Source organism: Notolepis coatsorum (genome assembly GCF_963971535.1).
Source record: "Notolepis coatsorum genome assembly, chromosome: 8".
Classification (NCBI taxonomy): domain Eukaryota; kingdom Metazoa; phylum Chordata; class Actinopteri; order Aulopiformes; family Paralepididae; genus Notolepis; species Notolepis coatsorum.
Genome location: NC_140172.1, coordinates 33,370,741 through 33,514,919, shown reverse-complemented (window position 1 = coordinate 33,514,919; position 144,179 = coordinate 33,370,741). Strand labels below are relative to the sequence as shown.

Genomic DNA, 144,179 nt, shown 5'->3' with positions numbered 1-144,179 from the left:
GATTGTACATGAGTAGAAGTTCCTAAGGATCTTCTGACTGACTTGGAACTTCCTTAGGCGCCTGAGGAAGTAGAGGCGTTGTCGTGCCTTCTTCACAACACTGTCAATGTGTGTGGTCCATGTCAAGTCCTCGGATATGTGTGCTCCGAGGTACTTGAAACTGTTCACTCTCTCAACCGGTGCCCCGTCGATGCTGAGGGGGCTGTAGTCCTTGACCCCCGACCTCCTGAAGTCCACAATCATCTCTTTTGTTTTGCTGACGTTCAGGGAGAGGCAGTTCTCCTGACACCACTGTGACAGGTTCTCTACCTCTTCCAGGTAGGCCCTCTCGTCATTGGCAGAGATCAGGCCCACCACTACTGTGTCATCAGCTAATTTGATGATTGTGTTGTTGTTCCGCTGTGCCACGCAGTCATGTGTGTACAGGGAGTAGAGGAGGGGGCTCAGTGTGTGTGTGTGTGTGTGTGTGTGTGTGTGTGTGTGTGTGTGTGTGTGTGTGTGTGTGTGTGTGTGTGTGTGTGTGTGTGTGTGTGTGTGAAAGAGAAAGAGGGGGGGGGGTGAGGGAGATGAGGAAGGGGCTAGAGAGAAAGAGAGCTGGGAGAGTGTGTGTGTGTGTGTGTGTGTGTGTGTGTGTGTGTGTGTGTGTGTGTGTGTGTGTGTGTGTGTGTGTGTGTGTGTGTGTGTGTGTGTGTGTGTGTGTGTGTGTGTGTGTGTGTGTGAGTGAGAGAGAGGGGGGGGGGGGTTGAGTCCTCAGCCCTTGTGTGGGTGAATGTAACAAGTTCCTAACGTTTTCTTTCCCCTATTATTTCATGCACACTTTATTCATTGTTTTAAATTATTATTTTCTTTTAAGTTATTTTGTGCATCACTCTGTTTTGAATTTGATGCAAATTTGCAATGCATGACACATCCTTTTGTGTTAAATGGCTGCATAAAGCAAGCATTTGTTGACTCTCATATTGACAAGAGTATTAAAACTTGAAAAAAGATCCGTTTAAGGTAGATTTAGAACAGATAAAAAACATGCGATTAATTTGTGATTAATCGTGAGTTAACTATGGACAATCATGCGATTAATCAGATTAAATATTTTAATCGATTGACAGCCTTATGTATATATATATATATATATATATATATATATATATATATATATATATATATATATATATATATATAAGGTCACCCCACCCTTCACCATCCATTTTAGTTTAATCTGAGATATGGATCTGGATAGATCATTTATATGTTTTGTTGCCCCAGAAAATATGTATTTTATTCTTTCTTTTAAAGAGTTTTGTATTTTTTTTTATTCTGCTATGTAACACATCTTTGAGTACTTAAATTCCGAATATATAAGACCCCTAACCCCCCCCCAAAAAAAGAAATCCATTTAAAAATGAATCATATTTATGTGACAAGAAATAGGAATTAAACATGGTAACTTGACCCCTGACCTCTCCCATGCTGAGATAAAGCAGGGTGTATACGTGACGGAGCCCTGGGATTACTCAGCATGAATAATAAGATACCGTCTATGTTCGTGCTGCCAACTCTTCTCTGTGGGAGCCGGCTCCTGAGACATTGGAGCAAGGCACAACCAAGACCATACACACACACGTACACACGCACGTACATATACACACACGTACACACGCACGTACACACACACACACACACACACACACGCATGTACACACTCACACACAGACTCCAATGCTATGAGCCAACAAACACATACATCTCCATTGACACTCCGTAAGTCAGTTTCTTGACTTGAAACAGATGGTTTGAGGCAACTTAACCCCTGCTGCCCCAGTGGAGCTGCTAAGTGGCTTTCAATAACAGTTTCTACCAGTTTCTACCTCACTTCACTTTCAATACAATCAATTCAGGGAGTGGGTTTTCTTAAAGTGGGATTTCGTCAAAAAAACATTCTCTCTGTGTATCATGGTCCTGGTCATTGCGCTATTGAAGATATATATATGTATATATATGTATGTATATATATATATATGTATATGTATATTTGAATACCGCCTATGTCACAAATGTATCAGTACTAAATACCTATATGTCCCTATGCCATAAATGTCATGTATGTTGTGTATGTCATAAATGTCTATATGAATTGAAAATGGGGGACCCTGATGGAAACAAGACAAACGTCTTTCTCAGGTCTGCATCCCCTTAACAATTGTATGTATTGAGCCGTACTGTATTGTACCCATTCTGCAATCTGTTAAATAAAGTTTTCATTCATTCATTCATTCATTCATTCATTCATTCAAGACAACCACATGTCTCCTCCGTCGGTCTGTTGAAGGTATAGACAACCACATGTCTCCTCCGTCGGTCTGTGAAGGTATAGACAACCACATGTCTCCTCTGTTGGTCTGTGAAGGTATAGACAACCACATGTCTCCTCCGTCGGTCTGTGAAGGTATAGACAACTACATGTCTCCTCCGTCGGTCTGTGAAGGTATAGACAACCACATGTCTCCTCCGTCGGTCTGTGAAGGTATAGACAACCACATGTCTCCTCTGTCGGTCTGTGAAGGTATAGACAACTACATGTCTCCTCCGTCGGTCTGTGAAGGTATAGACAACCACATGTCTCCTCTGTCGGTCTGTTGAAGGTGTAGACAACCACCTGTCAACTCTGTCGGTCTGTTGAAGGTGTAGACAACCACCTGTCTCCTCTGTCGGTCTGTTGAAGGTGTAGACAACCACCTGTCTCCTCTGTCGGTCTGTTGAAGGTGTAGACAACCACATTGTCTCCTCTGCTGGTCCCCCAAGAAACGCTGCCAGATGATGTTACCCAGTGGAGAGCAGACCTCTAGTGAGCTGCAGACGCTACTTCCTCAGCTATTTCTTAAACTTTCCTCTAGTTGAGCTTCTAGGAAATAGTGTCTGCAATTAACTAGAGGTCTGCTCTCTGCCAGTTTACCTCATCCAGTGGAGTAGGGGGGGGGGGGGGGGGGGGTTGAGCTCTCAAAACATGTTGGTCAGATTTATGCCAGATTAGTACATGTTCTCACAACATAACGATAGGATTGAAGTTAGAAATCGGGCAACTGCCCCTATAAAATCTAAAATATTGAAAAACAATTGTTATGAGCAGGTCATCATATCCAACCTATTAAGAAATAACTGAGAATGAAGGTTCAACCATTAGCCAATTAATTACATTAATTTAATTTGAACACAGCCCTGGTTTCTACTGGGATTGTGTTTGTCAGGTCTGAGTGTCAGCATGTCTGTACTACTTGTAAACAATGGGTGTCAATCCAAAAATGAACATTTCCTTTCCGGAAACATTCAGGCTTTGTGGAGATACAAGGTTTTTGCCCAGTGATGATATTCATACAGTATGTCCAGGGTGGGGAAGGCCTCCACCACATACATAAGCGAGCAGCACTCACTGACCCTCTGATGTGATTTAAAGCTTGAGCACCGGGTCTGGTCTGTACATGCAGGCTGTTTATCTTTGGTTTATACGGTGTATCTTTGATGAATGCTACTGCCTTACTGAGGAAAGTCAGAGCAAGTGTCAAACTGGCGAAGGGAGACACGCTGTCTGTCTGGTGGACCTGCAGGATGCTTCTCTCAATTGCCTTTCTTAAAGAACTAATTTTAATGGGCCCAGTTCGGATCAGTTATGTGTCTAAGGGTGGTGTACCCAGGAGTGGACTAAGACCAGACTTGAGTTACCGTTTACATTACAGAAAGAGATGGGGACACAATGTAACGCAAAGCTCCACAAATGAATAGAGGTGGATACGGATCAGCTAGCCTAGCTTAAAACCCTTAAAACTGTGTTTCTGGCCAACAGCTAGGCTAGCTTTCTTTTTTTCTGAACGTACAGGGAGAAAATTGGTAGGGTATCTATCTTGTTGTCTGACTCTGGAGAAGACGGTAAGCACATTTCCCGTAATGCTGGCGTGTTCCTTTATGTGAGGTTCTCCTCTCCCTGGACCTTTAATTCCTGTTCCCTGTACTTTAATTCCCTGTCTCCTCACTTCACTAGCCCCCACCCTCGCGTTCGTTTGCTCTTCAGCAGCCACACCCTTGGACTACCTGTCATTATGTGTTTGATTGGTCTGGTGCCGAACACACACTTCTAGTTTCAAGTATCAATTACCTTCACGCACCTGACGTGTATTCTAATTAGTTCCCCTTTGGGCTTTAAGTACCTCGCTCTTCCCCTCTGGCCTTGTCGGGTCGTTCCGTATCATATCTCTATCACCAAGACTCCTTCGGGAGGTTCTCTGTCTAAAGGCTCCTACGGGAGTTTCGGTTTCTGTCTGTTATACTGTTTTCATCTCCGGCGTGTGATGCGCTCTAGCCTTCGCCTCCTGTCGCTGTTTGCCTGGAGAGAGACACTGGACTGCGCTCTCTAAACTTCCACGGGAGGTATTCCAGTGTTCCACTTCAGACCTCCGCGCAGCAGACGCGCACCAAGCAGACCTCCGCGCAGCAGACGCGCTCTTCACTCCAGACGCGCATCCAGACGCGCATCCAGACCTCCGCGCAGAAGACGCGCTCTTCACTCCAGACGCGCATCCAGACGCGCATCCAGACCTTCACGCAGCAGATGCGTCCTCCGTACCGGCGCGTACTCCAAGCAGACGCGCACCATCCAGACCTCCGAGCCTGACGCGCTCTTCACTCCAGACGCACTCCAGACGCTCATCCAGACCTCCGAGCCTGACGCGCTCTTCACTCCAGACGCGCATCCAGACGCGCATCCTGACGCACTCTAGACGCGCACCACTCAGACCTCCGCTTGGACAACCCGTTCCCCGGAGCGACGCGCTCGCCCTGTTTGATCCTGCTCTCTTTACGCACAGCGCCTGGGTGAGTTTTGCAAGACTGTCTTTTGACCCTATCGTTTTTCGTGTGTGTTAAACACTGAAGAGATCCTGCTTTTTGTTCAGACTGTCACTCTCCCTGTGCCTGCTTTTTGGATTGTTCATTTGAGATAATATTTGCTTGAACTTTGCTCTCTGTGTGTATTCACACCGAAGATATTATCACTTGGATTATAATTGGGACAGCGCTCACAGTGTGTATTTACACCGAAGATTCAGTCACTTGGATTACTCTGTTTTGGGACAAGTCACTTCTCCTGTCACCTGCTCTGTTCCCAACTGTACTCTGAGCTAACCCGCTCTCTCTCTCCCTCTCTGTCCCGTTACCACCTCGGAGAGCTGCCGAGAGGATTCTGCAGAGCGGCTCTGACATCACTGTCAGATTCCTCAGACGAACCTTCCCGGGAGAAGCTGCAGATGCAGCAGCATTCTTCTAATGCTTGTATCCCAGGCTTTGTCTGTTTTCGCTGTCCCTGTAAGCAGCTCCAGCCCTCGCCCTGTTCCAAGGCCTTACCCTGTTTACTCTAGTCCTCCTAGTCCTCCCTGTCCCCAGCCCGCCTCCGCGGGCCTCTGTCCCTGTTTCCCCTCTCTTGTCCTCCTAGTCCTCCCTGTCCAGTCCTCTAGTCCTCCTAGTCCTCCCTGTCCAGTCCTCCTAGTCCTCCCTGTTCCTGCCTGTTCCCTTGCCCTGGCCCAGTCCGTTTAGCCTTCCCTTAGCCTTCCCCTTAGCCAGCTCGCCTCTTAAAGGCACTGTGCCTTTTTCCCATTTCTTGTTTTCCAGTAATTTGTGTTCTCCCTTAAAGGGACAGTGCCGTTTTCTGTGTGTTTCAATAAATGCCCAGTTCCTGGCTTACTCTCATACCTGTCTTGTGTTGTGCGATTGGGGTCGGTTACAAACCATAACAGTACGACCCGACCAATCGACGACCCCAGCCAGCACAGACGGTGTATGTTGAGTTTGCCTTTTTTTTTTTTTTCTCTAGTAGCCCTGTTAGCTCCCCTGTTAGCTTGTTTGTCTCCCCTGTTAGCCTGTTGACTCCCCTGTTTGCTTCCCTGTTAGCCTCGTTAGCTCCCCTGCAGCTTGTTAGGCCTCTACTACCAGCATGGCCCCAGTCTGCTAGCTTTGCCCCGGCTGCTAGCACAGCCTCTATGTTAATGCAGCCCTTGCTGCTGGCATAGGCCCTGTAGCTAGCCATGCCCAGGCAGCTTACCCAGTTCCTCTGCATGGCCCCAGTCTGCTAGCTTAGCCCCGGCTGCTAGCACAGCCTCTATGTTAATGCAGCCCTTGCTGCTGGCATAGGCCCTGTAGCTAGCCATGCCCAGGCAGCTAACCCAGTCCCTCTGCATGGCCCCAGTCTGCTAGCTTAGCCCCGGCTGTTAGCACAGCCTCTATGTTAATGCAGCCCTTGCAGCTGGCATAGGCCCTGTAGCTAGCCATGCCCAGGCAGCTTACCCGGTCCCTCTGCATGGCCTCCACTTTTTGTGTAGTTCTCCCACTGCTAGGACTGCCCTTTCAGCTAGCAAGGTCAGTTTTTCCCACTGCTAGGACTGCCCTTTCAGCTAGCAAGGTCAGTTTTCTCCCACTGCTAGGACTGCCCCTTCAGCTAGCAAGGTCAGTTTTCTCCCACTGCTAGGACTGCCCCTTCAGCTAGCAAGGTCAGTTTGCTCCCACTGCTAGGACTGCCCCTTCAGCTAGCAAGGTCAGTTTTCTCTCACTGCTAGGACTGCCCCTTCAGCTAGCAAGGTCAGTTCCCCACAGCTAGGACTGTCCTTCCAGCTAGCTTGTTCTCTCATCCTGGTCCAGCCCTGTCTGCCAGCCTAGCTCCGGCAGCTAGCGCAGCCTCTATGTTAATATAGCGGTACAGCTAGCATAGGCCCTGTAGCTATCAGTGCCCTGGCAGCTACCCTTTCCCTCTGCTAGCCCCTTCCCTGTTCCCCTCTCCAGTGCCCCTGTTCCAGCCCTGTCTGCTAGCCTAGCTCCGGCAGCTAGCGCAGCCTCTATGTTAATGTAGCAGTACAGCTAGCATAGGCCCTGTAGCTATCAGTGCCCTGGCAGCTACCCTTTCCCTCTGCTAGCCCCTTCCCGGTGCTCCTCATAGTTACCCCTCTGCTCCTCTAGTTACCCCTCAGCTCCTCTAGTTACCCCTCAGCTCCTCTAGTTACCCCTCAGCTCCTCTAGTTGCCCCTCGGCTTCCCTGGTTACCCCTCAGCTGCCCTGTTCCTTTGCTAGCCCCACTTTTGTTGTAGCTTCCCCTGCTAGCATGGCCCAGTACTTTTTGTTTTGTTGCCTTGTTTTTTACCCTGCCCCTCTGTCTGTGTTTTTGGGTCGCCCGGTGGCTCCCGTGGAGGGGGGAGTACTGTGAGGTTCTCCTCTCCCTGGACCTTTAATTCCTGTTCCCTGTACTTTAATTCCCTGTCTCCTCACTTCACTAGCCCCCACCCTCGCGTTCGTTTGCTCTTCAGCAGCCACACCCTTGGACTACCTGTCATTATGTGTTTGATTGGTCTGGTGCCGAACACACACTTCTAGTTTCAAGTATCAATTACCTTCACGCACCTGACGTGTATTCTAATTAGTTCCCCTTTGGGCTTTAAGTACCTCGCTCTTCCCCTCTGGCCTTGTCGGGTCGTTCCGTATCATATCTCTATCACCAAGACTCCTTCGGGAGGTTCTCTGTCTAAAGGCTCCTACGGGAGTTTCGGTTTCTGTCTGTTATGCTGTTTTCATCTCCGGCGTGTGATGCGCTCTAGCCTTCGCCTCCTGTCGCTGTTTGCCTGGAGAGAGACACTGGACTGCGCTCTCTAAACTTCCACGGGAGGTATTCCAGTGTTCCACTTCAGACCTCCGCGCAGCAGACGCGCACCAAGCAGACCTCCGCGCAGCAGACGCGCTCTTCACTCCAGACGCGCATCCAGACGCGCATCCAGACCTCCGCGCAGCAGACGCGCTCTTCACTCCAGACGCGCATCCAGACGCGCATCCAGACCTCCGCGCAGCAGATGCGTCCTCCGTACCGGCGCGTACTCCAAGCAGACGCGCACCATCCAGACCTCCGAGCCTGACGCGCTCTTCACTCCAGACGCACTCCAGACGCTCATCCAGACCTCCGAGCCTGACGCGCTCTTCACTCCAGACGCGCATCCAGACGCTCATCCAGACCTCCGAGCCTGACGCGCTCTTCTCTCCAGACGCGCATCCAGACGCGCATCCTGACGCACTCTAGACGCGCACCACTCAGACCTCCGCTTGGACAACCCGTTCCCCGGAGCGACGCGCTCGCCCTGTTTGATCCTGCTCTCTTTACGCACAGCGCCTGGGTGAGTTTTGCAAGACTGTCTTTTGACCCTATCGTTTTTCGTGTGTGTTAAACACTGAAGAGATCCTGCTTTTTGTTCAGACTGTCACTCTCCCTGTGCCTGCTTTTTGGATTGTTCATTTGAGATAATATTTGCTTGAACTTTGCTCTCTGTGTGTATTCACACCGAAGATATTATCACTTGGATTATAATTGGGACAGCGCTCACAGTGTGTATTTACACCGAAGATTCAGTCACTTGGATTACTCTGTTTTGGGACAAGTCACTTCTCCTGTCACCTGCTCTGTTCCCAACTGTACTCTGAGCTAACCCGCTCTCTCTCTCCCTCTCTGTCCCGTTACCACCTCGGAGAGCTGCCGAGAGGATTCTGCAGAGCGGCTCTGACATCACTGTCAGATTCCTCAGACGAACCTTCCCGGGAGAAGCTGCAGATGCAGCAGCATTCTTCTAATGCTTGTATCCCAGGCTTTGTCTGTTTTCGCTGTCCCTGTAAGCAGCTCCAGCCCTCGCCCTGTTCCAAGGCCTTACCCTGTTTACTCTAGTCCTCCTAGTCCTCCCTGTCCCCAGCCCGCCTCCGCGGGCCTCTGTCCCTGTTTCCCCTCTCTTGTCCTCCTAGTCCTCCCTGTCCAGTCCTCTAGTCCTCCTAGTCCTCCCTGTCCAGTCCTCCTAGTCCTCCCTGTTCCTGCCTGTTCCCTTGCCCTGGCCCAGTCCGTTTAGCCTTCCCTTAGCCTTCCCCTTAGCCAGCTCGCCTCTTAAAGGCACTGTGCCTTTTTCCCATTTCTTGTTTTCCAGTAATTTGTGTTCTCCCTTAAAGGGACAGTGCCGTTTTCTGTGTGTTTCAATAAATGCCCAGTTCCTGGCTTACTCTCATACCTGTCTTGTGTTGTGCGATTGGGGTCGGTTACAAACCATAACAGTACGACCCGACCAATCGACGACCCCAGCCAGCACAGACGGTGTATGTTGAGTTTGCCTTTTTTTTTTTTCCCTCTAGTAGCCCTGTTAGCTCCCCTGTTAGCTTGTTTGTCTCCCCTGTTAGCCTGTTGACTCCCCTGTTTGCTTCCCTGTTAGCCTCGTTAGCTCCCCTGCAGCTTGTTAGGCCTCTACTACCAGCATGGCCCCAGTCTGCTAGCTTTGCCCCGGCTGCTAGCACAGCCTCTATGTTAATGCAGCCCTTGCTGCTGGCATAGGCCCTGTAGCTAGCCATGCCCAGGCAGCTTACCCAGTTCCTCTGCATGGCCCCAGTCTGCTAGCTTAGCCCCAGCTGCTAGCACAGCCTCTATGTTAATGCAGCCCTTGCTGCTGGCATAGGCCCTGTAGCTAGCCATGCCCAGGCAGCTAACCCAGTCCCTCTGCATGGCCCCAGTCTGCTAGCTTAGCCCCGGCTGTTAGCACAGCCTCTATGTTAATGCAGCCCTTGCAGCTGGCATAGGCCCTGTAGCTAGCCATGCCCAGGCAGCTTACCCGGTCCCTCTGCATGGCCTCCACTTTTTGTGTAGTTCTCCCACTGCTAGGACTGCCCTTTCAGCTAGCAAGGTCAGTTTTTCCCACTGCTAGGACTGCCCTTTCAGCTAGCAAGGTCAGTTTTCTCCCACTGCTAGGACTGCCCCTTCAGCTAGCAAGGTCAGTTTTCTCCCACTGCTAGGACTGCCCCTTCAGCTAGCAAGGTCAGTTTGCTCCCACTGCTAGGACTGCCCCTTCAGCTAGCAAGGTCAGTTTTCTCTCACTGCTAGGACTGCCCCTTCAGCTAGCAAGGTCAGTTCCCCACAGCTAGGACTGTCCTTCCAGCTAGCTTGTTCTCTCATCCTGGTCCAGCCCTGTCTGCCAGCCTAGCTCCGGCAGCTAGCGCAGCCTCTATGTTAATATAGCGGTACAGCTAGCATAGGCCCTGTAGCTATCAGTGCCCTGGCAGCTACCCTTTCCCTCTGCTAGCCCCTTCCCTGTTCCCCTCTCCAGTGCCCCTGTTCCAGCCCTGTCTGCTAGCCTAGCTCCGGCAGCTAGCGCAGCCTCTATGTTAATGTAGCAGTACAGCTAGCATAGGCCCTGTAGCTATCAGTGCCCTGGCAGCTACCCTTTCCCTCTGCTAGCCCCTTCCCGGTGCTCCTCATAGTTACCCCTCTGCTCCTCTAGTTACCCCTCAGCTCCTCTAGTTACCCCTCAGCTCCTCTAGTTACCCCTCAGCTCCTCTAGTTGCCCCTCGGCTTCCCTGGTTACCCCTCAGCTGCCCTGTTCCTTTGCTAACCCCACTTTTGTTGTAGCTTCCCCTGCTAGCATGGCCCAGTACTTTTTGTTTTGTTGCCTTGTTTTTTACCCTGCCCCTCTGTCTGTGTTTTTGGGTCGCCCGGTGGCTCCCGTGGAGGGGGGAGTACTGTGAGGTTCTCCTCTCCCTGGACCTTTAATTCCTGTTCCCTGTACTTTAATTCCCTGTCTCCTCACTTCACTAGCCCCCACCCTCGCGTTCGTTTGCTCTTCAGCAGCCACACCCTTGGACTACCTGTCATTATGTGTTTGATTGGTCTGGTGCCGAACACACACTTCTAGTTTCAAGTATCAATTACCTTCACGCACCTGACGTGTATTCTAATTAGTTCCCCTTTGGGCTTTAAGTACCTCGCTCTTCCCCTCTGGCCTTGTCGGGTCGTTCCGTATCATATCTCTATCACCAAGACTCCTTCGGGAGGTTCTCTGTCTAAAGGCTCCTACGGGAGTTTCGGTTTCTGTCTGTTATGCTGTTTTCATCTCCGGCGTGTGATGCGCTCTAGCCTTCGCCTCCTGTCGCTGTTTGCCTGGAGAGAGACACTGGACTGCGCTCTCTAAACTTCCACGGGAGGTATTCCAGTGTTCCACTTCAGACCTCCGCGCAGCAGACGCGCACCAAGCAGACCTCCGCGCAGCAGACGCGCTCTTCACTCCAGACGCGCATCCAGACGCGCATCCAGACCTCCGCGCAGCAGACGCGCTCTTCACTCCAGACGCGCATCCAGACGCGCATCCAGACCTCCGCGCAGCAGATGCGTCCTCCGTACCGGCGCGTACTCCAAGCAGACGCGCACCATCCAGACCTCCGAGCCTGACGCGCTCTTCACTCCAGACGCACTCCAGACGCTCATCCAGACCTCCGAGCCTGACGCGCTCTTCACTCCAGACGCGCATCCAGACGCTCATCCAGACCTCCGAGCCTGACGCGCTCTTCACTCCAGACGCACTCCAGACGCTCATCCAGACCTCCGAGCCTGACGCGCTCTTCTCTCCAGACGCACTCCAGACGCTCATCCAGACCTCCGAGCCTGACGCGCTCTTCTCTCCAGACGCGCATCCAGACGCGCATCCTGACGCACTCTAGACGCGCACCACTCAGACCTCCGCTTGGACAACCCGTTCCCCGGAGCGACGCGCTCGCCCTGTTTGATCCTGCTCTCTTTACGCACAGCGCCTGGGTGAGTTTTGCAAGACTGTCTTTTGACCCTATCGTTTTTCGTGTGTGTTAAACACTGAAGAGATCCTGCTTTTTGTTCAGACTGTCACTCTCCCTGTGCCTGCTTTTTGGATTGTTCATTTGAGATAATATTTGCTTGAACTTTGCTCTCTGTGTGTATTCACACCGAAGATATTATCACTTGGATTATAATTGGGACTGATTATAATTCAGTCACTTGGATTACTCTGTTTTGGGACAAGTCACTTCTCCTGTCACCTGCTCTGTTCCCAACTGTACTCTGAGCTAACCCGCTCTCTCTCTCCCTCTCTGTCCCGTTACCACCTCGGAGAGCTGCCGAGAGGATTCTGCAGAGCGGCTCTGACATCACTGTCAGATTCCTCAGACGAACCTTCCCGGGAGAAGCTGCAGATGCAGCAGCATTCTTCTAATGCTTGTATCCCAGGCTTTGTCTGTTTTCTCTGTCCCTGTAAGCAGCTCCAGCCCTCGCCCTGTTCCAAGGCCTTACCCTGTTTACTCTAGTCCTCCTAGTCCTCCCTGTCCCCAGCCCGCCTCCGCGGGCCTCTGTCCCTGTTTCCCCTCTCTTGTCCTCCTAGTCCTCCCTGTCCAGTCCTCTAGTCCTCCTAGTCCTCCCTGTCCAGTCCTCCTAGTCCTCCCTGTTCCTGCCTGTTCCCTTGCCCTGGCCCAGTCCGTTTAGCCTTCCCTTAGCCTTCCCCTTAGCCAGCTCGCCTCTTAAAGGCACTGTGCCTTTTTCCCATTTCTTGTTTTCCAGTAATTTGTGTTCTCCCTTAAAGGGACAGTGCCGTTTTCTGTGTGTTTCAATAAATGCCCAGTTCCTGGCTTACTCTCATACCTGTCTTGTGTTGTGCGATTGGGGTCGGTTACAAACCATAACACTTTAAGGCTGTGGGGAACCTATGGTAATTTGCTTTTGATATTACACAATCCCAACTTTGACAACTTGTATTTAATGCAGACAAAAGTAAATAAATAGTTCTAATTCTACTGAGAAAACATGTCATTTCTCAGGCATTCTAACCACACATGGTGAACAGATTGAAACAGAGGTGGTACACTCGGTAGTTTTTACAAGTCCTTCAGTATTTTAACAATTGTCCTGCTATTACAGCACATGTTGAGAATCTTTTGAAAAAGTGGAGGTTGCAGACTTCAGGAACCACCAGATGCTAAGCTGCAACACTAAGCCTATGTGTAATAGAGCCCACTAAGAGGACATGTACTAAGAGCTCCAACATGGTCAGCTTCAACAAACACAAACAATATTCCATTTCTCTCCTAGTCAGCCAACGTTTACCCGTTATTTACAGAAACGGCTACAGATGTCTTGATTTCATAATGTGACCATTAGAGAGATGGTTCAGAACGGCTGGATGGATGTGTGTTCCCTCTGCTGCCTGCTGTTGTAAAAACACATTCCCTCCAATAGAAAGGGGAAAGGTCAAGTTGATCTGTATGTGGCCCATTATCACAGCTCCATGTCTCTACAGGCTTCACAGGCCCACATTACAATGGATCACATTACAGTGGAATGGTGTGGTCTCTGTGATGTCTCTAATTAAGGCTTATGAAGTCTTGTTATGGCTACTTAAGATAAGGGAAGGGAAGGGAAGAGAAGAGAAGAGAGAGAAGAGAAGAGAAGAGAAGAGAAGAGAAGAGAAGCAAAAGACGTCATTAGAATACTATGAATTAAGGTCAAAGGTCAACATTTTTCACTTTGCAATGAATTTAGAACTCTGGGGCTTCTAAACCCTCACATCTTTTTTTTCTCCCCCTTTTTCTGTGATTTTTCTCCCATCCCAATTTTTCCTCTCGTGCCAATTCTCCCTCCCCTGTCCTGATCGTTGCTCGCATGTGCCCCCCACTGGCCGGTCGTAGGGAGGGTAGAAGCCCATCACATGTTCCCTCCGATACATGTGGAGGCAGCCAGCCACTTCTTTTCACCTGCCAGCGCGGACTCTCATTGGCGAGGTGTAACGTGTGGGAGGTTCACACTGCCCCCGCCATCTCCTGTCTTTGCTGTGCAGGCGCCCTGACCGACCTGTAGGAGTCGCTGTTTACAACGACCAGATTACCACCCATCGACTTCCACCCGCTGACTCTGCTAATTGAGTCAGTATGACGGCCGGCCCAAGCCGGAGGCAGCGCTGACAGCCGGATTCGAGACCGGTGTCTCTTGCGTTGGTGACGAGTGCAATGTCCGCTGCGCCACCCAGCCGCCCCTAAACCCTCACATCTAACTGAACAACCGGGGACATGGACTGTCTAACTAACTAACAGCAACAGAACTTGATAAACTAAACTACACAGAACTTGTTAGAAATGTCTGACTCTTTATTACTAAGCCCTGCATTGACTCTAGCACAGTGTGTATTATGACAGAGAGGAGAATACAAACCCTCATCTGCTCATTAAAAAAAAGAAAAATGTATTAGTTATATTCACTTTTATTCCTGTTTTTATATTGTCCTGTAACTGATATTTTTTATTACCTATATTTATTATATCATACTATTCTATTCCTGTCCTCAGACAAATTCCTTATTCACAAATGCCCCCCAAAATGCTAGTTAGTACATAGTTAATCTCCTTTTATTTTGTAGGGTATTACTGCCTTATCTATTGGATAGCACAGTATAGAATGACAGGAAACCAGGGCTGATGACAGCCTGAATGTGAACCTGTGATGTTGTGATTACTCGGTATATGAGCCTCAGCTCAACCAGGACCGCCATCTTTGGTATTTTTTTCCTTCTTTTTTTTCTTCTGTCTTGTAATTTCCTTTTTTTGGTAAATAGGTAAATTAGGTATTTAGGTACATTTAATTTACTTCTCTAAACCTCCAACAATTGGTTGTACAACATGTTGTACTATTAGTGTTTGAATGGTATCCACCCATACAATGCCCCCCCCCCCCCCCCCACCCGCACTCTGAGTCACACTTTTTAAGAGTGATTTTGCCTGTTTGCAATTATCAGTAATGAAAGCTGCAACGTGGGAGGCCAACTACTCACAAACTCACCAACGAGGTATAGTGTAACGTGGACCCTTTGAGTTGCTAGTCGTTCTATTTGGGAAATGTATAACTCTATACAGGTTTCAATTACCCTCAGAGGTTCTTATATAGTCATCATTGGAATGATGAGTTATCAAAATTCGAATCACCCCTCTTCGATTGTGCATCTCACAAGGGGATCAAAGTGTTCTTGTTTCTTTCTCGCACGTGTCATGCAATGCAGATAGGGCTGCCTGCAGATGAACCAGGTGAACCAGCAGCCCAAAGGAAAACTGTGTCACACGCTGGGACCTCAGCATATTCATCACAGCAGGGGGGGTAGGTGGGGGTGCTGGGGGGGGGGTAGGCCCTGAGTCAACATGCTGCTAAACAGAGCCACATGTTCTGTGTCAGGTCCAACCAACGGCGCGCTGCTGCAGCAGCAGCTCAGCCACAGGAGCCATGCAGCGGACCGGTCACTGGGATCGCTTTTCAGAATGTGGAAGAGCACACCCGTTTAACCCTTTCAGCCGTATACCATCTCATCTCGCACATGTGAGATAGGGATCTTTTTGAGAAGCGGGTATTCTAAAGTCAGACAATGTAACATTTGTTGCTACTGGTCATTGAAGGCTAATGGAGTTCTAGATTTTGGAGATAGAATTCAAGAAAAAAATACTGTGAGGCCCGGTGAGGCAGACCAGCTGTGGATGATGTAGATCCCTGCCACTCAACCCGTATTATTCATTTGAATCCACTCAAACAAGATTCATTTTTAACTTCCTCATTGCCTCCAAGTCATTGAGGTGATGATGGTTTGGAATATGAACACTGTGAGGCCCCCATGTCCACTCCTTTCTCTTTCTCTCTCTCTCTCTCTCTCTCTCTCTCTCTCTCTCTCTCTCTCTCTCTCTCTCTCTCTCTCTCTCTCTCTCTCTCTCTCTCTCTCTCTCTCTCTCTCTCTCTCTCTCTCTCTCTCTCTCTCTCTCTCTCTCTCTCTCTCTCTCTCTCTCTCTCTCTCTCTCTCTCTCTCTCTCTCTCTCTCTCTCTCTCTCTCTCTCTCTCTCTCTCTCTCTCTCTCTCTCTCTCTCTCTCTCTCTCTCTCTCTCTCTCTCTTCTCTCTCTCTCTCTCTCTCTCTCTCTCTCTCTCTCTCTCTCTCTCTCTCTCTCTCCTTCTGCCTCATAAGAGCACAGGACCGCAGTTCCTCGAATGTCATATGCAAAGGCCTGGTTCTTTTCATTTTCATAATTTCACTGAACTGTATCTAATACTTCCTGGAATATGTGACATCATAATGTGATATGACATAATAACAACAACATCACATTTCAAGTATTTGACTCTTAAACCAAATTAATTTGTACAAGACAGTGTGTAGTTTTGAGGTTGTGTTGTGAGATCATGGACGTCACAAATTAGCTTCGGTGGAGTGTTCCTTTAAGCTGTATGCAAAATCAGGATGGGAAGGAAATGCTGGATGTGGGTTTGAAAAGGTAATCATAGAAAAAGCCCCCCGCCCCACACACACACACAATCATATGTCTGTAGGCCTATAGGCCGGAGCAGAGTGGCACATAGGAAATTACTGCGATAATCATATCATTCATTATTTGTGCTGAACATGTCACTTTTTAAAGTCACAACACACAAGAAAGAGTTACATTTTCTCTCAGTAACCATGACAACAATGACACACATTCTAAATTCCTCCTAGGCTCGTACCAGGATGTTTTAAGCAAGCTGCTTGTCTGCCTTACTTCCCGACAGAGGAAATATGATACCAAGATCACAATCAACACATACCATATTGTTGGCTTTTCCAAGTAGGGGGCCTGTCAGAAGTGCAATAAAAATAACAAAAAGGAAAAGCTAAATTCATGGATTGGAGTCAATCATTGAAAGATTAGGCCTTTTTGAGGTACATAATATACTGTTAATATATTACACATTAACATGTGATATTTAAGTAATAATCAACTTCCCCTGGGCACTGGTAGCCTATAGCCAATGGATGACTACACAATATTCACTGTGAACTTGGGGAAGTCCCCAACAAGAGGGGGAAGCCCTCGCTAGAAGAAAAACAATGGGACTCATTATCATGCGAGACACAAATAATGTTCAGTGATTCCCTGAAAAAGAAAAAGTACACAAAATGTTGTCATTTAGTAAAATGTTTGGATACAATCATGTGAATATACAGTATGTATATCTCAAGACCATCAACATAGAAATCTTTTTTGATATAATTTTTTTTATTAAAATGTCACAAAGTGAAAAACTATAGAAGATTGGCACACGATGGCTGTGAGAGGTAACTGCACCTTGGAGGATAAAACGGCAACAAATATTCTTTTTTATGCAAGGCCGTTTTTGGCCCATTTTAACATGTGTCGTTTACGTTACGCTCTATAAATGAGACCATAGTCTTTTTACGGATTTCAAGGCACTGGCCATGCCTGTCCAACCAGAAGAGCTCATAATTATTATTAAGATAAAATGTATAAAAAATAAAAACGATTCAATAATTTTTTTATATAATATAAACTAAGGCTGTCAAAGTTAACACGTCATTAACGTGTTAACGCACAATTCTGTTAACGCCACTCTTTTTTTTAACGTTTTAGTTTATTTTTTATTTTTTTTACTAGACTTCACTGTTTGTTTCTGACTCAAAGTGTGTGTGTGTCTGAGAGATAGAGAGAGAGATGAGGAAGGGGCAAGAGAGAAAGAGAGCTGGGAGAGTGTGTGTGTGAGAGAGAGAGGGGGGGTGGGGGGGTGACTCCTCAGCCCTTGTTTATTATTTTCTTTTAAGTTATCAGTTTTGGGGCGGCTAGGTGGTGCAGTGGGCAAGGCGCTCACCACCAATGCAGGAGACGCTGGGTTCGAGCCCAGCTCTCCGCATTGCTATCAGCTTGGCTGGTCGTTCATACTAATACAATTGGCAGTATTAGGGGGTGGGAAGCTGATGGGTGGGGATCGGACGTTGTGGACAGCGACTCCTACAGGTCGGTTGGTGCGCCTGCACAGCAGAATCAGGAAGCGACGGGGGCGGCGTGCCCTCCAAAAAACGCAGACCCCCGCCGCTGAGAGATCGAAAAGATGCGACTGCTGCTTCCTCGAGTACCGGAGGGGACACGTGATGTAAGGCTTAGTCCACATTGCAGCCGGCTTGTGGGAGGCATGGCCTAACAGCGTTCGAGACAGGGGAGGGTAGAATTGGACGATACGAAATTGGGATGGGAGAAAAAATATAAAATGGGAGAAAAAGTAGAAAGTAAAAAAAAAAATTATCAGTTTTGAATTTGATGCAAATTTGCAATGCATGAGGGTCATCCTTTTGTGTTAAATGGCTGCATAAAGCAAGCATTTGTTGACTCATGTTGATAAGAGTATTAAAACTTGAAAAAGATCCGTTTAAGGTAGGTTTAGAAAAGAAAAAAAAGATTAATCGTTAACTATGGACAATCATGCGATTAATCAGATTAAATATTTTAATCAATTGACAGCACTAATATAAACATATGTTAAAGGTGCTATAGATAACATTCAGCCACGAGATGTCACACTAGACTAGAGCACCATGTCATTTATCCATTCAGGGGCATTCCGTGTGGGGAAAGTAGGGTGGGGATACAACAAACATTCATTTTGGACCTGCCAAAATATATTTTTTATCATTAATCAATGATTTCTTTGGGGGGAAAACAATTTATTCTGCATCTTTCTAAAAGCTGTTTTTAGATTAAAACATTTTATGACTATTCTATGTAAATGTTATCTATACTAGCACCTTTAATATTATGCTGTTGGTGAAAAGTCCAGATGTGCAGCTTGTGTGCGTGCCTTTGAATCTCATTTGGGTTTCCTGCTTAATGACATCCTGCTATTGTGATTTTGTTTGGGTGGGTATTACGGTACGGCAAGAAGCCAAGAATCTGCAAGAGCAGCAGCTTCGATCAAAGCAAGATGTTGTGCTGTGATGTAAAGACAAAACCATTTCAACTCTTGTATCAAACCTTTTATACAGTTAAAACCGGAACATTACAGAGACAAGAGAACACCAAACAAATTACAGTATATTGTTGAAGGAAATTTCCAGCAGTCAGTAAGGAAAGTATTATATTGACCATATTCACACGGTGGAACATTTTGCTCTCGTGTCATGCTCAGGTTGGGATTCCTGAGCATGACATAAAAGCTAAATGGCCACCGTGTGAATATTGTCAATTGGGATCGTTTTTCTACTCTCTTCCAACATGGATTCACATTAAACTAAAGTAATACACACTTTAGCTCACCTTCACCATTCTTGTGTTCGTGACTGATTCAATCAATCAATCAATCAATCAAAAGTACACAACTATGTTTATTTTCACCTTCAAAAAGTGCAGATTAACTGGGGCCTTCTTTATTTACACTACAAATCCTTCCATAACAAAACCTAGTCAATGCCAACAATAGAATTAGCCCAATGCACTTTCTTAAAGATGAACATTTGTAAATCCAATGACTAGTATTGCTTGTAAACTAGTAGTTTAAATGACGTTGCCACTTAAGCAAGTCAAACAGAACCCAATCAGGCACGTTTGGAATAAACCAACCACTGAAATTATCCTCTCATCAAATCCAAAACAACTTTGGTTTTCAGAAATGAATCCAACCAAAGACACATTTGTATTATAAGAATTACTAATACAATCACACAAAAAGTTAATCTTTTCAAGAAAGGCCCAATCAGAAACTGCTACAGCTATAAGCATGCAAGTTTTACAGAATCATATCATATTTTTCTTAACCATTTCACATGTGGTAAGTAATTTGCGCCTGGTCACAGGGGATGTGACGATTGACACTGTTCTCCATGTTGCAGACTGGGTCTTTATTATACTAACTTATTCGTTAAAGGTAGAATCTGTAATAACGTCAAACAGCAACCTCTAGGGCAAAAGAGCCCCGCTTAGTGAACTTTTGAGCCGTACTGTATTGTACCCATTCTGCAATCTGTTAAAGTTTTCAATCAATCAAACTTTGTTTACATATTTAGTTGCAAGACCAAGTGGGCTATTTCTGCCTAGAGGTCACCGTTTGGCGGCATTACAGATTCAACCTTTTAGTCCTCATCTCATCTTGTCCTACTCTAATGTTCCATATCGACACTGTATAAAAGAAGAGCATAGTTTGAACAACTATGCAGAAACAAATGATAACTTTTTTTACATCCACATTTTGAGTTTAGGAACACGGCTGTACAAAAGTGGTACTTGGCATCTTCCTTCCTTCCTGCTGAAACCACGTCTGGTTATGCTGCACATTCTTCTTAACAATGAATGGAGATGAGCGATGTGATTTGCTTTTTATTCTATACACATTCTTTTGTACTCAACATGGTTTACATTTCTTTATTACAAAGCTACGGCTCAGTCACATGAATTAAAATGATGTCCACTGAAAAACCGCCAATGTATCAAAAGCGCTCGTCTCTCTTGCAATGTTTTTGTTTGACCAAAACCATTATATATCAATATAAATGTGTCTCTGGCTGAACCTCTGGCCCCACGGTGTGACCTGGCTGACAACTGCTGAGGAGATGCCGTGAGGCGCAGGGCGCGATGCCGCACATGGAGCTTCTGTATCAAAACTGGATGCAAATACCAACCTAATCATTTAAAATGTTCATGAAAATAGAATTGTCTTGCAAAACTCCTGCAAGCAATGTTGACTATACGTTTGACTTCATATATTTTGAGAGCCTGAGAGCACTTTTCTGATGAGAACCAAACGAAATCCTTAAAACACCAATCTGTAATAGAAAAATAAACAAACTGGTAGCCCTGCCACCAAAGATGTACAAAAAAAGAAAATAGTAATGGCAACATTTTCATTTCCTAGTTGACTATTCTTGACCAAGTGTTGATAGACCAACACTGAGTTGCCGGTTTGTGTTGGTCATGTTTGTGGACACTGGGGTAGAACAGACTTATATTATTTACAATGGGTTAAGAAAGTTCCATAATGCTTATTTTTTCATCTACAGATCAATTTCAACAAGAATGTATGTGAATACACCCCATGTTTACATGGTCAAAAAATTTGGGTTGAGGCTTTAAGCTTGCTCTCATTTGAACATCCAGCCCACATCAGCGGCCAAAAATAAGTTTAAGATATTTTGAAAAAGCACCGAGATTATTTACAATGTATATCTCCATCAGGACACAGGGAAAAAGCTATAAATAACAACCAGCGTTCAACAGATTGTCAAGTGGGTCAGACAGTGGCTGTGTTGTTGCAGGACAGAGAAATAAGAGGCCTTACACAGAATATTTGTGTAGTGCTCTTCCAACATGGCTGCCTCTCACCATTGTTAACCACTTTTGAACACGTTCTTTGTAAAGTTGTAGTGTAGGTAAAAAGCCCGATATTACTTGTTTAACTGCAACTTGTTTAAAAATCCAGTAATAAGACACCAAATTATAAAATTTGTATTGATATATCAACACATAGCAACAGTCGTTTCTTCCAACATGGATGAAAAATTGTCCTTCTAAACATTCTGTGAAAGGCCTCTATTTTAATATTAAATAATTATGTTTTTATCATCACACACAAAACAATACCAAGGGGGAAGCAACCCGACCACAATTAAATGTCATTATCAATATGGATATGGATGATTGGTGTGGATTCTTGGGGCCGACGGCAATCACCAATCTCATACAAGTAGAATCGTCTGATTCCGACGTCAATTTATGCAGCAAACGTAGATTCGGTATCTTTTGAACTGTAAGCAGACAAGACGTCTAGTTCTGAGTGTCGCTGTGTAGGCATGGAGAGTCTGAATTGTCCCATTTGCAGTGGGAATCAGGCTATACGTTATTCCAGGCAAAAATGCTCTTGTATATCCTTGTGACGACACGGACAATAAAAATATATCAAACCCCATGGTAGATCGAAGAAACATTTGTCTGTACATCCTAGAGGTCAACATAACATCATCCATGTAGCTTACCCTCGGGATGTCAAGATCCCATCTTATCTTGAGGGTTAACTGATGACTGAATGGGTGAGAGATGCTTGGTACTCACTATCCCCATACTCTTATAATGCCTGATGAGGTTTGTGTTGTTAATCGTCTTCTCTCTAGAGACTTCCATAGCAGACTGTAGATTGACATTTTATTGTCTTTGTGAGACAGTGAATATGTACACTTTCCTTCAAGACACTTTCTCCACGTGCTAGCTAACAAGAATTCCTTGTGAAAATCAACCGGAGCATCCCCAATTGACCCAACTCAAACCCTGCCCTCTTTTCTTGATCCGCCAGTGATTGGGTCAATTACCAGTGTGCTGTAATGGAGTGCCTCAGACGAAGAACAATACAACTCCATTTTAAGTTTTCAGAGGAGCAAATGTTTTCAAACTTTAACTTACCATCTAGATATAGATAGATAATAGAGTATTGTGTTCATTCATAGTTAAAGACAGTAGAGGTAGAGTACTTTCTCATTCACACTCCCAAGTCATTTGGATTTACTTTACAACTGCAAATACATGGGCTGTCCAAAAACTAAATAAAAAAACGGAGTTATACGGTTCTTCAGTGCGAGGGTTTAATTAGGAAAACAAAGGAGACAATATATATACGGCAAAGGCTGTAATATGGGCATTAAAAAAGAAAAAAATATTTGTATAATACACACAATCATTGAGTAAAGTATGAATGAGAAGAGTATGGCAGACATGCCTCTTTCAAGCCTAGAAATACTTAGTCATCAGTGGAAAGTCCAATGGGCGATAATCTCAGTCTGCCTGTAGAGCTGCTAAAATGTGTTTAATTTAAACCACTCTGAAGGTGAACATAGACATTAAACAGGGTTTAAAGGGAAACTACGCCCAATTTCAGAATTTATACGCGTCTCAGACAGTCCAAAAATATTATAATAATTATAATATGAACAACTCTCTCCCAAATCCAAAGATTCGGGTGCTAAAACTCAAATTTGTTATGTCATCAGGTATAAAGTCTGAAGCTGCTCCATAGACAATCAACATAGGCCTTGCACAGAATGTTTGTGTAGCATCTTCCAACATGGCTGCGTGTAACCACTGGTAACCACTTTCAAAAGAAAACATTCTGTGCAGTGCTAGAGTAGGTAAAACACTGGAAAAGATGAGCTTACTGTTCCACTGTGAGTTGTTTACTACATTCAGTACTGTAATTATATTTTTGTTGATATATTTCTCATATAATTCTTCCATTGCCATGTACAAAACAAAGGTTGCCATGTTAAAGGCAGCCATGTTGGAAGACAGAAAACTACACAAACATTCCGTGCAAGGCCTCTATTGGGAAATATGGAAAAGGTGACACTCAGAGGAATGTTCTGAGTATACAGGTACATTTTCTGGTTCAGAACTGAGAACACTACTACAGAATAAACCCAGCATTTGGGTAATAATAATAAAAATAAAAAAAATAATATTCTGTGGGTCTGCCATTCATTGTCTATGGAGCAGCTCCAGACATTATACCTTATGACATCACAACTCCAATAACTGAAATATTGGATTACTTTTTATTTGGGGCGGCGTTCCCCTTTAAGGAATTTATTCTTATCAACCCACACCACAAACTGCATTATCTTTCAAAAATACAGAGTATACAAAATGTTAAGAGACACCTGCTCTTCTTTCCATGAAAATAGACTGGCCAAGTAAATCCAACCGAGAACAACGATCCCTTATGGATTCTCACCTCGAGCATCAACTCCACCTGCCGTCTTGAAGAGAGGATGTCGAGGACGGGGAGGAGATCAGGTTAAAGACAGATGATGAGACACGTATTCACAAAGGTTTTCCAGAGTAGGATTGTTCACCTGTGTGGTCAGCGACCAGGAACAGTTGTCTTCATGACCGTATTCAAGCCAACAGACTGAAGCTGACTCCAGATCAGCGACCAGGAACAGTTGTCTTCATGACCGTATTCAAGCCAACAGACTGAAGCGGACTCCAGATCAGCGACCAGGAACAGTTGTCTTCATGACCTTATTCAAGCCAACAGACTGAAGCTGACTCCAGATCAGCGACCAGGAACAGTTGTCTTCATGACCTTATTCAAGCCAACAGACTGAAGCTGACTCCAGATCAGCGACCAGGAACACTTGTGACCTTATTCAAACTAAGGCTATGTTCACACTGCAAGCCTTAGCGCTCAATTCTGATTTATTGCTCAGATCAGATCTTTTTGTTTGGCTGTTCACATTATTCTTAATATTTTTTTTTATGTAGCCAATATCAGATTCCAGTGTGAACTGGTCACGGCCCTGAACTGACCCGCGTGCGCAAATTAACAATAACAAAGATGCCACGCGCAGCACGCTGTCGTACGGAAGTACAGGCGGAGGCCACTGAAGTCAGCGGCTAGGCTTTCATTTATAAGTGGACGTTCAGTGGGAAGCCAACGACTTATGTGAGCAGATGATGACGAGGATGAGGAGGAAGAGCCAAATCTTTAACTATGGCTTTTTGTGGAGCAATGCTGCTTCTGCTACTTCTGTACGGAGGTGTGTGTGTGGGGTTAGTGGAGCCAGGAGCGGTGGAAACGTGATGTGAATGGCTTCACAGAAACAGATCTTCCATCTCCGGTTGTCTTCTTGCCGCGTTTGTATTCACAGAGTGACTCCCGCCGGCGCAGAATTGGGACCAATCTCGATCTAGAGTGACGTTATTAAAAGTCTGCATGAATTCCAATAGGACTATTTAGACTTGAAGTCACGTTGCAAGAATTCAGACCTGTATCCGATTCAGGACCATAATATGAAAGTGTCCCACAGATCAGAATCCATGAGTACGAACTATGAACTCTACAGAGGGGGGGGGGGGGGGGGGGGGGGGGGTGCAAGTCAATATAAGGAAGTTGTTCCTAATGTTTTGTACACCGAGTTATCACAACAGCATATCTTTGTGTCCACATCCTGGAAGGCCCGGGCTGTAATCTGGAGGTGGAGGTCCAGTGTGAAGGTACTAGGCGCGGTCTGTACGGCCCCCTGTGGGGCTGCTGGCCGCGGCCTCGTCGTTGCTGCTGTCCACCTCTGTCTCCATGGGGCTCTCCTCCTCCAGCTGCTGGCTGGTGTAGTTGGTGATCTCCAGGAAGCCGCTGGGCTCCACCACCACGTTGGATTGGCTGGAGTCGGGTAAGATGGCGTACTGAGGAATCACCTGGGAGGAGGACAGAAGATTGGTAAGACTGTGGGGTCTGAGGGAGCCAGGGCTGGGAGGTAGACCATGGGTCTGAGTAGCGCCCCTTTCGTGACTGTGATGCACCGAGTGAATCCACAGTCACTTCCTAGTCCGTAGCAAACCAACCTATGTTGACCATGAAGGACTGGTTCTGCCCGAACCGTTCGTTATGCAAGTATCACAGAGAGATTTCAAAAAGGTACTCACAGTTGCACGAGGGTTTCGGACAAAGATATGTGATGGTTTGAGAGCAATCACAGCGCTCGCTCCCTATTGGCGCACCAGGCATGTCAAAATGCAGAAGAAGAGAATAATCCATTTAGCAGCAACGCTGACTCAGTGATGTTTACACATTTATAAAAATTATTTAAAATGTTTTATTAGCAACGCCGAGCTTTCAAACCATCACGTATTTTTGTCCGAAACCCTCGTGCAACTGTGAGTACCTTTGAAATCTCTGCGATTTCAAAGGTAGAACCAGTCCTTCATGGTCAACATAGGTTGGTTTGCTATGGGCTAGGAAGAGACTGTGGATTCACTCAGTGCATCACAGTCACGAAAGGGGCATGGGTCTGAGGGAGCCAGGGCTGGGAGGTAGACCATGGGTCTGAGGGAGCCAGGGCTGGGAGGTAGACCATGGGTCTGAGGGAGCCAGGGCGGGGAGGTAGACCATGGGTCTGAGGGAGCCAGGGCGGGGAGGTAGACCATGGGTCTGAGGGAGCCAGGGCGGGGAGGTAGACCATGGGTCTGAGGGAGCCAGGGCGGGGAGGTAGACCATGGGTCTGAGGGAGCCAGGGCGGGGAGGTAGACCATGGGTCTGAGGGAGCCAGGGCGGGGAGGTAGACCATGGGTCTGAGGGAGCCAGGGCTGGGAGGTAGACCATGACATCACGGATCCATGTCAAGGTTTTCACCTTTATTTACCCAGGCAAGCAATTAAGAACAAATTCTTATATACAAAAGCAGCCTTAATCAAAAAGCAAAGGCCTTTTGAGGGAAGGGGGGGGGGGGGGGGAGGCTGTAACAAAAAAAAGGTTATGTACATGCATACAAATAAATAAAATACAAAATTACAGTAGCAATAGTATACAAGGACAACAATAAATAAGGGAGAGAAGGAAAGAGAGAGGGAAAAAGAGAAAGGGAGAGAACCAGAGGGAGAGAGAGAGAGAGAAGAAAGGGGGAGGTAGGTGAGGGGCCTAGGGGGAGGGGAGAAGAGTCTGAGGGCTATGCGTGCGATCGGGAGGCAGTCAGCAGGTGCAACAGGCGGTTATGGTCTGCAGTGAGCGATGTGAGGGCAGTGAGTTTAAGGGTGTTTTGTAATGTGTTCCAGTTAGATGCAGCAGCAAATCGGAAGGCGGTATGCTTCTTCACAATACAGTCGTGATTATGTTTTTTATACAAATTGGACACTGCAGCGCTAACACAAATACATTTGTGAAAAAAAAAAAAAAAAAAAAACACTTTTCCCATATTGTGAAAAACTCACTTTTTTCTGTGCTTGTGCATTTAGGTCTCTGATTGGCCTACTAACACTCAAACTGTGAAACAAGACAACCCAGTCAGATTTAGCACCCAGTGCCTTTAAGTCGTTTGGACTTGTTTGGACTGACGATGTAAAAAAAAAAAAAAAAAAAAGCTTATTCCTGGTCTCGTGTGTGTATGTGAAAGAACGTGTGGGTACAACATGGCGAATTACTCATAAACTTTAAAGTTGAACCTAAAATATGTTTCGGACAACATTTTTGTGGTACGATAATGATCGTAAAAAAAATTGGCTGTTTTCAAGGAATTCCCTTTGACAAAAGTCAAGCACTTTAAGCACTTCAAGGACCTCGTGCGAACCCTGCACACAGCATTCTGACGAGGACATTGGTGGCTCACCTCGATGACGGCCAGGTCTTTGTTCCTCTGCGCTGCCAGGCCCTGCAGGCGGCTGAACGGGCTGTGCTGCTGCTGGGGCTTGGGGTGGGAGTGGTGCATGGAGGCCCCCGTGCTGCTGATGAACTGGCCCGAGTCCAGCGTCCCCGAGACCGCTCCCCGGACCCCCACGTCCAGCGTCTTCCCCAGAGGGCCGCAGTCGCTGGAGGAGTCCACCACCATCGGCTCGACGCTGGGGTCGATCTCCGCCTCCATCATGGAGATCTTGAGGATGTCGGACACGGAGGGTTTCTCGGCGGAGGGGCCAGAGCTGGACTCGGGGACCAGCTTGGCGGTGGCCTCTCCGCTGCTGAAGACCGGGGGCGAGTGGTGGCTGCTGCCAAACGTGATCTTGGTGACGGTGGCACTCTGCGTGATGATTGGCTGCTGAAGCACAGGGATATGGAAAAAGACAGCGAGGGAACAGGGACACAGTGTCATCTATGTGAAGCATGATGTCATAGATGTGAAGCATGATGTCATAGATGTGAAACATTATGTCATAGATGTGAAGCGTGATGTCACAGATGTGAAGCATGATGGCAGACTCTCTGAACACGTGTCACAGATGTGAAGCATGATGGCAGACTCTCTGAACACGTGTCACAGATGTGAAGCATGATGGCAGACTCTCTGAACACGTGGGTGGAGTGGCTAAGAGTAGGTGAGTGAGTGAGTGAGTGAGTGAGTGAGTGAGTGAGTGGGGTGAGATTATGCGTCAATTAAGTACTTTTCCTTTTTAAAAGCCTGTTACAAAGGAACACGCGAGCATTATGAGAAATGCTCTTAGAATAGAATAGAATCTTTATGGTCATTGTTGGTACAACGCAATTGAGTTTAGAGCATCACCACTGGCATACAAACACTGAATATAGCATGTACAAAATAATACTATCAATAATAATAATAATAATATAATATCAATGTCCCAACGTCCTCAATAATAATAATAATAATATAACATCAATGTCCCAAGTGCAATAGTGCTAGTGCAAATAAATAGTACAGTCAAGTGACAGTCCAGTTGAGTTAATGGATGGAGGGGGGGGGGGGGGCATTGCCTTGCAATGGATGGAATAGTTAGTGTACCGTCTTCTCCAGAGTCAGACAAGAAGATAGATACCAATTTCCTCTCTGTGCCTTCAGTAGAAAGCCATCTGGCTGCAAGCTAGTCTAGTTTAGCACAAATGAATGGAAGCGGATACAGACCACTAGCCTAGCTTAAAACTCGTATCCACTTCCTCCAGTCAATTGGCTAGTTTGCAGCCGGATAGCTTTCTACTGTGCATTTCCCATAATGTTGAGTGTTCCTTTAACTGAAAGCACAAGGCTGTGTACCTCTACTCATAGATCAGTGGATAGTTTATATGTACATTGTATGCATCTTTATGGATATGATATGCCCCATGGCAAAATAAGATTAAGCAGTTGGCTTCACTCAGTCACTCAGTCACTCCCTCACTCACCTGGCTTGCAGCAGTCTTGTCTGTGCTGACAGGGTGGTGGGCCTGGAGGGGCGGGGGCTGAGACATGGGGGTGTGGATGGGCCTGTGGTGGGACGTGGGAGCCTGCTGGAGCTTAGGGAGCTGGGGTGTTGTTACCAGGGCCTTGGTGGTTGTAACCGCGGTAACCAGCTTCCCCACCACCTGTACCAACGAGGCGGAGGAGGGTCTCTCCTTGGGGATCAGGGCCAGGACCAGGGGTTTGACCTGCTGAGACTGCTCCTGGAGCTTGGGGAGTTTCTTCACCAAGGAAAGTGTGGAGGAGGAGAAGGTGGAGGAGGAGAAGGTGGAGGAGGATGAGGAGGTGGAGGAGGAGGGCTGGCTCAGCTGGGGCTTGCTCTGCAGCTGTGGGAGGGGAGGCTGCGTGGAGGTGGATGCGTGTCGGCTCTGCTCAGGCTCAGCCTGGCTCAGGGGCAGCGGTTGAGGGTTTGAAGAGTGGATTGTTTGCTGCGTAGGGCCCGCTGTGGTCTGGCTGGAGCGGTAGAATAAACCTGTCTGGGGGTCCAGGGTGTCTCCTTCCAGCTCTCCCGCCTCCAAGACACTTTCCGTTTTGCCATGGCCGCCCTCAGGAGGCTAAAACACACCAACAGTGAACATTATTGCCCTATTTCACAATTCTGTTGCTAATTTGCTATGTAAACATAATATCTCATGGAGGGGGGTCTTTCTATATATAAAGAGGGTTTGGTCATCGATGTGTGACCTCTGACTGGGACCAGCGTTCTAAACGCTTCATTGACAAACAGAATCCAGCGCTCCACAAAGAAGTAAACGTTAAAAAGTAAACCGTGGCAGATCACCACACCATGACGTATATACTCTTTGCCTTTTGGCCAGGGTTTGAAGCTAACCTAAACAAGCCGTTCAGAAATGCGTCCCCTCGATGATGTCACAATGGGGAAAATAAACAATGGATTTGCTTCAATTAATCAATTAGCTGTGCTTTTTGGAGCCATGAGCACAACTTACCTAATGTATTACCCAGTTTGTAAATGTTTTTTTTATTACTCTTGGGTTTGGGGTAGGCAGGCAGGGAAGGAAATAATTCATTTAAATTTGGGTTTAATACAAGGGAAGAAAGTAAATGATTGATTTCTTTGCAAAAGAAAGTTTCTTTGCAAAAAGAAACTTAACAAATATGTTCCACAGATTCAAGGGAGTTGTGTAGAATTGTTGAACATATACATAATATGTCCCCTTTTAAAGAAACACACAGCTATGCACAGAGCTGCATTGTCTACACAAGATTAATATTTGTATATTGTGTTCCGGAGGCTGTAGGCTGTGTGGTTAGTGAGGCCCCCTGTGAGGAAGCCTCAGCACACAGCCTTTTGTTTAGCTTCTTTTAGAACGCCTGTAATCCCATGTGGGATGAGCCACTTATGTGGCCAAAAAAAATCACTAATCGATAATACATCATTTTAAAGGGGAACTATCTTATAAATGGCCTTTTTGAGTGTTTAGCATTGTTTCCTAGCTATGTGAACTTATATTAATATGATCCATGTCTCAAAATTCTCATATTGGCGCATTCTTCCAATTCTCCTCTCACAATATTCACCCTCACTGAACTGAGTCATTTGAAAATGTGCGCTATATGTGATGTCAGAGAGACACCGCTGCATGATAATGTTCAGGCGAGGCAGTGGTTTACCATTGTGGTTGGAGCCCAGGCTCAAAACGGCTTAAGATCTTGAGGTAGAAAAATGCTGTTTTTGAGGACTTGATTAGAAATACAAAACAATGAATAAAAAAAATATATATATTACAGAGGTGTTCCATAGACTCACAGGAATTGTGTAAAAGTGCCCAAATAGTGAAAGAAATAGTAAAATAGTTCCCCTTTAAGTTAATTGTGTTTAAAAGTTAACGTGTGCTTCACACGCTGGTTGTTGTGCACAGTTGTTATGACACGCTTGTGGCCGAAGTTAACGTGTGCTTCACACGCTGGTTGTTATGACAGTTGTTATGACACGCTGCTTGTGGCCGAAGTGACGGTCGCCTGTCGGCATGGGGCGTAATGCGGTCTTCTGACGCGCGTCAGTGATGGGTTCCCGCTGTCAGCAGCAGTCACTATGAAAAGCACCAGGGAGTGTTTATTGGCTGCAGGTGGGAAGTTGGAAGTGGGGAAACGTGGCGTCTCAGACCTATGTGCGTTCCTGCTACGGAGACGGGAACACATGGATGCTCAAGCTAAACCTTTTTGGGGCAATTCTTTCTTACAATTTGTCTTGCCTGTACTACAACTCACAAAGACAGTTTACAACGACATATAGCTAACATTCTTACAATTGTACTCAGCTAATAACATATGATGCGGGTGGCCATGTTGAAATGATGCACTACTACTACTACTATACTATTATGTAATGCTAGTTCTTTGCGTGTGGAACCAAAACCTAAAATCAAGAATTCCAATATGCTATTTCCATGGCCTAGAAAAGTTCAATCAATATTTGTCAACAAGAGCTACTCTTTCCCAAAGCCAAGAGAAGCAAGACTCAAACTTGTCAATGTCATGATCTGAACTTTCTGGACAGTCCTCTGCCGCACCCGGGCGGTCTGTTCGCGGTGCTACAGGCCGCCGCCCTTTGTATGGGTCTCTATGTACATATTCTGTCCAATCTATTGTCTATCATGTTCCCTGTACATTTGCTAGCGGTCCTGTTCTTCCCAGTATGTTCAGATGTCCTAGTCTAGCCCTGTCTTCCCTGTGTTGTTATGTTACAATGTTTATTCCTGCCTGTTAGTTTAGTGTCTAGTCTCCTTCCCTTATATTCATGTGTCCTAGCCTGTCAGCCCCCAGCTGTTCCTTGTCAAGTATAATTCGTTTCTGTATATATTCATGCCTCCCCCTGTCTTCCAGTGTCGCGTCATTGTTTGAGATCCGTGTTTACGTGTTTGCTGTTTACCGTTCTCCAGAGTACCCTTCCGTGCTCTCCAGTAACCAGCACCCTTCCGTGCTTTTGTTATTTTCCCCTGTAAACTTGTATCCTCGTGTCTTGCTCAGTAAAAGCTTATTATTGGAACGTCGACTCGCTGCCTCGTCTCTCTTACCCTACACTGTCCTGCGATTTAATCCTACACCTCTCCTAAACTCCAAACTACCACAGTCAAGAATAAAGTCTGGTGCTGCTCCACTCATAATGAATGGGATTATTAATTTACAGGCCCACAGAATGTTTATTTTACTTTATTCTTTAGTAGTGTTCTCAGTTCCACGACAGAAAATGTACCGGCATACACAGAACATTCCCCTGGGTGTTCTCAGTGTCTTTGGTCATGGAGCAGCTTCAAACGTAATACCCGATAATAGGGGGGGGGGAATCGATACGTAGTAGTATCGCGATACTGTATCGATACAGGGACGCCAAGTATCGATATTTAATTATTCATCTTTTTTTTTTGTATAAGGAAGTTGCATTGTTCATTTCAATACAGTAGTCCACACACACACATGTGCATTCAGTTAAGTTGGAATATGACTATTACAAACAGTTCAGTTTGTCAGGTACATGCAACACAGATTACAGTGTTTACATCTGTCTGCTTGAGAAAATACCATGTTCTGCAATAAAAATTATTGAAGTGAGATGAACAGACTGAACTTTATTTTATTAGATAAAACATGTTGACAGTTTTACTTTGCAGTTAAAAAAAAAGAAAAAAGAAAAACGCAATATTCGCGAAAAATCTCGTATCGCGGCTCAAGTATCGCGATAGTATCGTATCGTGAGGTCTCTGGCGATTCCCACGCCTACCCTATAACACCACAAAATGTCGTTTTGGCCCTCTAGTTTAGAGGCATTTATGTTCACTCACATGTTTGGACCGTCTAACACCATAGGAACAACATGTGAATTCTTAAAATGGGTGTAGTTGCCCTTTTTAAGGGTTTGGTCTCACCAGTTGGCCGTGGTGTATGGCTGGGGCAGAGGAAACAGACGACACAGCAACAGCCTTGGCCACCAGGGGCATCTGGACAGTGGGTTTGTAGGGAAGCTTCCCAAGCTGCTGACTGGAGGGCATCGCCACATCATCTTCACCTGAGGAAGGCCCGACTCGGCTGGCTTTACCTGAGCAGGAGAGCTACCGTTAGCCCATCACATTCATCATACTATAGATCTCCACCAGGCGGCAGCCACCTGCACTAACACACTATTACATTATGGCCTACATTACACTAACGCACTATTACAAGATTACACATGGTACTACATGGTATTACATGGCACTACAGGGTACTACATGGCTCTACATGGCTCTACGTGGCACTACATGGCACTACAGGGTACTACATGACACTACAGGGTACTACAGGGTACTACATGGCACTACAGGGTACTATAGGGTACTACATGGCACTACGGGGTACTACATGGTACTACATGGCACTACAGGGTACTACATGTCTGCTCCTTTGCAGCACCACAAACATGGGAACTCTCTAACTCTTACCCCCCCCCCCCCTTCTTCCCCCCCCCCCCCCCCCCTCCCCCTTCTCTCTGAGTGCCCGTCTCCTGGCGCTGACTAAGGTGATGGATGCCTCGGGGTCTTGGCCAAGATTGTAGTGACTGCTCTACATGCACCTCCGAGGCCTTGGATCAGTTATTCACCGCCGTCTGTCCGTGGTCCTGTCAACTGATTAACAGTATTAACAGACTGTTAACAGATTAACAGTCAACGCGGTTACATTGCTGGGTTAAGTACTTCTATTCTATTCACATAATACGCCTACTTCATATATCTACTCCATTCACATATATGCCTACTGTTACGAAGGATCAGATTAAACCGAATATATATATTTATTGATTGATATATATTGCATAATATTTGTATATCGTCTGATATCCCTTGTGTATTCTTTGTACATATACACGGAATATCCCTTTTACCTAGTACAGACCATAATATTTCGTTCTCTTATTGGATAGCGATCCACTGGGCGCCACTGCCATACCCCCAGGGTCTGGTTCAAAGTCACCGCTGAAGACATGCCTGCACATGAACGGTTCTGCGCAAGAATACGAGACAGGAATAAGGCTGGTACTAGATTGTTCACCCAACGTATAAATACGGCGCAGGTGAATACAGCAGTTAGTTACCTAAAGTCAAGTTAACCTAGAAACGTGTTACCCTCAAACGTAAAGCCTTCATCACGAGTCAACGACCAAGTGAAGTGAGCCACCGTGCGTCTAAATAGAGCACTTATAACCGCGTGCGAATAGGACAGTAAAGGTGTCAGAGCTTAGTGGAATAACGTCAAGTTCGACCCAGTTAATGTGAAGTACCGCGCACCGGAGAATCTACCCCGGTGAATGCAGAGCCCTTTTCCGGCTGGATTATTATTATTATATTGCTTTGGACCAGGCTGTTGGAGCGGAGGAGAATCGTCTACACCCCACTACTGTGTGGGATTTACCCGTGAGGAACATCACTCGAGCCCGTCTCTCGGAGAGGCTGGCCGGCTTTCACCTATGCTGCACGCATACTTGGATTACAGCTGCTGCTTTCGTCTGCCGATCAAGGGAGTAATGTACCGACTCCCGTAGCTGGAGCTTATTGATTCCCCGTTGATCCAGAGTTTGCATTCGAACATTTCCTCCCCCTGCTGGCCTACAACCGGAGGGACCCTACCAGTATCTCCCGCTGCCTTACTAGAGTACCATAGATATAATTCCTAAGATTCAGGTTGTATTCATTATCTCCTGCGTAATATGAGAATGGACATACGTTATTGATTTGCCTACGCACATTCTTTGCCTTATAAGCGCACTTTAAGTAAAGTATTGTTATATATACTACCATTGCTGCTAATAAATATTCTTAAACCCAGTTTTGTGTGGAACCGTGTCATTGTGGAGGTGTTCTCATCATATACCTGTGTACTGTATGGCCAGTAGTAATGTACATAAGACAGTAGTGGTTTAATGATACCATACTTATTAATACAGTCAGGGAATTGTACCCCTCAGTTACACCTACCACTTGTATCTATTGCTATGTCCGCCTACTACAATCTCATGAGCTGTCTAACGCCTGTCCCGTCTCCCTGTCTCCCTATGACTTGCTGTCCTGGAGTGTTGACCGGAGTGTTGGACGTCCCGTGACGAAGGCCGGGAGGTTGCGACCCCCTCTGCGTGCCCCCCTGTCTCCGGAGGTCTCGTAGTGGTGACCGGAGTGCCGGATGTCCCGCGATGATGTCGGGGAGTTCGCGACCCTCTCTGCGCCGCCCCCTATCTCCCTGTCTCCGGCTGTCCCTGAGCAACGACCGGAGTGTTAAATGTCCCTTGACTAAGACGGGGAGGACGTGACCCTCTTTGCGCCGCCCCTGTGCCTCAAATAGATTCGCTATCAGCTCTATCTTTAATCTTTCAAAATGTTCAGTTGCTATCGCTATTAGCTCTATCTTTAATTTTTCAAAATGTTCAGTTGCTATCGCTATCAGCTCTATCTTTAATCTTTCAAAATGTTCAGTTGCTATCGCTATTAGCTCTATCTTTAATTTTTCAAAATGTACAGTTGCTATTGCATGCACTCATCTGTGTTCCACTACACACATGAGTGCATGCTTACCAACTGTCCGTCTGCAACACTACTATCACCAACATCTAAGAAGGGAGATCCCCCCTTGAATGGCCCTTCTAAAGTTTCTCTCCTCCACACTGCCTGTGGAGCTTTTTTTCCCTATTGTTAGGTTTTAGTGAGTTTTTCCTTACCTTCGCGTGGGGTATGTCTGGGAGTGCTTGCATTCTTTCATTTATTTGCATTCATCTAAAAATGTTTGGACCTTATGGTGTTCTTGTTCTGTTCTTGACTTATTGTTATGTTTTCTTCTTGACTTGTTTAAAGAAGATCTGTACGGCCCATGGGGACATTAACGTGTGTTGTCGGGCCCTATAAATAAATTTGATTTGATTTGATTTATGATACACACACTACTACGACACTATTGTACTATTACAGTATTGGGTGGAATAAGCCTTTACAACTATTTGGGTGGAATAAACCAGTAAAACTATTTGGGTGGAATAAGCCTTTACAACTATTTGGGTGGAATAAACCAGTAAAATGATTTGAAGTTCATTGCCACCTCCCATAAGTCTCTACGACAAATGGCCAAGCTTATTTCAATGGACAATGATGGTAATTAATAAATGTTTTTAATGCATAGGTATATCAACGACAATAGGTTCACTAATGGCATGTTGTAAACAGATGTCAGAGAGCTGATTATCAGCAAACCTGTGTAGTATCGTCCTCTTGCATTCAAACGGTGAAACTTTATACTGAATATGTATTTTAATGGACAATGATGGAAATCAATTCTAAAAAAATACTTGTCGTTGACCTATTTGAAGAATATTCAAGACATATATTTGTATATCTTGTATGTCATAAATGTCATGATCGTGAGTATACCTGCAGTGATGTACTCAGATTATCAAGGCGGTGATGTACTCAGATTACCAAGGCGTACCTGCGGTGATGTACTCAGATTATCAAGGCGGTGATGTACTCAGATTATCAAGGCGGTGATGTACTCAGATTATCAAGGCGGTGATGTACTCAGATTATCAAGGCGTACCTGCGGTGCCGTACTCAGATTATCAAGGCGGTGATGTACTCAGATTATCAAGGCGTACCTGCGGTGCCGTACTCAGATTACCAAGGCGTACCTGCGGTGCTGTACTCAGATTATCAAGGCGTACCTGCGGTGCTGTACTCAGATTACCAAGGCGTACCTGCGGTGACGTACTCAGATTACCAAGGCGTACCTGCGGTGCTGTACTCAGATTATCAAGGCGTACCTGCGGTGACGTACTCAGATTACCAAGGCGTACCTGCGGTGCTGTACTCAGATTATCAAGGCGTACCTGCGGTGACGTACTCCGCCCCGGGCTCAGCCTCTGACGTGGAGGGTCTTGGGGACTCCGGGGTGAGCTTCTTGTCCTGGGCCATCTGGATGGGTACGGCCATCTGGCTCAGATCTATAGTGTGCTGCCTGGGCCTGGCCTCCCCCTTCTCCCTCGCTGTCAGGAGGGGGAAACAATGACGCATTTAATCTTCTAATTATCCTTTAGTCACAGTTCTAGTTTTCTCCCAGCTCCTCCCAACGCTGCACGACACGTCATCATCCACTAGGACTAAAACGCTTCACAGACTGCTTTTTGTCCTCTGAACTCCTTCTAGCCTCTCCTCATACTACTGACTTGCATTACTGCACCTACTACTGTATATGGTCGTGTGTACTGTCTTGTTGATGATTTGTTTACATTTACATTTAGTCATTTAGCTGACGCTTTTATCCAAAGCGATTTACAAGTTATGCACGACAAGTCATCAGGAAGGGCACAACTCTATCAGCGGAGTAACAATGTTCATCAAAGTGTTGAGTGTTACAGTGTAGGTTAGTTTATCAGGACAAGTGCATGATAGTAAGGTTAGTTAGGGTTCCAATTTTTTTTTTTTTTTGACTGTATCCCTGTATTGTGATAATATGTAGATTGCCTGCTGTTGTCCATTGATGTATTTGTGCTGCAGTATAACATACTGTACCAAAACAAATCTCTCCATCTATCTGATGTTGATTTAATATTTCCCTAAACAGACGTATACATACAGCAGAATCATGGTCACCACCTGTTGTATAACTTGTATTCTTCCTGCTGCATCATTACATCATTAGTTCAAAGCAGGACTGGCCTAAAAACTCAATGGACCCTCCTGAACCCTAACCTCACCTCCCTCCTGAACCCTAACCTCACTCCCCTCCTTAGGGTACATGTGATTCCATGTTTTCATTGAGTCCCAGTCTCCCACCCCCCACACTTTATTGCCACGACGACCACCACCACCACTGAAGTTCAAATCTAAATATCATGATTTTCGTGACTGAAAATGTACACTCCCTCCCTATTAGGACATGCAAATAAGTGTGTCTGTGTGTGTGTGCGTGTATGTGTGTGTGTGTATGTGTATAAACAAACAGCTTCTCTGACCTATTTGTTGTAGCTCAAGCAGGGCTTTGATGGTGGAGGTGGCTGACTGGGATTCCCCACCAGACACTTCCTGGTAAATAATAGTGGGGTTCGATTCCACCGATATCTCCTGTTCAGTCCAATCCTGCTCCCTGGTGGTCAAGATGTGCACTACAGGCTGAGAATCTGAGAAAATAGACAAAACAAGTTGTGATGTGATGCTGCCCCTCCAAACAGACCAACAATAAGCACCTCAAACACAGAACCATATAACTTTGTTTTAAGTTTTCAGAGGAACAATGTTTTCCAACGTAAATCTAACGATGATAGGTTAGAGTGATGTGTTCATTCATAGTTTAAGACAGTAGAGGTTATCACATTCACACTCCAAGTGATTTTGATTTACAACTGCAAATACATAATGTCTCAAAACGGAGTTATACGATCCTTCAGTGCAAGAGTTAATTTCAATAAGCCGGCCCACTGAACAGGGTTTACGGACCTTGGAATTCCAGTCAGTTCCGATAGGAAGAAGGTTCAGGATGTTAGCTTGACCCCTTCAGTAAGGTACACAGGTGTCCTGACAAAGAGGTTTTTCACCAGAATGCAAATTATACGAGTTGCGCGGTGGGATTCTTATGACAAGAGAGCTGGAAAATAGCAGTAAAAAGCCATTTATCGTGTCTAATCCACAGACCTGGTTGTAAACAGTTGAAAAGAGGACGATGTTCTACCGAAGTACACGCGCACCATAATAGTTCTTAATGAAACTGTTCATTAAGTGTTCATGACTTCATGATAAAGTCTATGGATTGTCTTGACTAATCGTGTCATGATTTGTGGAAAGAGACTTTGCCGTTGAGTTTTTCAAATGTATTTCTTTGTGTGCTTTGAGCAGGTATCTACAATAGTCTGCAAATCACAGAAACGATCTGGATGATAGAATGAATGAATGAATGAATGAATGAATGAATGAATGAATGAAACTAATCAGAAACGGCAACGCTTATAGTAGGATTCACGTTCTAGGCTATAACTCAGCCTTTCGGGAATTACCCCAAACCACTCTAAAACTATACTTACCGTAAATCCTCTAATAGTGACCTGTATTCAATTAAAAACCAACTCTCTATTAATGACCGGGCGCGCTGTTGAAATAAGCAATTATAAGCTGACCTCCTACAAGCCGGGTTACTAATATACGCGTGAGCGAACCTCCCCTTACTTCCATATATGAAACACGGGTCGCGCGCAGCACAACAACAACAACAGAGCAAGCATGGCTACCGGTACTAAACAGAGACGAAAGTTTGACGTTAAGCTTAAAGAGGAAGTTTTGAGGTATGCGGCGGAGCATTCGGGAGAGAAAGCCGCAAAGCACTTTAACATTGATTCCAGACAAATCCGATATTGGAAAAAACAAAGGAATGAGCTGAAAGCAGCCGACGGTAAAAGCGCACGCATAACTGGAGGAGGGAGAAAAAAAGTAAGCGAGGAGATGGAGACACTACTTTCCGAGTGGATGTATGCATTGCGCGACAAACACAACCGTGTGTCGCGCACATGATACAAAGAAAAGCAATGGAAATCTACCCAACAGTGAGTGATGGATTGTGATTGCACTATTTTACTCAGGTAAAGTTACTTGATTTCACTTTGAAAACGTTGAAATGACCAGTGACCACCTGTAATTGCACTGTTTACTATTTCATACAGTACTTGGTTTCAATAAATGAACCCAGTACATTTGACTGGGTTCAAACAGACACAAAATGTTGATTTATTCATTATGATCGGTTTGAAAATTTGAAATATAGGCCTCTCTCTTATACATGCCTCCTTTCAATAAAAGCCTGGTACCCGCTACAGTTGAAACAAATACAAGCCTGGGTCACTATTAGAGGAATTACGGTATATTCACCACGGTATAACACAGGAACGTATGGATGAAAAAATTTATTCTTTCTCACATATTGAACGATAGATAGTTGATGTCAAATGGGCCATAGTATTGTATCCATAGCTATAATATAGAATATAGTTATAGCTCTACAAACAAGGTGAGGCACTCCTATCTTTTAAAACGTGGCACTGCTACAACGGGACCCGTCTAATGGCTGGCGCCCAATGTGTTAACGGCAACATACAGGTCCATGACATTGAATAGAATATTAAAATCGAGAAAAAAAGGAAAACGGACCAAATAATGTATATATACGTGGTGGGCGTTCAACGGTTGTCGGCCAAACACTTATATAAATAACGTTGTTGGCGGGGAATGTGTTAAGAAGTTAAATGTGTGCTTCACAGTGTTTTAGTCTGTATGAGTTTTTCTTTTTTAATAAATATCAAGTTAAGATGATATTGAAAGACAGCATTTGTTTTTCACATGTGTATATAATGTAAATATCTATAGATGAGACAGACATCTCCTCTGTGTGTGTGTGTTCCACTCTGTAAAGGCCTCTGCATGCTACAGAAACTTCAGAGCAACTGCAACACAACATCGGCGCGATTTCAGCGCGGTTGTTTTAGAGGGTCTTGTAGACTGTGTTGCTTGGACGTTGCGTACATGTCCCTCAAATCTAACCTAAACAACCGTTGCGTTGATATTGCGTAGCAGTGATTGGTTGGTTAGCGAATGGGGGCGGGGCTGTCATAGAATAATATTAGTCCCGCAGAGAATATCATCCTCCATTGTTGTTTCCAGCATTGACGCTAAATAATTAGCGTCACATAGCTCGCCTTTTTCTGAAAACCCAAGCACATATTGTTCCATAGCATACGCCTTCAGTTGATCATGACAAATCCTCTCTTACCTTGACGATTAAAAAGCCTCCATAATTTAGTAAATAAAGCTGTAGCCAGCCAGCTAGCATTGGGTCTATTCAAAATGCTATCCACATTAGCTACATAGCTAACCAAGTAAATACAATGGTATCCGTCCTGAGGTAACGTTAAATACAACGTTTGCTAGTCGAAATGACTGGACACACACAGGGACAAGTTAAACATCAATCAATTAATTTATTCCAATAGGTAGTTTGAGCTGCATGTGAGCCGAGGTCCTCTCCATTGGAAACTAATGATGTTACGGTAACGTTAGCTCGAAAAGCACAGAAAGTTAAGCTGCTAGCAACAGACACTATAACACTTCCGGTCGGGGGTTTTCAAAATAAAAGTGCGACGTCTAAAATCACCGGAAATACGTTTAGTTTGTACATTATCTAACGTTAACACGAACCTAAACTAACTTTAGTTAAACTAACTTTGCGCGTCGATGTTGCAGAAGCATAAAGGCAGAGTGTCTAAAACACTGTTGCTTTGTCGATGTTGTGTTGCAGTTGCTTTGAAGTTTCTGTAGCATGCAGAGGCCTTAAGGGAGGACCGACAGGGAGACTAGGAGACAGACAGGGCCTGTAGGCAGATAAGACACTGGCCAAGGCCGTAGGGAACATCTATATTGTGTCAGAGGTAACAGCGGCTGGCGTCGCTTAGTAACAAGATTGGCGTTGCTATGGCTAACAGCTGTTGCTAGGGAAATAGACTTTATAGCCGTTGGTTCTTCCGGGTTGACTCAGACGAGCATTGACAGCAAGACAGCAGAGATCCCTCCACCCTCCACCGAGGCTGGAGGAGGAGCACGCCACGAGGACATAGCTAGAGGCTAACGGAACAGGCGTCGGCTAACGGATAGGCCTCAGGATCAGGGAGCAGCCACGAGGAGAGCTAGCTTCAGCTAATTGGACAGATAGCTTCGGCTAACAGGACAGGCTTCGGCTAGGGAACTAAGAGAGATAGAATTATTAATTTTGTTTCTTCACCTTTCAATGTGTTCCATCTTGTACGAGTCTTATGTTTATGAAATAAACATAACCATCAAGGAAAGAGACCATGTTTCCAGTGTTGATTCTTCTGATTACGGATGTACCAACGGGGTGATACAGTGTGTGACAGCCAGTAAGATAACCATCAACAGATGACACAAACACAACGCAGAAGGAAGTCACGGAACAGCAGGTGACGAGTTGATTAGAGGCTGAAGACCACCTAATCTAACAATATGCTGGCCACTTTGCTCCGCTGTCTGACTGAGGATGAGAGATATGAAACACTGTTTGCTCGTCATCCAAATACGTTTTAATAAATTAACAGTTTATGAGTAACACAAATGTTTTGGAATGATTAAACAAAAATTATATAGTGTCATTGCGGAAAAAAACCTACGGAACATCGTTGGTTGATTCCGTACGGAACCTTGTAGAGGCCTATGTTCTTCCATACACAGACAGGGGAGGTAGATTTTCCCACTTTTACAGAATACTATTGGTAATCAAATTGTAGATTGTTGAATGCAGATTGTAGAATGGGTATTTCTCCGGAGAATGAGCACACAAACATGCTTGTCTGGCTCCTAACAACGGAGGAACGGTCCCTGAAGTGTTAGGAACAGTTAGTCTACGTTATGCCCTTAACACTTTGGACGCCAAGAACGAGTTACGCCGCTTTTGCCCGCCATGCGTTGAACGCCAAGAACGACTTACGCCGTTTTTGGAATCAATATTTAATTTTTTCGCCATGGCATTCATAATTCATCCAGCCAACCTCCGGACTGCAGTGTGACCCTGTATGAGATTGCAACGCCTCAATACCGCCGCCTGGTGGATGGTCGGGCGAGTTACACTCTCGCCAAAACCGGAAGAGGTGATCGGTGCGTCGAGGAAATCCCTCCGGCAGTCACGTCTTGTTACGTGGATCCAGACAAACACTATAGTGCATTTGGATCGCTTTCTAAACGTAATAATCGATATGATTTCGGCGTTTATTGCACCATACAAACCGGAAATGGATGTAGGAGATCGACGTCAAATAATTGGGATCTTTTTCCTCCAGTCTCATCGGCGAACGGTAAGAGGACAGTAACGTTATTTTCAGCCCGATTGTTTATTCATTTCACTGCAAACCATCTGATCAATATATCAACCCATACTAAATAAAGCCGTTACTGACGATCAAGGAATTATAAACGACCCCCCCCCCCTTTCCTTCACGCATGATGAAGCATAATGTATACCGATCATATACATTTGAATTTTTTAATATAGCGTGTATAGGAAAGAAACGCCAATCGATAATCTATCATATGCGTCAGGGCCTATAACTCTCGTTTTTGGAATTACAGCAGAAAAGCTTAAAAACATACTTATATTCTAGACGGTATTAACACAACAATGTATGAATGAAAAAATATAACGTTCCCACATCCTGAATGATAGATAATCGATGATGAATGGGCCATAGTAATGTCAATATAGCAATACAATTTAAAAAGTTATAGCCCTGCAAAGAAGGTAAACATCTCCATAGGCTTTCAACGGTGGCAGACTGGGTATATTGATTGATATAACCCATGGCGCCCAATGTGTTAAGTAATCGTGGTGAAACCAATTTTAGTTGCTGATTTAGTTCCTAATTAACTAGTAGTTACTAAGCCTCTAGTTTCAACTTTACACCCTAACGTAGGAGAGGACTTACACATAGCTGGTGCAGCCCAGTGCAGATCTCTACCTTGGACACTGCTGTGTGAGACCTCTTCAGGTAAGCTGCCGACGTCCGTTTCATCCTTCAGCAGGGCGTCCTGGCCGGAGGTCTGGCCCTGGACCGCGTCAGAGGACCGCGTCACCTGCTGTAGAGTCTCGGTGACCAGCTGTCTGGTCTGGCCCTGGACCGCGTCAGAGGACCGGGAGACCTGCTGTAGAGTCTCGGTGATCAGCGGTCTGGTCTGGCCCTGGACGGCGTCAGAGGACCGGGAGACCTGCTGTAGAGTCTCTGTGACCAGCGGTCTGGTCTGGCCCTGGACGGCGTCAGAGGACCGGGAGACCTGCTGTAGAGTCTCGGTGACCAGCTGTCTGGTCTGCTCGCTCACCACCGCTGCCTGGAACACCGGCTTGGGCTTGATCAGAACCTAAAGCACAGCAACACAATGTTTCTTTCTGTTGAGTCACAGCCATCGTGACCCCGTAATTGCCATCTCGACCCCCGTACAGACGCTATTAAGACAGTGGAAAATGACCGAACAAGATGACAGAGGGGGTGTTGATAGTCACAGCCAACTAGTGACACTTGTTATTATGACATCCTGTTCTCTCTGTCAATTGTAGGATATAAAGGTTTAAGCAGATGTTTATTGTATATATCTGTTTTAAATCTAGGCATATGTTACTGTATGTGTCTATATGTGGTATGTATTCATATATATATATGTGTATATGTATATATATATGCATATATGTATATATGTATATATATACTGTGCCTTTGCACGAGTATCTGTGTCTGGGCTGGGCTGCACAGTCGGAATACAAGAGAAGAGGCCTCTGTGCAGGAATGTGCAGGAATGTGGTCACAGAGCGTTTGACCTTGACAGTGGGTGAATCTCTGCCTGCAGAGAAAGCCGGGACCCGTAGAGGCAGATGGAATTCTAGGGGCTTTCCCAGCACAAAGAAATCTATTACTATCTCTCAGTTACAGTAACGACTAGAAAAGGAGGAGTTCATCCTTGCTGAATTGTGTGTTGATTGGCTGGTGGAGTAGACAGGAGCCAATGGAAAAGATACAAGTTGGAAGGAGGAGTGTTTTACTGTGCCAACTATATGACGCTACGGACCTGTGTATAAAAGCTTCAGTCTCGTCTAGCAGATTTTCAGTTTTTTTAAGCCAGGAAATGTCGAGCGGTGTAATGGGGCATGGCCTGGCAATTTTTTAGTAAACCTCCCTAGGAAGTAAACTCTTTAAAAGTTTTGACTTTTTACATTTTTACTTCAGGCCCTTTCTCTCCTGAAATATACTATGATAAATTGTGCTTTTCTTTTTGTAACTCTTTTAATTAAAAACGTTTTAAAACTAAATCTCTTTTCTTCGTGTTACTTTTTCTAAGAAAAACTGGTAAGCTATAATATCATTTCTACTTTTTAGCACCCATTCAAAGTCATGCAGTGTAAATTGAGACTTGAATGAAAGGTCGTTTCGAGAAGATACTTTTTCCTATGATGGTATTGGTCACTGTTTTTTTAGATTGTCTAAGTATTCATTAGCTCCTAAGATAGTATCCTGTCACTGTTTAAATGTTAGATTACAGCTTATCTCTCAAAGAGAATAACATTTAAAAAATATTGTCAGTAGGTCAGAAACACGGCAGAAGCGCTGCAAGGATCAGAAACACGGCAGAAACGCTGCAAGGATCAGAAACACGGCAGAAACGCTGCATGGATCAGAAACACGGCAGAAACGCTGCATGGATCCATTTCATTTATTATGAATAGATCTTAGGTGTAATGGGTACAGATGTCAGTCTTTTCTCTAAAAATAGCAAAAGAAGTAAATAAGAATCTGTAATCTATTTGTATTCAATGCAAAAGGGGATAATTCCAGACAGCAAGCATTTAGAAAGAGATTACCTCACTCATTTAAGCTCTGAGATGAACTCTCACCGGCGCCGTTTGACAAATGAGAGAGGGATAATCACTTGATTGATGACAAACCTATTGGTATACTCAAGTAGATTTACTAAGGACAGACTTGTCAACTAAATCTTCCTTGTTATGAATAAAATATAGATCTCGCAACCTCTACCACTTATCTACATCAGTGCCGGAGGGGGTCGGGACGAGCATACGGTATAGCAGGTCTCTTGATACAACTCTTTTTTAGATTCACTGGGGTTTGAGTGTCAAGGCATTGCAGGACGCTGTTTGATGTCAGATGAGCGGACCACTGAGTGATGGGCTTATCAAACTGACCTGATATACTGGGGCTTAATACACTTTCCCTCCTTCTTTCTCTATAGGAGATGGTGCAGTCCACTGCCCAGACTCTTTATTGAGACCTTAACCACCTCTCTGCACATATCTGGGCACCTCGTGTCATTTATGATCAGTGACAAATGTGGGAAAATTGGAATATGGGTTTTAAATAGCTCTAAAATGGAAAAAGAAATGTTGCCCTGCACTCTGGGGTGTACATGAAAATTCCATCTAGCATAATATTAGTTGTGATTGATTGATTTGCAACGTGAAAAGGGAAATGACCAGAATAATTTGAAACACTTGCTTTGAGAGAGAGAGAGAGAGAGAGAGAGAGAACGAGATGTTGTGGGGAGATCTTCACGGACCTGCGTCTTGCCCTGCTGGCCGTACACTATCTTGGTGGGTATGATCTTGGTGGTAGTGGTGGTGGTGGCCTGGACTCCAGAGCTCATGCCTTTGGGCTGCGTGACTATCATCTTGGTGATGGGCCTGGAGGCGGTGATGATGGCGGGCTTAGATCCCTGGACGGCCTGGAGGCTCTTGTCGCCCTGGTGCATAGAAGCAGCCAGTTTAGTCTGAAGGTCATACTGCGGCACAAGAGGACAACGGAATTATTTGTATCACCACCTATATTAACCCTTTCACTACCACACTACAGAAGGGTTAAGGCTTCCACTACCACACTACAGAAGGTTAACCCTTTCACTACCACACTACAAAGGGTTAAGGCTTCCACATTATAGAAGGTTAACCCTTTCACTACCACACCACACTACAGAAGGTTAACCCTTTCACTACCACACCACTACAGTGTGGTAGGGTTAACCCTTTGTAGTGTGGTAGTGAAAGGGTTCATATAATTCTTTGGTCATCACTTGTCATTTTGTTGATAATTTATGACACATGTAACATTTAAGACAATAGTATTTACATTGTGCGTAACACATTCTGCCACGTTAAAAGCAGACGCTCATATTTTCCTGATCAGCACTTTATAATTCAACTCTTTATTGTTTAATAGGATCATCATGCGTGCCGTGACTGTTCTTATATAAGTATGCCACAGCATCAGATGTGAGTTGAGAACCACCAGTCTAGATCACTAAAACTCAATCAATGGGAACCAAACCATTTCTGTAAAATCAGATGAAAGCCTTTGAAACAGTACTATTACTTTGTACTGCAGCTTATGGGAAAGTTTGTCTTTGTTACTGAATAAATTGGACGAGCACCAAACGCTAACAGGAGGCTGTTGCCCGTATCCCAAAGACTGAAGCACACAATGTTCTTAAAATGGCGATGCACTTGGTGAACTGACCCCAGCAGCGTTTAAGAGTGTGGTGACGACGTTCTTGCCAGGCAGGCCTTGGATGGTAGCTCCTTTGCCTGTGGTTTTCTGAACCACTATGACATTGGGTTTAGAGGTCATGGGTATAGTTGTGATCTTAGTCGTTGTGCCTGCAATAGAAAGAACATGTTTTAAAATATAGAGGTGGACACCAATATGGATTAATCATGTCAATATTTGCATTTTACCAATACAATGAATGGTAATCATTTTTGTTTAGCAATAAAGATTCAGATTTAATGAAAAGGTGCACTCAACAGATGCATGGCTAACTCTAACCAGTAGCAAACAGTGCTTAACCTTATATTAATCATTCATAATCTGGTGATTATAAAATAATAAACCCATCATTACAACTTTAAACTCACTGCAACGTCACTGCAGGTGGCAGAGCTGAAGCATGGCTCTGGGCTGAACATAACCAAAACTATCCTTTAGGTTGTAGTTTGTTTTTCTGTGTTCCTATCTGCACAGCTGCCTCCTCTAGCTGTGTAGATACGGAACTGTCTCCTCAAGTTCAAGTTCAAGTTCAAGTTCTTTAATAGTTGTCATACAGAAGTACAGAATACTTTCATACAAAATGCTTCTTACTGTTACGCTCCAGAGACTGTGCTAGACAAGATAGTATCAAATAACATAATAACATAATATAGCATGAATTTAGAAGAAGAAAATGAGGTCACAGTTGTTCGGTATAGACATATGTACAATGTTCTGAGTTACCATATAATATACAATACACAATACTATGCAGTGTACTAATGTACAGTACTATCTAGTGCAAAGCAGGTAGGTACAATTTACAGTAAGGTGTACGAGTTGTAGTGCAATCCTTCATCCATAAATATAAAGTGTGGGGAGTGGGTGCTACAGTGTGTTTGTTTAAAGTGGGTGTGTGCTATAAAGTGTGTGTAGTGGGTGCTACAGTGTGTTTGTTTAAAGTGAGTGTGTGCGTGTGGATGTGTGTGCTATGTGTGTTTGGTGGTTGTTGTTGTGTAGTGTTCATTCATTGTTCGTTTAGCAGCCTGATGGCCTGGGGATAGAAGCTACTTCTGAGTCTTTCTGTGCTCGCCTTGAGACTCCTGTATCGCTTGCCTGACGGCAGCAGTTCAAAGAGGCAGTTGTTCGGGTGGCTCGAGTCCTTAATAATTCTCTTAGCCTTCCCCTTGCAACGCTTGTAGTAAATGTTCTGGAGGGTGGGGAGCCCCCCTCCAATTGTGCGTTCGGCTGAACGTGTCACTCTTTGTAGTCTGCTTTGGTCTTTTGCAGTGCTATTCCCAAACCAGGAGGTGATGTTGCCGGTCAAGATGCTCTCTATTGTACATGAGTAGAAGTTCTTAAGGATCTTCTGGCTGACTTGGAACTTCCTTAGGCGCCTGAGGAAGTAGAGGCGTTGTCGTGCCTTCTTCACCACACTGTTAATGTGTATGGTCCATGTCAAGTCCTCGGATATGTGGGCTCCGAGGTACTTGAAGCTGTTGACTCTCTCAACCGGTGCCCCGTCGATGCTGAGGGGGCTGTAGTCCTTGACCCCCGACCTCCTGAAGTCCACAATCATCTCCTTTGTTTTGCTGACGTTCAGGGAGAGGCTGTTTTCCTGGCACCATCCCGCCAGGACCTTGACCTCTTCCAGGTAGGCCCTCTCGTCGTTGGCAGAGATCAGGCCCACCACCACTGTGTCGTCAGCAAATTTGACGATTGTATTGCTACTCCGCTGAGCCACACAGTCGTGTGTGTACAGGGAGTAGAGGAGGGGACTCAGAACACAGCCCTGGGGGGCCCCTATGTTGAGGGTGATGGATGAGGAGGTGCAGTTGCCTGCTCTCACCACCTGGGGTCTGCCAGTCAGGAAGTCCAAGACCCACTGGCAGAGGTCATAGCCCAAGCCCAGGTCCCTGAGCTTGGCTATGAGTATGGAGGGGACTATGGTATTGAATGCCGAGCTGTAGTCGATGAATAGCATTCTCACATAGTTCCCCTGCCTCTTGTCCAGGTGTGATGCTGCTGTGTGCAGCACATGGGATATGGCGTCCTCCGTGGACCTGTTGGGGCGGTATGCAAATTGCAGGGGGTCCATGTTGATGGGGAGGGAGGAGCAGATGTAGCCCTTTACTAGCTTCTCAAAGCACTTCATGGCTATGGAGGTGAGAGCTACAGGGCGGTAGTCGTTGAGGCAAGCAGGCTTGGATTTTTTGGGTACAGGGATAATAGTGGACTTCTTCAGGCAGTATATAGGAACTGCCCCCTCTAGCTGTGTAGATAGGAACTGCCCCCTCTAGCTGTGTAGATAGGAACTGCCCCCTCTAGCTGTGTAGATAGGAACTGCCCCCTCTAGCTGTGTAGATAGGAACTGCCCCCTCTAGCTGTGTAGATAGGAACTGCCCCCTCTAGCTGTGTAGATAGGAACTGCCCCCTCTAGCTGTGTAGATAGGAACTGCCCCCTCTAGCTGTGTAGATAGGGACTCCCCCCTTTAGCTGTGTAGATACGGAACTGCTCCCTCTAGCTGTGTAGATAGGAACTGCCTCCTCTAGCTGTGTAGATAGGAACTGCCCCATCTAGCTGTGTAGATAGGAACTGCCCCCTCTAGCTGTGTAGATAGGAACTGCCCCCTCTAGCTGTGTAGATAGGAACTCCCCCCTCTAGCTGTGTAGATAGGGACTCCCCCCTTTAGCTGTGTATATAGGAACTGCTCCCTCTAGCTGTGTAGATAGGAACTGCCTCCTCTAGCTGTGTAGATATATATATATATACTACCCCCTCTAGCTGTGTAGATAGGAACTGCCCCCTCTAGCTGTGTAGATAGGAACTGCCACCTCTAGCTGTGTAGATATATATATATATATAAACTCCCCCCTCTAGCTGTGTATATATATATATATATACTACCCCCTCTAGCTGTGTAGATAGGAACTGCCCCCTCTAGCTGTGTAGATAGGGAACTGCTCCCTCTAGCTGTGTAGATACGGAACTGCCCCCTCTAGCTGTTTATATATATATATATATATATAAACTCCCCCCTCTAGCTGTGTATATATATATATATATATATATATACTACCCCCTCTAGCTGTGTAGATAGGAACTGCCCCCTCTAGCTGTGTAGATAGGAACTGCCCCCTCTAGCTGTGTAGATAGGGAACTGCTCCCTCTAGCTGTGTAGATAGGCACTGCCCCCTCTAGCTGTGTAGATAGGGACTGCCCCCTCTAGCTGTGTAGATATGAACTGCTCCCTCTAGCTGTGTAGATAGGAACTGCCCCCTCTAGCTGTGTAGATAGGAACTGCCCCCTCTAGCTGTGTAGATATGAACTGCTCCCTCTAGCTGTGTAGATAGGAACTGCCCCCTCTAGCTGTGTAGATATGAACTGCTCCCTCTAGCTGTGTAGATAGGGACTGCCCCCTCTAGCTGTGTAGATAGGAACTGCTCCCTCTAGCTGTGTAGATAGGAACTGCTCCCTCTAGCTGTGTAGATATGAACTGCCCCCTCTAGCTGTGTAGATAGGAACTGCTCCCTCTAGCTGTGTAGATAGGAACTGCCCCCTCTAGCTGTGTAGATAGGGACTGCCCCCTCTAGCTGTGTAGATAGGGACTGCCCCCTCTAGCTATGTAGATAGGAACTGCACCCTCTAAGCCTTTTAATCTCTTTGGTTTTGCGTGACCTATTTGTTAAGTCATTAAGACTGTCCTTCTGTTTCTAGGTGATGCAGGTGATGACTGTGATGCAGGTGATGACTGTGATGCAGGTGATGACTGTGATGCAGGTGATGACTGACCAGACACCATGTTGCTGCTGATGATCTTCCCTCCCAGGGTGGCCAGAGACTAGGGACTGCCCCCTCTAGCTGTGTAGATAGGAACTGCTCCCTCTAGCTGTGTAGATAGGAACTGCCCCCTCTAGCTGTGTAGATAGGGACTGCCCCCTCTAGCTATGTAGATAGGAACTGCACCCTCTAAGCCTTTTCATCTCTTTGGTTTTGCGTGACCTATTTGTTAAGTCATTAAGACTCTGTCCTTCTGTTTCTAGGTGATGCAGGTGATGACTGTGATGCAGGTGATGACTGTGATGCAGGTGATGACTGTGATGCAGGTGATGACTGACCAGACACCATGTTGCTGCTGATGATCTTCCCTCCCAGGGTGGCCAGAGACTTGGGGACCACAGTGATGATGCTGCCACTCGTGGTCTTGACGTAGGTGGCCCCAGCGGTGGCTGACATCCTGGCTCCAATGTTGGGGCTGACCGTGGGTCTAGAATAGGTGGCCTGGGTAGCTGCAAACATCAGAGTGGTATTACATTATAGTAAGTGCTTTATGTCCCTTTTGTCCTTGTGGTCAAAAGCACTACAGGAATGCAGTCATTCGTGGCTATTTTACCAGTCACTCAAATACAGTTGCCTCAAAAAAGGTTCACCTCCCTTGATGTTTTGCACATTTTTACTTGTGATTCAAATGATAACAATGTGCAGTTATTTGGAGTTTACTGGTCTGAGATATATGGAAAGGCGGATGTAAACACCAGTCAGATTAAGCTCATATCCTGGCTATGAGAAGCCAGAATCATGGCTGGGATATGGTGATATTAGCCGGGATATTGAGGCATCTAAACACCTTCTCATGGCAACAATATTCTATTTACTCATGTATACAGGCATATTGGTTGTAGGGATATACAAATGCATATAAGATATGAATCTCTGCCCTGTACCAGGCCCGTCAGGGCTTAATGATGTAAACACACTGTCCAGCTTTCAAAGTTTGCATTACAGGGTAATCTACTGAAGGTTTACACCTCTCTCGCTCATCTCGCCCTCTCGTCTCGTCTCGCTCTCTCTCTCTCTCTCTCCCCTCTGTTCATACTGTAAATTAAACATACTTGTCTCTCTCTTCTGTCTGTGGCCGTTCTGCCAAGCTTCAACACAACAGGTTTGTTTTTCATCCCAACCTTTCTAGAGAACCTAATAACCGTGTTGAAGAGACTGGCTCCTAGAGAACCTGATGACCCTGTTGAACAGAGCCTGGAGAGACTGGCTCCTAGAGAACCTGATGACCCTGTTGAACAGAGCCTGGAGAGACTGGCTCCTAGAGAACCTGATGACCCTGTTGAACAGAGCCTGGAGAGACTGGCTCCTAGAGAACCTGATGACCCTGTTGAAGAGCCTGAGAGACTGGCTCCTAGAGAACCTGATTACCCTGTTGAACAGAGCCTGGAGAGACTGGCTCCTAGAGAACCTGATGACCCTGTTGAAGAGCCTGGAGAGACTGGCTCCTAGAGAACCTGATGACCCTGTTGAACAGAGCCTGGAGAGACTGGCTCCTAGAGAACCTGATGACCCTGTTGAAGAGCCTGAGAGACTGGCTCCTAGAGAACCTGATGACCCTGTTGAAGAGCCTGAGAGACTGGCTCCTAGAGAACCTGATGACCCTGTTGAACAGAGCCTGGAGAGACTGGCTCCTAGAGAACCTGATGACCCTGTTGAAGAGCCTGAGAGACTGGCTCCTAGAGAACCTGATGACCCTGTTGAAGAGCCTGAGAGACTGGCTCCTAGAGAACCTGATGACCCTGTTGAACAGAGCCTGGAGAGACTGGCTCCTAGAGAACCTGATGACCCTGTTGAAGAGCCTGAGAGACTGGCTCCTAGAGAACCTGATGACCCTGTTGAAGAGCCTGAGAGACTGGCTCCTAGAGAACCTGATGACCCTGTTGAAAAGAGCCTGGAGAGACTGGCTCCTAGAGAACCTGATGACCCTGTTGAAGAGCCTGAGAGACTGGCTCCTAGAGAACCTGATGACCCTGTTGAACAGAGCCTGGAGAGACTGGCTCCTAGAGAACCTGATGACCCTGTTGAAGAGCCTGGAGAGACTGGCTCCTAGAGAACCTGATGACCCTGTTGAAGAGCCTGGAGAGACTGGCTCCTAGAGAACCTGATGACCCTGTTGAAGAGCCTGAGAGACTGGCTCCTAGAGAACCTGATGACCCTGTTGAAGAGCCTGGAGAGACTGGCTCCTAGAGAACCTGATGACCCTGTTGAACAGAGCCTGGAGAGACTGGCTCCTAGAGAACCTGATGACCCTGTTGAAGAGCCTGGAGAGACTGGCTCCTAGAGAACCTGATGACCCTGTTGAAGAGCCTGGAGAGACTGGCTCCTAGAGAACCTAATGACCCTGTTGAAGAGCCTGGAGAGACTGGCTCCTAGAGAACCTAATGACCCTGTTGAAGAGCCTGGAGAGACTGGCTCCTAGAGAACCTGATGACCCTGTTGAAGAGCCTGGAGAGACTGGCTCCTAGAGAACCTGATGACCCTGTTGAAGAGCCTGAGAGACTGGCTCCTAGAGAACCTGATGACCCTGTTGAAGAGCCTGAGAGACTGGCTCCTAGAGAACCTGATGACCCTGTTGAAGAGCCTGGAGAGACTGGCTCCTAGAGAACCTGATGACCCTGTTGAACAGAGCCTGGAGAGACTGGCTCCTAGAGAACCTGATGACCCTGTTGAAGAGCCTGGAGAGACTGGCTCCTAGAGAACCTGATGACCCTGTTGAAGAGCCTGGAGAGACTGGCTCCTAGAGAACCTAATGACCCTGTTGAAGAGCCTGGAGAGACTGGCTCCTAGAGAACCTAATGACCCTGTTGAAGAGCCTGGAGAGACTGGCTCCTAGAGAACCTGATGACCCTGTTGAAAAGAGCCTGGAGAGACTGGCTCCTAGAGAACCTGATGACCCTGTTGAAGAGCCTGAGAGACTGGCTCCTAGAGAACCTGATGACCCTGTTGAAGAGCCTGAGAGACTGGCTCCTAGAGAACCTGATGACCCTGTTGAAGAGCCTGGAGAGACTGGCTCCTAGAGAACCTGATGACCCTGTTGAAGAGCCTGAGAGACTGGCTCCTAGAGAACCTGATGACCCTGTTGAAGAGCCTGGAGAGACTGGCTCCTAGAGAACCTAATGACCCTGTTGAAGAGCCTGGAGAGACTGGCTCCTAGAGAACCTGATGACCCTGTTGAAGAGCCTGAGAGACTGGCTCCTACCACCCTGTTGAACAGAGCCTGGAGAGACTGGCTCCTACCACCCTGTTGAACAGAGCCTGGAGAGACTGGCTCCTAGAGAACCTGATGACCCTGTTGAACAGCCTGGAGAGACTGGCTCCTAGAGAACCTGATGACCCTGTTGAAGAGCCTGGAGAGACTGGCTCCTAGAGAACCTGATGACCCTGTTGAAGAGCCTGAGAGACTGGCTCCTAGATAACCTAATGACCCTGTTGAAGAGCCTGGAGAGACTGGCTCCTAGAGAACCTAATGACCCTGTTGAAGAGCCTGGAGAGACTGGCTCCTAGAGAACCTGATGACCCTGTTGAAAAGAGCCTGGAGAGACTGGCTCCTAGAGAACCTGATGACCCTGTTGAAGAGCCTGGAGAGACTGGCTCCTAGAGAACCTGATGACCCTGTTGAAGAGCCTGAGAGACTGGCTCCTAGAGAACCTGATGACCCTGTTGAAGAGCCTGGAGAGACTGGCTCCTAGAGAACCTAATGACCCTGTTGAAGAGCCTGGAGAGACTGGCTCCTAGAGAACCTGATGACCCTGTTGAAGAGCCTGGAGAGACTGGCTCCTACCACCCCGTTGAAGAGCCTGAGAGACTGGCTCCTACCACCCTGTTGAAGAGCCTGAGAGACTGGCTCCTACCACCCTGTTGAAGAGCCTGAGAGACTGGCTCCTACCACCCTGTTGAAGAGCCTGAGAGACTGGCTCCTACCACCCTGTTGAAGAGCCTGGAGAGACTGGCTCCTACCACCCTGTTGAAGAGCCTGGAGAGACTGGCTCCTACCACCCTGTTGAAGAGCCTGGAGAGACTGGCTCCTACCACCCTGTTGAAGAGCCTGAGAGACTGGCTCCTACCACCCTGTTGAAGAGCCTGAGAGACTGGCTCCTACACGCTGGGCTCTTAAAGCTGCACCATGGAGTTTTGTAAGGGTCAGAGAAGTGAATCATCTTTAAGGTATATTTTCACAACTGAATAAACAAACTGTCTTCAGAGGATACAGTGGATCCCTGGAACACCGTTTGAAGCTAGAAAGCTACCTGAAAAGTTACTATTTCACTGCTGCCGTTTAAAAAGGCAGGGCCCGCAATTTAGTTAAAGGAAAACTCCCAACATTTTGGGAAATTATCTTATTTGCCATCTACCCTGGAGTTAGACAGGAAGATACATACCTTTTTCTTCTCTGTGCATGCAGTAGGAGTAGGAAGAAGTGCAACGTTAGCCTAGCTTAGCGTCAGTCACTGGAAGTAGGTTCCTCCATTAGCCTAGTTCCCAACGTCTTCCTACTCCTACTGCATGCACAGAGAAGAAAAAGGTATGTATCTTCATGTCTAACTCCAGGGTAGATGGCAAATAAGCTAATTTCCCAAAATGTTGGAGTGTTCCTTTAACAAACATACTCTGGGCTTGCATTTGGTTCACAGTGCCTAAATATTATAAGATATAATAAGTCTAAGAATGATCCTAAATGTCTTTTGCAGGTTCTGCAAACAAATCCCTCTCTCACCTGTGGGCTGGGACACCAGCGTGGTGGTCATGACGGCTCTCTCACCTGTGGGCTGGGACACCAGCTTGGTGGTCATGATGGCCCCGTTGCTGCTGACCACCATGATGGGAGAGTTGCCGCTGCTGCTCAGACCCACCGAGGTCGGCTTAGGAAGGATCTTACTGGGCTGCATCTGCTGCGTGATGATCTTTACCCCTGAGGAGGAGAGGAGGAGGGGAGGAAGAAGAGGAGAAGACCGAGGAGAGGAAGAAGAGGAGGAGGAGGGGAGGAGGAAGAAGAAGAGGTGGTGGAGGAAGAAGAGGAAGAGGTGGAGGAGGAAGAAGAAGAGGTGGTGGAGGAGGAGGAAGAAGAGATGGTGGAGGAGGAGGAAGAGGTGGTGGAGGAGGAGGAAGAGGAGGAAGAGGAGGTGGTGGAGGAGGAGGAGACAGAAAAGACAGAGGAGAGGAAGAAGAGGAGGAGGGAAGGAAGAAGAAGAGAAAGAAGAAGAAGAGGAGGAAGAAAGAGAAGACGAAGAGGTGGTGGAAGAAGAAGGAGAAAGAAGAAGAGGAGGGGGAAGAAAGAGAAGAAGAAGAAGAAGAAGAAGAAGAAGAAGAAGAAGAAGAAGAAGAAGAAGAAGAAGAAGAAGAAGAAGAAGAAGAAGAAGAAGAAGAAGAAGAAGAAGAAGAAGAAGAAGAAGAAGAAGAAGAAGAAGAAGAAGAAGAAGAAGAAGAAGAAGAAGAAGAAGAAGAAGAAGAAGAAGAAGAAGAAGACACAAAAGACACAAAAGACACAGCAATTGAAATGTATCCTGCATCAAAACAGTATAACATCCTATTATTAGTGGGCTATTCTAAATCTAGAAATACTACGTATATGGTTCACTATAGTATTTAGCGATTCACTATTAGTATAGTGTATAGAGCAGGGGTCAGCAACCTTTTTGACATGGAGTGCCTGTTTGAAATATAGTTGTAACTAGTGTGCCTCAACAATATTCCATGCATCGTAATTTTTTTTTCTCATAATCAGGTCTTTTTAATGATAATTTTTACATTATTACATCATTATTGTTGTTATTATTAACAATATTATTATGATGGTTGTATCAACCCTAAATCTGAGTTGGGGGGGGGGGGGGGGATGCAATGCAGACAAACAGCTGCATACAGTGCGACCATTTCACTCACATTTGCCCATTCATTTTTGGACACATCACACACCATTGGTGTGTGTACTGTACGTGTGCTGTCATAGCTCCACCTACAGGCCTAATGGAGAAGACCAGGATGTGAATGGAGGGTGAATGTGAGGTATATCGTGTAAATAAGTTTTGATTGATCGCAAGACTACACTGTAAAAAAAAATATAATAATAAGTTACCAGAACTTAAAAATATTGAGTTCAGTTACTGTGCATTAAGGTTTTCAGTTTTCAATCCATAATAAGTTAACAGAAAAATAAGTACACAACCACATTATTTCAACCTAATAAAACTATGTTTATTGTCATTGTTTTAAGAACACAAGTTGACTTGGTAATACTCACATTTTGAGTAAAAAAAATGGCTTTTAACATGTGCAATGAAATAGAAAAATAAATAATACAATTTGTTGATTAATCCCACTAGTCACAATGGTGACCGTAATAATGTTTTTGTTATAAGGCTCTGCAAATGTTACTGAATGATGTAGCAATGTATTTCCAGCTAAATTGAAATAATAAACAAATAAAGGGTCTTAATTACCAAATATGTGGTAGTAAAAAGAACCTGTGGGAGGATTTCAACAAGATAAATGCGACAACAGTGCAAAATATTTCACTATAATATTTCAAAGCAAAAAAATAATAATAATAAAAAAAAATTATATATATATATATATATATTTTTTTACTGCTGCCCCCTGTGCCTATGCAAATGCCCCCGCGTTCCTAGGGTTGCCTACCCCTGGTATAGAGTATAGTAAATAGAGTACTCCTGTTCATTTTGGAACGGTTCTTACCGGACTCTTGTTTGATCTGAATGGTGGGCTTGGAGCCAGGCGGGGTGATGGAGGCTTGGGTCTGGCAGATGGAGGAGGCCCCCAGAGGGGAGCCCAGCTGGAGCTGCTTGGGGGACTGTTGCTTGGGGAACTGGGCCATGATCTGAGCCGGAGACCCCATCATGGTCTTGGGTGAAGGGAGTCTGGCTGAGGCCACCTTCACACCAGCAGATGAACCGCCTGGAAGATGGGAGAATAATAATAACATTTATATAGCACTTTTCTAGACACTCAAAGCGCTCCCCACAATGTAGGGTGGAAATGGCCTCCTTCACCACCACTGGTAGCACCCAACCTTGGGCTACGCAGGCTCAATGGCTGCCATACACTGGCACCAGGCACACATCACACTACCCAATGGCTGAACGGCTCAGGAGACAGGGATTGATATCAGCCAATTAAGGGGCAGGGATGATTAGGTGGCCTTGATGTCAAAGACCTGATGGAATTTGGCCAGGAACGTCGGGGAACCCCCTACTCTTTACGATAGGCGTCCTGGGTTCTTTAACAACCGAGTTTCAGTCAGGACCTCGGTTTAGTGTCTCATCTGAAGGTCATTCTTTTTATTTAAAGTGTAAGGGATATACGATTTGCTTTGTCGTTTTGCAATTCCATTTCTTCAGAGAAATCGATGTAGATGATTTCTTGCATTTCATTGCCTTCAGACATGATTTGTTAGCTAGATGATGACATCATAAACCAATAGCCACATGGTTGCCGGCCAATCGACTCACCAGATGGCAACGGTGAGGAACAACAGACTACAGGTTAAACAGCATATTAAGCAAAACGATGGCAACAACTCATTTTGATACACATTTCAGCATTTCCAATATTACATTTAAAGAGTAATGAAACAATGGGGCGCCCCGGTGGCGCACCACGTATATACGCTCAGCGTAACCACAGCGCCCTGAGTTCAAATCCGGCCCAGTGCTGCATGTCCTCCCCAGTCTCTCTCTCTCCACATTTCCAAACTGTCCTATCCACAATAAAGCAGAAAATGCCACACAAATGAATAAATAAAACAGTAATGAAACAAGCCTTTGCTGCCCTGGTGGTTGACCTTGTCACCCTGCTGTACACTTTCACCCCAAACCGGTGAAAACATCAACCTGCAAATGGAAGATGTGCTTAGTTGCTCTTAAAAAAGAAGGAACTGATCTTTGCACTTATTCTAGTGTAGAAGCAAAAAAAGAAATAAAAAAACCTACACTGTGCAATGGTTGACATGACCACAGCGGGGCTGGACGCGACCACGGCGGTGACCGCCACGGTGTTGGGGGGGAACACCACCGTCTGCTTGTGGCTGGGCGCGGTCAGCATGGCGGTGGACACCAGCTTGGACATGGCGGCGTTGTTGTGCGCGTGAGACTTGGACAGGATGTTGGGCACAAAGTTGGAGCTCGGAGACGTCGTCACGATGATCACCTGCCGCCGGAGAAGAGGTTTTTAATTGGTCAAGAGAGAAGTAGTGATACCTGATGAAACGTAGGGTTTAATACAGGGATGGGATAGAATATTCGAATCGTCGATGCCAGTCTCCACATTCGATTTCTTTTATAAAATAATTTTTTAAGGGCTCTTCCAGGCTCTTCTTTTTTATTGAAGCAAACCATTCTTATTTAATTCCTTTTTATATTTAGAGGCAGCCTAATTTTCATAGCCCAATTGATCTAAAAGATGCACATGCTACTGTTTGTGTTTGTTTATTAAAACCGGTTGATAGGCCAATGCAATACTGTTATTATAGGCTACGATGGTGAGTGGTGTCATTTTGATTTATTGTCGGTCAGCTGAGCCGATCAACGTTCTGAAGGATTATCTGAACTCCAGATTCTGAAGTGCCTATTTATGTGCAATACCCTTTGATTTTAATGATCCATTCTATTAAAAAGAATAACTGAATTTAACTGAAACTGAACATTTTAACTGAAACAGAAAAAAATAACTAAATATTTTTAATATAAGTCCCATCCCTCAATACAGTTGTATGTGGGTGAAGACGGTGTGAGCAGGACTTTTCTCTAACCGACGTACCTGTCCAGAACATACAAGACACTCCCTTTTAGAAATATTCAATAAGACAATGACAGATCCATAACACATTTCAGAATCAAAAAGGGGTAGGTTTTTCAGGTTTCTTTTATATTATATTCTACTAATAACCATGTTTTACTATGTGTATCCCAGCAGAAACAACGTATTCTATATTTCAGCATGGTCATAGTCAAGTTAATGATGATTATACTGTATATATATTTCACACCTTAGCAGTGAATCTGCATCCCAAGTGAAGCATTTTAAGAGCAGGTGGGTGGCCATATAGGAGACGCCAGTTGGTAGTCGTAAGGTTGGAGAAAATCGCATTTTCTTTTTTCACAAATTACAGTGTATTGTACATGGCGGAATATAGTGGAATTCAAAACAGTCAATACTGCTGCAAAATGCAATATTTATATATATTGGATAAGAAATTATACTGTAATATATATATATATATCGGTGATAGCAGACACCTTTGCCTGGACCCCAGGATGGCATATTTTACGATACAGCTCTTAATAAAAAAGTAGTTCAGAAGACGTGCGTTTTCAAGTATATTTCAACAATCTGAACTTTCCAGTCTAACAAATGACCTCCATTTCCCTGAGGGGTGTTGGGTAAAACCAGGTCCTACCTTCTGCGTTGTGGTGTTGGTGGTCTGTATGGTGGGCTTGGTGAAGGTGATCTTGACCGGGGACAGGTGGGGAGGCAGGGAGTTTGCTATGCTCTGCATGATGTTGCTCATCTTGGGGCTGCCGCTCATGGGGACGGTGATGGTCTTGGACATGGGCGGGTTGACCTTTGACACCTCCTTCAGGACCACCACAGGGGAGGAGCTGGAGGAGTTGGTCCGCCTCCGCTTGCGAGGCTTCTCGTCCTCATCTGAGCAGCTCACGCCTGGAAGAGAGAGGAAATAATTAATGGGAGCTTTTATAATAACGGATTCCGCCATTTACAGCATACTCAGTAGAGTACTACTGAGTAATAATGTACAGTGTTATAGTACTGTGTACAGTGATACAGGTGTAAAAACACTGGTAATCATACTGGCCAGCGGTATAACTAGTAAGAGTAGGTAGGGATATATATAGAGATATAGGTATAGAGTATATACAGGTACTGTATGTAAAAAGGATTTTATGCAGATATATTCAGACAGATGTGGATAAATATATATATGGTTAATATGAATATATACTGTATACACACACATACAAACATATATATATAGTATACAGCATTATTGTACATGCTATCATACAGAATTATATGAGATTGATTAACCTAGAAACATAATACTGTTCTCAAAGCACAATATTGATTACGAGATTTGCTCAAAAAAAAAGAAATACCTTTTTAATAGATAGATTCATCAACTACAAGGACGCTTTCATAGCATGGTTAAAAAAAGGTTTGGTAAAAAACTAAATAAATGATGGAATAACAACCGTCTGGCTGATGGGGTGGTGCAAGGTCGTTTGAGTAGGACACAGTGACTCAATAATCTGATGGCAGGTGGTCATATAAGACGTTTTCAAAATGTGAAACTTCGGTGCCAAAATAAACCATGCGGCTCTAATGGAGATGAAATGCAGTCGCCTGGACTAGGACTGAGCCCAAACGTTCGGACCTTCGTTCGTTACGTTGGCATTCAAATTCTAAATCAACAAACATTTTCTTTTTTAAAGTTTTTTCTTCACAGTTGCAGATAAAGATTAGGCTACACTAATATTATAGTATTAAAAAAAACTGATGAGTTATATTCATTAAAGAAAGTTGATTTAATAGGCGGCTACGTGGCGTAGTGGGCAAGGCGCTCGCCACGAAATGCTGGAGACGCTGGGCTCGTCAGTTCGAGCCCAGCGCTCCACATTTGCTTTCAGTTTAGCTGGTCGTCCGTACTAATACACATTGGCCGTATTAGGGGGTGGGAAACTGATGGGTGGGGATCGGGCGTTGTGGACAGCGACTCCTACAGGTCGGTTGGTGCGCCTGCGCAGTAGAATCAGGAAGTGTCGGGGGCAGCATGAGCCTCCCACGCGTTACTCCTCGCCACTGAGAGATCGAGCTGCGCAGGTGAAAAGATGCGACTGCTGTTACCTCAAGTACCGGAGGGGACTTGTGCTATGTATGACTTAGTCCACATTGCAGCCGGCTTGTGGGAGGCAAGAAACAGCGTTCGTGACAGGGGAGGGTTGAATTGGATGATACGAAATTGGGATGGGAGAAAAATATAGAAAATGGGAGAAAAAAGTGGACCAAAAAAAATTGATTTAATAAAATAAAAAAAGACTCATTTAATCAGATTAATCACTTTATTCAAATGGAGGATTTCATTTGAAGATATTTATTAAAAATAAATAAAATAATTTAATTTTCTTTTTTTAATTAAAAACCAAGGTTCGAACGTCTGTTCGAAAAACCCTGACAAAGTTCGAATCCCAAAAACAGGCTTCAGGGACAGCCGTAGTCTGGACTCACTCTTCACGTAGACCGTGCTGCCGCTGGGCAACACCACCACGTTGGAGGCGGGGCTCGGTGGACGCGGAGACTTCACCGCCGCCCCTATCATGCCACTGGTTGCCGTGGCGCTGGTGGTGGAGGTGCACGTTGTACTCGTATAGGAATAACAGACAACCACTGCATGGGAGAAAAGATTTTAAATGTATTATCTGCGATTTACATGTAAACAAACAGGTGACGACCAAACAGGTGACCCCCCCCCCCCCCACTGACAATGGTGTTTCGATAGATTCTGTTGACTCATGTTGACCGAGTGAGTTCTTGATACGAGGACAGAACGTATGTTTTTAATGTTTACATTTGTAAAGTTTGAAATCATTGGCTAAAAATACATCTGTATTTTGAGTTATGATGAGTTATGGACGTTAGAAAAGGCTTACCAAGACCTACTATGTGCATACTGTACAGACAAAGTGTATGGTATAAATATACAGTATCACTTTCTAAATGTGTATGGTATATACAGTATCTTTCTAAATGTGTATGGTATTTACAGTATCTCTTTCTAAATGTGTATGGTATTTACAGTATCTCTTTCTAAATGTGTATGGTATTTACAGTATCTCTTTCTAAATGTGTATGGTATTTACAGTATCTCTTTCTAAATGTGTATGGTATTTACAGTATCTCTTTCTAAATGTGTATGGTATTTACAGTATCTCTTTCGAAATGTGTATGGTATTTACAGTATCACTTTCTAAATGTGTATGGTATTTACAGTATCACTTTCTAAATGTGTATGGTATTTACAGTATCACTTTCTAAATGTGTATGGTATTTACAGTATCTCTTTCTAAATGTGTATGGTATTTACAGTATCTCTTTCTAAATGTGTATGGTATTTACAGTATCTCTTTCTAAATGTGTATGGTATTTACAGTATCTCTTTCGAAATGTGTATGGTATTTACAGTATCACTTTCTAAATGTGTATGGTATTTACAGTATCACTTTCTAAATGTGTATGGTATTTACAGTATCTCTTTCTAAATGTGTATGGTATTTACAGTATCACTTTCTAAATGTGTATGGTATATACAGTATCTCTTTCTAAATGTGTATGGTATTTACAGTATCTCTTTCTAAATGTGACACACACACCACACACACACACACACACACGCACACACACACACACACGCCAGCTCATGAAGTCGGGAGGAGCCGGGATCGAACCGGGAACCTTCATATTACCAGACGACCGCACTACCTCCTGAGCCACTGCTTGCCCTAGATCCTGGACCTACCTTCTTTGTTTCCTGTCTCAGCTGGAAGCAGGAGAGAGGCGTTCTGATTGGCTGTGGCATTGGCTACTGCATTAGCAGTCACAGTGAATGCCGTCTGGGGGACCAGTCTGGGCATTAAGGGAACAAGCCGCCGCCCTTCAATGGACCATTCAGACGAGCTGTTCGGACCGGACATGCTGCACAGAGAGAGGATGTGGTTTGTAGCACTGATCCAACCTGTAGAGTTACACCAAATGCTGCCTACATATATTTTCGAGCTAAAAATGCTTAAAACCTTTATAATAATAATAAAAGAAAATATATATATACAGTATATAAATATATACCGGTACATATAAATTATATTCAAAATGACATGATTTATGACGTAAAAGAAACATGATGTAATAACACTGATAGACGATGAAATATAAATATTGATACATTGGCCTTACTCTATTGTTTCCAAACAGAAGAAATAATTCCTATTTCATACTTACTGATAAGCAATTGTTGTGAGGCGTTCATCGTTGACTGCCCTGCGCACTTCTGCGCGATGTCGCTCTGTTGAGATGCTGGAGATGAAAATGCTAAAATTGTTAAATGTATGAATGGTAGAATTGTGCAGAGAAATGCACTTATTTTAATGCATAATGGCATAGCCAAAGGGAACAGTGGACATTATCTAGGCATTTAATCCAATGAACCACAATGGGGGGAAATTCTGCCTGGAAATTTCTTAAAATCTTCAGAATTCATTACATTTTTTAATTTTTGTTTTGAAATTTAGTTTATAAAAAAGAACATGCACATTAATTTAAATATGATAGACATTTCAATGGAATTAGTACATTCAGGCAGAGATGATTCCATAACTTACATCCCTATTTACAAAATACACAAATAATTACCCAAGGATTTTAGTGAGTTCTCCTAAGAGATCCTTCTTGTCCTTGGTGAGGTCTCCTTGGGCTCGTAGAGCACTGATAACCCCAGCATAGGCCTCCAGCTCTGGGAAACATAGACAGATGCAAATGCCAATCAGCATGATAGAAGTGTGCAGCAATTAAACTAGTATTTTATTCCATTATGAAATGTGTCCAGGGTTAAGTGTGCCCATGTCCCAATAGCTTTATTGCTTATTTATTTAAAGGGGAACTATCTTATAAATGGCCTTTTTGAGTGTTTAGCATTGTTTCCTAGCTATGTGAACTTATATTAATATGATCTATGTCTCTAATTCTCATATTGGCGCATTCTTCCAATTCTCCTCTCACAATATTCACCCTCACTGAACTGAGTCATCTGAAAATGTGATGATTTGTGATGTCAGAGAGACACCGCTGCATGATAATGTGGCTGTGTAGCATCAGGCTCATGATGAGCTGCACACAGTGGTTGGAGCCCAGCCTCAAAACGGCTTAAGATCTTGAGGTAGAAAAATGCTGTTTTTGAGGACTTGATTAGAAATACAAAACAATGAATAAAATAAAATAAAATTACAGAGGTGTTCCATAGACTCACAGGAATTGTGTAAAAGTGCCCAAATAGAAATAGTAAAATAGTTCCCCTTTAACTTAACTTTCCAACTTTTAAGGATTTATTCTATGTTCATATTTCTTGAATATATTATATATAAAAGCCATCGTTGCCATGGTAATAAAAGCCTAAATTGAATATTCAAATACTTTTTCCTTTATTTAATTTTTTTTACCCCTCCCAAAATAAGAATTAGTCTAGGAAATATTAATTAGCTTATTGAAATAATAACCCAACATTCATCAGTTATTTTCAACTGATTCTTTTCAAACATGGATATTTAGAACTTTCAGAAAACCGTGCACAGGTGATATCTGACTTAAGCAGAGTGTAGGCCACCCTGCTCCAGTGTTTTCATTAACCGTTTAAATACTTCCCCTTCTACGATATTGATAGGCCATTTGTCTTGAGCAATGAATGAGACTACAGCATCAGTTATGAGCTGCTTTCTGTTATCTGTAATGGGCTTTATCATCATACATAGTGTTTTTTTGTAATAAAAATAATAAAGCCTAATGGTCGTATGTGACAAAGACATAACTAATGGATAATGTTGCGAGGCTTCGAATATTTGATGATAATACATGCTGAAGCTTCAAAGCCCCAAAACAGGTATTCAGGACAGGCCCTATGATCTATGAACTTAAAATATGAAGCTCATCACTTTAACATTTTGAAAGAAGAGTCTTCCAGAAGTTCAGCTGGAAGACTCTTCACTGGGCTCCACATGGACTGAAATGATGCAATAGTGATATAGGACCTCAGCATAGGTCCACAGAGGCATGTCTGTGCACCACTACACTCTGCCTGTGCATATTATCTACTAGCGTCCTCATGCTAGCATACTGGTGTCATACAGCATATGGCTTGGCATGCTAATCAAAGGAGATGACTGGTGGATCAAAGAGTGGGTCTATGAAAGACTGTTCGTCTGCATAGTATAGGTAGTTCTGTACTTCTAGACTATGTGAGAACATTTAGGGTCACATTTATTTTTGCCGCATAGGTTACTTGAGCTCCTCGGGATCAATGTGCTCCGAGAACATAAGAATAACTGTGAAATTGATAATGGTTTACTTTGTGGGGATATGTGGTTTAGGCTACTTTGTTCAAGAATCTGCAAGCAAGTATTTTATATCAAAAGTAAATGTAGCAGCCTACATATTGTAATGTCCTCCTTGTATTTCAGTACTAGGGATCTGACCTTGTAGGAACTATTTGATTGTTTTTGTGTTAAGATTGTAGTTTGTTAAGTTCTTCACTGGGTGGCAGCACGGAGCGCATGGGTTTTGAATAAAGGCACAGGTGTGTAGGCTATGGCAATTAAGGTATCTAGGTATGGGTGACGGAGAGATCTCACGGTTTTTAATGCACGAACACATGCTCATTTTCAGTATTATTAACAGCATTATGCAGAAATTATTGTTTGGCTCATCACATGTATTATGTTAAATACTTCAATTAAATGGGAACTTCACCCAATGGCAGGTGACACCGACTCGACATTGTGTTTTTTCTAATTGCGCGTCAAAGACGAGGATTCCCCGCACCCAACCGAGCGTCTACCAGGACATCAGGATAGTCGCTACAGACCTAGTTTCCGGAGAATCCGTTTGCACTCGTCCCTGCCCAGGTCCAGCAGGGTGGGCCACACCACTGGCATGTTCCCAGGCAGCACAGGCTTCTCCAGCTGAATCATGGGCTGCATGAACAAAAGGTCATGGTTAAAAGACTGCCGTGCATAATGTGACTGGCTCATCAATGAGTCAAGATATCTGCACAGTCACACCAAGGCTCTGACTCTTGTCTGCCTGGAATGGGTTAGTCTGGCAAAGTATGGTAAAGGTGCTGTAATAAAAAAAAATGTTTACATACATGCTGCTCCATTGTATGACTAACAATGTATATTTTCCAAGGTTTTTCAATTGTTATTCATGCAATGGAGCAGTATGTGTGTAAAAATAACTGTAGCATTGCCCAATTTATTAGCAGCACATTTACCGTACTTCATGATCCAAGTTTCAAGTTTCTTTAATAGTTGTCATACAGAAGTACAGAATACTTTCATACAAAATGCTTCTTACTGTTACGCTCCAGAGACTGTGCTAGACAAGATAGTATCAAATAACATAGTATAGCATGTAAATTAGAAGTAGAAAATGAGGTCACAGTGTTCAGTATAGACATATGTACAATGTTCGATCCTGGCCTAACGGGCTTTGAACGCAAATAATAACAGAATATACAATGTCCTGCATGGGTCTAGAGATGGAGCTATAGGGCTTCTTATTCATAACAAACACAGAAAAAATAACTAAACCAGACTCACTCAGCTCTCCGAGCAGGGGTTTAATAAAAACATGTCCATAGAAATGTCCAGTAACAACAACAACCCACCACACCCTCCATCCTTTAGGAACTGAGCACTCTCACCTAGGAGCTTTGAATGAGCCTAACACCAGCCAAATGGCTTCTTCCTGGTAAGTATATCAGTTATACTAGCCACTTAGGTGTTCAATAAGTATTTTCTATTCAAAAGACTACACGTTGGCTGCTAAGAATTTCAATTGGCAGGATTGACACTGAAGAGTTTCAACACCTGGATGTCAGATAGTCCCTCATCGAGGAGCAAGCTCAGTGGAAATGAACAGCAGTCAGTGTTAAATGGATTCTGAACGAATCTGTCATCCTTGGTAATGCAACGTTACTAGCCTGACAACGTCTCAATAGCTGGCAATAGATCAACATTGGCAGGTTTAGGTTGCCTTGTCCAGTGTTATGCAGCATGCAGCTCACACTGCCTGGTACTGAGCTAGTAGCCATTTTGAGTGGAACGTCAGCTGAGTTACTGCCATAGAACACTTGAGTCAAATGCCAAATATTGCACCACACTTGATTATTTTGATATTACATTTGCATGTACATGTGTATGGGTTGCTGGTTTTACCGAATTCGTATTGCATGATAATATTCAACGATTAACGTGAGTGGCATGATTTGATGCCTGTGAGCTTTTCAGACATAACGTTAAGTCTTCTTACCATTTGTTCATGGGACAACAGCAAGGTCTCGAAGACAAGTCCGTGGTCCGAGAAATGATCATTGATCACATGGCATTTGACAGATGCACCCAGTGTTGTCCGTTAATATTTATTCGCGTTAAAAAGGGCAACACTGCGCCAAGTGATCAGCTGAAATTAAGAGTGATTTTCGGTGCAGCAGCTTGATGTGTTATTGTTGTTCGATGCGCGAGCCGCCTTCTTCCTCCTTTTTGTTGGGGTTTCCGGTGGGTCTAGGAGCTCTCTGCTGCCACCTACCTCCTAGGCGACATACTGTTATAGTGTTATTATTATTTTTGTTGCAATATTTATATATATTTTTTTAATCTATTCTATTCTACAATTTTATTGCACTGCACTATTGCACTATTTTAGTCTAGTTTATCTTGCTCCTTTTATTATTGTCTATTTAAAACTGAATCAAACCATAAACTAGGTGGCCTGTTGGGATGTTAGATCCTAATGTAATGTGAAAAACTGTGATTTTATATGTCTGCACTTTATGTGCTCATTTTATGTCTGTCTTTTTTCTGTTGTGAAGCACTTTGAGCTGCAGTTTCTGTATGAAAGGTGCTATACAAATAAAGTGTATTATTATTATTATTATTATTATTATTATTATTATTATTATTATTATTATTATTATTATTATTATTATTATTATTACAAGATAAGATAAAACTGTATTGATCTCCTTGGGGAAATTCAGGCATCATAGCAGCATGGGTGGGTATGGTAATAGTATAAGACATAAATATAGGCAATAAAGTTATAGTACAGTAGAAAAGTAAAAATAAGCAGTGTAAACAATATAATTAACTCTGAATATTTATAAGCATATATGAGCAAGTAGGCAATGTAATCAAAGCTGCCGATGAGGGTATGTATGCCCTATCAGTTATATTATACATTACAATAAATATGGTCAATAATACTTAGAATCTGAGAATATACTATGAGTAAGTAAAGTATACAGTATACATAAGGTACCCTAACTGGCATGATATACGTCATACGCTATATGTTGTAGTTTGTGCAGTTTAGATAAGAGTCAGACACACTTAGTAATCAGACATTCCTAGTAGTTCTTCTTGAGTTCTGCTATCGCCTGTGTCGTATCGTCTCATGATTAAACTAACCTAACATCTCATGATTATAACTAACCTAACAGCCATTAGTTCTCCGGCTGCTGGCAGCGGTCTCTGACTCCCTGCCCACTGTTGTGGAGCCTGATGGCCGCTGGTACAAAGGACTGGCCAAGGCGGTTAGTGGTGTGTCGGGGGTATGAGTCTGTGGCTGAACGTGCTTCTCATCTTGGCTAGCTCCTCATAAAGGGGTTGGGAGGGATTCTCCAGGATAGTGGCCAGCTTCCTTCTCATCCTCCTCTCCGCCACCACCTCTAGTTTGACCAGCTCGACTCCCACCACAGAGCTAGCCTTCCTCACCAGCTTGTTCAGTTTGTTGGTGTCCCTTGAGATGATGTAGCCCCCCCCCCCCCCCCCAGCATAGAATAGGACACTGGCCACTACAGGCTGGTAAAATGACTGCAGCAGTCTATTGCACACATTGAAGGACCTCAGTCTCTTCAGGAAGAACAGCCTGCTCTGTCCCTTCCTAGAGGGCCTCTGTGTTGTACGACCAGTCCAATTAGTTGTTTAGGTGTACTCCAAGGAACTTGTATGTCTACAAGTTATGAAGTACAAATAATTTGTTTACAAAGGATACACATTTCACAACTTATGACTAATAATAACCAAAACAAAATACATAACTGTATACTATGGGAGAGAGAGAAAATGGGAGCTTTTCAGAAATATCTGCACTGCTGAAAATCTCCCTTTTTGAAGCCAGTTTGGTTTTGCTGTACAGGTTTAATTACAAGGCTACATCTTACGAGAAGCAAGAATCTTAGCAATCATTTTGTAATCTGTTCAACAATGATATAGAACTTATTTATCTTTTTAAAGCACCATAGTGGCAAGAGAGTCAGTAAGTATTAACAATAATCATAATATAAGCATTTGCATCTACAATATAATTACATTTTAGAAAGCAATCAGTGACCAGTGATTTTCAATACTTTCAGCTATTAGTTACATTTATTATTTCTAATACTGGGAAGTTCAATGGCTTAAACATGACCTGTTTTTTTAAATAATTTTTTTTATCATCAGAGCCAACTGATGGTAGCTTTAAAGGAACACTCCAACATATTTGGAAATACTTGTCAGCCATCTTCCTCAGAATCAAGCGAGAAGATTGATATCAAGTTAATCTCTGTGCGTTGGTTTTAGAGTTGTTGGAAGTTGTATTTCTTCACTTTTGACGGAGCTAGGCTAGCTGCTCCCTACTGCTGCCAGTCCTTGTGCTAAGCTAGGCTAGCATGCACCCAGACTTCTCTCTGGGGCTACTGGACAAACACAGATGATATCAATCTTCTTGTCTGACTCTGGGGAAGATGGCAAATACGTGTATTTCCCCAAAATCCTTTAAGCTATTGGTTACATGTATTATTTCAAATGCTGGGAAGTAATTATCAATGGCTATTGATGTATAGCTTAAATAGATCCACCAATAGGAAGAGGAGTCATCACTTTCTCTAGATAAACACCCTTCACCAACCGGCCCCCCGTATCTCACAGACCTCTCCCTCTACCAACCCTCTCTGTCCCTCAGATCCACCTCAGCCTGCCTTCTCTCCACCCCATTGGGCAATTTTCCAATCCAGCCTCAAGACCCACCTCCTCTGCCTTCTTAGCCTCCTCCATCCACCCTTGTGTCGTTAGTCTACTACCACCAGCCTAGTGTAAAACGACATTCTAGAAAAGCGCTATATAAATCTAATTTATTATCATCAAGGGCTGTCCCCAACTAAGGATTTGGATGGTCGACTATGATTGGCCAAAATGTGCCGTTAGTCGACTATTGGTAGACAAAAAAAAAGTATAATATTAAAAAAAAAATCCATTTGGGCTGTGGGGGGTGCTTAATGTCTGAAGGAGTCGACTGAAGGCTTCTTGTCCTCTGCGAAAGCATGCAATTGGTCCACTGATGGATACATCTTGATATTTGTCTAGTCTAGTGTGTTCATTAGATGGGTGAAATCCTCTTTCAGTGCCTCTGTGCCTGTTTTCGTAGGCAGTTAACCTCTGGTATGCGTGCCATTAAGGTTAGCCCACGCTTCTAGGCCTCTTTTCTTTTGGAAAGAATGATAAGGGGGGAAAAAATTATAATTCTTTTTTTATATATATATTCGACTAAGAGGTTGGCCAGTCGACTACGGCTCCTTTCGACCGATTAGTCGACTAATCGACTAATAGGGGTCAGCCCTATATCATTATAATAATAATGATACCAACTCACATACAGATGACATCACAAAACACTCACCTTACCAGATACACTATATACTGTATAATGACACTTTTACCTCACAGCTTCTCCACAAAGGGTGTCACCCTACTCACCTAGAGCTAATAGAGAACCCACCCCCATGTTTGCATTTGGCGCTAAACTGGTATGATTTTACAAACTTTACAAAAGTGCCACATATTATCTGAAGTTTGACACAAACCTTCACTATCCATTATAATATAGAGCTTGTTTCTCTCACAGTGTAAAACCATTGCTATGTACACAAATAAGCTCAAATAAATAATAAATCAACAACTCAAGCAAATGCAAGGCAACACATTTTTATTTCAAAGGCCTAACTGGCGTTAAGGTACAGCATCATAAATATTGGTTAGTCCAGAGACAGTCATTGCAGAATAACACATACCACTCTTTCCTTTACACACAATACATTCAATATGACTTAAATGAGATATTTTACATAGTGTTAATGTGCTACTAACATAAAAAATTTAAACGTGATGAGTTTTACCAAAGGTCTTGACTCTCTAGTGCTGCAACTACAACAGGTTCATTCCTGCCACTGAGAATAGCAGGACGTCTACCTGTCTGGAAGTCCTTATTAATATCTCCGGAACATTGTAATGGCTTGTGTTGGCCTGGTGGTGGCGTGAGTCAACCCAACACCCAGTTAAGACACTTTATGTCGGTGTTTCCTCCGTTCTTGTGGTCACCTGCACTTACTGAGTTACATACATTAGTAGTATCTTTGTTAGTGTTTCGATATCGATATTTCCTTAAGGACTTGTATTACAGAATAATGTCTTTTTACATCCCTGCACATAATGTTATATTTCAATAAATATAATAAATAAAAAGGTACAAATATCTGAATGTTATGGAACCAGATTCCAAAGACTGTTATCTGTGTCGTTTGACAGTAATACTACGTATATCGCAAACCATGATATTTCCATGTTAGCGCCAACGACATGGCCTCAAAGGATGGGACACTTTGTGAATGCGAGGGCCAATAATACATTGTTTTGAGAAATGTTCACAAGCTTTGCGAGATCCGATATCGTCGGATTTTTTACTAGAGAATGTTCGACAAGAGGGTTGAGTCGTCAGCACCGTCTGGGCAAAGTGGGAGAGACGAAGAACTGTCAAAGCACGTCTCCTGCAGCACGCAGTCATTCATTCTGTTATTCATCAAACACTCAAGCGGTCATTCGAAAAGTCACACCTACAGGCTTCTTCTACATTTTCAGTCTGTTGTCTGTCAGTTTTCTTTTTATTTTAATAGCGTTAGCACGCAGGCAAAGCTGAAAGTTCGATATGGAATAGTAATAAATATTGGTTTGACAAACTCCTAATTTCATCCCTTTGTTATTGTCGTTGTTGTAGTAGTAGAGGTTTTGTCCTTCAGTACGTGACTTTTCCAGGAACCTGCACATTCACACCACTGTAGTCCACCATGTACATGGGCCATTGCTGGAATGAGAGAGAGAGAGAGAGAGAGAGAGAGAGAGAGAGAGAGAGAGAGAGAGAGAGAGAGAGAGAGATGAAAACAATCAATAACTTTAATGAGTAACTAAACCCATCGTAATTCTTGCTGCCCCCTAGTGGTTGATATTTCCACCCAGCGGCACACTCTGCCCCACCCCAAACAGTGATGTCAAGAGTACCTCTTTTTTCTTCTATATCAGACTTTGATAGTACCTCCAGAGAGGCACTCTGACATCACTATGTGTGGTAGAGTGTAGGACTGTGGACATTTCTCGATTCTAAGATGCATCGCGATGCGGACGTGGACGATTCTGCATCGACGCAGTGACAGAACACAATCGATTATTATTATTATTTTTTTTTTTTTATTGATCTTTTTCCCCCTCCATTTTCCTCCGATTTTCTCCCATCCCAATGTTAGTCGTATGCCAATTCCCAGTCCCTTCCTGGTCGCTGCGCACTTACCCCCCACAGTCAGATCATCTGGGAGAGTGGAGGCTACCACGTGCTTCCTCCGACACACGTCCAGCCAATCACCGCGCGGATTCTCATTGAGAGGGTGTAACGTGTGGAAGGATCACACTATCCCCCTCAGGTCCTATCCGCGCTTAGCAGGCGCCCCGACCGAACTGTAGGAGTCGCTGTTTACAACGACCCGGACCCACCCCGCCAGCTTCTCCCACCCTCTAATACTGCCAATTGTATTAGTGTGAACGGCCAGCCAAGCTGGTGACAACCCCGGAGCTGTGAGCTGGACTCAAACAGGCGAATCCAGCTCACAGCTCCGGGGTTGGTGACGAACGCAATCTCCGCTCGGCCACCTAACCGCCCATCGATTATTATTATTATTATTTTTAATATTACTCTCGTGCTAGCTTTTATGTTCTTTTACAATGTAGCACTTTGGGACAACTATAAAGCGCCCTACAAATCAAATATATTATTATTATTGTATTAATAAAGCTAGTGCTCTGGTCATGCATCCACTCAACTCATAGAAAATACAGCATCAGGCAAGGCTGTCAATCGATTAAAATATTTAATCTGATTAATCGCATGATTGTCCATAGTTAACTCGCGATTAATTGCAAATTAATCAAATTTTTTAATCTGTTCTAAATCTACCTTAAACGGATATTTTTCAACTTTTAATAGTCATGAGTCATGAGTCAACAAATGCTGAATTTTATGAATTGAAAATGGGGGACCCTGATGTAAACAAGACGAAAGTCTTTCTCTGGTCTGCATCCCCTTAACAATTGTGTGTATTGAGCTGTACTGTACCCATTCTGCAATCTGTTAATTAAAGTTTTCAATCAATCAATGCTTGCTTTATGCAGCCATTTAACACAAAAGGATGACCCTCATGCATTGCAAATTTGCATCAAATAAAAAAAATTGAAAACATTTAAAAAAAAGTTGTCAAACAAACATAGTATCAATGAGAGTATCAATAATACAACTGAGTGAAGTCTAGTAAAAAAAAATGTAAAAAAAATGTAAAACAAATTAATTAATAAAAAGAAATGTTAACGTTAATCTCGCGATAAAAAAATAGTGGCGTTAAAAGAATTGTGACAGCCTGATACTAATAAAAAAATAGTATTGAACCGTTTTTAACAGCTGGGTATCGAGATACCTTTCTAGTATCTGTATCATGCAACACTAGTAAAGACATTTATTTTGACATTCTGATTTAAGAACTTTGGGGTGTGGGGTGTGGTAGAGTGTGCAGGAAGGTGGGGTGTGGGGTAGAGTGTGCAGGAAGGTGGGGTGTGGGGTAGAGTGTGCAGGAAGGTGGGGTGTGGGGTAGAGTGTGCAGGAAGGTGGGGTGTGGGGTAGAGTGCAGGAAGGTGGGGTGTGGGGTAGAGTGCAGGAAGGTGGGGTGTGGGGTAGAGTGCAGGAAGGTGGGGTGTGGGGTAGAGTGCAGGAAGGTGGGGTGTGGGGTAGAGTGTGCAGGAAGGTGGGGTGTGGGGTAGAGTGCAGGAAGGTGGGGTGTGGGGTAGAGTGCAGGAAGGTGGGGTGTGGGGTAGAGTGTGCAGGAAGGTGGGGTGTGGGGTAGAGTGCAGGAAGGTGGGGTGTGGGGTAGAGTGCAGGAAGGTGGGGTGTGGGGTAGAGTGCAGGAAGGTGGGGTGTGGGGTAGAGTGCAGGAAGGTGGGGTGTGGGGTAGAGTGCAGGAAGGTGGGGTGTGGGGTAGAGTGTGCAGGAAGGTGGGGTGTGGGGTAGAGTGTGCAGGAAGGTGGGGTGTGGGGTAGAGTGCAGGAAGGTGGGGTGTGGGGTAGAGTGTGCAGGAAGGTGGGGTGTGGGGTAGAGTGTGCAGGAAGGTGGGGTGTGGGGTAGTGTGCAGGAAGGTGGGGTGTGGGGTAGTGTGCAGGAAGGTGGGGTGTGGCAGGGAACAAACTTAACTTTTTGACTTACCAGCCATTTGGCTGGTAGATTTTTAAAAGTACCAGCCGGGCAGATTTTTAGGTAAATAGCTTTTTAGTATATCGCCATGTGTTATTATTACATATAATACTCTCATATGCTATTTTCAATTAATATCATAAACAACATAAGGAATATTAGCATAATTTTGAGTGGACTGAAGGAATGAGTCAGCGTTAATAGTTTTAAATGCAAATAATTTATTGAAACATAGAAGTGGGGTCGGGACACACACACACTGTGTTTCAACTCACCACCCCTGCATCATATTGTAGTCTGTCTTCAAACTTCCACTCCTCTCGAAACTTTTTTATATTTGAATATCAACATTATCTGTCCATCCTCAGTAATCCTCAGTTTACTATAATATACTCCTGTCCTGAGTCCTGACTAGTGACTCCGTCGTCTTTCCAAACGCACGCACACACACACAGGGAAGGGGAGAGTGCCCCCCCATTTCCCTTTCCTCAGTGCTGTTCACTATGGCTCTGCCTCGTCTGATCATCAGGATTAGCTTGTTAGCTTACGTTAACGTTTGTAGTGATTGGTACATAAACGTTAATTTCGGGCGATGTGGGCATAAAGGAATGGCGACGGTGCAAAGCATGTAGCTGAATTGGACTCGTTGTGAGAAGAAAAAAAACATCACAGACTTATTTTGAGTTTGTAGGCGCACTGCTGTGTTAACGCTGCTGTGTTGACGCTGCTGCTCTGTTTTCAAGAAAGTGAAACACGGAGTGGGCGGATATCATATGACTCGCGGAGTTGCTAGGTTTTTCAAAATAAGAGTATCATATGAACCTGAACGTTGCTAGCTGCCGGAGCCCAGATATTATGACTGGAGCTGCGCTTGGGGAGGAAATGAGACCCGCACAGGATTTTCAAAATAAGAGTATCGATATGAACTACACGCCAGCTGGCGGGAAGACTATTATTTTTAGTCGCCAGACGGTAAATCGACACGCATTTGGCGAATGGCGTGTAGTTATTTTGTTCCCTGGGTGTGGGGTAGAGTGTGCAGGAAGGTGGGGTGTGGGGTAGAGTGTGCAGGAAGGTGGGGTGTGGGGTAGAGTGTGCAGGAAGGTGGGGTGTGGGGTAGAGTGTGCAGGAAGGTGGGGTGTGGGGTAGTGTGCAGGAAGGTGGGGTGTGGGGTAGTGTGCAGGAAGGTGGGGTGTGGCAGGGAACAAACTTAACTTTTTGACTTACCAGCCATTTGGCTGGTAGATTTTTAAAAATACCAGCCGGGCAGATTTTTAGGTAAATAGCTTTTTAGTATATCGCCATGTGTTATTATTACATATAATACTCTCATATGCTATTTTCAATTAATATCATAAACAACATAAGGAATATTAGCATAATTTTGAGTGGACTGAAGGAATGAGTCAGCGTTAATAGTTTTAAATGCAAATAATTTATTGAAACATAGAAGTGGGGTCGGGACACACACACACTGTGTTTCAACTCACCACCCCCGCATCATATTGTAGTCTGTCTTCAAACTTCCACTCCTCTCGAAACTTTTTTATATTTGAATATCAACATTATCTGTCCATCCTCAGTAATCCTCAGTTTACTATAATATACTCCTGTCCTGAGTCCTGACTAGTGACTCCGTCGTCTTTCCAAACGCACGCACACACACACAGGGAAGGGGAGAGTGCCCCCCCATTTCCCTTTCCTCAGTGCTGTTCACTATGGCTCTGCCTCGTCTGATCATCAGGATTAGCTTGTTAGCTTACGTTAACGTTTGTAGTGATTGGTACATAAACGTTAATTTCGGGCGATGTGGGCATAAAGGAATGGCGACGGTGCAAAGCATGTAGCTGAATTGGACTCGTTGTGAGAAGAAAAAAAACATCACAGACTTATTTTGAGTTTGTAGGCGCACTGCTGTGTTAACGCTGCTGTGTTGACGCTGCTGCTCTGTTTTCAAGAAAGTGAAACACGGAGTGGGCGGATATCATATGACTCGCGGAGTTGCTAGGTTTTTCAAAATAAGAGTATCATATGAACCTGAACGTTGCTAGCTGCCGGAGCCCAGATATTATGACTGGAGCTGCGCTTGGGGAGGAAATGAGACCCGCACAGGATTTTCAAAATAAGAGTATCGATATGAACTACACGCCAGCTGGCGGGAAGACTATTATTTTTAGTCGCCAGACGGTAAATCGACACGCATTTGGCGAATGGCGTGTAGTTATTTTGTTCCCTGGGTGTGGGGTAGAGTGTGCAGGAAGGTGGGGTGTGGGGTAGAGTGTGCAGGAAGGTGGGGTGTGGGGTAGAGTGTGCAGGAAGGTGGGGTGTGGGGTAGAGTGTGCAGGAAGGTGGGGTGTAGGGTAGAGTGTGCAGGAAGGTGGGGTGTAGGGTAGAGTGTGCAGGAAGGTGGGGTGTAGGGTAGAGTGTGCAGGAAGGTGGGGTGTGGGGTAGAGTGTGCAGGAAGGTGGGGTGTGGGGTAGAGTGTGCAGGAAGGTGGGGTGTGGGGTAGAGTGTGCAGGAAGGTGGGGTGTGGGGTAGAGTGTGCAGGAAGGTGGGGTGTGGGGTAGAGTGTGCAGGAAGGTGGGGTGTGGGGTAGAGTGTGCAGGAAGGTGGGGTGTGGGGTAGAGTGTGCAGGAAGGTGGGGTGTGGGGTAGAGTGTGCAGGAAGGTGGGGTGTGGGGTAGAGTGTGCAGGAAGGTGGGGTGTAGGGTAGAGTGTGCAGGGTGAAAATATGAGCCACTACAGCAGGGGTGGCCAACCCGCAGCTTGCGAGCCGCATGCAGCTCTTTGGCCCTCAATGTGTGGCTCCTCCCTCAAAAAAGAAATCATTATAATATTTTATTATTATTATTATTATTATTATTATTATTATTATTATTTTTTATTTTTTTCATTCATTCCAAAAGACATAGAATAAACATGTACAGACTTTCTTTTTTAAATGGTCCATTTGCATGTTCTTGGTATCTGATTCTAGGGACATCTATGGATCTCAGGGAATGTATTCCCAGTGTCAGAAATATTGTGTATGTTACTAGGCTTGAGTAAATTGTAATGAACCAAAGAAGAATATCAATTCAATTATATATATATATTATTTTTTGTATCTTTGACTGTGAATAACACCATGCTAAAATTGACCAGACCTGAAAAATCTAAGCAAATGAATAAAGGGAAGATGATTAACAGGAGGTTTTGTAGATACAGTACTGAATTCTGCCATCCAGACACATGCAATTTGAAATATGATTATAGAATATCAGGCCTATAAATGACCTTATTATGGCCAAGTCGCACATCTATGGATCGGGCCAAATCTCCCCTTTCCAATGGCAGAGTTCAATCTGGATTTAGTATCACCAGGCGTGATTCACAAACGTGAATGAAATCTACTGTAAGTACGGTTACTTCTTTATAATGTACATTTCTCCACCATTTTTCATCAGATTGCAACGCCGTTTTTTGCTAGACGTTCACAGAAAGGTAGAGAAACGTTATTATGGCAATAACGTTCAGGTTTGTGGGAAATAATCCCGAAAAATAAGAGAAATAAAAAAGTTTATCCAGAAGTCAGATGATTGACAGGGGCTGGCGTGAGCTGGGTAGTGTAGTTTTTCTAAATTCGAAAGCCCATCAAAAGCCCTGGGTCTCTTCCTTCAAAATACTACACTCACTTCCTCCTGTCAATATGTGCCGGTTTCCGACTCAATGCCCTGATATTTCTATAATCATATATTTCACTAATAACAGTTAAAATCATTGGTAAACAAACGTAATGCTGAAAATATACACTTTGACTGCTGTTTTGACAGGGTTAGGGTCTTTACTCTTGGCTACATTTGAAAAGAAAATGCAACATTAATTCATACATTCTGTAGAGATGGATTTATGGCGTGATGCCGAGCACCGCTCAGGCTTAAGAGGTTAACCCTGGGGCGGCCGGGTGGCGCAGCGGACTAAGCGTCTGCCCACCACCACAGAGACAGTGGGATCGAATCCAGCTGTGGTGCTTCCGGGTAGGCCGACCGTCCATACTAACACAATTGGCAGTGTTAGAGGGTGGGAAACCCGGCAAGGGTGGGTCCTGGTCATTGTAAAGAAGGATCTAGGAGAGGTCATGTGATCCTTCCACAAGTTACACTCCCAGTGAGAGTCCGCGCTGCCAGGTGAAAAGAAGCGGTGGGCTGGCTACACATGTGTCGGAGGAAGCATGTGATAGTCTCCGCCCTCCCGGACGAGTCTATATTAAAGGCAGCCCAAGAGTGCTTCCACGTTTCTCTGATTGGCCATGTGACCGCGGCGCGCAGCAGAGCGGAAATAGGCTGCTGCTCCGGCGAAAGAAAGACAGGCATTCTATTGCCATGCTTTGCGACAAACTCTAACCTTAACCAACTCCGAAAGAATGCCTTTAAAGAATAGGCCTCCCGGACCGACGGTAGGGGGTAGAGTGCGCAACGACCAGGAAGGGGATTGGGAATTGGCATAACGACTAACATTGGGATGGGAGAAAATCGGAAAAAAGGAGGAAAAAGATCATTCAAAAAAAAAAGTTAACCCTGTGAGGCCAAAATAAAAAAGACATTAGAAACTTCAGAGGCTAGAGGGTGGGAACTATAAACACATGAAGGGTGCTTTGACTGAAAAAAAAGTTGAGAAACGCTGGTATGGTGTGGCTCTTTGTGGTACCACAGTAATTTTTGTGGCTCTTAGTCTCGGAATGGTTGGCCACCCCTGCACTACAGCAACATGACCATAGGTTAGTTACTCTTTAAGAATGACCGGGGAAATCAGTAGATCTTGACACTCTAAAGGAAATTACATTGTTTCATTAGAAACACCATCTTAACTGATCTTTTATCAATCTTTTTAACGACACACTGTGTCATAGATAGATGCAAAGCATTCTCTCATTGGCAAAGCATTCTCTCATTGGATTGAAGTGGTCATATGCAAGGTGCAATGCACATGAACCGCCACTAGGGGCAGAGCGGCTAACCGTGAGTGAAGGACTGAATGAATGTGTGAGTGACATTGCCAGTCTATGAGGTGCCTCACATCTAAAAATGGCTATAGGTCGTATACATAAAACTATATACATAAAATATATGAGGCATGCATTTAAAGTTGAATGCAGATAATCTCAACCAGATGATATATTTATGTCTGTACAGAATACCTACCATCACTGGAATCTGATGGCTTGACACCCCCAACTCAGAAGGTACGGGCACTCTGTTGCTCTCCTGGACTCTCTTGCGCTTTCGCCGATTGGTTGAGACCTCATTCCCTTCTGAAGATACAAAGCAATTGTTTTTAATTTTAAAGTACACAGACAACATTGGTTTGGGCTATAATCTCCGGTGATACAAGAAAAGTACCAACACGTACCTATGTTACAAGCTTGGGTACATATTTCTGCAAATGGCCTGTGTGGGAGAAAGAGAAAACCGGTGATTATGCTGCTCTTCAGTCACTACAGAGGTTCAGAAAGTATACTCAACTTAAAGGGATAATTACTTTTCTTATTTTATTTTATATATACATGAAGTGGTATGAAATACTTGCCAGTAGTATAATTGGTTTAGATTCAAATTCATCATAGTATAGTACAAAAAAATAAGCTTGGCATCCAACCAGAGTGCAAATGTAACAGTAAAGTGCAATAGCAATATAGAATGTACAGGTGATTCAACTGGAGTATATGTATATAAGTACTACTGAGTAATGGTGCTAATCAGATGTATGTACAGTGTTATAGTATTATTATGTACAGTGATACAGGTATAAAACACGATGGTAGTAAGTCATACTGGCCAGCGGTATAACTAGTAAGAGTAGATAAGGGATATATACAGATATAGATATAGTATATACACTATACAGGTATGTAAAAAAGGATTATGCGCAGGTATATTCAGACAGATGATGTGGATAAATATATACGGCAAGATATATATACGGCAAAATTAACTAAATGTATGCATAACCATTCGCTTACTAACAGAATCCTGTGGCTGGAGTTCTGGCGGGGTTCTGAGCGAAGCATGAAGCTTTAGACAGGCAGCAAACGGGGTCTCAAAACAAAAAGGTTTTAATCCACACTATAACCATGACAACAATGAAGTTCATGTTGGTCAGAAGAAGCATAGGAAATGCAAGAGGACCGCTGTTTTCTTTTGTGGGTGTTTAAAACCTCGGCATGGTTGTGGTATGGATTAAAACCTTTTTGTTTCCTGTCTGAAACGTCCCGGTTCGCTCGGAAACCCGGCCATGACTGCTGTGTTTTCCAACCAGTCTTCTGCTCTATTCATGTTCTTGACGTTATCCTCTTGGCCCAGAAAAGAGAGGCTGGTCAGCCACACACCTTCCTAGAGGCCCTGGTTGTCATGACAGTTACCCAGGCTCATTAAAATCTAAGTAAAACCTATTAAGGTCAAAGCTTTTACCTGAAATGTCCTGGGATTTTAAGACTTGCATGATTTAGAACAAGGCAAAAAAAAGTATTAATTTAACCCAAATGGAATGAAGGGGTGAATTTCCAAACTTGATTTTTCATTCAGGTTCATTTGAATGAGTTACCTCGAATCATTTCGAAATATTTATTTAAAAGAAAATAAATGTATTTATTTTTTATTAGCACAAAGAAACGTGTCGAATATGAAGAGTGGTGAACGCAGAGTGAACACTCACTGTAGCTGGCTCTTGACGATGACAGTGATGTCATCCCTGGCTTGGAGGATCTTTTCCAAACAGGCGATGTCATAGGTGTTGGGATTTCGGAAGGGAATGTCGTCCGGAAGGCCACTAACTTCTACGGAGTCTGGTGTGTTGCGGATCAGTTTGTACGGGACCACCACGGACCGGTCCAAACCAAGAGCTTCACCTAAAAACACAACACAGGACCAGAGGAACGGATTAACACAAAGAGTACTTTGAATATCGATCTTTGGAGGCGTAATAATTGGATTTGTGCGAGTTAACACTTTAATCGCCGGAGACGCCGAAACTCGTCATTCCCCGCCATGCTCATTCTGCCGAAGACGCCGTAACATGTCTTTGATATCAATATTTCAAAAATCTGTGATCGAAATCATATTTCTCCCCCGGGGACCTGAGATATACTGCTGAGCTCCACTCAACTCTCTAACGGTTCAAGAGCGCCATCTGGTGGCCGATCGGCAGATCGCCCAACAGGAAGTGATCTGTGGATGAAGTGGTGCTCACCCATATTTCGTCCGGGCACTCGCTATCGTTAGAGGGACTCCATCTTGACACAGTGAACACCGATCGGTGCAAATAACTCGATAAACAACATGATTTGGACGTATATACTATTATACAATCTGGAAATGGATCGGGTATTTATACATCCCATAATAGGAATATCTCTGCTCCACGCTCATCGCCCAACGGCCCGAGGAAGCTACGGTAAGATTCAGCGTTTTTTTTTTTTAACGTGTTCCATATAAACTGCTCTGATGATCATATCACCCACACTAGATAACGTTGCCCACGGAATTATAAAAGACCCCCCGCCCATCCGGTCAACATCAGATGATAAGTAGTAACTCCTAGAAGCACATCCAGTTGACATTTTTTATCTCGCACAGATTCCTACCAAACTGTATTTGATCATCAATATAATGCATTTAGGGCTATAAATCAAGTTCTGGAGAAAGCTGCAGAAAACGATAAAAACATACTTATACTTTAGACCGTATTTTAGTATGAATATGTGAATGAAAAAGTATAACGTTGCTACACCCTGAACAATAGATATAGGACATTGAATGGGCCATAATAATGTCAATTTAGCAATACAATTTAAAAAGTTATAGCCCTGCAAAGAAGGGGAACTTCTCCATAGACAAATAGAGCTGGACAGGGATGGTAAATTATGAATTTAACCATGGCGATCAAAGTGTTAATAGTGGAACCATTTACATGTACTGTAACTGAGAGCTCCCGCGTTTGGTGCTATTGACCTATCCAACGTTTATCCAAGGGGAAACATGATTGTGATTCGACGATCAAGAAAAGAGGGTTTGAGATAGGGGTCAATTGCTTTCCTTGTACCTCCTCATCCCAAACATCCCCAGATGACAGCGGAAACAATGGCAACGCTGCCAAAAAGTCTCTCCATTACAAAATCCTGCTGTACTGTATGATGGTGATAACATTTGATGTGATGTCTGTTTGTTCAAAGGCAAAGCTCCAAACATGAATGTTTAGACGTTTAAACTATATTTGGATATTTGTTTGGATAGTTTTCTTCACTAAAACGTAAACCTCTCTGTAAGTTTAACCAGCCTGGGTGGTGGTACTCGGCTCTGGCAGTGATTGCGATGAGAAGATTCCATTTCAGCCACAGATCAAAATATTGAGGACAGATGTCCTATTTCCTGGGGCATTTTCTGAAACTCTGGGGCAATTAACGTATATTCACAAAATAATACATTTCTTGTTTCCATTAGTTAATGTAAGATCACACCTCCATTTAACCCTTTATTCGCCAAGGACGAGTTTCCATGTCATTCTCCGCCATGCGTAATCTGCCAATGACGCCGTAAGGCGTCTTTGAGATCAATATTTAAAAAATCTGTGATGGCAATCATATTTTACACACAGAGTCTTGAGATCCCCTGTTGATCTCCTCTCAACTCTTCAGCGGTTCAAGAGCGCCATCTGGTGGCCGATCGGCGGATCGCCCAAACAGGAAATGAGCGGCAGGAAATGGTGCTCATCCATATTCGGTCCGTCGACACAATGGATAGCGATCCGTTGCCAATAACTCGATAAACAACATGATTTGGACGTATATACTATTATACAACCTGGAAATGGATCGCATATATCAACATCCCATAATAGCAATCTTTTTGCTCCACGCTCATCACCCAACGCTACGAGGAGACTGGGGTGAGTTTCAGCCTGTTTGTTTACCATTTTCGATACAAACTGCTATGATCAATATATCACCCATACTACATGATTCATTTAACGTCGGCCACGGAATTATAAACCCCCCCCCCCCCCCCTCCGGTCACCAGCAGATGATGAGGCAAGACGTTTAGGACCTTGTGCAATTGAAAGTTTTATTATGACGTCAATCGGTATCAAACTACATTTGATGATCTAATATATGTATTTAGGGCTATAAATCACGTTCTGCAGAATGCTGCAGAAAACGATAAAAACATATTTATACTTTAGACCGTATTTTAGTATGAATATGTGAATGAAAAAGTAGAATGTTGCTACATCCTAAACGATAGATAATTGATGTTGAATGGGCCATAGTAATGTCAATTTAGCAATACAATTTAAAAAGTTATAGCCCTGCAAAGAAGGGGAACTTCTCCATAGACAAATAGAGCTGGCAGAGGACGGTATAAGGATGTACATAAGCTTGGCAGAGAAAGGGTTAATATGCTATAATGTTGTTGTTGTTGTTGTTGTTGTTGTTGAGAGGTTGTATGGGATGTTTAATTTGCAACATATACCTGGAAAGTATTTATTTTTGCCCCTGTAGATTTGGGGGCAATATTTGATCTTATGGATGCTCGATATTGGCTTTTTTTTACCGATACCGATATACTGATATTGTCCAACTCTTAATTTCCGATACCGATATCAACCGATACCGATATATGCAGGGTTTCCCCCCCCAAAAAACTGAATAATTTCAGGTAATTAACATTACATATCTCTTGTCGTGTAATTAACACAACATTATGCATACCGAGACAATAAATTAAATAATAATTTGTTCTTACTTGCTTGCCTGGGTAAATAAAGGTTAAATAAATGTAAAAAAATAAAATAAAATAATATATATATATATATTTTTTTAAACCGATACTTTCCGATATCACATTTTTATGTATTACTGTTTTTACAGTTTGGCTCAGCACCAAGAAACGGAGGATGTGCGTTATTTTATTTTTTTCAAGATGTATAAATGACAAGTGAATACTGCAGTTATAAACAGAGCTGCCAAATCAGCTGTGTGATTTCTAGGTGCAGTATTCATTAAATGATCAACACCACAATGTATTTTAGGAAACTATAAATTCAGCTTTGTGGCATGTCCTACTTTTCTAGCTGAAATAGTCAACAAAGTCGAAATTAGATCCCACTCGAAACGATAAATGAAAAAGTTGTTATTTTTCCATTATAATGTTTTGAGCACAACCAGATAGATAGATCCTCCGTTAAGGCTAGTTACGCTCTTCGTCCTTAAAACAACATGCTTTAAACTGTAATTCTGCACGGTGTGCATTGTACTGTGGGGAAGGTCAGGGAGACGACACATAAGCCAGGGGGCTGAAAGGCTTTATGGTCCGTCTGTACTTACCGTATTTCTGGTTGAACACTTCCTTCACTTGCTCACGAAGGAGCACCTTCTCCCCCATGCGATTGATATCTTCATCATCTGGTCAGTTAGAAAAACATCCAGTTAATCACATGGATTACATGTTGTATCAAGTTACCGGTCCCTGGAAGTCCTGGGTGCTTTTCAGTTGCTACTCACCACTCATTGAAGCGTAGGCCTTCTTCAGTATAGTGATGCGTCTAGGTGCTGATGGAAAAATACACAATATATTATCAACTATAAATCAACAATAAATGCTTCATATCACTAACACTCGCATAATACAACACATGTTCTTCCGTTGAGTTACCTGGTTTTGGAATGAGTCCATGGAAAGGTCTGCGGAGAACACAGAGATACAAGGTGGTATTAAAAATTAAATGAGACAAATATCCGTGCATTCAGTGATGTAGTGGGGGAAACACACACCTCTCCTAGCAGGCCTGCTAACCCTTCCTGTCCAACGAAATGTAAACCTCTTAAAAGGTAGAATCTGTAATGTCGTCAAACAGCGGCCTCTAGGCAAAAGAGCCCCGCTTGTTACTGCACTTTGTTTACATTTTCTGTTTTGGTTTGGGTGGCATGTGTGGGTTGGAGCTGAGTGGAAACCGGAGAGGGGTTTCTGCTACTGCTGGCCACACCGCAGGTTCTGCCAAGAGAGGTCTGGAGAAATGTTGTTGAATGATGTTTAATGACCCCATGAAGTAAAAATGTCCCAAGAAATAAAAACCTTTTTCACGCAAACTCCCCCCCCCGTCAACATTGGTCCTAAACTACGGTGTGACGGCTAACAACAACATCACTCTCCATTTTGCTATCTTCTTTCTTATTCAAATCAACTCCTTTCTCCGTTCATTCAGAAACACATGAAATCAGGAAGAGCAACACGGTAGGGCCATTAGAGGAGAGACGCTGCCCCTTCATACCTGGTGATGGTGAAGCAGATCTTGTCCGCCACGGCGAGGATCCTCTCCAGGTTCTGAGAGCCGAAGGTGCAGGGTTTCCTGAAGGGGATCCCAGGGGGCAGGCCCTCGATGATGACCGAGCCCGGGTTGCTCTTGATCCTCTTGTAAGGCACCTGGACGGGGTACTTGATGCCCAGCGCCTCGCCATACTTCCTGTTGAACATGTCCTGCACCTGCTCCCGCAGCGTGTTGGCCAGGTCGATTCGGGACAACTTGGCCTCCAGGCAATCTAGGGGCAAAAGGGGATCTAGACGATTTCAGTGGAATATAGTGGAACAGCGTTGCTATAGCATGGACCCAAGTTTATAATATCAGTAATATCTAGGGATGTCCGATATTATCGGCCTACCGATATTATCGGCCGATATTGGCATTAAAATGTAATATCGGAAATGATCGGTATAAAAAATAAAATAAAAAAAAGTAATTTTTTAACACGCAAGTAAGAACAAATTCTTATTTTATTTATTGTCAAAAGTATGCATAATGTTGTGTTAATTCCACGAAAAGATATATGTAATGTATGTTAATTACCTGAAATTATTACGTTTTTTTGGGGGGGGGGGGAACCCCGCATATATCGGTATCGGTTGATATCGGTATCGGAAATTAAGAGTTGGACAATATCGGTATATCGGATATCGGTAAAAAAAAGCCAATATCGAACATCCCTAGTCATATCAGTAGCGGACAGGAAATCCAATGAAGTCTGTATAATGTGTATGTTCATGTCAAGTTGAAAACAGCGAATAGAAGAAGAAATTCCTTTATTGACAATTTCATGCAAAAGGGAATTCGAATTTGTCTTCCTGCAAACCCTCCATCTCTTGGTCTTATTGATTATTAATTGATTATTGATTATTGATAATTGATTATTGATCCTTTTCATTTATCAATTAGAATTACATTTGATGAAACATGAGCTCATCAGTCACGAGTCATCCGCACAATAAGAAAATCTGTTTGAAAGTACAGGCTAAAGGTGCTCCCATGGTCGAGCGGACTGTACGCGGAGGTCCGCTGGACTCTTTGAGCCTTCATAGTCGAGCGGACCTCCGCAGACCAATATCCTACATGTCTCGCGCCAGTTTATACAATTTTTCCCACGCTGTTCAACTTCTGTCATGTCGTCGTCATCCGATGTCAAAATAAAGAGTATGTTATCTCCGTTTCCAATATTTCGATAATAAAACTGACAGTTTTACACACTTCATTTAGAAAAGCCATTCAAACATCTCAAGTTTCTTCAGATGATGAAAAAAGACATGGTCCAAATGTATATGAATTGGAATGGGTGACGATTAGCGATAGTAAAACTAAATGTTGCGTCATCTACCTGCCCTACTCTCACTTGGCACGGAGCGAGTGGTCAGAGTAAATGCAGATCGACGTCACATTAAATGCAGGTCGATGTCAAGCAAAACGCAGAGCAACGTTTTGTGTGACACCAAGTGAATGGCGCGGACAGCCGCGCATTAGAAAATTGCAGCTTCGCATTTGGAGTCCGCTTTGGGTCTGCTTTGGGTCCGCTCCGTGTACGGTCCGCTCGACTATGGGAGCACCTTAAGAGGGGCAGATCCCTTTTAAGCTATTTCGATTTTCAGTTAGCCTATTAATAACAAGTTAAAAGACCAAAGTAAACCATCAAGTTGTGATTAAATAACCTAGCTTACTTATTAAGAGAAGGGATATGCATTGTATTTTATTTATCTATAAGGCTCCGCTTATGAAACGTCCCTATTATCTCTGCTCTTTGATTGCTTTTAAATCATAACATATGGTACTAGATCACAGAATTACTTAGTTTTAGATACACCACAGCTTGGCAGAACTGGTTATAGATACTATGCGCCATCCAAATGGAATGAATTAGAGAACTTGAAATTGGAGCATTTAATTCCAGTTGCCCTTGGCCACTACGCATACATTTAGGCCTACAGTATATTAGCGACATAGTAAAATACTTTTATATTAACTAAAAAGCCTGCCTTACAAAAGTTTCGCTCCAAAAGTCAGGATGGAGAGAGGGCTGCCAGCTTGCAATATCCCACTCTTCCTCCACAAATTGAGACCAAATTAGCCATGTATATATTATATATTCAGAGTGATGTAGGCTGTGGCCTCCATAGTGAACAGGTCCTCTCTGGAATTATATGATGGATTTATGGTCTTATTCAACTAGGGTCCACTGAGACAGACAGGGTATGTGATTGGTCACCGTGCTCTGCTGTGGAGCAGATGGTTTAAGCTGGTGAAAGGTATTACAGCTTTTCCATGCACCTAAAGCACCAGTGGCCCGGTTTGGTTTATCTCTTCTTTATTTAACCTGTTTTTTTGTTTTTACATTTCATCATGCACTGGGTTTCCCACCCCGCTGGCAATCGACCAAAAGTAATCTTGGTTTCCAACAGAGGTCAACCCTGCTGGTTACATAGGAGCCCCCACCCACAAACCCCCAGTTAGTTACCTGAGAACCCAGGCCTCATGGATAAGGCTGCATCATGCAGTGCATCATCCTCAGGCCCTAGATCCTTGCAGTCTAGATCTTAAAAAAAAAAAAAAATCACAATACGGTTTTAAAGACCAGATCTGTAAACACTGGCCAAAAATGTATCTGTATTTTGAGTTACGCAAGTTAGAAAAGGCTTCTTCTCACTCCACAGGTCAAACTGTTCAAGAATCTATGTGCACACAGCCTAAATGTATGTGGTCAAATGAATTCAAACATACAAAAATGTAAGCAAAGATTTGACAGCATTAAAATGCATTAAGACCTGAGGTTTAGTTGGATACTGGGCCTGTATAATAATAATAATAATAATAATAATAATAATAATAATAATAATAATAATAATAATAATAATAATAATAATAATAATAATAATAATAATAATAATAATAATAATAATAATAATGCAGGACCTCTTTAGGGGGTCTTTATTCGGCATGCAATGAACTGGACATGCAATTGGAGCGGCACACACATACCGGGATACACACACACACACACACATGCATTGTCTTGTTCTCAGTCGCCGATGCGATTGAGTCTCTGCACTTGACCCATCCCTTATCAAGAGTTCACGCAGTCAATTTGACTACCTTCAGTAGTAAGGTGACCCGTTTTGTTTAAATCTGGATAGCAGATTGCACCTTTAACACTGGGTTATTACATTTCCTCTGCCTGAAAGTCAGTATCACCCCCCAGTCAGGCTCATGGAAACAGTTGAAATAATTTATGAAACGTGCTTTGCATACATACTAGATAAAATAAGCTCCATTAATTTGATCAAGCCTCAAAGCAATATTCCTTTCATGTGAAAGCTACAGACTTCAAGCATCCATGTGTGAATAACATTCATACAATTCATTAATATACTGTTCAATATGCCAACTGGGGAATTAATATGGAGCCATTTACCTGAATCACAGGAAGGGAGTGGAGGTGTCTCTTGTTTGACTTGTTCAGTTAACAGATCAGGCCGTTCAGTTAACAGATCAGGCCTAGAGAGGAACAAAGAGTATCACAGTTCTGACATCCAAACATAAGACACATACATAGAAAAACACTGGCACTATACTTTATTTGTATTCTACGTTTGTAATGTAGACAGAATATTCACCAACAACTGCCCTGATCCCCCCCATCACACACACACTATTGCTCTATTTCCTGTCCTAGCACTAAAGAGAGACACACACACACACTATTGCTCTATTTCCTGTCCTAGCACTAAGAGAGACACACACACACACACACACGCACACGCACACTATTGCTCTATTTCCTGTCCTAGCACTAAAGACACACACGCACACTATTGCTCTATTTCCTGTCCTAGCACTAAAGAGAGAGACACACACACACACACACACACACACACACACACACACACACACACACACACACACACACACACACACACACACACACACACACACACACACACACACACACACACACACACACACACACACACACACACACACTATTGCTCTATTTCCTGTCCTAGCACTAAAGAGAGTGACACACACACACACACACACACACACGCACACGCACACGCTCCATTTCCTGTCCTAAAACTAAAGACACACACACACACACAGCACTGGAACTATGAGCACACACATTTTCTCCATCTCTCTCTACCTCCTGTAGCAGCCTAAAGAACTCACACGTGCACCTTTGACCTCACCAACAGATGTAAAATAAATGAGCTGTTGAACTCAGAGTCACCTTCCTGAATGAACCATTCAGGATATAATCCTGTCAACTGTTTAATCTATGCAGAGAACTCAACAGTCCACCTAAATTAAATTAGCATAAAGCTGCCATTTTGTGATATTGACCAGAGCTTTCAATCACCCCCGCCCCCCCCCCCCCCCCCCCGCCTTAAACTCTGACCATTATGCTCTAAGGATGAAAGGGAACTGGAATGTTGATTAGATTTATGACCACGTTAAGAGAGACACACAGTTTCTTCTCACACAGAAAAGCCAAGTGTGAACTAGGAATAATGGTTTTGTCATGTTTTAATGTAAATATCAATGTCACACATCCAGAAAGATGTGAGATTAGAGTTGGATTCATGCTAGATCAATCCGTGCCAAATTTCGGTACCTTGAGAGCAGGGTTAAAAAATAAAATAAAAATACATAAAAAGGAACTAAAGGGGCTACATAATCATATTTCCCAACCCAAAGCTATTTAGATGTTTAGTACAAGAGTGTAATATATGTAATAAAAACAAGAGGGAGCCTTTTCCACAAATATGTATATTCCTGTCCCATTTCTTTTTTTAATCCACTTTTTCTCCGCCTGATTTTTCAATCTTTTCTCCCCATCCCAATTTAGTCGTTATGCCAATTCCCCCCCTCCCCTACTTGGTTGTTGTGAGCATGTTCTTCCTACTGGTCGGTACAAGGGAACCCTTAAGCCAGTGGCTCTTTTTTCACCTGGCAGCAAGGACTCTCATTGGTGAAGCGTAACGCGTGGGAGGTCACGCTGCCTTCACCATTTCCTGCCTTTCGCTGAGCAGGCGCCCAGACCTGACCTGTAGGCGTCGCTGTCCACAACGCCAGATTACCACCCACGACTTCCCTCCCTGCTAACTCAGCCAAACGAGTTAGTATGACGACCGGCCCAAGCCGCAGGGCAATGCTGACTCCGGGAGTCGAGACCGCAGCCTCTTGCATTGGTGACGAGCGCAATCTCCGCTACGCCACCCGACCGCTATTCCTGTCCCATTTCTTGAGTCTTTGGAAAAACCAGATGAGGTCAGAGGAGTTTGATAGTATTTACTGAGGATGGCCAGATAATGTTGATATTTAAACATTTAAAAACATGTTTTGGGTTTGGGAGGAGAGAAGGAGGTAGGGAGGGCGGAGGGGCTTTATTTTGTCTGCTGTGTTACAACAATAAAAGAACAAAATGTTCAACAATGTTGAAATTGAGAAGTTTGGACTTATTTTTACAACTGAAATTACATTTTTGTTATCACAGAGTGAAGTACCGAAAAGGGTACCGTTGGGTACCGGTCCCGAATTCCAGGTACTGCTACTGGTTCAAATGTGAACGGTACCCAACCCTATGTGAGATGTCCTGAAATGCAATGTCATGAAAATGCACTGCAATTCGATTCTTACGAGTTCTGTTCATCTCAGTTTATTAGAGTTTGTTGTTTTGTAGGGGTGTGGTAAAATATCAATACAACATGATATAGTGAGAACATAATTCATACAGAACCATCTCAACCGTTGAGAACCAGAGAGACTCGGTACAAAGCCATTGAACTGTCCGTTCCTCACAGACCCAAACCCCTGGACCACTGGCGTTTCTTACTAAGGAGCAGGAAAACCTTGTTTCATCACTGTCCTTGTGCGTTCCCCTATTGTCTCTCCTTAGAGTGAGCCTTGATCACCTAATGTGGCATATTATGGGGATCAATGAACGTTAACACTTTGAGTGCCAGCCACGAGAAATCTCGTTATTTCATGCCATGCGTTGAGTGCCAATGACGAGAAGTCTCGTTTTTTAATCGTTATTGCTTTTATTAGCGATATCCATTCATTTTTCATCAATCTAGCCTCACGTTACCATTGGGACTGGCTCTGAGCTCGAACAGGGAAAATACTGCCCCCTATCTTCTCCCGGATGGTAATGCATCCATTGGATTGGACTCAATGGAAATGCATGGGGGAAAAAAATCCGGAATCCACATTTTACTTATCAGGCATGTAACCCGAGCCGATTGCATTCATTGCCGACCCTCAGAACAGCGTGGAATATGTGAGCCTTGATCACCTAATGTGGCATATTATGGGGATCAATGAACGTTAATATAGGCTAAGATAGGTTAGGTCGGGGCGCCCCAGTGGCGAACCACATAGCTCGCTCAGCCGCGACACGGCCGACCCGGGTTCGATTCCCGTCGTTATTTGCCGAATGTCTTCCCCCCACTCTGTCTCCCATTCCTCCTCTATCTCTATCTACTGGACTGCCCAGTAGAAACAAAGCGATAAAACGCCAACAAATAAATATAAAAAATAGGTTTTCAAACACCAGTTTTCTATTAAACTCAAACCTCAGTATTCTGTGTAGTCTGCAAACCAATAACTGAATCTGTTATTCCAATTGATTTCAACAAAACAGCCAAATAATTTCCTGGAATTGTGATAATGTTTTGATATATCCCCAGGTTTCATTACACACACACACACACACACACACACACACACACACACACACACACACACACACACACACACACACACACACACACACACACACACACACACACACACACACACACACACACACACACACACACACACACACACACACACACACACACACACACACACACACACACACACACTTCAAAGAAACAAATTCACCATTCAGATTGTGAGCCTGCTATGTTAACTGTTCATCTCAGGAATTTAAAAATGAACAGTGGTACCCTTTTTTAAATTTTATTATTGTCCCTATTATGCCCCTTTCTAAATATTGATAATAATGTTATTAATTATCTGTGTGTTTTCACTACACGTTGTTGAGTCTATGTGGTCCTCATTTCAAATACTCGAAAATCTTAGTGCATCTTTAATAGCTCCAAAAACCCACAATGGCTTAAAAAGAAACCTCCCAAAATAGTGGCACTTTCGTTGTTAAATAAATATCAAAATCCATGCACGCATTTGTTCCTTCAATAGCTCTCACCTTTTGATGATAAACTGTATCTGATTGCCAACAGACAGGATCTTGCGTAATTTGGCAGCTCCAAAACAGTTGGGCCTCCGGAGGGAGATCCCGTCTGGCAGCCCAGTGACCAGCAGCTCCTCTGGGTACATCTGGAACTTAGAGTAGGGCACCTTGGCTGGTACAGGGAGGCCCAGGGCTTCAGCTGGTGGAGGAAGGGGCAGAACAAGAGTTAAGGCAACATACTCCACATTGACAAATAATTAAAAACAGACGTAGAAGGACAGCCACAATGGATCAGTGTGGCTAGATTTAACTTGTCCTGTAACTGTGGTTTTAATGCTGGAATGCGTGTCTGACATGTTATTTTTTAAATATATTCTTATTTTATGCTACAAAACAAATTGTCTCACTGAGGACAATTAAGTGTCTCACCTAACCTAATTAATTGAATCCAATCCAGTATTTAGTTAGAAATCGTGCCATTTGTCGCTTGATTTATGAATCGTTTTCAAATAAACGCTAGATTATCTATATTATATGTGTCCTCATGCACGATACAGAAGCGGGCTGAAAAATCGCTTTAATATCCGTGCCTTGGTCGGCGCCAACGGCACACACACACACACACAGACACGTTGTGATCGCTGTGAAAGAAACATCTGATTAACCCAAGATTGGTAACATAGAGTCCTTACCTCACATCTGATGTCCTGCAAAAAGATTAATCCAATTCCTGATCGCCATTCCAAATATTTATCGCATTTATTGATCCAACGTTATATATCAAAAACACATAATCCACGCTGCTCCCAGTCTCCCCAGTCAATGTGGTATAACGATACTGCATGCCCGAGCCAGAGGGATTCCAATGATGTGCAATACCATCCGGGAGATGATAGGCGGCGGTATTTGCCCTTTTGCGAGCTCAGACCCATCCCCAACGATAACATCAGGTTGGATGGATGAAAATGAATGGATATCGCTAATAAAAGAAATAACAATTAAAACCCGACTATACTCGTGATTGGCGCTCAAGCGTCGGCGAGTTAACCCGACTATACTCGGGTCTGGCGTCCAATGTGTTAAGAGATAGGTAAGCCACAACGGAGAACAGGAGGAGGTGAGAGGGAGGTAAAGTGACAAAGGAAAAAATAAGGTGATCATTTTCCAACAAAGAAACCAAGAAATAAATCCTTGGCAGGAATGGAAGGAAGGAACAGATTTATAGAGAATCAAAGCTTCACTATGGAAGACTCATGAAAAGGATTAGTAACACCGTGGAGGAGAGGCTCTAACACAAGTTTTATTGTATAGTTATGGAGCACCTGTGTATGTCCATTTTGTCTGGTCTGTATTTCAGTAATACTATTCATACATCTCCATAATTCAGTACTAATATCATCTCTCAAAGCTTCATTTTTTTTCCCTACATTGTGGCTCCATGTCTTGTTTCTTTGATTGGTTGGGAGTTGATTGATGCAGGTGGCCTTGATTTAAAAGCAGGTGTGTCCATGGCGAGGGGGGGTGGGGGGGTACCTTTTCACATGATACCTTCCAACTGACTTTTGTAGAAATGCTTCTTGTATTTTAAAGCCTTTCAGTGCATAAGGTATCGCCAGCCTTGTCACACTTGGATGATGCAATGTAAAAACACTCCTCTGTGTAATTTGTGATTTAAGTGTTGGGAGTCTTGTTAAGTCATCTGAAACTGTGGATGAAATAGCGGGTGAGAATATTACAGCAGCTTACCATATTTGGTGCTGAAAAGGCTTTCCACTTGCCTCCGAAGCTGGAGAATCATTTCACCTATGTCGTCCACAAGATTCCCTGTTCAAATCAAACAATAAATAAGAATGTCAAAACATCTATAATCGAGCAGGATCTGGATTCAGTGAAACCCACCCACCCTAAATGTATTGCATTGACCTTAGGTCAAAAGAACCTTCATAAGTCTAAAATATAGAAGTGAGGTCTATATGGTGGGATCATTATATTCAGAAGGAACGTTTTCCTCGATAATGTGATATATATCACAATATCTGCTTAGGTATGGAGAATAACATGTTAGATCATCCAAATGATTTTCATCGTGTTGGACAGTATCAAAATGAAACAGTTTAATGTTCAATTAAAACTCTCAAACACTCAAAAAGTCTGACAAAATTTTCTCTTTAAATGTTCAAGATGCTCATAAAGTGGAAGCTGCTTAAGTGTTACATTTTCACATTGTATTGACCTTTTTGACATTCAAATTCAGCCAATATATGTTCTACTCTACCTTCAGATGATCTTCTAATGCCCTGGGAGGCTGCGCTGGGTGACAGAGCTTCAGCTGGGAGACCAAAGGAAAGGATTAGTACAGTAGCGGCATGATGGACAACAATATCTCAAACCCTGCCCCTGTCAATTATGATGAGCTATTCAGGTAAAAAATGCAAGATATGTCGTCCGTAACGAAACACTTACAGATGTGTTAAGAAAATGACCCAACCTGGTTTAAAGTTGTGTTGCTATTATACCATAGAACATGTTGTTTTTCGTCACACACCTGTATGCGTTTAGTTCTGGGAAAATCTCTGGACAATACATCTTTTGTAAGTCTGGAATAAAGTGGCATAGCATCAGATATAACATAACCTGAAGTTGCTAATGTGTATCGTTCGTCTTCATGTAACTCCGTTACAAGGATGCAGTAGCTTTATTGTGTAAAGACTAGTTTAACACAAGGTATTACAGCGGGGCACATTTCTGTGTTGGCCCAACTGAGCGCCCCCTAGGTGCAGGTACCTTCACTGTATGAGCCTGAACAGCCCAAATGCATAATTGCTCATGTGTGTTACCATAATGATGGGCTACTTGATAGATAGGCCATGATGATGCAGTTTAATTATAGTTCACAATTAAACAAAAAATGTGTAGTGGAAAGATATGCAATAACTATAACTGTTTGTATTAGTGTATGAATGCTGTCGGAAAACATCAAAATAGTGGAAATCTATTCTAAGCTTTTTGTTTTCTCTTCTGTAAACTGTAGTCGTTTCCCATATCCACATCCAATGACTGCAGACAAGAGTGCACCCTTTGTATTATCCCATGTAATAGAGAGGAGCGATGATTGGGTTTGTTCATTCATTTGAAACCTCAGGAGTAACTTGAACAGATGTCAGATAAAAGAAAATCCCAAATAAATGCAATTTGAAATAATTTGTACACTATAAAAAAGATGTAAGAGAGCTACAGTACTAATATATATATATATAAAAAGAATACACGGTAAATAATAGTGTCATTTTTATTGCACTTACCTTGTTTTTTTCCCCTTTAGTGGTCATTTGTGAAAAAAGAAAAACTTAAACATAGCACAATCAAATCAATAAAATAAAAATCCAACCTAAATGGATGTTAAGGCCAAGAGCACTTGAGTATGGACTTTGTTCTCGCAAGTCAATGATTCATGTTTGCTGAATAGCAATTAGACAGAAACCAATTTTTTTTTAAAGATCTGCCTCATTTATAAATGTAATTCTAGGGGAAAAGCACTTTGTACCATGGCTTTTTACCACCAGCCTGCTCTTTTCCTGAAAGGAATTATTATGGAATATCATTTTAGCCACCAGGAGGCGCAAGAATGCCCTGTGCAACCAGTACGGTCTTGCAATATAGAGCTCTTAGGGCCTGCCCTCTCTGGATCCAGAATAATTGTCTCTATGGCTGTAAACTATTTAGAAAAATGTATATTGGTGCCATCTTGATTACCCTTTTTTTGGGCTTTGAAGCTTCAGTAGTAATTATCAGTGAATAATCTAAGCAGCATTCTTACTGTGTGCAAAGGTAGACTGCGCTGGGTAGATGAGAGCTACGCGTTAAGGCTCCCACAGAGTCGGGCGTACTGTGAGCGGACCGGACTCCACACGGCAGGTCCGCAGTCGCTTGAGGTTTCATAGTTGAGCGTACCACCACGTACCAATTTCCTACATTTCTCATACCAGTCTACTACATTTCCCACAATCCTTGTGCGCTGTTTACACGTTCTGTCATGGCGTTGTCCACCGATGTCTAGTTAACTCCATAGATGAGTGGATGCCGTTTGGTTGATAATTGATATAATATTCTGTAGCTCATAGGTCAGATGAAGAGCATGAATGATCTGCAAAGGACTGCTTATGTTTGAGTCTACTGCATGAATACCCATATACCGTACTTTTCGGACTATAAGCCGCGGCTTTTTCCTCCATTTTTCGACCCTGTGGCTTATATAACGGTGCAGCTTATATGTGACTCGACGTGACCAAACCCGAAAATGTAAAAATCTAAATATTGCTTTTTTGATTGCATTGAAATGTTATTTATCTGTTCCCTTATTTGCTAAACTTAATACAACTTGTAAATGAGTTAATTCTTGTTATTTTTCCGACAGTATTGTGTCCCAATGCTAATTACATATGGTAATTAAACATTAAAACACCTGCGGCTTATAGTCCAGTGCGGCTTATATATGTACACATCATTCAATTTAGCTGCTGCGGCTTATATTCAGGTGCGGCTTATAGTGCGAAAAGTACGGTAATATATATATATATATATATATATATATTTTTTTTTTTATCAAGCCACTTAATAACAGAAAAACCCCCATTTAATTACGTTTTCAACTACTCCATCAGTTTGGCTACTGTAGCAAAGGAAGACAATTAAAACAGGCCAGTTGTTTAAACAACTGTTTGAAATTCTAATTTATTTGTGACAGGCTTGATAAATGAAGTTGAGAGCCAGAACATAGTGTACTCAGGTGTTCTTGGTAACCTTACATAAGCTACAGTATCTAGGGAGCGAGGGACAGAGCTTCTCTCAGTCTATGGAGTAAAACGGAGAGCGAGGTGTCAGGGAGGATTAAAGGGTTTGTCACACTAGGATGGTAGCTATAACACTAACCGTGGGTCTGGACAGAAGGGCTAAGGGGGGAAAACTAGAACATCTGGACTCAAACTCTGGAACATGCACAATGCATCAGTTTCTAAAAGTTCAAATCACAAGATTACAGGAAGCGTAAAGATTAAGGTCATATGCTGGCAATTATAGACCGTTTCACTGGAATTGCGTTGCTAGGCGAACAGCTTGCACCCATGTTTATTTCCTGTCAGTTATTGGTATCAGTAAACTTGGGTCCATTTAGAATATCTATGTTGTCAAATTGAAATGTGTCTAAAGGAACAACTCCCAAGTCCTGAAACTAGTCAATTTAGTGGAACTGATACATCGTGCCTTTTCCAGAGTGAGACCCACTGTTTGTACTGTAAGGGTGGGAAAAGAGAAGAGCTAGGTTGGAGTTGGCTGGTGGGGCCCGGGGGGATGTAAAGGCTGGGGACTGGATCTGGATACTAGTGGCTGGTAGGGGAGGGGGTTCTCAGGGTGGGGGGAGGGGTAAAGTGGCAAGAGTGGGAGAGAGGAAGTACGTGAGAAAAGTTGTTTCATACGTGCGGCTGCTTATTTAGCTCCCTAACAGGGGCAGAGAGCGTGTGTTGGCGAGCGCTGGGTGGCCAGATGGGACTTGGGGGCGGTGGCGAAGGCAGGGCATTCCCAGGGGAGCTGCAGTGAGAAGGAGGCGGGAGATGGCGAGGCTGCAGTTACCTGCATGGCCCTCCAGCGGGAGGGGGTGAAGAGCGGAGGGGGAGGCCGAGGCTGGACATGCCGCACCTACAGCCCCTGGGGGTGATGGCTCTGTCACGGGCTCGCTGGACTCCTCGCCACATGTGCTGGCGTCTGGGGAGGGAAACGCCATGAGATGTAAGAAACAATATCCCCCGGGGTAAGTGGACCCCTCTCAAGCCCCGCCTTCTTTTCCTCGATCCTCCTACCACAACTGTTGCTTTCGTTCAAGAAACAGTTGTCATTGGAGGATCAAGAAAAGAGGGCGGGGCTTGATATAGGTCCAGTGCCTTGTTAACACAACCATGAACAAAACAAAAAAGGTAAAAACGGAATAGAACGTACAAATTATTAAAAAAAACAGAGCTATTGGTGTTGAATTCCGCTTATTCATGTCAACTATCAATAGCAAATTAAGAGCATGCAGATTTGTTTTGTTTCGTTTTCTAGCAGGGTTCCTATGCGATTGTTATTGATCAAATTCCATGACTATTCCATGACAAATAGCGCATTTTCCATTACCTATATTTGTCAATGCATATGTTTAAAGTGGCAGTTCGCTCAAAATAAAAAACAAACAAAGAAAACATATTTCCCCCTTTACCCAGAGTGCTATCTATCCATCCAGAAAGTTTCAGCGTGATTTGCCTAGTTTTGGAGATGGCACTCAGTTTGTGGCCTCAAAGCACCAGAGAAATGTATTTGAAAAACTCAAAAGCAATGTCTTTTTCCAGAAAAGAATCATGACCCAATTACTCAAGATAATCCAGACCTTGTTGTGAGCAGTTTCATGCAGGAACTCTATGTTCTACCGAAGTACACCCCCATTCATTATTAATATTACTTCTTAATCTGGCCAAATGGCAAAGTGTACATATGTCATTATGCTTAAATAACATTACAAAAATGTACCCATTTTCCATAATATGTCCCCTTTAACTTTTTCACCAGGCGAAAACCTTTTGGGACATGTATCATTTTCCATAACTTGTCCAGGCCTGGAAAACACAATTTTCAAATTGCATGACCGTGGGAACCCCGTTCGGGGATAATAATTCTGTTTATATTCAACTATTTTTCTATCGTCCAACATCGTACTCTTGGATTCCCACCAAAATCTATCTCCTCAACTGGAGCGTGAACGAGCAAGTTCTGTTTGTTCTGGGGGCTCAAGTTTTCTGCAGCTCTCCGGACCGCACTCCAATCTAACAAGGCAACCGCACAACAGTCCGCGCAAAAAAGGTCCTCAAATGGAACTGAATAATATCTTTGTTAACCCTTTCACTGCCACACTACAGAAGGTTAACCCTTTACTATCACACTACCGACGGTTGGGTTAAACCTGCTGTCGTGTGGCAGTGAAAGGGTTAACCTTCTGTGTATTGTCGCAGTGAAAGGGTTAACCGTTTGGTAGTGCGGCAGTGAAGGGGTTAAAAGGGACACGTGACCAAAAAAAACAATGCAGATACATTTTGCACATAATCTCACACACATCCAATCCTTGTGTACTTAACACAACACAAGGATCCAATGTTCCCGATGACATCACTGGTCACTCTCTTTTTACTCTCAACAACTGTCAAACTAAATGAACGTGTGCAAAAGCTAGAGTTCTTTGGATGGGTTTTTGGATTATGTGCAAAATAAATCATCATTGTTTGGACATGTTGGAATAATTCCCCATTGCTATTTTGTTCATCTCCATCATTTCCCTGCGCTGTAAGTAACTCAACACAAGGACTCAATGTGCTCCAATGAATCACTGGAGGAAGACATATTCAAACTGTCAAAATAAATAATATGTGCAAAGTTCAGTTCAGTTCATTCTTTTTCCGGATATTGGACACATAACAATGGTCACACGAAGGCTGCTCCAGAGATGTACTGAGCCGTTTTAATCAGTATATATAGTATATAGTATTTAGTATATAGTACACATACAGTATAGTACATTTAAAATAGTGAAAAGTAAATCCCAATTTCTTTGGTGAAGAGCCCCTTTAACTTTCAGGACATTCCATCTAATTACCGTAGTAACAACTGGATGAGTTGAAGGTAACGATGACAGGGGGCGCGCACACGCACACACGCACACACGCACACACACACACACACACACACACACACACACACACACACACACACACACACACACACACACACACACACACACACACACTTACCTGGCACTGTCACCTGGATGATCTCTCCATCTGGGGGCTCCGTTTTAATCCTTTTCATGGGAATGCAGTCTCTCATCAAGTCTCCTGAGGGGCCTGGAGGTGAGTGGAGGGATGGGGAGGGTGAGAGGCTCATATGGTAATTATTCCCACTAGTGTGCGACTATGATTATGACTCCGGCTGTGTGATGGCAGATGGTTCAAATCCCTGGATTGTTTAACAGGTTGCTGGGAAACCTTCTTAAAGATACAGTACAATGAAAATTGTGTTTTTCAATCTAGTTGCTAGTTGTTGATGTAAAATTACTGAAAATGTTAGAACTGTTATTGTTGTGAAAATGATGACTGAAGTCCTTTGATGTCTATCCCTCTGGATATCAACAGAATCAAACAATTTCAGATATCCAATCTGCTTCCTCTGAAATACTGCATAATACAGGGGTTACTCTGATTGGACCATCAGTCACATCTAGCTGCCATGATTGGCCCACCAGTCAATCCCCAAAGGTTCTCACAGGCACCATTTGGGGCTTTGAGGCACCCATAGGTTCTTGAGGGAACCCAGGAGATCTTAGAGGAACAGCGTATAGTCAGAGACGGGAAGGAACCAAGACATGGAACTCCCTAGCTACTTCCGTCACCAGCTCTGGGAAAATAAGCAGACAAGGGACTCTATGAAATGTGAGATGTAAAATTGCTTATACCAGTAAAAGTGGAGGAGGCTTTTTTGATTGAGCAGTGATTGAACAGATTTGCCAAGTTTAGGGTCTTAGAAACATATTCACATTTTAAATTCGGAATGTCATTCAGTGGATCTTTTTCAAACGGGTTTTTGTTATGTTTTGGGTGCAAACTGACAACGTATTTGACTTTTTTTTCCTATTATTATTATTATTATTATTATTATTATTATTATTATTATTATTATTATTATTATTATTATTATTATTATTATTATTATTATTATTATTATTTTTTTTTTTTTTTTTTTTTTTTTTTTTTACAATTTACAAAAAACAAGGGTAAACTAGTCTAGTTTTAACTGTCAAATTGAGAAAATATTTTATAAAAAATATTGAAATTGACATTCCTGATATTTAAGCAGTTGATTGCTATTGTACAAGTCAGTTTTACTAATGACGTGAATGAAATCATTAAATCTGATAATAAAGAAACCTAACGAATCCATGAAGAGCCACTGAATCTCTTTCTACTGACCTGCTTCACAATCAGCCAGTGGACTGACGCACGCGCTTGTTGATCTGCAAGGAAGAGGTACAGGTCAATTATGAAATATAAGCTGGGCGAAATAGATTAGAGGGAAAAAATAAACGCACAATATCCGTCCAGTTTGTTAAACCGGTCCGTTTGGAACCCTGAGGTTCAAATTAATTATGTTAAATCATTCAATATATTAAACATATTGTACATTATTATTATTATATTATATATTTTAATGTATTAAAATTGGTACTGTGCATGTTCCTGCCCTAAATCAATTTATAGTATAATGCCAATATATGCATCCAATATCTTAAAAACTATTAACACTGGTACAAGTGGTTTTTGAGAAGGACTGCCACAATACACATATCCGCAAGGTAACCCGTGCCAAGATTTCCTCGACATATATCACTTGATTTCCTCGACATATATCACTTGATTTCCTCGACATATATCACTTGATTTCCTCTACATATACAGTATCACTTGATTTCCTCTACATATATCACTTGATTTCCTCGACATATATCACTTGATTTCCTCAACATATATCACTTGATTTCCTCTACATATATCACATGATTTCCTCTACATATATCACTTGATTTCCTCAACATATATCACTTGATTTCCTCTACATATATCACTTGATTTCCTCTACATATATCACTTGATTTCCTCTACATATATCACATGATTTCCTCTACATATATCACTTGATTTCCTCTACATATATCACTCAAAAAAGTTAAACGCACAATTAATTTAAATTTTGTTAATTTTAGACAAATCCGGCCTTTTTTAACAGTTGATGCTGCAAAAACGTATCTTCATTGCATGATATTCTCACATATTGAATACTGCTTCACAAACTGGTAATTTGCTGGTGTCACTGTCATGAAACACATCGAACAGCTTTATCATAGAGCCATCAAGGTATTTGCCAGGAAACCATTGGCATACCACCATTGCAATATTTTGAAACAATATAGCTTTTTGAGCTTTGAACATTTCAAAGTCTTAAAAAGCTCTTGTTTCATCTACAAATGCCTACATGGACTAGCTCCCCCTCCTGTACAGGAATTCATCTACAAAAAAAGAAACACTGGACTCTGCACCAGGTCAGACACCAGAGGTGACTGCATGGTCCAACGTAGACTGACCACGTTTGGCCAAAACGTCCTGTCCATAAAAGGCAGTCAAACATGGAACAGTCTCCCCATTTCCATAAGGGAAAGCCCCACCCTTGCTTCTTTTAGAGGGCAACTAAAAAATGGCTGAAGTCCAACCAGTCATGTGAACACATGTGACATGCTGTTATGTATTTGTATTTTTTTTTACTGTTTTTATGTGTCCTGTTTTTATGTATTTGTACATTTCTTACTGTTTCTATGAGTCCTGTTTTTATGTTTGGGGACAACGGATGGAAATTAGCCTTGTGCTAAATCCGGCAATTTTTACACTCCACAGTGTTCATAAATTTTGCATTGTCCCGTCCAAAAATAAACGAATAAAATAAATTGATTACCTCTACATATATCACTTGATTTCCTCTACATATATCACTTACCCCTAAACCCGTATTCACCATCATGAATGAATGATTTTTCCCATGTGCTACGGGGCTGAATTTCTTCAATGGGGGAAAACATTCTGACCTGCTGTGCGGATTGCTGACCAGATCCAGTGCAGTGGGCAAGACACTGAGGTTGTCAAGGAAACAGTCGTCGGGAATGGAGCCCAAGTCCAGCTTGCCCTCCTCCTTGGCAACCTTGCCAGCAGCTTAACAACACAACAGGACAAAGACAAATAGCCAAACACAGCAGGGCTATGAGAATAATATCAATGGAGTGAATATATAAACAAGGACCTGCCAGTGCTGGATGGAATAGCTAATCTTGTAGCGAGAAATTGAGGCAGTGGAATAAGAAGGTGTACAGAGACATTTCGGCAATAATGAGGGCAAAGCGTGGATTATATGCACAAGCAAACTGTATTCGTAATCTCAACAAAGCAAAGGGAATTATAATCTTACCGGTGAAAATCCTTTCGTCAAACATTCTGTAATTTAAAAGAGGAAAATGGGCTATTAGTCATCGTCTCCAAAGATCTATTTAGATCTACAGTAAATCACCAATCTCAATGCAAATACATGGAGGAAGAAAGCCAGGTGGAGGACCCATGGGACATTGTCACATTAAGAATTATTTTATCGAGATATGACCAATCAATCCATATACAAGCTAATGTTTGACTTTGAGATAGGTTGTTCAGTCATGAAAATGAGGGGAAAAGTGCAGCTACATAGATCTGCCAGAATAATTAATTCTCCCATGAGACAAGTTTGGAATGTTTCATGCGCTGCAGGCGGGCCTCCATACCGCTATGGAGATGGTAATGTTTCAACAACTGTTCCCTGTACATAACACACCCTTCAAGTTTGAATTATTTCCAGAACAAGTTCAAAGGGGTGGTTCAAAGTAAAGCGTTTCCATAACCCTTGGAAGTGTGCATTCCACAGTCGTAATGAACCGGAGCGCTTCTCAAACCCCTTAGGAGGCGCACAAACGGCCACGACGCCAAAAAGCGTAATCACAATCTGTAATCAAAACAAAAACCCCGGGAAGAATTTCCACTCCACTCCAAATCTTCCCCCTTTTCCAATCCCAAGCTTTTTGAGATAGAGAATACCGTTTCACTATGAAGCGGACTCCGTGGCGCTCCTCCAGGATGCGCTTGAGCTTGGGAACGCCGTACGTGCAGGGCCTCTTGAAGGGGATCTGGTCGGGGATGCCGATGATCTCCACCGCCCCCGGGTCGCAAGCTATCTTACGGTAGGGCACGGGCACCATGTGGTCCAGACCCAGGGCCTCGGCTGGAGACAGAGAATGGTAATACAATTAATAATAATTAATTGCATTTATATAGCACTTTTCTAGACACTCAAAGCACTTTACAATGTAGGGTGGAAATGGCCTCCTTCACCACCACTGGTAGCACCCAACCGCTACGCAGGCTCAATGGCTGCCATACACTGGCACCAGGCACACATCACACTACACAATGGCTGAACGGCTCAGGAGACAGGGATTGATATCAGCCAATTAAGGGGAAGGGATGATTAGGGGGGATATATTGGGAATTTGGCCAGGAACGTCGGGGAACCCCCTACTCTTTACGATAGGTGTCCTGGGTTCTTTAACGACCGAGTTTTAGTCAGGACCTCGGTTTAGCGTCTCATCCGAAGGACGGCACTCGCAGCTGTACTGTAATTCATGATGATATGATAATGATTATGTTTCTTTAAAAGGCCCAATCGGTGTAAAGCCCCACCACAAAAATAAAAAATTACAAGGACTAACACTAGTAGACAACAGATAAATACGTTTTTAAAATTGTAATTGCTGTATTTTGTAGCAGTGAAAGGTTTAAACACTGGAGGAAAACAGATCTATATTCCGATTTACAATGGGTGAAGAAAGTTCCAAATGTTTGCATCTACAGGTCAAAAACTCTTCCAAGAATGGATGTGAATATATCCCATATTCATGTGGTCAAGTACCGGTATTCATGTGGTCAAAACAAATCACAGATAGGGGCTTCAAGGATGCATCTCAGACCTTTAGGAACACGCCGACATTATGGGAAATGCGCTTACCGCCTTCTCAGTCAGACAAGAAGATAGATACCAATTTCCTCTCTGTGCGTTCAGTGGAAAGCTATCTGGCTGCAAACTAAGCTAGCTTAGCACAAATGAATGGAAACGGATACGAACCCCCAGCCCGGCTTAAACTCTGGGAAAGGTGTTTGTGGCCAACGGCTAGGCTAACATGCAGCCGGATAGCTTTCTACTGAACGCACAGAGGGGAAAGGTATCCATCTTCTTGTCTGACTCCGGAGAAGACGATGAGCTCATTTGGCATGTTCCTTTAAGCACCATTAAGTTACTATTAGGGATGGGTACTGAATTAGGTACTTTTAAGGGTACAGACCGAATCACGTCGGTATTACCGAGTACCGATTCGCGTGAGATCCGTCGGTGCTACATTTCGGTACTGTAAAACAAATAATAATAATCCTTTAAAAAAACGTCAATGTTTCGTTTTACCGCGAAACTAAACCTATGAAGTGTGCCGCACGTTCACACGCACAATATACGCTTACCTAGGATTTGACTTGATTCAACAACAAAGCAGTCAGGGCAATGGCAAGCCGAAAACGGTTGCAAGTGTTGTTACACTTTACAAAGCTAGATGCAGACAACAACGCCCACTGCAATATTATATATGATAATAAATTATTTGAAGTTTTGATTTTGATTTTTTTTTTACAACTGAGGTAGGTAGATAACATTTTTAGAGACTAAAGTACCGAAAAAGGGTACCGTTGGGTACCGGTACCGATTCAAATGTGAAAGGTACCCAACCCTAGTTACTAGGGGTGGGGGAAAAATCGATACGTAGTAGTATCGCGATACTGTATCGATACAGGGACGCCAAGTATCGATATTTAATTATTCATAAAAATTGTATAAGGAAGTTGCATTGTTCATTTCAATACCTGTAATAGTACAGTAGTCCACACACACACACACACACACACGTGCATTCAGTTAAGTTGGAATATGACTGTAATACAAACAGTTCAGTTTGTCAGGTACATGCAACACAGATTACAGTGTTTACATCTGTCTGCTTAAGAAAATACCATGTTCTGCAATAAAAATGATTGAAGTGAGATGAACAGACTGAACTTTATTTTATTAGATAAAACATGTTGACAAAGTTTGACTTTGCAGTTGAAAAAAGGTAATAAATTAAATTTGATCAAAAAAATATATATATTTAATATTTTTTTTTTTAAATCGCGATGTATTTAGTATCGCAATACTATCGTATCGTGACGCAAGTATCGCGATAGTACCGTATCGTGAGGTCTCTGGCGATTCCCACCGCTACTAGTTACCATATTAATGTAGCAGCTACATTCCAACCTTGAAGTTAAAGACAAGGAGACGCCGGCAGGACGTGCACCTGAGGTGGAGACTGTTGATATTAAATTAATGACAAGCACATTGAAAAGCACATCACGTGCCGCGCTAAGTGCCCAAGAACCCTAATGACTACAGTATGAAATGCACTTTGCAGTGAATAAAATCATGAAGCATAAAACAATGCTTAATTGTAACCCCCTGCGCAGAACACAAGCTGTTGGCAGTCACCGTGGCAAATGGTAAATGGACTGCATTTATATATATATATATTAGTGCTGTCAAACGATTAAAATATTTAACTCGATTAATCGCATGATTGTCCATAGTTAACTCGCGATTAATCGCAAATTAATCGCATTTTTTATTTTTTAATTTTTTTTTACCTTAAACAGATGTTTTTCAAGTTCCAAGTTGTAATACTCTTATCAACATGCGAGTCAACAAATGCTTGCTTTGTGCAGCCATTTAACACAAAAGGATGACCCTCATGCATTGCAAATTTGCATCAAATTCAAAACAGAGTGATGCACAAAATAACTTAAAAGAAAATAATAATTTAAAACAATGAATAAAGTGTGCATGAAATAATAGGGGAAAGAAAACGTTAGGAACTTGTTACATTCACCCACACAAGGGCTGAGTAATCACACACCCCCCTCTCTCCCTCACACACACACTCTCCCAGCTCTTTTTCTCTTTTGCCCCTTCCTCATCTCTCTCACCCCCCTCTCTCTCTATATCTCACACACACACACACACACACACACACACACACACACACACACACACACACACACACACACACACACACACACACACACACACACACACACACACACACACACACACACACACACACACACACACACACACACACACACACACACACACACACACACACACACACACACACTTCAGAAACAAACATAGTATCAATGAGAGCATCAATAATACACCTGAGTGAAGTCTAGTAAAAAAAAAAAAAAAATTTAGTTAATCTTGAGTTAAAAAAATTAGTGGCATTAATAGAATCGGGAGTTAACGCGATATTAACGCGATATATTTGACAGCCTTAATATATATATATAGGGCTTTTATCCAAAGCGCTTTACAACTTAGGCCTCACATTCACCCATCCACTCACACATGTAAGGTGCCCACCTGCTCATGTGGAGCAGTTAGGGACGCTTCGACAAAACCTTCCGATTACCAGACGGCCGCTCTACCTCCTGATGAGCCCCCCCCCCCCTCCCCCGCGCGTCATCATATCGATTTTTCTATAGGATCCCATTTTCATAACACGTCGGGGGAAAGCCTGATTTCATGGACTTGTTTGGATCGGAGCGTTTCAAAACACGCGTGGCTCAATCTGCAGCAGAGAGGCAAAATTACCATAGTAATCCAGGTGGAATAGAATTAAACTGAAATGAATACAAAGTCGTCGTGAACACTACTCACCATATCTGCTATTGAACAAGATCTGAACACATTCTCTCAATGTGTTGATATCCTCCGTTTCACGAATGAACGAGTCCCATTTTTCTGCAAGAAAAAAAAAAGGGACAATATAAGCAAAATAGAGGACCGTGAAGTGAAAATACATATTCGTTCATTCACACCTTTTTAAACTCAAAAGGTCCCCCGAGGTTGTCAAAAACAGTTACACAAAACACACAATAAAAAAAAAACAAGATCAAAGAAATTCAGCTAAAACAATTGCACATGGATATCAAATACAACATACATCAATATATACACCATTCCTGTAATCTTAAGACACTTAACATGAGAAAATCAAATGGCCAAGCCTACCTGATTTCTCGTGTACTATGGAGAAGAGAAGCCTCTTAGAGATGTGGATACCAGGAGGGCTCTGGCCCAGCTCTCCAGACAGTCCTATCCTCTCATCTAGAAATACAACAGACATACAGGAAAGTTAACAACCTCATCCTTATAATAATAATAATAATAATAATAATAATAATAGCCTATATTACTACCTACTATACTGATATGTCTCTACTACTATGCACTCAACACTGCAGCAGCCAAGTTTCAACACTGTTGATGAACAAAGTTGTACCCTTCCTGCTGACCTGTCGTGCAGAACTTGTAAGTCGCTTTGGATAAAAGTGTCAGCTAAATTACTAAATGCAAATGTAATAAGGTATAATACTACACATAGTAAAAATACTGAACTTCAAAAAGGGACCTAAGATAAAGATAAAGATAAAGTTCATTCATTAGCATTAACACTTTGGTTGCCTTGGGTTAAATTCATGATATACCATAGGTTGCCGGCTCTATTTGTCTATGGAGAAGTACCCCTTCTTTGCATGGCTATAACTTTTTAAATTCTATTGCTACATTGCCATTATTAGGGCCCATTCAAAGTCCTATATGTATTGTTCATTGTGTAGCAACGTTAAACTTTTTCATTCACATATTCATAGTAAAGTATGGTCTAATGTATAATAAGTATGTTTTCATCTCTTTCTGCAGCTTTCTCCAGAACGTGATCTATAGCCCCAAATGCATTATATTGATGATGCAATACAGTTTTATGGCAATCAGCGCGATATAAAAAATTCCAACTAGACGTACTTCTAGAAGTTACTACACGTCATCTGATGTTGACCGGATGGGCTAGGGGGCGTTTATAATTCCGTGGGCAGCGTTATACCAATCATCTAATGTGGGTAAAATGTTGATAATAGCAGTTAGTATCGAAGACGGTAACGTTACACGCTAAAACTCACCCCAGTCTCCGCGCGCCGTTGGGCGATCATCGTAGAGTAGAAATCTGATCATTATGGGATGTAGATTTACCCGGTCCATCTCCAGCTTGTATAATGGTATATACGTCCAAATCATGTTGTTTATCGAGTTATTGGCAATCGATCACTGTGTATTGTGACGAGCTAGAATGCCGGGACCTATAGCGAGTGCCCGGAAGTAATACGGACGTCCAGCACAACCTCTATGCCGCTTCCTGTTAAGCGATTGCGCCGATCGGCCACCAGATGGCGCTCCTGAACCGCCAGAGAGCTCAGTGGGTCCTCCTGGTGGATCTCAGGCCAGCGGAGGGGACATATGAATCCGATCGCAGATTTTTTTAAATATCAACTTGAGCATGGCCGGCAAACACGTTTCCTGGCAGCCAAAGTGTTAACCCGTTCACTACCACACTACGGGTCAACCGCTTCACTACCACACCACAGACTGTTAACCGTCTGTAGTGTGGTAGTGAAAGGGTTAACCTTCTGTATTGTCACCGTGAAAGGGTTAACCCTTTGGTAGTGTGGCAGTGAAAGTGTTAACCTTCTGTATTTTCGCCGTGAAAGGGTTAAGCCGTTGGTAGTGTGGTAGTGAAAGTGTTAAGTACAGTGATGCACAGATGTGAAAATTGTGGCCGATACCCGATATTAATATTGCTGTTCTGGCCGATACCGATATTTACCGATGTCGATATCTCTGTATAGAAAACACTTTTTCATGATAATCAAATAGAGCTATTTTCCAAAACGCTTTTATTTTTTTTACTTTTGTAACTTATTTTCAGAAATGACTGATATTTTGAAACTATTTAAGGCCAAAACATGTAAAAAGGAAGAAAAAAAAATATTACCGGTAAACATTTTAATTTTTTTATATCGGCCCTATCTTGATATCGGACCGATACCGATGTGTAAAAACTGCCATATCGGCCAATATTATATCGGCGGCCGATATATATCGTGCATCACTAGTTAAGTACACCAAGCACATTACCATTCTCAGCGTAGTCCTTGACAGACGGACTCGTCTCTGCCCCGGTCACCCAGGCGCCCAGTCGGTCTTGGCCCAGGTTGAGGAGGGACATGGGTTTGAGGTCCAGCGTGCCGTCTGGGGGGTGGGGCTTGGACGACATGGGCATGCCGTACAGGAAACTAGACAGGATGGAGTTGCTGGCGGAGGAGGCGGAGCTCGACGACGACGACGACGACGTGACCACCTGGGGGGCGCCCTTGCCCGGGCCGTGATTGGTCAGTGTGGTCATTGGAGGGGAGTTGTGGTTGAGGTCTGTGCTGGATTTAGTTTCTCGTGACACATCTTCCGTTGGCCTGTATGCAGAGGACGGACGAAACAGGGGGAGGAGAGTGTGAGCCAAAGATGCATAGATACATGCAAGTGTAGATGATGGGATGTCATGATGATGATGATGGTGATGATGATGATGATGATGATGATGATGATGATGATGATGATGTGGCCTATGGACGGTTTCATCTCGACAACATAAACATTCTAAACCGATTCAAGTTAATTTCCGGTTGCAATGTTTGCTAATGCAATAACCAAGAGAAAAGACACTTGGGTCCAAACTGTAGAAACAGAATTCCATTGAAGCCGTCTATATAGATCCATTCTTTCATCAACATCATGTCCAAAATGTGCTTGCATCTTTTGAGTTGCAATCAAAGAATAAGCTCTCAAAACATAATAGGGTCATCTCCATGGCTCATCACCTCTCTCTCTAGGTAGGATGTGACTTGTCACGCTGAAAAGAGGACTAACATCATAACGGTTTCTCTTTTGTAAATGTAGTCTGGAATTACAAGCAAACTTTTGTTGATAATCCTTTTTAATCTTTCAACAGTGTTTGCCAAACTGCATAATTTGCTAAATCTTTTTGCTAAGACTTTCTCAGTTAGATATATCATAAGTCATATCAGAATGAGAATTCTGTAGCTTTGTTTTTCTGTCCTATCCTCACCATATGTTGTACTGCCTACTAAATAGTGATGAAATAAGTGGATTTTTATTAATTAAGCCTGGAATTAATGGATAGCAAACACATATTTTTCATCTTTAAAGTAACATTTTCATACGTTTCCAAGATATAATTTTTTTTTTATCTGGAAAAATTACTCCTGACAAGATTTTGATATTGTGAAGCGTTCTGGTTGCGGTTTGTAGTCCGAATAGTATTGACCAATCATGTTTGAGCAGGGATAGTGCTTGAAATGTAGGGCAGAGATGTTCTCAGGACATGCTTTGCTTGCATGCAGGTAAACAGCCCATGTGGGAGGAGCCAAAGAGGCTAAACGCATTGACCGAAATGTCGTCTGGATCTGAAACACCTAGAAGAAGTGCTGACGTTTGTGTTTTGTGTGTAGAAACGTTTGCCTTGTAGTAATAAAAGAAACAAATTGCTTTCAACGTCAGATTACACAGTTTCCTTTGGAAAAATGTCAGGAGTTTGTTGCGAACTCCTGGACTGTAAACAATGACCGGCACATGGAAGAGGAAGTCTTGGCCTGGATGTCGGGGGCGTGAGCACAGGAACCGGAAGCCAGCAGCCAGACCGGAAGCACCGAAACATTAGCCGTTGCCCCCAGATGCTAAATCGCTGTCAGGTTTCCGATGGGTTCATAGATTGCATGTAAGGTAACCGAACACACAGACAGGTCGTCGGACATCACATGGTTTCCTCCAGACTGTCCCTGGAGACTTCCGGAGCCCAAAACGGCATTATCGTTTACAATTAGTAAAAATTATTCAATCCTGTTTGTTTCGATGCCGACTGTCCATAACTAAAACCATCACACATTTTGCACTTCCGCACTGTTATCTTATCCTATAATACAAATAACATGTAAATAACATGTAAATAATATGTAAATAAGATGCGGAGCGCACGCACGGTATTGAGGGACGTCTCCCGCACAGTTCACCGGCTCACCTTTTAACAGTGAATTGGATGCGGTTGCTCTGCTCCAGGATCTTCATCAGCGCCTTGGTGTCGTATTCGGACGGCTTCCTCAAGGTGATTCCCTCAGGCAAGCCGTGGGCCACTATGGAGCTGGGGTCCTTCTGGATCCACTCATAAGGCACAGGGACCAGGCTGCTCTTTCCTACAGCCTCACCTGCACAGAGACACAACACAAACCAACCAGGACAAAGGGACATTCAGTACTTGACCTTTGACGCTTAAGTAATATGAACAGTTATTATTTTTGTTTTTTTTATCTTTTCCCCCCTCCTTTTTCCTCAGATTTTCTCCCATCCCAATGTTAGTCGTTATGCCAATTCGCAATCCCCTTCCTGGTCGCTGCGCACTTACCCCCCACAGTCGGTCTGGGAGAGTGGAGGCTATCACGACTATCACGTGCTTCCTCCGACACACGTCTAGCCAATCAACCGCTTCTTTTCACCTGGCAGCGCGGACTCTCACTGAGAGGGTGTAACGTGTGGAAGGATCACACTACCCCCCTTAGATCCTATACGCGCTTAGCAGGCGCCCCGACCGAACTGTAGGAGTCGCTGTTTACAACGACCCAGACCCACCCCGCCAGCTTTCCCACCCTCTAATACTGCCAATTGTATTAGTGTGAACGGCCAGCCAAGCTGGTGACAACGCGGGGAGCTGGATTCGAACAGGCGAATCCAGCGTCTCCGGCGTTGGTGACGAACGCAATATCCGCTATGCCACCTGACCGCCTAATATATGAACATATAGGGCAGCCAAGAATGGTTTTTAACTCAACCAGACACGTTTTATAACAGGGCTGTACAATATGGTCAAAGAAAATCATAGAGATTATTGACAGGATAATGCAATTTGCAATATAACTTACAATATAATTGTTAAAAAGGTGACATTTTAAATGGTAAGTTCAGAGTTTTTTTTTTACCCCTAGCCCCATTTCCAACTTGACCAATAATGTTGTTGATGATCGGTAGAGTCCATGCTGTTCTTAATACTGGATACCGGCAGCTCTGGCTATAGTTACAAAACAAATGTAAACTCAATGGGAGTCCAGTCTGTGTACAGGCTCTGAAATAAACCATTAAACCTACTCCACAGTGCACCCAAAGTAGGCTTCATCTTTTAGCTCAGGGTTTGTACAGACTGTAGCATGTGGCTAACTAGCCGGAGGTGGGGGTAGATATCCAGTTTGAAGAACAACATGGGTTGTGCTGAGAAAAGACTTTTACCAATCGACATCATTGGTAAGTAGAAAATAATGGGCCAAAATTCTGAACTTACCCATTAGAGGGGAATGCCACCCATTTTAGGAATTCCCATATGCCATTCCTGTGCCTGTGGACAGCTCAGTCAATATTTGGGAACACATGTCGCTGCGCGTTTGTCTGGTCTGTAGGCCGTGGTCGGACATCTTTCCTTATGATGAATTGAAAATGGGGGACCCTGATGTAAACAAGACGAAAGTCTTTCTCTGGTCTGCATCCCCTTAACAATTGTATGTATTGAGCTGTACTGTACTGTACCCATTCTGCAATCTGTTAATAAAGTTTTCAATCAATCAATCAACTCCCAATGAAAACCTACAGCATGAGGCATCCCATGGATATGTATATATATGCTGTAAATATAAATATATATATATGGGGTATATACAGCACTGTTGTACATGCTATTATACAGAGTATTTGGGTAGACTATAGTGGGGTGGGTAGTTAAGATTATTATGATTCCTATGATTACAGTGTAGAGCAGTTGTAGACAGTTAAAGCACTAGGTAGGTATATCTGGTGTCGTTTCTAGGTTACACTGGTAAATGTTCTGCATTCATATAGCATTCACATAGCGCTACTTCTAGTATTCCGACCACTCAAAGCACTTTACAGCTCGTGCCTCACATTCGCCCCTTCACTCACGCACACACCCCGGCGGTGGAAGCAGCCATGCAAGGCGCCAGCCAGCTCGTCGGGAGCAGTTAGGGGTTAATTGTCTTGCTCAAGGACACTTCAACATGAAGTCTGGAGGAGCCAGGGTCAAAACCGAGAAGCTTCAGATTACCAGACGACCGCCCGAGACACATTGCCACCACGCCAGATTTATATACAATATGCAGTGGTGGAAGAAGTACACAGTTACTTTACTTCTACTGTAAAAGTAGAAATACCCATAAGTGCAAGTACCTCAAAATTGTACTTAAGTACGGTACTTCATCGTTTGAACTGAGTGAGTCTAGTCGGGTTCTAGTCTGGTTCTCGTGCCATTCAGCCGGCAACAAGATTGCATGGATATGCATGGATATTCGACATTAATTGTACATGGTTGATTCTGCATGGTCCTCATTCCAAATTATTGGAAAATCGTACACACTGCAATAACAATGTTTGAAAACAACATGCACCTGAATACCGAGTTGTACCGTATAATAACACGTACTGTATATACATTTATCTATATCTGTGTATATATATATATTAGGGCGATCAAAATGAATGCTTTAACTCTGGAGATTAATTTAAATGATTTAAAGCGTTACATTTCTTTTTATCTAGATTACTCTATGGAGTGAAAATGTTTCAATATAATATAAGAAAGAGGTCTAGCTGAGTCAATGTTGATGGTTTTGTTGAACATTTGTATTTCACAGGAGAGAAACTGTATTCAAAGAAAGCTATTAAAATAGTCTTTGAATCTAAATATACTTTCTTTGTGTTGATTTTACATTAATTCCATGATTTTACTCAAGTAAATATCTGTTACAAGCTTCGGTCTTAAGTAGATTTTTTTTTTTCTAATCTAGATTAATTACAGAAAATTGTGAGATTAATTAGTTAATTTCTTTTAATCTATTGACAGCACTAAATATATATATATATATCCATACCAACTAATATCAGTTAAACCACTGGCTAGACTGGTGTATTACCTCGGTGTAGTCATACTTGTGCAACTGTATATAATAACACTGTACATACATTAGCTTAGCATATTTACTCTATATAGCTTTGTCATATATTCTTTATACTGCAATGCACTTTGCTGCTTCCTTGCACTCTGGTTAGATGCCAACTCCATTTTGTTGTACTATGTACAATGACAATACATTTTCATCTAATCTAATCTAATCTAATCTAATCTAATCTAATCAAATCAAACCTAATCTAATCTAGTCTAATCTAATAAGGTTCTCTTGTCTGAAGGTTTTAACCCTTTCCGGTCAGAATTCTACCATTCTATAGCTTTCCGTAGCCAGTATCTACTGTGACATTATAATGTTAAATTCTAATCAAACCGGTGCGATCGTACACTCAAAAGGTTTTAATGACCGAATATCTAGGGGACGACACACAAGCATGTCTGGCAAGTCCTTACTGTAAAGCACACTGAAGACCTCCTCCACCATTTTCCTCAGGACAAAGATGTTGGAGTGGGCGTCCGTCGACGGAGCTCTCTGCTTCCCGTGAGCCGCGGCCTCTGCACTCAGTTTACAGAGCTCTCCCTCTGGGACTTTGGCATGATGTGCGTTTACTGTGGGTGCTGTCTGCAGGCAGGGCAACCCTGAAAATGTAAATGAATGAAATGAGTCACCCTGAAAGTAAAGTCCATTTGTACAGCGTGTATACGTATAATTACGGATACATTTTTGTTCCGACTCTAGTTGTATAAAAGAAAATAATAAAAGAAAACGTCTACAGTGCTTTTTAATGCGTGTCAAAGCTATACAAATTACAAAAGGTAGTCACACAGACACTCAAAAACAGCCTTTGTGAATATCAGTACAAACAGAGACCACAGACAGTCAAGGCCCTTTCATTCAAAACACCCACTGACTGACTTAAATTGATAAAATGGTAAATGGCTGCTTTTATCCAAAGCGCTTTACAATTTGTTACTCACATTTTACCCATTCACTCACACATTCACTCACCGACGGCGGAGGCAACCATGCAAGGTGCCAACCTGCTCATCGGGAGCAATTAGGGGTTAAGTGTCTTGCTCAAGGACACACCGACACGCTGCCCGGGAGGAGTGGGAATCGAACCGGGAACCTCCGGATTGCCAGACGACTGCTCTACCTCCTGAGCCACTGTCGCCCCAGTGATAACACTTTGCGGAACCGAATAGAAAAGTTAAAATGAATTGTAAACGATGCAAGAGCAAAGCAAATGGTAAAAATGGACTTTGGAAAGGTGTTATGGCAGTAAGACACTTAATGAGCTTGTGGATTAGGACATGTCTATGCTGTAGGGGTTAGAATGTAAACCAATTGAGCACGTCTGTATAACTCTAAACCACAGCAGGCGTGACTCTCTGTGTTCTCAATGGCAATTAACATGATCAATAGGTGAGAGGAACCATTTATATTCATTCAAGCCTTTATTTATACAAGCAGTTGAGATTTACCTCATTTACAACGCTGTCCAGATTTACTGGCATATTAAAAACACCAAAAATGTAATTAGACATTGAATAAATAGGACAAAAAAAACACAGGTGCCAAAAAAAATATCAAAATGAAAAACAGTCAGAGACTGAAGCAGGGAGGTTTGTGATCATGTTTTTAAACTTTTCCACAGGTTAGTGCGGGCGGCTGAGTTCTAATAAACTGTCCACAGGTTAGTAGTGGGGGGCTGAGTTTTAATAAACTGTCCACAGGTTAGTAGTGGGGGGCTGAGTTTTAATAAACTGTCCACAGGTTAGTAGTGGGGGGCTGAGTTTTAATAAACTGTCCACAGGTTAGTAGTGGGGGGCTGAGTATGTTTTTAAACTGTCCACAGGTTAGTAGTGGGGGGCTGAGTGTGTTTTTAAACTGTCCACAGGTTAGTAGTGGGGGGCAGAGTATGTTTTTAAACTGTCCACAGGTTAGTAGTGGGGGGCTGAGTATGTTTTTAAACTGTCCACAGGTTAGTAGTGGGGGGCTGAGTATGTTTTTAAACTGTCCACAGGTTAGTAGTGGGGGGCTGAGTATGTTTTTAAACTGTCCACAGGTTAGTAGTGGGGGGCTGAGTATGTTTTTAAACTGTCCACAGGTTAGTAGTGGGGGGCTGAGTATGTTTTTAAACTGTCCACAGGTTAGTAGTGGGGGGGCCGAGTATGTTTTTAAACTGTCCACAGGTTAGTGGGGGGCTGAGTTTTAGTGAGAGCTGAAGATCATTCCAAGAAGCCGGGGCACTAAAACAAAAGGCTGACTTTCCAAGTTCAGTCTGGGGAGTCGGGACCTGAAGCATCAGCCATGAAATGTAGGTCCAAACCTTCCCTCCATACGACGGGGTATTAAGGCCACTGTAGGTCAAACATGTTTACTACCGGAGTCAGGAGAGTGGGGTAATATTCAGAGAAACAACTTTGAGATTAAAGTAGTAAATTTATGAGAACATTTTATTTTCTCTGAGATTAAAGTCGTAAATTTATGAGGAAAAACTTGGATGTTTCTGAGATTAAAGTCATAAATTTACGAGGAAAGAAAAGTTAAAGCCATGATCTAGCAGCGAAGCTAGATGGTTGGTCCTGGGGGGTCCTGGGGTGGGGGGAGGAAATGTATTTTGTGGTGTCTGTGATAATATAATTCGATTTTTATGTTCTGTATTTATTATGTTATTTCTATTGTCATTATTGTTATTATTATTACTATTATAGTCCTGTGAAGTCCTGTTTATTATTATTATTACTGTATTGTGTTTTGTCATGTTTTATATGAAAGAAAAGAAAGAAAAATAAAAAAATTATATTAAAAATAAATGTATGAGGAAAATAACTCTGATGTTCTCTGAAGTTAAAGTCAGAACCTTGTGGGGAAAGCTTTTGGAAAGTGTGTTTTCCCACTGAACAACCACGAAGGCTTCAGGGCCCTGTTCCTCGTACCTGGCTAACTGAGTTCGCCGGTTAATTTTCAGGATAACTTGACTTAAGCCTGAACTGTCGGTTCCCCGACGTGCGATTGTCTAAATCACTATGGCAACAGATCAGAAAGTTTTAACCTGGTCGAGCGCAGGGTTAAGTTCAGTTAGCTGGATAACCTGGCCCTGGATAACCACGCCCTCGCAAAAACAAATGCCAGCTCCCTTCCTGAAATATCCTCACAGTCTAGATCCCATTATACCATTCTGAATTATGTTTTTGTGCTTCGTTTTTCTAGAGGGGGCTTTTGAAATGTAAAATAATAGACCTAAAATTCGGACAATAAATCATATTCAGCCTATGGATTTACTTTGTCATAATGCACATCATAGGTTATGCGGATATGGCGCTCGCGACACACACTATGTGGTTATTTTAATAACGCGGAGCATTGCAAATGTGAATCCCGCTGGGATATTTTTAATGAATGAAACCTATCGGGCGTTTGGCTCTGATTAGTTTCATATTCTTCGCTGTGGATGTATTTGCTTATTAACGGAGCGCCCGGATTGTGTTTCATTCAAGCATAAATTGAAGCGTCTTTATATGCGTGGATTGTGGATATGAATTACGACGAATCTGAATCTGTGGATTGTTGAATCGTATCACTGTCACTCACACGTTATTGTGATATTGTAACTGGGTTTAAAATATATGAGGAGATGCACTGTTTGACGGATTTGATGACGTGATGTGACTTGATAAATTGAATGAGCCTTTGACGTTTTGATGAATGCATTTGAGAAAATGCATTTATCTGTTCAAGCACTGTTATCTGATGATGAACAAGAGGGTGATGAACATGAGGTGTCACTGGTATAAACCAAAGGTTAATCAATTCAATGCATGTATGGATGATGTCCGAAACAGATTAAAAGCTGATTAATAGTGAAACTGTATAGCCTCCAAGCCTCTCTGACACGTTATTTCGGGGGTCGCGCCTTGAAAACTTTGGGAACCATGTATTTATATAGTACATGATACCTAAGCCGAGCGCATACAGTACAGATATCCTCATAATATAATTCGCATCAATTAGATACTCTTTAGTTTGGGCTTGTTTTTATCAACTTATTCTGAAAGAGTTGAACCAATTATTTTCGCTAGCAAGATCTCATTCGATTATTCATTCCATTACGCCAACTGCCAGCAGGCACATTTAAAGAAATATCTTTAAATATCTTTTAATCTGATTGATTGGGGTAATGAGGGACTTAAAATTTGCCTATAGATTATGCATTTAACTAGTGCTGTCAGGCGATTAAAAAAATTAATCTAATTAATTACAGGATTTGTAATTAATTAATCTAATTAATCGCATTTTAATCGCATAACCATTTTATGCCTGATATTCTATATTCTATAATCATATTTCAAATTGCATGTGTCCGGATGGCAGAATTCAGTACTGTATCTACAAAACCTTCTGTTTAATCATCTTCCATCTATTAATTTGCTTAGATTTTTCAGGTCTGGTCAATTTGAGCATAGTGTTATTCACAGTCAAAGATAAAAAAAAAATTATTGATATTCTCATTTGGTTCATTACAATTTACTCAAGCCTAGTAACAGACAGTATTTCTGACACTGGGAATACATTCCCTGAGATCCATAGATGTCCCTAGAATCAGATACCAAGAACATGCAAATGGACCATATAAAAAAAGTCTGTAATGTGTATTCTACGTTCTTATGGAATGAATGAGATAAAAAAATATATATATATATAAAAAAAAAAAAAAAAAAAAAAATTGTAATTAATTTTGAGTTAATTTTCATAACGCGATAATTTGCTGTGTAATTAATTAATCTAATTAACGCGATAAACTGACAGCCCTACATTTAACTTGTCGGCGAGGCTATTGAGCCGTACTGTACCCATTCTGCAATCTGTTAATAAAGTTTTCAATCAATCAATCAATGCCGTTAGAAAATCAGGATTTCTGCGATCGACACCTGCTGTCTTTTCAGGTGAGGCGGCCGCACGCAATTATCCTTGAGTATCAAGTCTGGTTCGAATTAACGAGACTGAATCAGCGTTCGAGGAACAGGGAAAGCCTGGATTCAAACATCGGGTTAATTGAATCTGGATAATGGGACTTTTGATCGACTTAGTTGAACCAGGTACGGGGAATAGGGCCCAGGTGCCTGCAAAGTTGATACACTAATGAAACTAATAAATACCACATTGGATGTACAGGGGTTGTACAAGAAAACGTTTTTTTCTCAGAATATTACCCCCAGAATATTTTCTTTACCAACAATAATACGCCTTCCGCCAAGTATCAATGCTAAAAACAAAAGCTTGGCACCTAACAAGAGAACATTACTCTATCGTTTTTCCCCACAGATTTGAGTTCCATCAGTTTTAGAAAAGCTATTTGCGGTGGGCCTGTTTGATATTATGGTGCGCCACCACAAATAAACCTACAGCATGTGCCTATGGGAAACACTGTAGTGTACTCACGGCAAAACTTGTAGAAGTCTGTTTGGATTTCCCGCCGAGAGTTGAGGAACACCCGCCCTCTCTCCGTTCCCACGGCGATCACACTGTCCTCGTGCACAGTGACACACGCCACCTCAGCATTGAGCTTCGACATGGCCATGCACTGCAAAGCAAAGTGAGGATATAGTTATGGATTTACTCAACAAGTCACAAAAGATGTTGTACTTTATGCTTACTGATTTTTCCGAGATGAGTTCTGCTGTCATGGTAACGTACCAGTAAGGCTGTGATCACATTGGACACCTTTTTGAATGCGCCTTTTTTCTATTGTTTTCAATGGTTTTGTCGTGACAGGCACGCATCTCCTCCTAAGTAGGCACCTCCCTATGCGTTTTTTCTGCGCTCTCAGTTGAAAAGGTTTCAACTTTAGCCACGGACTAATCAAATCAACCAACCACTGAGTCCAAGGGGAGGGATTACAAATCAAACAAAACAAACCAAAACAAGCAGATAATGGAGGACCTTTGGCAGTTTCCGACAAAACTTTTACCGGCGGGTAACATACTGTTAATATGATCAATGTTGAAAATGTATCGATAGTAGCCAACGTTAGCTAGCGTTATGCCCCGTGCGTTTTCGATTCTCTATGTACACCGCCATGACTCATGTTTGAGCGCAAGAAAAAGACGTCCAATCTGATCACAGCCTAAAATAGGACAGTTTAGTGTCAAAACAGCAGCTTCAGATTTAGTGTCTTGATGACATCACAGATTACAGTTTTTGTTTAGAGCTGAGAAATAGAGTTGTTCATGTTTCGACTTGACTGTCTAATAGTACAGAAATAATATAGATTCTGTTTTAGGGTTAGTCTTTGCTTTAAAATAGATTTAATTTTAATAAATACAATAACATACAATATAATATAACATACAGACAATAAGCAGTACAAAATAAATGCCATACTATATAGTTGGAGGGAGGATGTATTGTAAGAGGGACATAGCACTGAGTCCAGGGTTATGAGGATGTAAGAGGGACATAGCACTGAATCCAAGGTTAGGAAGGAGGATGATAGAGGGACATAGCACTGAGTCCAGGGTTAGGAAGATGTAAGAGGGACATAGCACTGAATCCAATGTTAGGAAGGAGGATGATAGAGGGACATAGCACTGAGTCCAGGGTTAGGAAGGAGGATGATAGAGGGACATAGCACTGAGTCCAGGGTTAGGAAGATGTAAGAGGGACATAGCACTGAATCCAATGTTAGGAAGGAGGATGATAGAGGGACATAGCACTGAGTCCAGGGTTAGGAAGGAGGATGATAGAGGGACATAGCACTGAGTCCAGGGTTAGGAAGATGTAAGAGGGACATAGCACTGAGTCCAGGGTTAGGAAGGAGGATGATAGAGGGACATAGCACTGAGTCCAGGGTTAGGAAGGAGGATGATAGAGGGACATAGCACTGAGTCCAGGGTTAGGAAGGAGGATGATAGAGGGACATAGCACTGAGTCCAGGGTTAGGAAGGAGGATGATAGAGGGACATACCACTGAGTCCAGCGCAGACACCAGGCTTGTGAGGATCTCCTGTCTGGCTGAAACCACAGGGGCCTGCAGCTCAGACCTGGAGTTGGTCCTGATGCCGTCACATCCCAACGTCCTCATCTGAGCCATGCCTCTACAGGAACCACAAAATGGTAAAATGATGGTTAACGTACATTTATATATAGCGCTTTGATGTCTTCTGACCACTTCACCTTTTCTCTATCACACACACACACACACTGTTGGCGGAGGCAACCATGCAAGGTGCCAACCTGTTTGTTGGGAGTTCAGTGTCTTGCTCAGGGACACTTTGACGTGCTGCAGTGCAGGGAGGAGCCAGGATCGATTGCGTATGTGTACCTGTTCATGTTCATGCACATCAAAGACAACCGTTGGAAGAACGATGTTTCTGTTATTCATTACTGATGAGACCATTATATTGTATGTAGGGATGGGTATCGTTAGGATTTTATTGATACTACTACTCTTATCGATACTGCTTAACGGTTCGGTACTTTATCGATACTCTCATGATCGGTTCTTTTTGATTATTTTGCAAGAAAAAAAAGACAATTAATTAAGAACAGAATCGACATTGCTTTATTATTTATACAACTTTATAAATAAATATTATAAATAAATATAATTTCTTCAGCAACAGCAGCAGCAATGTTCTTTTACCGTATATAACTATAAATAAATATAATAAATGAATATAATTTCTTCAGCAACAGCAGCAACAATGTATTAAATGTGTCTGAATTATAGACTTTTTATAATAAACAACAAATGCAAAAGGCTAACAGAAGTTCAAACAAACAAGATTGAAGAACCTAGAAAATGATCCTAACAGTTCTTATGCAGAAAAATCAACATATCTGCCTTCTCTGGCAGGAGTCGGGATCTAGGGCTGGGCGATAAAACGATAAATTATTGCGATATATTTTAATAATCGATAATAATTTTTTTTTTATTGTGACCTGCAACAGGGCAGCTTTAAAACCAGAGACAGTGAATGGGCGGCCGGGTAGCGCAGCGGACTAAGCGTCTGTCTACCACCACAGAGACAGTGGGATCGAATCCAGCTGTGGTGCCTCTGGCTTGGCCGACCGTCCATACTGACACAATTGGCAGTGTCAGCGGGTGGGAAGCCGGCGAGGGTGGGTCCTGGTCGTTGTAAAACAGTGACTCCTACAGTTCGGTCGGGGCGCCTACACAGCAAGGGAAGGATCTGGGAGAGGTAGTGTGATCCTTCCACACGTTACACTCCCCCAGTGAGAGTCCGCGCTGCCAGGTGAAAATAAGTGGGGATTGGCTACACATGTGTCGGAGGAAGCATGTGATAGTCTCCGCCCTCCCATACCGACGGTAGGGGGCAGAGCACGCAACGGCCAGGTAGGGGATTGGGAATTGGCTTAATGACTAACATTGGGATGGGGGAAAAACGGAAAAAGGAGGGGGGAAAAGATAAAGTAATTTTTATTTATTTTTTAAACCAGAGACAGTGGACAGACTTGTCTTTCTTGCCTGCAACTTAAAGTAATGGCTTTGCTTGTCCAAATGACAATACTGACCAAATTGACATTTATTTTTCTCTTGTCCATTTATTTAAAATACAGTTTGAAACAGTCTGTACACAGTAGGCTATGTGTGCTAGCAGAGCTAGTCTCCAGTCGCGAGTCACGGTGCATGTGTATGGTGGTTTGTCCACCAAAAAAGCGTCAAAAGATAGAAAAGAAACTAGCAGAGCCAGAACTGTTCAACTCCCCTGGAGTTGGAAAGTTGGTACTTTCGCTTTCAAACCAGCTGCAGCCTGAGAACTGGAGTGTGAGGGGCTGTAACACTAAAGATGGCAGCAACAACAAAGAATTGCTACAAAATAAACATACCGGTACATTTGTTGTTTAAATAAAAAATAAAAAAAATTATACTTTTTTTTAATACTAATAAAAATATCTATAATTAATTATCTATATCGAACTATATGAAACATTTTATCGTCGTGATATATCGAATATCGTGATAACATTTTTGGCCATATCGCCCAGCCCTAGCTTATTAATATATTGTATGACTATATTGTATTTAGCAACATACATTATAGTCTCAATAGTGACCAATTGAAATGTGTCTTTTTGCATGTCGGTCCATAATGCAGAGAGTAGAGTGCAGGGTCACCCACAGCACCCCTGGGGCAGTTTGGGGGTTCAGTGCCTTGCTCAGGGGCACTTAGCCCGAGCCACCCTTCAGTTACCAGCTGAGGGTCACCCACAGCACCCCTGGGGCAGTTTGGGGGTTCAGTGCCTTGCTCAGGGGCACTTAGCCAGAGCCACCCTTCAGTTACCAGCTGGAATACACCTTCCTGCCTGTGCCAGGGATCGAAACAGTGACCTTTCAGTGGACAGGTGGAGTCTCACAGACACCCCCCTCTGCCTGTCTCCACAATAATCTCATCATCATCATCTGAAATGTCAAAATCCAAATTGCAATAAAGTAGGCGATATAAAAAAGAGGCAAGCCTATAATGTTTGTGTTGTTTTTATCGCAACTGACTGACTGCACGCCCAGTGTCCCATCTGGGATAATACATCTAACTGACCCCATATTAGTGGGTTTGACTTCAACAACAATCCAGGTTTTGCCCATTCACACAATTCAGCATCGGTCCGATATAGCGTGCTGGCCTGGGAGAGGAGGTGAACTCGGCTGGAGAGAGAGAGGGAAAGAGGCTTCTTCGCTCTTAAGAGGCTTTAGAAGTGTCGATAATACCCCCCCACGTTATATGCTAATACCCAAATCCATCACATCCAAGCCAAAGCAGCTATTTACGATAAGCTTTTGTCAGCCAATTAGGGTTAAGGCTCACTCAGATTATGTTCTCTCTGAGTCCCCTTCATCCTTCACTTTCTCCTGCTTAGAAGGTGCTGAGACACAGAGCTGGTTCCCATGATATGGAGCCCATGGATCGGAGATGATATAGGTGGAGATGTTATCATTGATAAGAGTGTACGGTATATTACTATATTGCAACTTTTACAAGAGGCGTGGGACTGTAAACAAACAGCGTCAGCTAGAAATAATACCAAGTTACTCGTAGCCAAACATAACGTAAATAAAAAAGGACAGGGAAGAGATAGGGGAAGGGAAAAAAAAGCTAGCCTAATTCCAGGCACTGCGTTCTCATGGCAACCGAAATCTGTCTCCTTGGAAACTAATCTCGAGGCATTTGAACAATGCGGCTCTGGCCTTTAATCTCTTCAGACACTGGGAGCCATTATACCAGCCTCCGGCAAGCCTAAACCACAAACTCAAACAGAGACGGAGAGAGAGAGCGAGAGAGAGAGACAGAGAGAGCGAGAGAGAGAGAGAGAGAGAGAGAGATAGAGAAACAGACAGAGACGATGGCCTCAGCTGCACCAGTATGGCCGAGCCTATTGCTGGTCTAAATCTGCGTCCCCTGAGGCCATGGTCAACATTAAACCCCTCCCAAATTATTATGGCCTTGAAATAGATGGCCTCTTTCCATCGCATCTTTAAGGGGGAAAGCGGATGTGGAGGGGGGAGGGGGGGGGGCGTGTCATTTGTTGGCTATAGAAAGCTCAAATGTAATGTCGCTTTCACTGGCCACATGAAGACTTGGCAACGAGAATCAACCCTAATCCAGAACACCCATTATCCCTATGGTCTTGGAAAGTTCAGACTTGGATTTGTCTCTCAGGAAACTAAAGAATAAATAAAAGAGAGAGAGAGAGAGAGAGAGAGAGAGAGAGAGAGAGAGAGAGAGAGAGAGAGAGAGAGAGAGAGAGAGAGAGAGAGAGAGAGAGAGAGAGAGAGAGAGAGAGAGAGAGAGAGAGAGAGAGGAGATTATCACAATGATGTCATCAAGACACAGATAATGAGAGACTGGCAGTCTGGTTACAATGACCGTATCCATGATGATTTAATGGGATTATGGGCATACTTTACTGTACCTGCTGTGAGCTATGGCTGCCATAGTCAATTATCCGTTGCTTTGGTCTTAGGGCCTGGCTACATTGATCCGTTTTGTCTGTCCGTCAACATGTTTTTAATTATTTTTCTACGAGGAGGGAGTATCCGCCTGTTGGACGTTTTGATTTGTGTTCGTTCTGACGGAGAGGAAAGTTCAGAGGGGATGAACTTTTGGAACCGACTGATACATTACCGCTATTTTGCAAACATATGATTATTGATTACGTTAGGTTTTAATTTAAAAACAAACCCACAGACTGTAATACCTTCCATCACATTTATATCTGTTCAGTGACCGTAGCTTCTTTTAAGTCAACCACGAATTTAAATTTTTTTTTAAGGCCCCCCCCCCCGATACTGAATTAATTTATTGTGACATTTGTGAGCGTTATTTCCTGAAAAGTGATAAGCACATCTTTGGTAAGTACAAGATTGAAAGAGGTGCTTTTGCATTATTGCACATGGGAAACTTCATTTTTGCACATTTGTCAATTAAATCAACGAATCGATCGTCTGCAAAGTCTTTCACTATTAGTGGACTAAAGGCTGAATTATACTTCTGCACAGTCTGTCCTTCTCCTTTCTCTGACCATCAGACCTACATGTTGTCCGTGTTGCCCGATCTGTGAAGCTCGACAGTGGACGATGGGGACAGCAGTGGCCACTAGCTTACTTGTAGATAAGATACACTAAGATAGAGGTAAGACTGCTGAATTTGTAAAAGATATAATTGAAATGTCCCTTTAACATCATAGAGTTATAGCTCTGTGGTTATCATGTAAACACTACTTAGCCCACAAGGTCATTCTCTTGTTCATTGGCAAAGCTGAAGAGATTTTATTGTCCCATTTTCTACTTTCATGATAGAAATCTCTGAGACTATTCTGCAAAAATGGCCAAAGATGGTAAATGGCTGCTTTTTTATATAGCGCTTTTATCCACAGCGCTTTACAATTTGTTACTCACATTTTACCCATTCACTCACACATTCACACACCGACGGCGGAGGCAACCATGCAAGGTGCCAACCTGCTCATCGGGAGCAATTAGGGGTTAAGTGTCTTGCTCAAGGACACATCGACACGCTGCCCGGAAGTTGCCAGACGACTGCTCTACCTCCTGAGCCACTGTCGCCCCCTCTAAGATCATACCAAAATGCCACCAATATCGGGACATTCCAGCTGAAATAAGATACAATAAGATAAGATATTCCTTTATTGATCCCCTTGGGGAAAATCGGTATCATAGCAGCATGGGGAGGGGGGAAGGGAGGTACAGGTAGTAAAAGACATGTACAGGTCACAGAATTATAGTACAGTGGAGAAGTAAAAAATAGAAATAGAATAAAAAGGCAGTGTAAACAAACAATATACAATATAATTAACTCTGGACATGAGCTAGCCTGTTGGTCGGATAAGTTATTAGGAACCCATTTATTGTGAATCTACAGTATACAGTAACATTTTACAAAGTGATATAAAACTGCAAAACGGCTGCTACCATATTCAAAAGGGATGTTAAGAAGACCACATTCATCATCACAGATGTAAATGGTCTCTTTGGAACCGCAAGAGTCCCAGCTAGGTTTTAATACTGTGATTAAGTTAAGTGCAGTCTTGCACAGTTTATTTTATTTTATTTTGCATTGCATCTATGACAAACCACCCAACGCATCACTGCTCCACCACACACTCTGAACTCTATACTCAGTCTGTCTTACACTGTACTCATTCCTACCTTCATTATACTACCCATATCCACCTATACGAAGTTCATTCATTCATTATAATACAATAACAAGGTATAATAACACCGGTCCGTACACATATGTCGATATATATCCATATTATCTACTCATATATTATTTAAACCACTGGCTAGACTGGTTTATTATCAGTGTTCATACTCGTACCGCTGTATATATAATACTGTATTAGCTTAGCATATTTACTCCATAGCTTTCTCACATTATATAATTGTATACCGCAATGCACTATACTGCTCCTTTGCACTATAGTTAGATGCAATCTTCATTTTGTTGTACTCTGTACTTGTGCAAAGACAATAAATGTACTCTAATCTCTAATCTAATCACAAATGCAAAGCTTTTACAGTAACTTCATCAGTGTTGCTTGCTATGCTGTAAATCAACAATCAAATTAGGGGGCAGCAATGGCCTCTGGGTTAACCGAGAAGCAGGCTTGTGACTGGGTAGGTGGCCAGTTCCAGTTCCAGAGCGGCAGGAAACAACTACCGCCATAAAATAACAGTTTCAGTGTCTCTCCTTACTGAACTGAGAGAAAATACTATATTGATGATGTCATCAAGATATAAATCATGGAGCTGCTCCATAGACAGTAATTCATAGAACAACTCGTAGAACCCTTATGACAGGATCCATGGTGATCTTACTGGGATATATGGGTACGTATACTCTGATTTAGAGCCGGCCTACATTTAACTTAATAAGTAAAACTAATTTGGGTGGAAATAGCTCAAACTAAAATTCTATGAGCCAACACGTTGAACACTAATACATTTTCAGTAGACCAACACCAAAAAGTGTTGCTCGATGACATCACAGAATCAAAGATCATTCTGTTTTAGGGTGGATTTTCCCTTTAAATTGAGCCACTCAAATCCTCTGTAGTTACCGGTAAATCATATTTTATCGGACTCTGAGCCAACGTATTTTTAGAGAACCTGTTTACAGTGTCACAGTGAACATGGAGTGAAAGTGTAACCTCAGCAGAAGTCTCTCAAAGCTAGAAACCCAAAACTAAAGCTCTAACTCTAATCTCTGATGTTGCAGCAACGTACAGCCTAGAGTTGCTCCACTGATGAACATGGAAAGTCAGCCTTTTGCTTTAATGCATCAACCTTCTGGAATAATCTTCAGCATAAGCTGGAGTCAGTTTAGGACCATGATTTTGAACCTTTCTTGTAATCATTATTTTAACTGATTGCATCCATGTTCTTATCTGTGTTTTGCCTCTATGTTATTGTTTTTGCCTATTTTATCACTGTGTACTTGTTTTATTTTTACAAGTGTAAATAAAGGTTTGAATAAAGGGGAGATTTAAAGCCTATATTTTGTTTTACATTTAAAACGGTGTATTGGGTTTGTCATCTCCTCTTCTCTCATTTCCGACTACAGGGCGCAGAGGCAAATGATCATCACTAGGTCTTATTGTGGTGAATAAGGAATATAAAATATCGTGGTGGTGTGTTCCCCCTTAATGCATCACACTATCTCCCTAAAAACTTCCAAAACGTTTCCCAGATACGTTTGGAATTGCCTCTTTGTTCGCATGGCTTCACTATGACCTTCACTATGATGCTGATGTAATTCAACTAGCCTATTATGTGTTTAGCACGTGGCGCTGTTCTAATTGTTGTCATGACAACATCTTGGCCTATATGAAGGCGGAGTCAGTAGCAGCCTCTTACCACCAATAGCCCAAGGATAATGATCATCACATCCATGGCCGTTCACTCAAGTCAAGTCAAGTCAAGAGTTTTATTTGTCACGGCATACAAGTATAAAATGAAATGCGGGGGGTCTTGCCCGCAACGATGTGCATACAATAGTAATATATAATAAGAATCCAATAGAACGACATTGTGCAATAAAACAAGTAAACAAAAGTAGGGCATATCGGTATATGTACATGAGTTATTATGTACACTCCACAAGAGATGAGATATTGCACACTCTCCCATGGTCTATCTAGTTTAATTTCACAATTTTGTTTGATAAATGCTAGTCCAATGAGAGAATGTACTAGAATATTATGCTCATCATATTAGGTTTCACTCTCTCCACTGTTATCTCCTCAACTACAGTATAGACAGCTGGAATTCTGGACTAAATCACATCTACAGGATCAATAAAGGAATATCGTATCTTGTGTTATCTTACAACAACAAATACAATATTTGAGAAAATCGTAATGTGCATCAAGTTTAGGGTCCTTGACACAAAAAAGGTTGAGAGAACCGCTGATCTAGTGGAGGATAAACCCCAGGATCAGCGAGGAGCAGCAGTAGTACACAAGAGACTCTCCCATCACACTTACCATTATTCTGATGTTGTACAGGCCTAGTCTTGAAAGTGGAAAAAAGATTAAATGTTTGGCACTCCAAATAGCCTTAGAGATCAATGCTGGCCACAAAACATTATGTTTTAAACTGAACCGCACGCCTATCAGGTGGTGTTTTTGGTTCAGGGGAAGTTGTCCTCATTAGCCAGAATCTGAATGCTTGGCTAATGGAGAAGGAATGACGATAGCAGCCAGCTAACCTCTGCCAGGCTGGTGCCCAAAAAATCATTCATTTCCATCTGTGGGCTAAATCCGATTTGGCAGGAGTAGAAATGAAAAAGAAATGAAAACATAGATATCTTGTTCGTAATGGGTTTCATGCCAAAGGGTGTTCCAACCGCCCAAAAGAAACCTGGAACTTGTGTTTCTATCAATTTGTTACTTTGAGAGTAGTTTGTCATCTTTTGCCAAACGGAGATCTTTTCATCAAACATAAGAGGCAAAGAATGATGACTGTGTTGGTGTTGGTGTGTTACTGTGGAGTGCTTGCTATGCTTTACTGCTGACAATAACCCAATGTCCCCGGGGGATTTTAGGCTACTTCCGCCTTCATTTAGTCTAAATACGGTTAGGCTGACCAGACCACCTATTTTGGTTGAAAGTAACAGTGTGTATGTATGTAGACTAGTAGCCCTGCCTGAAGCCTGGTAATAATAATAATAATAATAATAATAATAATAATAATAATAATAATAATAATAATAATAATAATAATAATAATAATAATAATAATAATAATAATAATAATAATAATAATAATAATAAATCTATTTTATATAGCGCTGCAGATGCTCAAAGACGCTTTACATAGGTAGAAGAAACAAAACTATGGCAAACAAAAACAGAACAAAAATAATACATGACAAAATAAAATAGAATTAGGTAAGCCTAATATATTGCGCTTGGCCAGGATGGATTCCCCTTTGGCTGGTGGCAGTTTGCCATGATGTGGTGGACCCAGGTTGGAATCCAGGTGAGTTACAGTGGTGCCGTGCCTCGGCTGAGTTTCTCCACCACAGGGACAGGTCAAAGGGGGGGCGAGAGTAGCAGGGCAGGGCAGGGGGGGGGGGTCCCTTTGGCTAACGGTTCCCATGTGAGAGACCCGGGTTTGAATCCAGGTGGATTAGCCTACATGTACTGCACACCGACCAACCAGTTAACAGAAGTTAATTAATTTTCAATCGAGCCAAGGCAACCTGGGAACTCAAACCGACATAACAATGGTCAACTACTCTGTCAACCATTTAAATTGCCCATTGCTGAACTAATCATCAACAGCCAATCAGATTTCTAGCATAATATTTTGTTTATAATTAATTGGATAAAAAAAAAACTTTTTAATTTGTGTGCCATAAACTAAGAGACCAGCCAAGGGAAGGGATGAAGAGAAGGAATATATGAATACAGGAGGAATAGCCTAGCAGACAGATCACTCAGCTGGTTCAAGTCAAGATTGCAGTATTGCCTAGCGTTTGTTCTGGGCTTATTCACACTTTTATTCTTCCTAATATTATTATTATTATCTTATTATTTATCTGACTCTCATGACGTCACCATTCTCTGCATTTGGCTCAAATAGTTTCAAGTCTGACCTGATGGCAAACTATTTCTGCACTTTGCCATTAATGATCCTGCTGCAGACATGTGTAAAAAGCTACCAGACTCTCTCTCCCTCTCTCACTCTCTCTCTCTCTCTCTCTCTCTCTCTCTCTCTCTCTCTCTCTCTCTCTCTCTCTCTCTCTCTCTCAGAGACTGCTGATGAAGGTGGGATCTGCAGGATCACTGCAGATGTCTGTGCATGCATCGATGCAGAGTAGCTGTTACATGGTATAACTCATAGAGCTCATCCGAGATGTCAGAACTCAGGATGTGTGTTCAATACAACTTTTGAGAGTAAAAAAAACATACAATTAGCTCCATGGAATAGGAACAGTGGTTTAGTGTTCAAGTCTGCAGGCTCATTGCCTCTCCAATGGAATATTGATATTCTGACTTGTTCACACTCATATATACGCCACTGGCCCTCTTGAAGTAACAAGTGGGTTTTTTGGCCCACCACCACAATCAAAGTTGCCCATCCCTGGGCTGGAATATGACTTGTTGAGAATATTATCTGGCAAGACTATTCAATTTAACAGTGGCAAGACTGGGACCATCCACCATATCATTCCAGATAATGAACCACCAAAAACGACATAATTTAATATAATTAATAATTAAAAATAAACATAATAAATAAAACCTGGGTAAATTCCACTAATTAGCATGCTAATGCACATTAATACAAGATATTATGATTAGGCTAGACAGTGTGCAATCAGTTGTATTGTGTCAAAGAAAACAAATAGTTTTAACATTCTGTATCCATCTATTTCTGAAGACTACTGGGAAATGCAAGCCAACAAGCAATAGCATGAACTAAATTATTGTCTGCATGCTTTGGTGCATAATAAGCTGTCAATGCAGTAAATGATATTGATCAGGTATCATCTACACACATGCCATAAACACAACGGGTTACATTGTTGCTGCTTTGGAAAGTAACGTTTTCAGAAAAAAGCAACTCATTAACCTGCAAACACTCTTTTCTGGACACTTTTTGTATCACAAACAGTACTGTATTTGCAAATCTGGTATGTCATAAATGTATAGATGTAGCAGTACTGTCTATCTGTATGTCATGATGAATTAAAAATGGGGGACCCTGATGTAAACAAGACGAAAGTCTTTCTCTGGTCTGCATCCCCTTAACAATTGTGTCTATTTAGCTGTACTGTACTGTACCCATCTGCAATCTGTTAATAAAGTTTTCAATCAATCAATCAATCAGAGTGAACTTGTGACTTGTTGAGAATTCGACACAGGGTGTTATCAACGTGATCTGACAGAGCTATAGCCAATGTACAACTAATAAAGTCAATTTGAAGGGACATTAACATTAGTGAATGGTTTGTTTAGCGAAGGATTAATACCAACTAGTTCACATGGATTACTCCTTAATAATTTGGCGTCTTTGAAGGTTTGTTAGGTTCGTTGTTCGCTAAGTGTTTGTTACTTCTTTGCAAGTGATCGTTAGTTAGCGAGGCAGTCATCAATAACGTTATTTCAAAGCAATGGTGTTGCTGAATTTGACTACGGTACTGTAGGTAGTTTTATTTAGACAATCAACATAATATACAGATCACATGAGTATTTGTTTAGTCAGGGATAGAAACGAAAAGTCATCGTTGTCCCTGGAAGTCAATGATGCTTGGTTCATACACTCATTTACAGTAATAAATACTAATATTTACAGTAAATTAGCCTCTTTGATTCTAACACTATTATGATGTAGCCTGCGTTAGCTGCTAACCCGGCCAGCTAGCTCAACATGAGCCAGATCCTGCATTAACAGTTAGCTCTCTTGGTTCTTGGCTAGCTAGCTTTAATACTAGTATCGACTCTGCTGCCAACCTCCAGACAAACACTGGATCCCGAACATTAAACATCACCAACATCACTGCACTTGCAATGAGGTTAAATGGAACGAGACATTCGGCCGGGATCAAGTTATTAATCAACATTGTCCCCCAAATAACGTGATCTAGTCAGAACAAGGTTTATGTCGCTGCTAGCCACCGTTAGCTGCACAGCTCTCTCCCCGGCTAGCCCTCATCTCACCCCCAGCCCCGGAATTATAATCTGTCATTTCTAAATGTACATCGGCCATAAAAAAATCACGTGTTCTACGAAGAAGACACATTTTGTGTTCGATTGTTCACGAATGTTGAAATAACGAGGAAAAATCTTACCTGAATAATCAACGATTAAAGATCCTTGTTGTAGCTACTGACTGTCAATCCCGGAATAGGTTTATATTCCACCAGTTCTAATCCATCAGAGAAACACTCACAATTCCCATCTACAACACAGCAGCACCGTCTCAAACATCGTAATCCGAAGCATCGCGAAACCTATTTCAACTGCTGCTGTGTTATTGTTTATTCTTATTATTCCAATGTTTCTCTTTTTCCTTTAACGAGAGCGGTGTGTCCCTTCTTTGCCCCCTTTCTTTGTTCTATAATCCAGTAAAATTGAAACTCATTCGCCTCTGCTAATCCCAGCCCCACTCAACACCAGCATCTATTGGCTGCGATTTACATACAGGATTAGGAACCTCTGGAGGAGGGGGGGGGTACCTGGAGCTGGGATATAGGTGATGTGACAAAAAAGACTATATTACAAGTAATTATAATAACATAACTATATAATTATTAAAATGCGTTGTCAGTCTAGTTGCAAATTCATTCGGACAAGCGAGCAAGACATTGACACCCTTATAAATAATGGAAAATGCATCCTGTGTGGGTGGGCGTATAGATAGATAAACCTCTATAGATTTAACCTCAGATTTAAATTTGTGAACTATTTTAGGCAACCACATGCTGTGCCATAACTGTCATGGCAGGTATGAGCATGTGATCCCTGTAACTGCTTGGTGACAGGCCAAGTGCTGTGTGTGTGTGTGTGTGTGTGTGCGCGCGTGCGTGTGTGTGTGTGTGTGTGTGGTGTGTGTATGGGGTTTAATACGTTTCAGAGTAGTGTGTGTGTGTGTGTGTGTGTGTGTGCGCGACTGCGCGCGCGCACGTGTGTGTGTGTGTGTGTGAATGTATCTAGGCTCTTGCAGTATAATTATAGTGACACTTGTGGGCTATAATTGTGTATCGCACATAACGGTGAGTAACGGTTCATCAAGAATACATCAAAATCCACATATTCTGTCTGCTCTGCAATACCCTGTATTCACAAATAATAGAGCCAATTTGACTGGAGAATATGGAGTGCCATTTTGAATCTCATTTACATTTACATTTAGTAATTTAGCTGAAGTTTATATCCAAAACAATTTATAAATTCTGTACAACAAGTCACCTTTTTTAACTGTTTTTTTTCCATTTAAACTCTGGCAAAAAAAAAAGCCTAATATGTGCATCAAATGTGACACTTGACAAGATATGCATAATTTGTGTATAAACACATTATTTGTTTAATTAGTTAAATGTATAGTCGGCTAAATAGTGGAATAGTGGAATATTTTCTATGATGTGCTCAGGGTTTAGGTTTTTGATAAATCTTTATATTAGTGATTTCAATACCAATTTTATCCTGCAGACAGCTGGCACCAAGTACCAATTCAATCCAGTACTTTTATTCAACAGATATACAGTATAATACATGTTTCTCCATTAGAGAGAGATATAACATGTTTCTTTGTGTTAAAAATATAGCAAATCAAATCACTTTGCTTTGATTTCTATTTTCTATAGCATGTTATATGTTTATCGGTATCAGATTTTATTTAGTATTAGGAAAATCCTCCAATACCCCACATTTCCCCCACTTGACATTCATAGGAGTCGATGTTGGCCTCTAACATTTTCTCAGTCTTTGTTCATATTCTGCTACATCCTCATTGTCTTTCATCTTTCATGCCAGCACTGCCCCCATGTTGGTGATGTGAGGAAACAGGGCTGAAGGCTGACTTTAGCTGCTTCCCTAGCCCATCCAGAGAGACCTCATCCAAGTCTTTCAAGGCCCCCTGGAGGTCGACAGTTCTTGACAGAAGATGGTCCCTCTCTTACAACAGGATCTCAGAAAAGATCAGAAAAGTCTCCATATCACGGGTAGCCAATTGGAGCATGTCAGAGAAAGTTACTTTCAGGGCCTTAATGAAAGCCTCACTGTCTTCCTAGATTAAAGGGCTTGTCTGCTTTCGGGGAATACAACTCTTTCTACTTGAAAGGCCAGCAGACTTGCGTGATGGAATCAACTTTATGTGGGTCTGGTAATTCAATTAGGGGATACAAAGTCCTTCTCATCCAGTGTCCCTTTTATTTCCCCCTTTAAACCTCCCTCTCAAGCACTCAGAGCAGTCTCCTCTTCAGATACCTCTGATCCTTCCCCCATTGAGTCGGAGTCCTCCTGGCCCTCCTCTACTGCTGCCAATAATTTGTAGGATCCCTCTCTTTATCGAAGGGACAACAGGCTCTGGATAGGCACTTGTAGTCTTGTGACATTCCACATGGCCCGGCCATTCCCATGTGTTGATTCCACTTAAATTCTTGGACAATGGTCCTGATGATGGGTCATATGATCTCTTCACCCATCCTCCGATACCAGCCTCCCTGCCTGGAAGGAGCGGGAATCAAACCGGGAACCTCCGTATTACCAGACGACTGCTCTACCTCCCGAGCCACTGCTACCCCCTCCTTTAAATAATTTTTTTTTAATGTATTTTATTTGGGAATACCAACAAGTATATTTTACATCAATTCAATTCACATCAGTTCCCATTTAAAAATAAAATGTACCCCCCCCCCCATAACACAAAAACAAACAAACATATAGAGAGACAAAGAAAAACGTAAAAAAGACACACCACTTCCACATTCAAGGATTCTTTAGGTTGCATTCATCAACATAATGAACGTAAATGCTTAAGGCTGCATAAGAAACGTCTACAACAATCATCAAACAACTAGGTTAGCCTGAATTGAAAATGGGGGACCCTGATGTAAACAAGACGAAAGTCTTTCTCTGGTCTGCATCCCCTTAACAATTGTGTGTATTGAGCTGTACTGTATTGTACCCATTCTGCAATCTGTTAATAAAGTTTTCAATCAATCAATCAAACATGTGGGCCCTCTTGAGGACGATTTGCCCACTGGCACTTTGGCGACCTCTAGCGGCTCGGGTGTGCATATTTTTTAATACAATATATGTGAGGGCTGGGTAGGAACTGCATGCTTCCCAACGAGGGGACGTGCCGAACATTCAGCTCACGCACCTGAGAGTGGTTGGCATTCAGCTCGTCGGGAGACTACAAGAACTGCCGACTGCCTTCCACTCATTGCCAGGTCGTTCCGTTGCTACCATCTACCGCTGCGTCTCTGGGGTGTGACGTCGTGCCATCTACTGCCCTACTCTCTCTCTCCGTGGGCCTCGTTCCTGGTGTGAGACATCGTCATCGCTCTCTATGCTTCCACGGGAGGATTCCTATGTTCTCACTCCTTTTTCGTGGGTCCTGTTTGCTGAGTTGTCCGTCTGCAGTGTTCTGTGGTGTGAGGCATCGTCATCGCTCTCTATGCTTCCACGGGAGGATGCCTAGTAATAGTATGTTCTCACTCCTTTTTCATGGACCCCTGTTTGCTGTGTTGCCTGTCGGCAAGTGTTCTGGTGAGTCTGAACAGGACCAGACTCAGAACTTTCATTTCATTCATGGACTCTAGAGGATTCACCTGTGTATTTTTGTTCTCCCTTAAAGGGACAGTGCCGCTTTTTAGTTTGTAAATAAATTATGTTTTGGCTAACTCTCATACCTGTCTTGTGTTGTGCTATTGGGGTCGCATACAAACCGTAACAATATATATATATATATATCGAATTAAAGCCCCATTTGTTGCCTGTCGATTAAATCCGTTCAGCGGTTCTCGAGTTACATGCCGATATGTGAGGCGTGCGCCGAAGTACACGGCAGACTTAAAGGTGACATGCATTATAAATGTCATTTTTCAGTCTCTAGCATTGTATTATAGTAATAGGAGTTAGTATCAATGTGTTTTAGTGTCTAAATGCCATATTGGCGGATTGCTCTGATTCAGCTAAGATCATTTCCTGCTCCAGTAAATTAGGCCATGCTGATTTGAAGGCCTGAGTGACGTTACTCAGGCTCTGGGTAGCAGACAGTGATGTGATTGGCTCTGTGGTTGTAGCTAATGCCCGCCCACAATCTACCTAGACTGACGGAGTGGAAACCACTTCCTCATACTGTGGCAGAGAAACCCACCTCTGCATGCACTCTGGAGGGAGAGAGAGAGAGAGATAGAGAGCATTCGGGAGCACTCTCTCTCTCCCACCCCCCCCCCCCTCTCTCTCTCTCTCTATCTCTCTCTGTCTACCAGTCGCAGACTGTGTGGACTGACTGTCACTCAAAGTGCTTATGGGCGGGGCCATAACAGCCTGAAATCTTGAGGCTGAAAAATGATGGTTTTAAGACTTGATTAGAAATATAAAACAATGCATTTTTTTTGAAAAAAACCTTACAGATGTCTTCAATAGACTCACAGGAATTGTGTAAAGTTGCCCAAATAGTGCTAGGAATAGCAACGCATGTCCCCTTTAAAACATTTTCAAATACCACTCCCGACTATCGACCCTCTACCTCCGTCAATCATTTGGAGATCTCAATGATTATTTGACAGGGTTGTAAGCAATGAGTAGGGTTTTCCAATCGTAGCCCATGTGGGAATGAGTGAATCAGGGATCTAGGTGAAAAGTCACGAGCCAAAACAGGAAGAGAATTCTCTGTTGAATGCATTGAAGTCTATGAGAAAATCGTTTTCTGAGCCCTCTCACCTTTTACCAAAACCGCTTCTAATCACTCATTTCTGAACGGATTTTTATGAAATTTCAACATGTACTACAAAAGACTTCAGGCTATGGAAATACTACTTCTGGACTACTAACTACTACAGAAAAACTTGCGTAACAAGTTTTTCTACAACTCAAGTTCAGACCTATGTTACTCTATTTCATTAGCACTAAAAGTGAATTGTTTTTATTGTATCAGAAACTTCAGGATGTCATCTTTCAAAAGAGACCAGGCTCATGCATGTGCTATAAGTATAAAAAGTGTAGTATTTTGGTATACTCATGCTTCCTGATTCTTCGACATACCATCCATCCCACTTCATCCACCCGGGGCTGGGACTGCGGCCCCAGGTGGCAGATGTTGGAAGGAAGGCTTGACGTACTGTACACCTTGTCACTGGCAACCCGCCTTCTCGTCCGTTGTGGTAGGCTGAACAGTGGGGTTGACTGTTGGCTGTCCACCCCTTGAATTGCAGGCAGCGACTGGGACACTTTGGCCTTGTTTGCACTCAAAATATTATTTACAGTTATTGTATCATCATATTGGATGGTGGCCGAAATAAGAACATCCACGACAGCATCATTTCCTCCCCCATCCCTAAAATCCCGCAGCTGCATGGCCGCAGTGGATGCAGTGTTGGACAATAAAACCTCTGCTTCCGCCTCCCATAATCCCGACACCATCAATTGTGACAGATCTCCTCCCCCTCCCATGGATATGTGAAGGATAGGAGATACTTCTGCCACGGAAGGAGTAGAGTCAATTAGGTAGCTGATTAGTACTGACAGAACACACATGCGCATCATTAGTCCCAGTGTTTCCCATTAATTACCTAGACAGTTTTATAATTAACCAAAACAAAAAAAGTGATTGAAAAGTGATTAACAATTTTTTTTTAAATATAAAGTTTGCCAATAGGGATGTATCAGTAGTATTGGCAGTGGTAGTAGTTGTAATAGTAATCCAGTATATTTGTTTATTTTCTAAAAAATAAACCAGTTCAACACAGGTAACCACCCAGGGCTTGTGTCCACCAGGGACGTTTTATGAGTTGTCAGCTCCTTTCTGTCATTCATTTCTATGCTGGAGAAGCTTAATTCGCCCTATAAACTATGGGCATGTTATATATCTTGTTTCTGGTAATTCTGATTTTGGTATATATATATACACGTATAATTTGTGTTTTTAGGATTAGACTTTATATTGATAGGTAATTCCTATGGTCATTGTAGACCAACAAGCTCAGGCACACCTGCGACGTGATGTCTTTTTCTGTCATGTCATTACCTACCTGGTGTATAACCACCATTTTGACTGAAGTATCATTGCTAGCCACAACACTGATGAAGGAACCATAGTTCCGAAACATGTATGTTTCTGTTTCAGGCTGCCATTAAAAATGAATGAACCTGAGAGTGCTGGTCCGGCTTTCCTGCTTTCTTCAATTCAACTTTATGGGATTACAGCACCCAGTGTCAGACTTTGAGAGCGCGGTCTAACTTGACATTATGCTGGAGAAGCGACAGGCGCGCTCCTCTTCCCAGCGACGCGCCTCGCGTTTTATGAGCTCTGGGCGGCAGCGTTTTTGGTCGGAGCGCTCCCAGCTCATAAAGTTGAAACTAGTTCAACTTTTGGGAAAGGAGCACGCTCATCAATGTAACTCATCGAGGAAGGGGCGGAGCCGCGGCTGGCGCGAGCCTCAGAAAACACATAGCCTTATGCTTCAATTATTTGATAGCTCAAATGTATGCTCTAGTCCAGTGGTTCTCAACCCTCTCCTCGAGACACGCCAGCCGTTCCATGTATTTGTTAAATTCCACCACCAGCACACCTGATTCAACTAATAAAGAGCTAGTTAAGTTGAATCAGGTGTGCTGGTGGTGGAATTTAACAAATACATTGAACGGGGGGCGGCTGGGTGGCGTAGCGGAGATTGCGCTCGTCACCAATGAAAGAGACTCCAGTCTCGAATCCCGGTGTCAGCATTACCTGCGGCTTGGCCAGTCGTCATACTATCTCAATTGACAGAGGTAGCGGGTGGAAGTCGATGGGTGGGGATTGGACATTGTGGACAGCGACTCCTACAGGTCGGTTGGGTGACGCCTGCACAGCGGAGACAGGAAGTATCGGGGGCAGCGTGAGCCTCCCACACGTTACTCCTCGCCACTGAGAGTCCGCGCTGTCTGGTGAAAAGATGCGACATGCTGCCTCCTCGTGTACCGGAGGGAACATGTGATGCAAGGCTTCTATCCTCACTACAGCTGACCAGTGGGAGGCATAGTCTAGCAACGTTCAAGACAGGGGAAGGGAGAATTGGCAATACGGAAAAAAATTGGGATGGGAGAAAAATAGAAAAATAAGGAGAAAAAGTGGATAAAAAAAAATACATTGAACGGCTGGGGTGCTTCGAGGAGAGGAATGGGAAGCACTAGTCTAGTCGATTTTGTGTTTTGAGCACAAAGTTCATCATAGATCTAGCCTCTTTATTTTGCTCTCAAAGTGCACCAGATTGATGCATTTAACTTTCAAATGTACAAAAAAGTTCAGGGGGGGCATGCCCCCGGATCCCCCTAGGGGGGGCCGAGGTTCACCCACCACAGTCTCACAAAATCCTGTGGGAAACACTGAGTCCACCCACATCTCACGTGCACACCCAGTCCCACACACTACATAACCACTAGGTTAGAGAGGAGTAAGTTGAGCGGAGGTGAAGTTGGAGTTGTTGTTATTGAGAGAGAGAGATTGTTGTACAGTATTTGGAGTTATGAAGGTGAGCGGTAGTGAGAGGAGAGGCGAAGGCGAGTAGGTGTTTGTTGTGTACTGGACCCTGAACTGGCTGAGAAACCCCCTTGTGTACTGACCCTGGACCGGACGACTACCCTGAGTATTGAACAATCCCTTTTTCTGTCGGCGAGCCTGTTTTGTGTTTTTGACCCTCGGACTGTATCACGACCATTCTTTTGCTTTTCCCACTGGATTCTGCCTTTAATTCAATAAATACTTGTATTGATTGATATTGCTCTTGTGTGGACATTCAAATTTAGTTTGTACTTGAACCGTGGCGAACCTGAACAACACCGGGTTCGTCACATTTGGTGGAGGCTGCGCACAGCGTTCCTTGGTTCAAAAACAAAAATGTTTTGAACAGAAGCACAGGTACAATGGCAAGTCCAGTCGATGTGAAGGCGTTGTTTTTGGAGTGGACAAAGTACTCTGAATCACAACAGCGATTGGATCGGGAACGTCATGATGAGGCGATGCAGGAGGCGCGAGAACGCCACAACGAGATCTTGTGTGAGACGAGAGCGACGGCGGAGAAATGGAAACAGGAAGCGCTCCATGCGCATTCACCCCGTTTTCCATGTGTCCCGGGTTAAGCCTGTCTCCCTCAGTCCCCTGATGCCTCCTGCTCCGGACCCGCCTCCTCCCGAGATGGTGGACGGACACCCCCAGTGGCAGGTCCGTCGGCTTATGGACGTCCGACGGCGGGGACGGGGGTTCCAGTACCTGGTGGACTGGGAGGAATACGGCCCGGAGGAACGGAGCTGGGTCTCCCGCCAGCTCATCATGGACCCCGACCTGATCACCGATTTCCATCGTTCCCATCCGGACAGGCCGGGCCGGGCTGGTCGCCGGGTGGCTCCCGTGGAGGGGGGGGTACTGTGAGGATTGGCCCATTCCCGCCACACGCTTCAAGGTACTGTGAGGAGGATTGGCTCAGTGCCACCACACGCTTCTAGGTCAAGTACCAATTGCCGTCATGCACCTGTCGGTTGTTTGTAATCAGCGCCCAGAGCCCTTCATATACTCGGGTCTTTCTGTCAATCGTTGTTGGGTCGTTTTGGATTTCCACTGCTACTGCCTGTTCTCCCAGTTGTTGTGCCTCGTCTGTTTTTCTTCAGGACGTCTATGGAGGTTGCCGCTGTTGTGTATTTCTATCATCCGTTGGAGCTTTGCCTCGTTGCCCGCTTTGCGCATTTGCGCTTTGGTGAGTTTTTGGAACGAACCTTTTGGATTCTCTGTTTTCTGTGTGTTTGGATAACACTGAAGATTTGCCGTTTTTGTTTTGTACTGGACTCAGCTAAACTTGTGTGTTGGTAACACTGAAGATTAAGTCACGTGGGATTGTACTGGGCTCAGCTAAACTTGTGTATTGGTAACACTGAAGATTAAGTCACGTGTGTTTATACTGGACTCAGCTAAGGAGGACTGGACTGCCTCTGTATTCCGTTGGCTTGTTTATTGACCACTCTCTCTCTCTCTCCGTTCCTCCCCGAGTTGGATCCTGGAGTAGCTGCAGAGCCGCAGAGGCAGTGGTGCTACGCCGCTTCTCCATTCTCAATACCGGGACGATCTGCAGAGCCGCAGATAACTCTGCCAAGAACATTCTCCCCTTTGTTGTTCTTATTGATATTTCGCTCATTCGTGTTTCAGAAATAAATACGCCCTAGTCTTTGGCTAACTCTGAACTACCTGTCTGTGCCGTGCTGTTGGGGTCGGTTTCAAACCATAACATAAAGACCCGACCATGATGACCCCAGCCGACACAGACAGGGTCAAGGCAGCGTTGGCGGTCCAGATCGAATTGACCAACGACCACAGCCTACAGTTAGGTGCGGCTGCGGCTGCTGTGCAGGACCTCCGGGCTCAGGTCCAGCCTATTCAGGAGTCCCTTAGCTCTCTGGCTACCCTGCAGACAGCCCAGGGTAATCAGCAGGCTGATATTCTGCACCAACTACAGACGTTGAGTGAAGCATTTAACGCCCTGCTTGTAACCCCACCTACTCCAGGAATCTCGGCCAGAGC

General features: G+C 43.1%; 2 protein-coding genes across 6 annotated transcripts; both read right to left on the bottom strand.

The window, feature by feature from the left end:
* Nucleotides 1-24,535: 24,535 nt before the first annotated feature.
* emsy (EMSY transcriptional repressor, BRCA2 interacting) lies at nucleotides 24,536-67,527 on the bottom strand. Of its 3 annotated transcripts, none has more exons than XM_084320812.1 (20): nucleotides 67,362-67,527; nucleotides 65,914-66,022; nucleotides 63,693-63,792; nucleotides 63,282-63,356; nucleotides 62,803-62,978; nucleotides 61,515-61,673; nucleotides 59,668-59,930; nucleotides 58,202-58,418; nucleotides 56,949-57,167; nucleotides 55,015-55,164; nucleotides 50,534-50,704; nucleotides 46,406-46,545; nucleotides 45,453-45,674; nucleotides 42,818-43,247; nucleotides 37,304-37,468; nucleotides 36,179-36,334; nucleotides 32,205-32,374; nucleotides 28,263-28,871; nucleotides 26,761-27,183; nucleotides 24,536-24,856 (listed from the first exon to the last, which is right to left on the bottom strand). In XM_084320812.1, the coding sequence occupies exons 1-20, from the start codon at nucleotides 67,362-67,364 to the stop codon at nucleotides 24,662-24,664; spliced, it is 4,152 nt and encodes a 1,383-aa protein (XP_084176938.1). In that variant the 5' UTR covers nucleotides 67,365-67,527; the 3' UTR covers nucleotides 24,536-24,661. The 3 variants fall into 3 exon arrangements, with proteins under 3 accessions (XP_084176938.1, XP_084176939.1, XP_084176940.1); XM_084320813.1 differs by having other exon boundaries at nucleotides 26,761-27,180; XM_084320814.1 differs by having other exon boundaries at nucleotides 42,851-43,247.
* Nucleotides 67,528-71,058: 3,531 nt separating this feature from the next.
* On the bottom strand, nucleotides 71,059-135,081 carry gtf2ird1 (GTF2I repeat domain containing 1). 3 transcript variants are annotated; one of them, XM_084319589.1, is made up of 27 exons: nucleotides 134,755-135,081; nucleotides 122,874-123,003; nucleotides 121,349-121,490; nucleotides 116,356-116,541; nucleotides 112,963-113,146; nucleotides 111,009-111,340; nucleotides 109,050-109,145; nucleotides 108,696-108,779; nucleotides 104,936-105,119; nucleotides 104,280-104,305; nucleotides 103,903-104,026; nucleotides 102,239-102,282; nucleotides 101,024-101,116; nucleotides 98,823-98,954; nucleotides 95,473-95,526; nucleotides 94,944-95,021; nucleotides 93,213-93,396; nucleotides 89,409-89,491; nucleotides 88,455-88,532; nucleotides 85,949-86,216; nucleotides 85,333-85,361; nucleotides 85,182-85,229; nucleotides 85,005-85,082; nucleotides 81,338-81,530; nucleotides 80,036-80,073; nucleotides 79,828-79,937; nucleotides 71,059-72,227 (listed from the first exon to the last, which is right to left on the bottom strand). In XM_084319589.1, the coding sequence occupies exons 2-27, from the start codon at nucleotides 122,997-122,999 to the stop codon at nucleotides 72,159-72,161; spliced, it is 3,063 nt and encodes a 1,020-aa protein (XP_084175715.1). In that variant the 5' UTR covers nucleotides 123,000-123,003; nucleotides 134,755-135,081; the 3' UTR covers nucleotides 71,059-72,158. The 3 variants fall into 3 exon arrangements, with proteins under 3 accessions (XP_084175715.1, XP_084175713.1, XP_084175714.1); XM_084319587.1 differs by having other exon boundaries at nucleotides 85,949-86,234; nucleotides 134,755-135,080; XM_084319588.1 differs by lacking the exon at nucleotides 134,755-135,081 and adding an exon at nucleotides 130,940-131,114 and having other exon boundaries at nucleotides 85,949-86,234.
* Nucleotides 135,082-144,179: the final 9,098 nt, after the last annotated feature.

Excerpts from the sequence above, each read along its gene's own strand:
- gtf2ird1 (XM_084319587.1), bottom strand. The coding sequence starts at position 122,999 with ATGGCTCAGATGAGGACGTTGGGATGTGACGGCATCAGGACCAACTCC. Across the intron at positions 113,147-116,355 it reads GGTCTTCAGTGTGCTTTACA|GTGAGGCTGTAGGAAAGAGC; the intron begins GTAAGGACTTGC and ends GTCTCTGTGCAG. Across the intron at positions 108,780-109,049 it reads CATAGTACACGAGAAATCAG|AAAAATGGGACTCGTTCATT; the intron begins GTAGGCTTGGCC and ends TTTTTCTTGCAG.
- emsy (XM_084320812.1), bottom strand. Across the intron at positions 45,675-46,405 it reads CACTCTTAAACGCTGCTGGG|TATGACCTTCAGACTAAACT; the intron begins GTCAGTTCACCA and ends CTTGTGCCGCAG. Across the intron at positions 36,335-37,303 it reads GCTTGAGCTACAACAAATAG|CGAGGGAGAAGGGGGAGGCC; the intron begins GTCAGAGAAGCT and ends CCCTCCTGACAG.